This window comes from Giraffa tippelskirchi, chromosome 6 (assembly GCF_054371585.1).
Source record: "Giraffa tippelskirchi isolate mGirTip1 chromosome 6, T2T-mGirTip1v1.2.pri, whole genome shotgun sequence".
Classification (NCBI taxonomy): Eukaryota; Metazoa; Chordata; class Mammalia; order Artiodactyla; family Giraffidae; genus Giraffa; species Giraffa tippelskirchi.
The window spans coordinates 117,084,367-117,202,127 of NC_137280.1; the positions used below are offsets into that span (position 1 = coordinate 117,084,367).

Sequence of the window (117,761 nt, forward strand, 5' to 3'; positions counted from 1 at the left end):
GGCTCTTTGGGTACCGACACATCCCTGCCCAGCAGAGTCCTGACCTGGGAATGGCGTGTTTCCCACGGGGACACGGGGTCTCCCTCCGCGGCCAGCTAGGGGAAGGTGCGGGCAGTGACTAGCTAGGAGGGGCTGGCAGCTGGGTGGACTTGGGCTGAGGGTGGGGACTAGAAACATAGGTGATTATCTGACTCCTACATATCAGGGGCTCCTTCGGGTGAGCAGGTGGGAGGGGGGCTCTGGAGCCCCCAGCCCAGCCCAGCCCAGGCCAACACCTCGGAGCTTCCTGGTGCAGAATTACAGAACGGCGATGAAAGGCAATGAGCACAGACCCAACTTCCATGATGGTTGGAAGCCAAAGACTCAGGCAGCAAAAAACTAAGCTTCTCCTTTTTTATAAAATAAGAAGCCTGCTACCCCTATCAGCCGGTCCCGAAAGTCCATGGGATTGGCACATTTTCGACCAGAGCCTCTGGTTCTCAGGGCAGAACCCTTGGTGGGCGTTTCGCCCTGGAGGCGCTGCTGCTGTCCTTCCCCTGACCTCCAGAGTGGCCGTGGCATGGGGATCACAGCTCCTGGTGTCGGTGGTCCTGGCCTCCCTGCTCAAAACCTGTAATGGTTACACAGAGTCGGGTTCTATGAATAAAATATGAGGCCAGCCTGCGCTTCCTCTCCCACGGTGAATGTATAATCAGAGCAAACTGCAGCAGCTGTGGCGGTGAGTGGGGGCCACGCCCCAGCGACAGTCATTGATTCATACCCAGTGGCTGATGGCCTGCTGGCCGTTGAGTTGTCCTCGCTCTGGTGCGTCTGCCAGGACCGGGGCTCTGAGTTGTGCGTTAAGTACCTGGGGAGCCCCCAGGGCCAGGCAGCACCCTCTTCCTCAGGGTGCCTGTTTCATGAAACTGGGGTTGTGGGTCGGGGGAGGAGGGGAGAAGCTGGCAAACAGGGTCGATTTCTCAACTGAGAAGTGGTGGCTGTTTCCCCTGGGGGAGCGGAGGCGGGAGTCCCCATCTCTGTGAAGCCCTGGGTGAGGTGTCACAGCCCCACCTGTGGAGAATGTCCTCCAGCCAGCAAAGTGGGCCCTGTCGGATGCCTGGGCTTATGGGACAAATTCCCCCCTGAAGTGGTCCCTGAAGTTCTTTTTTTTTTCCCATTGATGTGAAATTTGCATAAAATGAAAGTAACCGTTTTAAAGTGAACAGTTGTGTTTAGTACCTTCATAAGGTTATGCAATCATCACCTCTACCTAATTCCAGAACCTTTCCATCACCCCAAAGGAAGCCCTGTCCCCATCAGCAGTCAGCCCCCTGACAACCAGGAACCCACTCTCTGTGTCTGTGGATCTACCTGTTCCTGGCTCCCAGGAGCTTCCCAGGTGCACAGACAGCATCACAGAGACCTGCTTCCAAACCATGAGGGGGGGCACTCATCGTTCACCTGGAGCTGAAAATGTAAATGGTGTCAGAATTGCATCAGAGCTGTGGGGGAGACAGAGCCCCCACTCTCCGCCGTGTGCCTTCTGGGGTGGGAATGGGGGTATGTGGATGCCGGTGGTTACAAAGGGACCCCCAATTCCCAGCACAGGTCTGGGCCCCGACCTCCACCCCGAGTCAGGAGGGCTGTGGTCAGGGCAGGAGGACTGGTGACTGTAGGGCAGGGGTCCCCAGTCTGTTTGGCACCAAGGATGGGTTTCATGGAAGACAATTTTTTCCACAGACCGGGGACAGGGGTGGGGTGATTGTTTCGAAATGATTCAAGCACGTGACGTTTATTGTGGACTTTATTTCTATCATTATCACATGAGCTCCTGCTCACATCATCAGGCATCAGATCCCGGAAGTTGTTGTGGTTCAGTCGCTCAGTCGTGTCCAACTCTGTGACCCCACAGGACTGCAGCACAACAAGCTTCCCTATCCTTCACTATCGCCCAGAGTTTACTCAAACTCATGTTAATTGAGTCGGTGATGCCAGAAGTTGGGGACCCCTATTCTGGGGGACAGACATAGCGTAGGCCTTAGCTAGATGTCCACTGCCCCCCGGAGAATGACTCCTTGGCCGCCCCTGGGACCAACCTGGGTGACTGCTTCACAGGACAGGGAACACTGTGCTTGTAAAGCATTTTCTGGACATTTGATTACTCTTCTTACTATTATTAATACACTCCACTTTTTTGGAGAGTCTTAGAGTCACAGAAAGGTTGCAAAGACAGCACGTGGCTGCCATATGCCTGTCCCCAGTGCCCCCACTAATAGACAGCAGCTCACCTTGACCTGATGGGTTGGTCACAACCAACAGGCCAGCACTAACTGCTGAGTCAGGGCTCACCGATGCCCACATGTAGTTCCCTGACATTCTCTCTGCCCCAGGGTCCCTCAGACTTCCCCCCTGACAGTCAGGTCTCCCGTCTCTGGGGTCCCTTTGGGCTGTGATGGTTTCTCGCATGCCTTGTTTGCTGCCCTGGGCAGTCATGAGAAGGCTGGGTCAATTCTGTGGATGTCCCTCTACTGGGATTTGCTGATGTGTTTCATATGGTCAGACTGTGGTGATGGCTTTTGGGGAGGAAGACCAACACATCACACATGCTGACAGTTGATAAAAGCACTTATAAAATTTTTTTAATAAAATGAATTGAAGTATATTTGATTTACAATGTGTTAATTTCTGCCGTACAGTAAAGTGATTCATTTATACACATAAGAGGCTTCCCTGGTGGCTCAGACAGTAAAGAATCTGCCTGCAATGGAGGAGACCCAGGTTTGATCCCTGTGTCGGGAAGATCCCCTGGGGAAGGAAATGGCAACCCACTCCAGTATTCTGGAGAATCCCATGGACAGAGGAGCCTGGCAGGCTACAGTCCATGGGGTCGCAAAGAGTTGGACACGACTGAGTGACTAACACTTTCACTTTCACTATACACACATATATATATACACATTCTTTTTTATATTATTTAAAAATTTTTTTATTTATTTATTTTTGGCTGTGCTGGGTCTTTGTTGCTGCACGCGGGCTTTCTCTAGTTTCAGTGAATGGGAGCTACTTTCTAATTTCAGTGCACCAGCTTCTCATTGCCATAGCTTCTCTTGTTGCACAGCACGGGCTCTAGGACACATGGGCTTCAGCAGTTATGGCTCGAAGGGTCCAGAGCACAGGCTCAATAGTTGTGGCGCACAGGCTTAGTTGCTCTGCAGCACGGGGGATCTTTCCGGGCCAGCGAGCAAACTCATGTCTCCTGCATTGGCAGGCAGATTTCCATCCACTGTACCACCAGGGACGTCCATCTTTTCAATATTCTTTTCCTTTATAGTTTATCAAATGATATTAAATATAGTTCCCTGTGCTATACAGTAGGATTTTGTTTATCTATTCTACATATAATAGTTTGCATCTGCTAACCTCAATCTCCCAATCCTTCTTTCCCCACCACTCCTAGAGATTGTCATGCTAGGGAATTCTCTGGCGATTCAGTGCTTGGGACTCCTCATTTTCATTACTGAGGACATGGGCTCAATCCCTGGTCAGACCACAAATTTGTTCCTCTATACCTATGAGTCCGGAGAAGGCAATGGCACCCCACTCCAGTACTCTTGCCTGGAAAATCCCATGGACGGAGGAGCCTGGTAGGCTACAGTCCATGGGGTCGCTAAGAGTTGGATGACTGAGCGACTTCACTTTCACTTTTCCCTTTCATGCACTGGAGAAGGAAACGGCAACCCACTCCAGTATTCTTGCCTGGAGAATCCCAGGGACGGCAGAGCCTGGTGGGCTGCCGTCTATAGGGTCACACAGAGTCGGACACGACTGAAGTGACTTAGCAGCAGCATACCTATGAGTCTGTTTCTGTTTTGTAGATAAATTCATGGAAATGATATCATATGGTATTTGTCTCTCTCTGACTTACTTCACTCAGCATGATAATCTCTTTTCTCTCCTTTTTTTTTGGCTGCACTGTGCAACTTCTGGGATCTTAGTTCTCTGACCAGGGATTGAGCCCATGTCCTCAGTAATGAAATTGAGGAGTCCCAAGCACTGAATCGCCAGAGAATTCCCTAGCATGACAATCTCTAGGTCCACTGATGTTGCTGCAAATGGCACTCTATCATTTTTTATGTCTGAGTAATATTCTGTTGTATACATGTACCACACTTTCTTTATCCATTCCTCTTTCCATGAATGATGAACGTTCTGGCTGTCTCCTTGTCTCGGCTATGGTAACTAGTGCGGCTATCAACCTGGGGTGCATGCGTCTTTCCAAATTATAGTTTTGTCTGGATATGTACCCAGGAGTGGGATAGCTGGATCATATGGTAGTTCTATTTTTAGTTTACTGAGGAACCTCCATACTGTTCTCCATAGTGGCTGAACCAATTTGTATTTCCACCAACTGTGTAGGAGGGCTCCCTTTTCTCCACACCCTCTCCAGCATTTGTTTGCTGTAGATTTCATAAAAGCAATTTTTAAATTACAAACTTTTTAAGTGGTAGAGAGTTTGGAGAGAACAAAACTCAGAAAAGAGAGCAAAAAAGAAAATCCATCAAATTAACTATACATATACAAACGCGTAAAATATAAACATACATATGTATATATTTTTAAAAATTAAACATATAAAGGTTGAGACCATAGCATAATACTGAATTTAAAAAAAAGGTTTATCAAAACATAATTTACATATCACACAATTCACATATTTAGAATGCACGATTCAATGGTTTCTGGAAATACTACATTATCAATTTAAAAAAAAATTGTGTCAAATATATATATCATACAATGTGCCATTTTAACCATTTTCATCGGTACAGATTCTTGGTATTTTTTTAAAAACCTTACAGTTTGGAGTTAGTCCTTATTTTCAATTTCCTGCTGAAGATAAAGATGTCTTTCTCCCAAGTCAATTGAAAGTGCAAAGTGAAGTGTTAGTCGCTCAGTCGTGTCTGACTCTCTGCAACCTCATGGACTGTAGCTTGCTAGGCTCCCCTGTCCATGGGATTTCCCAGGTGAGAATACTGGAGTGGGTTGCCATTTCCATTCTCCAGGGGACCTTCCCAACCCGAGTTGATTAGCCATTTGTATATCTCTTCTTATCTGCCTCCTGCTTGTCTTTTCCTTGGGGACCTGCTGGCTCCCCACAGTAAGTGATGAAGCCTTTCCCAGCCAAGCCCTGCAAACCTGCTTCTGTCCTCCACTCCGCAGCCTGGCTCCGGTCCTGGGAAGTAGGTCAGGGTTTCAGTTCGTGGTCTATTTACAAGGACTCTGGCAGCTGTTGAGAGGAGGGTTGGAAAAATACCCTGGGAACAGCTGGACCATGAGGCTTGTTGGTATCCCGTCAGGTTTAGAGTGACACCAGCCTGTGTATGCGGGCGGTGGGTGTGTGGGAGCCGCCAGCGGTGGTCCTCAAACCTCCTCCGCCCTGCCACCCCCACCCCAACGCCCTGGACCCTGCATTCCCAGCCTCTGGCTAGTCCCTCTGGAGTGCCTCCTGCTTTCTGGCTTGGGCAGAAACATGTATTAAGTGTTCTGAGAGGCAGATTGTGTTTTTATTGTTTAGGACGGGCTGTCATTGAAGCCTTAGGTCCTTGGAGCCAGAGGGATCTTGAGGCTGATTCCTGGGGCTTCTCTCCACAGCCGTTGGGTTTCCTACAGGGGCTGGAACAAACCACTGCAATTGTGGTGGCTCAAAACACAGCTTGATTCTCTGACAGTCCTGAGGTCAGGAGTCCAGCTCGGGCCTCACGGGGCTGAATCCAGGTGTGGGCAGGGCTGGTCCCTCCGGACGCTCCTGGGGAGCACTGGCTCCCCCCTTTTCCAGCTTCTAGAGGCGCTGCATCCCTAGCTCACGGCCCCTCCCTCCATCCTCACAGCCAGCAGAGCAGGCTGTCTCTCTCCCGTCTCTCTGCCTCTGACCCTCCCCCTCCCTTTTATGAGGGCCCTCACTGTGTGAGATGATGCCTCCACAGGCCCTGGGCCAGGGATCGGACATCTCTAGGGGCTGAGTTCTAACACCTGCTCCAGGGGCTGGGAACATTCTGTCTGGGCTGTCAGCACCCTGTCTCTGTGGCCTTGAGACAAACTGCGTACAAGGCTCTTATGAGCTGAGTGGGCCTGGGGTCTGGGGAAGGCCGGGCTTGGCCAGCGGGCAGACACTGGGCCCCTCCATCCCCTAGCCTCCCCGGAGGGGCCCAGACTGAGGCCCAGTCCTCAGAAGGTGGGTCCTGCCTGGTGTCAGGGGCACAGGCCAGCCCTGGCAGACTGGACGGGGCAGTGAGGCCCCTGCAGGCCGGGTCTGGGGATCCCGTCAGAGAAGGGCTGGAGAAAGCGGGGAGGCGCTGCAGAGGCATCAGTCCATGAGCCCAGGGCCGGGGGTTTGTGAGCTGTCAGGCCTCATGCCATGCTCTCTCCTGGCCACGGTATATGGCTTCAGGTCAGTCTTTGAGCTGCCCCAGCCCCTCAGCCAGCTGGAAACTGGGTCATTGCAATAGGAGCCGATAACCAAGGAGCACGACTCGTGGCTGGGCTGTGGGGATCAAGGTGGACCCTGGGGCCTCAGCATTGCTGGAGTGTACACAGCTTGGGTTGGGGCCCACACAGGATATTGAAGCTCCCCCAGAGGCCCCCTCAAATCTGTAGGGGTAGGGGGAGAGAGGTGGTCCCTTAGCAGGAGCCAGCCTGGGACCCCCTCAAAGCTGCAGAGCTCATGCGCAGCTGTGGGGGAGCAGGTGAGCATCCTGGCCCAGGAGGTGAGACTGGGTACCAGGCAGGGTCCAGGCAGTGGGAAAGAACAAGCAGGCACCCGGCCAGCCCTTGAGATCCCGAGCAAGATGCCCTCAGCCCTCATCACATCATAGGGCCATGTGGAGCTGCGTGCTGGGGAAGAAGGAAAGAGAAGGCTCCAGGTTTCCACGTTAGCTCCCAGTGGGGTAGGGGTAGAGAGGTGGTCCCTGCGCAGGAGCCAGCCTGGGACCCCTGATCTCTGGCATTGTTCAAGTCTGTGCTACTTTAACTGAACACAGGTGTTGATTTTTTACTGTTATTGCAGAAGACACACCCGTTGTCCATGTTCCTCTCTCAGGGGTCAGGGGAGAACTGAGTGTGGACACTGTCATCAGCTCGGTGTGTGGCTTCCCCAGGGGGCCGAGAGGCTGGGCTGCAGGGGACCTGCGAACCAGCTCACCCTAACACACACCTTGAAGCCCTGGTCCCCTTATGCCATCCGTTTGTCACAACCAGAAGACTAGAGATGTTTAGGACTCATACCCATGTTCCAATCGCATTGGCTCGGGTTCCCTGATGTCCGGGGCTCCCCGGTGATGTCTGGGCCTCCTGTCTCCTGGGCCCCCCTAAGCTGTGATTTTTGATGCCCTGGGCAGTCAGGAGGGGTTCATTGGCAGTTTTTTTGTGGTTATCAGCCTGGGAGGTGGTTTTGGGGAGGGGTTCTTAGTCCACAGCCACCTTTGTGGTTCTCCTGTGAACACAGCTCACATATCCTCGGGATCCAGCTCCTGGATGGAGATCCCGGGACACACACGCAGCATCTCTAGTGTACTTCACATTGTTGATAACTAGGCTCTTCCATTTCCTAAACTTATTTTGTTCTGGTGTTCTGTATGTTTTACTCATATTTTACGACCTTTAAAAATGAAAGGATGCCACCTGTATCTGTAATCCTAAATGAAGCGTCTCCTTCGTCCTGCTTTTGAACTTCAAAGGGAATCATACTATGAAAAAAAAAATTAAAGGAAAACCTCAGATCTCAGAATCTGAAAACAAAAAGTAACATTTTTGTGTCCTTAAAAATATTACTCAAGTGTTTGGTCATTCATATTAAAAAAAAAAGTGCCCTTTCTCGAATTTCAGAAGTTAACACTGCTTCTAATCGCTGGTGGCCTCTCTCTAGGACATTTTAAAGGAAACTGCATGTTCTTTAAACTGAAAAAAGCAGCACTTTAGCTGAGATGAGTTTAATAGAGGTTTACCCACAGCCATGGGTCTCACTTAGGCAGTCCTGCTCCCAGAGGACGCTAGGTGACGTCTGAGGTGTCTGTGGTCAAGGGGGGGCTCCTGGCATCAAGTGGGTGGGGCCAGGGAGGCTGCCCCACACCCTACAGCGGCCAGGATGTCCCCCCAGACATCCTGACAGGGGGTTCTCAGGACCCCAGAGGGGTCCAGAGGATGACCAGTAGATGTCAGCAGCCTCAGGGGACGGGGCAATCCTGCCCTTTGCTGACAGAGCCCACCCCCATGTGTGTCTGTGTCCAAACATCCCCTTTTTGTAGGGACACCATCATGTTGGCTTAGGGCCCTAATTACACCTGCAACAGCCTTATATCCGAACAAGGTCACATTGTGAGATTCCGGGGCTCAGGTCTTCATGTGTGGACTTGGAGGTCGGGCTCAAGCCCCACCACTGCCCTCTCTTCACACAGTGGACTCGCCACTGCCGAGGGGGTCTTTACCTTGTCAAGGTTACCCGGATTCTAGTCCTGTCCTTGCCAGCATTTTTGCGTCAGCACCATCAGCCTCAAGAGGCAGAAGCAGCATTTAAAAGATTTCTTTCAACTTGCCACCTCCATCCAGGGGCCAGCACGGTCTCTGGAGTGGCCTGGAGCATCCCCACGTGGCTGCCTCCCTGATTCCAGACACAGTGTCCCTGAGGACAGGCACCTTCAGGGGGCCCTGGCCATGCCCGGGCCCCCTGAAGCCAGCATGGGGGTGGCAGAGGCACTGCTGCAATCAGGCACCTTGTTTTAAGCCCCCAAAGGGTCCAGCTGTGGCCTCCCTCTGGCCTGGAGTCCCAGAGTCCCATTGAGGCTACATTTTCAGAACAGCACTTGTCCGTTACTTCTGGAACCTTTGGTTGCCAGTAGAATATTGAAAGTGAAAGTGACAGTTGTTCAGTCGTGTCTGACTCTCTGAGACTCCATGGTTTGTAGTCCATGAAATTCTGCAGGCCAGAATACTGGAGTGGGTAGTCTGTCCCTTCTCCAGGGGATCTTCCCAACCCAGGGATTGAACCCAGGTCTCCTGTATTGCAGGCAGAGTCTTCACCAGCTGAGCCACAAGGGAAGCCCAGTAGAATATTAATGCCCTCTTTCATCCCAACAAGGACATGGGCACTGTCTCTGTGTAGGGCACTCCGGCCCTGACACAGGTTTGTGGAAACATGATATGTTGCGGGGTTCTAGATGGAGCTGGGCCCCGTCAAGGATACCTGCAGTCTGGGGCCCCTGAGTTCCCTACTTGCAGATCTAGGTGGAGGCGGGCATACCGGGAATGCTGAAGAGGAAAGGGGCTGGCAGGGGTAGCCAGGGCTGCTCGGAGACCCCCAGTTGGACAGACAGCAACTGGTCCTGACTTAAGTGTGAGGGGAACATAGTGTCAGAAATGGTGCATCCCCCCAGGAGGAAGGATCTGCCCGCATCACCAGGGATCCTGCTCCCCACCCCACCATTCCCCTTGGGGTGGGTTCACACAGGTGTCCACTCACCTCTGTCCTCCTCCAACCCTGGCGGCTTGCAGACAGAACTGATTTCTGGAGTGTTGCCCTCATTTTTTTAAAAATGCATTTTCCAACTTTTTACTTGAAATAATTATAGTCACAGACTGGTACAGCGAAATACACAGGTAGTTGTGTATGTAAGTGTCCTTGGCCTGGCCTCCACCAGTAGTGACAGTAGTAACCATGTAGTAACCACCAGTAGTAACCATGGCACAGGGACCCTATAGCATCTGGTACCAGAGCCCCAGAAGGAAGCTTATACCAGAGTAAGCAGAGTAACTAGATTAACTAGGTACTATTATGTAGAGATAGTAGCTGGATACAAGAGTCGGCAAAGAGCTGACTCATTGGAAAAGACCCTGATGCTGGGAAAATTGAAGGCAGGAGGAGAAGGGGGCAGCAGAGGATGAGATGGTTGGATGGCATCACTGACTCAATGGACATGAGTTTAAGCAAACTCCGGGAGATGGTGAAGGACAGGGAAGTCTGGCATGCTGTAGTCTAGGGGTTGCAAAGAGTCAGATATAGCGACTGAACAACAACCAGAGTAAGTGGATGGCAACTAGATTAATTAGGTACTAGTGCACACAGATAGTAACTAGACACCAGAATAAGCAGATGGTAACTAGATCACCCTGGTACTAGAGTCCCCAGAGAGTAACGAGATCCCAGGAGAGCCAGACGACAGAGTAGCTGTCCCGCAGAGCATCATCAAGTCCAGGATGCTGCTACTGGCCGAATCTCAGAGCCCACTTGGCTCTGCCAGGTCCATGCATGCCTCTGTTTGTGTTTCCCTGCCATCCGATCACACGCACAGATTGAGTCACAGCTCCCTGGGTCAAGTTACAGGAGGATGTGGGCCCCCTTCCTGCCCCCTCTGCAGGCCCGCCCTCATCTGGGTGCCCTCCATCCTGAGCGCCACTTCCACCAATGCCGTGGGTGTCCGAGGACCAGGCAGATTCTGGAGCGGGCGGCAGGAGGACTGAAAACACAGCAAATGCACTGTGTGTCTGATAGTTTGTTCTGATTATCTTTCCTCTGTTTCCCTCACTTCTTTATATTCTGATGTATGGTGCTGATTAAAGCAGGCATCAGAGCCTAGGATTTTCATAAAAAGAAGGTGGGGGGTAGTGTTTATGGAAACAGTCACAGCTACATTGTACCACCAATGAGGGGTGTGTTGATGAGCGGTGACCGGTGACACGGGGCAGCTCTGTGGCTGGGCAGAGGGCACTGGTGATTGGTACTAAATCCTCTAACGAGGACAGAGGCTCCCTAACAATGGGAGACAGTCAACACACAGATCCAGGTGGCCCAGGAGAGCTTTGCACATGGGAGATGCGAACGTGGTTGGTCCTCAGCTGGAAATGCAACTTTTCCTCCAGTTGCCATCACTCTGACAGGCGATCATGGGGTTTCACACCCTTCATTGATCAGTTTCACATTCAGAGAATGAAATTCTGGATGATAGGTAGATAGACACCTCCCAGCACCATCCCACTTCATTTTGGTAAGATTGTTGAGTGAAGTCATCTGGTCCTTATCGAAAGAATTAAGAGCCTAAATACACCACAGTTCAGGTCATAAGCTGACCCATGAACCGTGGCAAATACAAAATATGACTTGACTAAATTAACTAGACGCTTGCGGTTTTCATCTCTTAACAGATTTATGATGGCCTTTTCTGTCCAATGACAGCTTTGGATGGACACAAAAAGTAGAACCCAAGCTTCCAAACAGGCTCTGAGTCGGGGGTTGGGGACAGGAGAATTTCATGGGGACAGGGTTACAGTTTGGGAAGACGGAAAGTTCTGGAGATGATGGTGGGGATGGTTGCCTGACAATGTGAATGTGCTGAGTGCCACTGAACTGTGTACCCATAAATTTAAATTATGAGTGTTTTACCATAATTTTTGAAAACTGCCCCATATAAGAATTAGACACAGACATAAATAACCCTTCTCATCCGTCTTGAATCTATACCATGGAACTGAGGTGTACCTGCCAGATGAAAGGCAAGTGACAGTCCCTCTGCCTCTGGTATGCAGCCCAGTTCCCACTGGGGTCCAGCCTGGAGTGAGGACCTGGCCCCGTGCTGCAGTTCTGGGTCCTTTGTGCATCTGTCGACCAGGAAGGGTGGCCGAGGTTCTAGGGGACTTAGAGAGGCAGAATCCTTATTTTCGCTCAGAGTGTCTTGTGAAAAGTGAAAGTGTACGTCGCCCAGTTGTGTACAACTCTTTGCGACCCCATGGACTGTAGCCCGCCAGGCTCCTCCGTAGAATTCTCCAGGCAAGAATACTGGAGTGGGTTGCTATTTCCTCATCCAGGGGATCTTCCTGATCCAAGGATTGAGCCCCAGTCTCCTGCATTGCAGGCAGATTCTTTACAGTCTGAGTCACCAGGGAAGCCACTGTGTCTTGGGTGGAATGGAAACAAGGTTGGGGTGACCCTGAGAATTTGAGTTTTTGGTGCCCCATTAGAGGGCTGGCTTGGAGCCTGGGGGGACTGGAAGGGGAAGGTCAGCGCTGTGTCCATGTGGACGAGCTGCAGACAAAGAGGAAAGTTACTGCCTGGAACAATGTGAGATAATATGATAGAGGACCTTGAAGAAAACAAATAAAAGACGGTTGTAGATTACCAACGTCTGGGAGAAGAACAAGGAAACAGAAAAAAAGCAAGAAAACAAACCCTCACAGCGGCGCTTGTTTGAAATGCAGATGACACTGTGCAGCCTGCCCTGAAATGCCTAATAGTTAAAATGAAAGGCTTTTTTAAAAAAATCAAAGGCAAACAGGATGGAAACTCAATGGGGCCTAATCCTTGACTCTTTGTTGAAGAGACACTGCAGTGCGCTGCCCTCTCCTGGTCTGGGGACGCGGGGATCTCCATGGAGTGGGGGACGCAACGACAAGAGAACAACTGAAGCGGGGGCCGCGGCGGGGTCACATTCCCGGCAGGGTGTCTGGTGCCCTCTGAGCTGAACAGTGAACACACTGGGAGATGTCCCACATGGTATGGGAAATGCTTGCTGGTAGGGATGAATTTAGAGAAAAAATATTTTTTATGTGGTAAAATATACATAATAGAAAATGTATCATTTTTAAGTGCACAGCTCAGTGGCATTAAGCACATTCACACTGTTGTGCAACCAGCTGCACTGTCATCTTCAAAACGTTCTCATCTTCCCAAACAGAAACTCTGTCCCTATGAAACACTGACTCCTCAGCCCCTGGCCCCACCATCTACTTCCTATCTCTGTGGATCTGACTCCTCTAGGACCTCCTGTGAGTAGAATCAGACAGTGTGTCCTTCTGCGTCTGGCTTCTCTCACTGAGCATCACGTCCTCAGGATTCATTCCTGTTGTAGCAGGTGTCAGAACCTCCTTCTTTTTTATGGTGCAGTAAAATTTCAGCGTGTACATGGACCACAATGTGTTTATCCGTCATCCGTCCATGGACACTAACATTGCGTCTACCTTTTGTCTGTCCTGAATGGTGCTGCTAAGAACATTGTGTGTGCAGATCTCTCTAAAAATTCCCTAATCTCCCTTCTTTTGGGTCTGTACCCAGGAGTGGGACTGCTGGAGCATATGGCGATTCTATGTTTAAATTTTTGAGGAACCTCCAGACTGTTTCCACAGCAGCTGTACCTTTTTACATTCCCAGCATTCATGGAAGAGGTTTCCAATTTTCCTGCATCCTCATCAAGTTGTTATTTCCTGTGTTGTTGTTGTTTAGTATTTGCCATCCTAATGGACATGAGGTGGTATGCGTTTTTGAACTCTGTTCTTAGTAATATGACCAGGCTCAATATTTTTGATTTCTATAAAGGTGGGTTTGAAAATACATAAAATGGGGATTAGAAAGCATGGGTAATTGTCTTATTCCATTGTCCATAAAGGCAATTTTTTTCAAAGGATTAAAACTGCACACGTTGATTACCTCATAGTCCTTTACAGTCCTGCAGGTCAGGAGTCTAACATGGGTGTCTCGAGCTGAGATCCAGGTGTGGGCAGGGCTGTGCTTCTTTCTCAAGGCTCTAGTCTGTTTCTTGCCTTTTCCAGCTTCTAGAGACATCTCTGTCCTTGTCTGGTGACACACTTGTCTCTCCAAGGGTAGCTAGAGTGCTCTATAGACAGGGTCTGTGGCCAGGTATTATAGCTGCTGCCCAGTTAGCATTTCATCTGCAGGGCTAGTCCCTGGTCAGGAAAGCGCCATGAGTGGCATTGAGTCCCAAGCCCCGTGAATGACCGTTCATGAGCCAAATGCACACGGTTGGTTACTGACATGCTCGACTGGACCCATCTCGGATCTCCGGAAGGAAGGTTTTGGGTGAAGAGGAAAATCAAGCTGTTTGCCAAAATCAGTTTGGGAATGCCAGGAGATGGCAGGTGGGGTGGCTGGGCGGGGTGAGGGAAGATGGGGTGGGCTGACATTGGGAGCCGGCGAAGGACATCATGGGATATGCTGCCTCACCCTGGGCTCTCCCCTCCTCCTGCTGTGGCCCCTGCCTGAAGGGCAATGCTGACCTACGAGGGGAAGTTCAGGAGATCTGTCTGCTACAGAAGGCTGCCTTTCATTTGTTCAGACACCAGGTGGAGGGCGCTCACTGGGTGCAGGCACTGGGCTTGTCCCGAGGACACCCCATGGAGCGAGCTGACCCAGGCGTGGCTACTTCCAGGGCTCTGGCAGGGATGCAATTAGTCTATGGCTGCGGGTCTCCCCCGAGGGGCACTCTGTTCCCCTAGGACACGGGGCCGTGTCTGGGGACATGTGTGGTTGTCACGACTGAGGGTGCCCCTGGCATCAAGTGGGTGGGGGCCAGGGATGCTGCTCCATCCCCCACAGTGCCTGAGACACCCCCACTCCCCTCAGAAAATGACAGGCCTCAGCATCAGCAAAACTGGGGGAGATGCCACTCTGGCATTAAACTGGTCAGCACACAATGGGATCAGTGCTGAGCAGGTCACACAGCTCCGTCACAGAGGTCAGTGGAGCCACGGATGACACTCGAGGTCAAGTGAGGAATCTGGGCTCCCAGGACAGCTGGCAATGGGGCAGCTGTGAGAGGGTTAACACGGTGTGGGAAATAGCTGTTAGCTCAGTGGCACCTGATGACCCCTTGGGGCCTGGACATTGGCAGACACGGATCACGGAAGAGCTAGCATTGTGTAATTGGTCTTAAAACATTTTACTGTTTTTTTTTTTTTTTTTAAAGAACAATACAGGGAATTTCCTGGCAGTCCAGTGGTTAGGACTCCAAGTTTTCACTGCCAAGGGTCCGGGGTTGGATCACTGGTCGGGGTACAAGGATCCCAGAAGATTCACATTGGGGCGAGCAAATAAATAAACAATTTTTTAAATAAAAGAACAATACAAAAGTAAAACAGGCCAAAGGCAACAGGACAAAAGGAACAAGATGGAATCCCACTGGCCCTTCCTTCAGTTCACTCACATCTGGCTGACATCAGCATGAGACAAGCTGGAGTCTATAGGGATGTGGGCATGTTAGGGTTTTGTTGGTTTAATTGGTAGCATGGTTCTCCTTGGGCTTTCGTGAATCACAGGTGTCTTCTAATAACCACATTAATACTCATCTTTGTCAGACATGGTCATACCACACACCTGCTGAGTGCTGGCCAGGGAGGGCACCTGGGTGCCAGGCTCCAGCCAGCTGGCTGACTGGGTCGTGCAGGCTAGTTCTCTGCTTTAGCTGAGCCAGTCTGGCTCTGCCAGGATCTGGCTGATCCTGCCATGTGGTGCAGGGCATGAAAAGGGGATGTTGGAGGTCCCTGACCACACCTGCTCTGCCATCTCCCGGCTGTCCTTCTGTCTCTTGATCTCCATGGGTCCCCACCTCTCTTGGCTCCTATTCCTCTCCTTTCAAATAACAGCCATTTTCTCACACAGAGGTGTTGAGCGGTCTCTCTGTGTGCCCTTTCACCTCAAATCCTCAGGGCCTCACTCACCGTCCCCAAGTACTAATTAAGGTATTTTCCTAAACAACCCCAGTTGCATCTCTAAAATGAGTTCTGGTGCTAGCTGGTAAAATTAATTTCTTTCCTAACCATCCTCTATGATACAATAACAAATGACATGCCATCTCTCTTCGGCAGGAGGGGAGTGTCTGGGGAAGACGAGTGAGTAGACAAATAATTACATTACGGTATGAATCAGCGAGGCTTCGCGCAGTGGTGCTGCAGTGACAAATACCCTGAAGCTCGGCATCTATAAACTACTAAGGTCCATTTCTTATGGACACTAGCGGGACTGGGTTGAACATCGTTCCCCCCCTAATTCACTTCTACCCAGAATCTCAGAAAGTGACCTTGTTTGGAAACAAGTCTTTACTGACATTAATTTATTGAGAAGAAGCGGTACTGGATCAGGGTGGGCCCTAAACCCAATAGCTGGTGTCCTTATAAGGGGAGACACAGGGACACCAAGCAGGGAAAAGGGCCATGTGAAGATGGAGGCAGAGAGGGAGGGGTGTGTCTACAAAGTTAAGGATAGTCAGAGCCCCAGTATCTGGGAGGGGGCAGCTTCTCCAAGTCCCCAGAGAGAATCAGCCCAGCCCCCGCCTCAATCTTGATATCTCCACAAATGTGAGGTCATGGGTACCGCTGTCTGCATCCAGGGGAGTTCATCCACCAGAGCTGACAGGGTCCCTCTGCGTGTCATGGTCTTCCTCGATCTCAAGCCCAGCTAATGAGGCAGCCAGCATCAGCAGTAGAGCCAGTCCCCAGGGTGGACAGAAAGGGGAAATGGGGACACGTATGCTTGCCATGGCACTCTGCTCATACGTCATCAAAGCAAGTGCCCTGACCACGTCTGTATCAAGTGGGCAGGATGTGGGTATGGAGGAGAGAGGACCACACAGATGGGAACAGTGCCAGTGAGCACCAAGCTTTAGGCTCAGACTGGCTGTGGTCTCAGAGGGAGAACCAAGGTTCCCGGGATAGGCTCCCAGGAGGGTTTCCTGAAACTCAAGCTGGGATTGGAGGGGGATGTGGCCTGGGGAGCATGGGAACAGAGGAAGGCAGATGAGGCAACGAGGGAGCTCTGCCTCAGTGGACCAAGAGACACCATGCAGCAGGCACCAAACATGGCGGCTTAAAACAACACCTTCTGAAAGTTTTTGTGGGTCAGGGGCCTGGGCACGCATGACTGGGTGTTCTGCTGGGGTCCCCATGGTGCTTCAGGTGTCACGGGGGCTGTGTTGCATCCGAGGCTGGGGCCTTTTCCAAGTTCACAGGTCATTGACCGAACTTTCCTGGCAGCTGCATCACTTGGGGCATCTTTCCTCCCCATTGAACCACAGTAGAGCCTCTGTAGCTTCTAGGGGACTCTAGTCTTCTCCCTCTTCTAAATGGCTCCTTCGATCTGGCCAAGCCCAGCCACAATAATCTCCCTTGTAATTAACTACAGGTCAACTGACTAGGGACCTTCATTCCGTTGGGAAAATCCTTTTGCCTTTGCCAGAGTATCAAAGGATCACATCGCAGGTTTTACCCACACTCAAAGGTGTGAGCTGTTGTGGACTGGCTTAGGACTCTGCCTGCCACAAAAAGACACTGACAGTGAGGGTGGTGGGGAGTCCAATGGCACCACAGCTAGAAGTGTGGCTGCTGACTGTTGGCACCTGTGGTCTTGGCAGGAGCAATTCAGGACTTGCAGGTGCCTTTCTCTTTGGGTTTTTTCCTCAGCCCCCTAGAGTCACAGCCAGCCTCCCGTCTATTTTACATGCTACAAGTAAGGGTCCTGAGTAACAAAAGTACTGCTCTGGGTTACATAGGGGTGAGGTATGGATGGCTTCTGCTGTGACTTCTCAGCTGCTTCCCAATATCCTTCTCTCCCAGATGGAAGACCCCTGTTCTTAATTGGGAAGGTGGTTCCCAGAATAAAGACGCTCTCCCAGCCGCCCTGCCCCTAGGCATTACTGGGAGGGTCTGTTTGGACCCTATGTGGGATGTGGGACAGAGTTGGTACAACGAAGGTCTAGGTGACTCAGGCCATCCACTGCCCCTCGACCCCCTGCTGTGGGCAGATGGGCCCCAAAGATGTCCACCCCTTTCTCTCTGGAAATTCTGTATATATTATGTGAGATGATAGAGGGGACTCTGCAGGTGAGCTGAGGTTAGGCACCTTAAGATAGGGAGGTCACCCAGCATGTGCTCAGTATGGATTACTGCTCAGTAACAAAAAGGAAGGCAGTCCTGATTCGCGGGTGGGCTCAGAGGCATCTCCTGGGTACTGTGCTGAGGGGGAAGAAGCACAGCTCCAAAGGTTCCAGGCTGTGCTGTCGTCTCTATAGAGCATTCTCAGGATGACAAAGACGAGGAGAGTCCTGGAGCCCAGGGGTGAGGCATGGTGATGGGGTAGGGGGCAGTCATTGCGGGTGGGGTAGCTGGAGGAAGCCCTCTGTGGGGACAGCAACATCCTGTAACTGGGTTTGTGGTTACAGGAATCTACACAGACTGTTCCCATGTCACTGTCCTGGTTTTTACACTATAGTTACATAAGCTATAACCTTAAGAGGAAGCTGGATGACAGGTACAAGGGACCTCTCTGTACTGTTTTTGCAAATTTCTATGAATTTATAATTATTTCAAAACAAAAGTTGGAAAACCCCCAAAACCTTCCGAGAGCACATCCAAGCCCCAAGTGACTCTTGCGTGTCACTCCACCCTCACACCTTGGTCCTGACCTCACCAGGCTTCACTCAGTTCCTCTGTGCAGTTGGGCCTGATGCCATGCCAGAGCCTTTGCAGTTCCCTAAGCTCTGAAAGCTTGCTCCCAACCCATTTAGGCATCAGGTTTCAGGGTTAAATGTTATTTCCTTTATCCCGACCCCCCACTCCCTCACTCCAGACAAAGTTGTCTTTGTTATTCTCAGGGTTCCCTGCACTCTTCCTGTATAAACTTCCTCACAACCTGTATTTATCTTATGGTGCAGTGGTTAACACTCTGGACTCTGCAGCAAGACTTCCTGTTTTTAATCTTAGCTCTGCTTTAGACAGGTGATTTAACCTTTTTCTGTCTCGGTTTCCTTGCCTGTACTATGGCTAGGCGCAATGATGCCCAGTGAGTCACGTCTGCTGTTATAATCCTTTCCTCTTATATCTGAGCTGGGCCTGAGACTCACTTTCACCAAGAGAATGCGGTGGAAGTGAGGCCGGGCCAGTTCAGAATTTATGCCTTAAAAAGGACCTGCAGTGTCCGCTGTTGTGGTCCTGGGAACCTTGAGCGTTCGTGTGAGCCAGAAGTCAGCTTCCCTGAAGGAGTGAGCACCCAGAGAGAGGCAAACCCCACAGGCCCAGGCTCTGCTGAACACAAGCACCCATGTGGCTTGGCGAGACCAACAGAACAACCACATAGGCGAACTCAGGGCAGACTGCACACCTGTGAACAAACAAATCGGTTCTTTCGGCTAAGTGCATACATCTTTGTGTATGCTTCATGATGCTTTGTTGTACGGTGATAAGTGAAACAACGGGGCTTATTATTACACCATCCTTTAAGGGCTCTTGTGTTAAATAACATTAATTATAAAGCACTTATAGTAGTGGCAGCAAAAAGTGTTACAGTGTTACTTGTGATTTTATTAAATGTCTTCCCCATAAGGCTGAGTTCCCCAAGTGCTATTTTCCTCACCACTGTATGCCCAGTTCCTGTCACCAAGCAGTCATTCAAATCTTCATTTCAAGAATAAATACATGCCCCAAATCATCGAGACTCACAGTTGTACCAAAGGGCCTCCTTCTAAAGCGGCACAAATGACTGGCAGAGCTGCTGAGAGAACATCCTTTACAAGATCCATCCTTCTTGGAAGTCTGTTTGGCTTTAATTAAAAATTTTTCCCTTCTACTGGAAATGTATCATAAACATTTCTTGTGACTGAACACATTTTAAAAAATAGCTTCCTTTGTGTTTTTGCTAACCAGACCTCTATTGCTGGACATTTCAGGGCCTCCTGATTTTTTCCCACGATACAAGTAACACTGCAGAAAACATTGCTGTACATACATCTTTGTACACATCTGATTATATCCTTATGATATATCTCTGGAAGTGGAACCTGTGGGGTTGGAGGGGCTGAAGCATTTCCGAGGCATTTGACAGATAACGTCAAGTAATTTTCCAGAAAGGTACCAATTCACACTTCCCAACAGCCCCAAATTAGTGCTGCCCATCTCACAGCTGGCACTGGGGCAGGGCCTGAGTTCTCTCCTCTTTGTTAATTTGATGATGGGAAGAAAAACATACTAAGTTTGTTACTGAACCATGAACCAAATCAAAGATGAAAACATATTTACACACACCCTAGCAAGGGAGCCTCTATCAGGACGGAATGTGTATTTTCTTTTCTAAAACATCTTTATCTGCCTGGGCCCGGTCTTAGTTGCCCCCACGTGGGATCTTCCTTGCAGCATGTGGGACATTTAGTTTTGTAAACTCTAAGCTGCGGCATGTGAGATCTAGTTCCCTGACCAGGGATGGAACCCTGGCCCCCAGCATTGGTAGCTCAGTCTTAGCCACTGGACGACCAGAGAAGTCCGCAATCTGGTATTTCCTAAAACGATGGAAAGGGAGCATCCAAATCGCTAAAGGACTGAGACACCTGCCCCCTCCCACGATATTTCCATTAATGCGGGTAAGGAGGCCATGAAGGGACCCCACTGGTCACCTCGACCTCGTTAACCCGGACTCTGATCCCCGCGGGACGGGCCAAGAGGCCACCTGTCCCTGCGTGGGCTGCACAGGTGTCCACGGCCCCAGGGACCCGCCACGTTTGACAAAACTTCCCAGAACGAGGCGGGCCGAGCAGCACAGGCTCCTGAACGGGCCACCCCGAATCCCAACTTCTGCCTTTGACATGACAGACACACTTGGAGCTGAGGTGGGGACGGGGGCCACTTGTGGGGTCGCTACGTCGCACATCTGACCGCACAGTGTCTTCACACCGACCCCACGGCGGGAAGGCGGGCCCGAGCGTGGTAGCTGCTTCCCGGGTCACCGCCCACACGAATGGGTCATTTGCGAAAACGCACGACCCCTCCTCTGGTGGACGCTGGTCGGAACCGCCGTGGCGCCTCACGTCAGGCACCTCCGGCCTTGTAAAGTTCTGGAAGGCTCTCAATGGTTCCTCCAGGGCCTCGAGGGCGGGAGGGGCCTCGAGGGCCGCGCGGACGCGACCAGGGCAGGCGGAAGGCGGCGAGGCTTGGGCCGGGAAGATGGAGGCAGCCGCCGTCGCCGCCCACCTAGCGCCAGCCATCGCGGCCCGCGCCCGTCAGTCAGCCTCGCGCGCGCGCGCCCGCCCGTCACTCTGCGCCTTGCGGGGCGGAAGGGGCGGGGCCACGACGCGAACTCGGGCTTCCCATTGGTCGACGACGGGCGGGTCTTGGCGCCGACGCCAGACTGGCCCCGCCCCCTGCCCGCGGGAGCGGCGGCGGCGGCGGCGGCGGCGGCGGCGGCGGCGCGGCGGCGGCGGCGGAGGCGGTGAGCGCGAGCGCGGGCGCGGGCGCGGGCGGTGGCGCCTGGGGTGGTACGGGTGCCACCGCCGTTAGGCCGCCGCGGCTTCCTCGCCCCCCGCACCGGGCTTTGGGACGCCGCGCTGGGGAGGCCGGGGGCCTGGTGAGCCCGGCAGGCTGCGCCCCTCGGGCCGGCCGTGGCGGCGGGGCTGGGCCTGGGGGGAGGGGCGAACCCCGAAAGAGGCTCCCCGGGGCGGTGATCCGCTCCGCCGCCGATCTCCCATTTCTGTTCATTGAACCTCTCTGCTCTCTGAACCTTTGCTCGCTGAACACCTCCTCTGCCTGAACCCCTTCCTCTGCGCCTTGAAGCCTCTCCTTTGCTTCTTGACCCCCCTCCTCCCTGCCCTGAACCCAGCCTCTGCTATCTGCACCCCCACTTCTACTCCGTGAACCTGGCTTCCTCTCTCTGAATCGCCTCCTTGCTGTCTGAATCCCCACCTCTATTGCCTGAATCCCCTTCCCCTGCTAATGGACCCACGGTCTCCTGCTGTGGTGAACCCCCCAACTTTGCACAAATGAACCCCCACCCCCAGCTCCTCTTTTCTGTCAGCAGCCAGACCAGCCTTCCTGGTTGATGTAATGACTGGCCCGCAGCTGTCCCCGTCCTTTAAGAGCAGTCGTTTTTCTCCGATTTTATTTTTTTGCGCCGGGGTCAATTGTTAGCTCCCCAAACACGGGAGGGTTGTAAGCTTTGGCCGTTTAAAACGCCTTTCTTGCCGAGGTCAGAGGCAGGCCCTCAGCACGGGGACGATTTATTCAGGAGCCTTTTAAAAACAATCTAGGCGGAACCTTTGGGAGGGAATTTGGCTGAATTTTATTTGTGAAAATAATCCAGGCGCCTCCCCAGGCATCAAGGCTAGTCATTTCTTTTTGGCACAGAGCCCCTGGGTACAGGATGATGGAATTGAACCATCTACTTGATGATCAGCCCGGCTCACCTTCGCCCTTAAGGGTTGTGGCTGCGTTGAAGCGCGAAGCAAATGATGTTATAAACCACCGTGCAAATTTTGTTGCAGGGCACATCGCGTCAGACCTTCAAGTACTTTGTTTGTGCCAAATCATTACCACTTGCCACATGAGTCTAAATCATGACGGATGCCAAGTATGTCCTCTGCAGATGGAAAAAGCGATTATGGCCCGCAAAGGTGACAGCCATTTTTCTGTAATTTCAGGAATTAGAAATGACTTTCGGGTGACAAGTAAAATCCTTATCAGGAGATACCTAGGAGTCGCTTCAGCAAAATAATTGAGTCTGAACAGTTGGTGTTCAGATCTGTTGGCACTGGTCCTTGCTCCTGGTCTAATGGGGTTTTGGTCGAGTGCTTATAAGGTTACACTTCCGAAAGTCTTTTTTTTTTTCTCACGCTTTAAAAAAAAAGAATTTTAGCAGTGTCAACTATAAAAAAGCATGTAAGGCTGTAACTCAAGGAAATTTTTGGCAAGCAGCCCTGATAGTAAATAACAGGACTGTCTCGGGGACGCTTTCCAGCAGTGTGGTGGGAAGAGGGCCAGATCTTGAGGCAAGACCCTGCTTCTGTTCTCGGTCTGCTGCTGTCCCCTCGTGCCTCAGTTTCCCTGTCTCTGCAATCCTATCTCATGTTCTTTAAGAATCATCCACTGCATTTGTGTTTATATGTCGCTACTGCTTGTCAGGGTCAGCTGTGTTTTTTGGCTTGTAACAAGGTTGTGTTTTTTTTTAACCTAGGTCCTGGCCGGAACTGAAAAGTCAGCCAAAAATAAGAGGAAAAAGGGATTTTTTCTAAACGTTCAGATACTCTCCCTAGACAAAAAGTTAAGTGTTGTGTTTTTGTAGTCCCCCTGCATGGGATTTGTGTTACCACGCCCCCCCCAGAAAAGTGAAGTCTGCTCTTAAGTCTTCTCACCTCTTTGCTTATCAGTGTGATCACAGTAACCTGAAGAGGAAAGCAACCAATTTTATTTTATGTACGTTTGGAAATTGAAGAATCTCTATCTGGTATTGATGTGCAGAGAGATCAGTACAATAATGGGATGGGTGTAAATTATATGCTGATAGACTCGTTGGGGTTCAGGTAGGCCTGTCTCCTTCCTATAGATACGTTTGTGAGACTTTCTTTCAGAAATGTGTGACAGCTCCCTGCATTCTGGGATATTTGATGTTTGAGCCTGTGCTTGTAATAAGAAAGTATTGTTTAGCATTCAGAAGGCAGATGCATGGGGGGCGCCGGGTAGCACGTTACCTCCCATGGTGGAAGGACACAGATGACTGGGGACGATTAAAATGGTCCAGGTTACGCGTTTCTGATGGGCGAATTCCCGATTCTAACTAGAGAGTGAAACAGGGTCAGCCCCTGCTCCTGCGTTGCCGGGTCCCCATCCTTCTTTCTTTAGAGCTGATCCTAAGCCTGCTTAGTCCGCAGCTCACACTTTCCCTGAGGCTGGGAAAGTAATTGAATACTCGAGTTTAAAAGGGAAGCGCATCCTTTTAAACTAAAACACACCTGCTGGGCTGTAAACAGCTTTTAGTGACATTATCATCCACTCTGGAAATCTAACAAAGGAGTTATTTGTGCAATTGAAAGTGGGATGTACCTCATAAAAGTCACAATTTGAATTCATTTTTACTCTTAAATCCAGCCAACCTTTTTCTGTCTTAAAAGGGGAAAGGGAGGGAAAAAAAGCCACATTCGCAAGGGTCCTTGCTGCCTCTAACCTCAGGCGCTTGAATTCCTGGTTGGCAGTGACTCCTGGTTTGAGTGGAAGGGTGCGAAAGAAGAAAACGAATCTGATTCTTTTGTCGTCTAAAGCAAAACACGTTTGCGAAGGTCTTGGTGGCATTGCTGGTGGCGCATAACGGGCGTCCCTGTCCCCGCAGGATTAAGGTGAAGAGCGCGGAAGTCAAGGTCCTGAGAAAGGTGCACATCGAAGACATCGCCTCTTCGTTAGGTGAGAGCGTGTTTTTCCGTCCCAGTGAGGTCTGGCAAGAGCACAGGGCGTTCAGGGAGAAAACAGACTTGGCCTTCTGGATGCGGAGCGACCCCGTTCCCCGTCTCTCCCCTTCCTACAAGGAAACGTGATTTCTCTGAACTAGAGGAGCTGCATCTGTCTGCTGTCTCTAACCTTCTAGAATCTGCCTCTCGAGCCTGTCCTGTCCTTGATGCCCCCCCACCCTGGCTGGCCAGTGACAGCAGCATCAGGGCCTGCTGGCTCCCTCCACGGCCTGCAGTGCACTTAGAAGGGGTGCGCCTCAAAAAAAGGGCAAGAGGCTTCTCCTCTTTCTGTGTGGGTTTTTTTTTTTTTTTTCGCTTATCTGTAGTAAGACACTAAAACGGTTCTGTTGTTGGTCTGGCCTCTGCCCATGGTTTAAGAAGCAGTTGGGTGTGTATTTACATTCTATTGCCCAAGCCCAGGGGAGAAAAAAGGGGTGTCACTGCCACCAGCCTTTTGGCCGTTGGTGTCTGCAGGGCTGTGGGGGCCAAGGGCAAGGGCAGGACAAGGCAGGCTGAAGTGGAGCCCTGACTCCCATTTCCTTGAGGGTCAGTGTCATAGATGAGACAGACCTGGCTAGAGTCCGGCTGAGCTTGACCCCTGGTGCACTGCCCCCTCCCAGACCCACTGGGTGCCCACCTAAGAGCTTAGGCAGGGAATTTTGTGTCTTGTGAAAAGATTGCCCAGGATCTCCCAGCAGCGACTGGGAAATAGGGTCTGTTTTCCTACGTCTTCGGGGAATGGCTTTGGCTCAGAGCAGGGTGCCCAGCTCAGGCGGCATCCACCACACTTCTCGGCCGCCTTGATTGTTTGTGCAGATCATGTTGGGGGGCTGGTGTTTGTGGGTGGTGCCTTTAATATTAAACAGGGCAGAGTCCTGTGCCGAAGGAGGTGTTATTTATGCCTGCTGAGTTCTGATATTGCGTCTGTCGTCTTGTTCAAATAAAGGGCGCCAGAGCCGCGCATGGGAATGAATGAATAAACTGTGGCAGTGGGGAGGTCAGGCCAGAATCTCTGCACCTGCGATGCCGTCCACTGGCTTTGAAATGCCCTTGCAGGGAAGTGGGGACAATTTGCTGGTCCACAAAGAGCCTTTAGGCAGCTGTTCTTACCCCCCCAACCCCCGCCGCCCCTACCCGAGAATACCCTGCCAGCAGTGTCCTTTATTTATTGACCCTGATTGAATTGAAATTGTAAGGCTGAGAGAGGATTTGAGAAATATCTGAATACATTTTGTGGGCGGTATTGTTTTGTAATCTGGAGGAGTATACCATCCCAGGCAGGGCAGGCTCAGTCAGCATCCTTTCTGGGGAAAGGAAGCCTTGTAGCCCTGAACCAGCAGCTGTGGTTTGATGCCCAAGTCCCTGTTCTGGGGAAGATGCCGGTGGGAAGCGTCAGCCCCTCTTCAGGTGTGAGAACCAGCTTTGGCGACACACCAGAGCTGGCAGGGTGTTGCTGGGCGTTGGAGCCTGGGGCCCACTCATCACCAGGCTTTGTTCCTCCTCCTCTATCCCACAGCCTCACAGGACGGGGCTCCTGCTGCGCCCCTGGAGGAGCTGGCCTACCGGCGGTCACTTCGCGTGGCTCTGGATGTCTTGAACGAAAGACAAGGGAGCTCTTCCAGGGAAGGAATGACCCCTCGGCCTCCAAGAGTGAAGCCCATGGAACCAGCCTCCTGGCCCCCCAAGCCTAGCCTTTCCCCATTGCTCCTCGAAGACACAGTGGGCAGTCCGGGGCCCACAAGGAGGGAATGCATGTCCCAGAGGCTGTCCGGCCTGCCAGCTGGTGAGGAGGATCCGGAGTGCAGAGTGGACCACAAGGAGGGGCTCAGGAGAAACGGAGGCCTGGATGCCCCAGCTGTGTGTTCAGCCAGCGGTGGCGCTCAGGACAGGGGGGCATCCAGAAAACAGCGGGCAGATTGGATGACGCCCCCCAGTAGACAGGGGAGGAACCCGGCACAGGGACCCCGCTCGGGTCAGAGAGCGGCTCCATCCTCAGAGGGAGCTGGCCAGGAAGATGGTGAGACAGGGGCCGGCCTGGCAGCCCTGTGCTCGCCTCCCGGAGGCAGGGACCTGAGTCCTCAGGATGGCTGTCCCACCCAGCGCCTGGGCCTGGACGGCGGCCAGAGGCTGAAGGCTCACATGGGTCCCCACAGCCCTGCTCAGCTCGGCCCCGCAGAGGAGGTGGCAGACACCCGGCCACTGGAGGAAGGTAAAGGCCCCAAGAGGGTGAGTCGGGAGAGGTTGGCAGTGGGTTCTCCCGTGGCCGATCCAGAGCTGGGCCCCAGATCTTAATGAGATCATTACCAGAACAGATCCTGAGTAGAGGTTTCCTGGGGCCTCTTTCTCTGTCTTTCCACCACACTCTAAGCACTTCAGCTGCCTCCCATACTCGTGTTTTTATTTTTGTTTGGCGGCAGAGGGACTGGAGGGGCACATGGTGGCCGCGGTACCGCTGTGTCTGCTCCCGGAGGATTAACTCCTTTCTCCTCCCATTGCAGAAGCCCTAATGCACTCCCGTTAAACTGGGAGGAATCTCAGAAGTGATTAACTCCCTTAAAAGGCCCCTGACTTTCTCAGGATTCCTGCGTGCGTGTGTTTTGTGTGGCTGCAGCCGTGCGCTGTGGTTTTCTCTGTTCGGATGCCTTAGCATCCCACTTAGTTTTGAAATGCTAATTTGGAGATCTTCATTTCTGCATGGCTAGGTACTGCGTTCTGCCTGCCCACACTCACTCCGGGTGTCTGCCTTTCTTCTTCCCCTTTCAAGGGGCCGCCTCCCCAGCGGTGGCAGTGAAGCAGGGACTACTACTCTTGAAGGGGGCCAGCCCCAGAGCTGCATCCTCCCCATGTGGCTGAGTGCACCCTAGGGAGGGACAGGCCCCTGGTTCGTTCATCTGCCCTCCACGTGCTTACGGCCACTCCTGCCCTGTCTTCTCTGTTGAACGTGCTTTCACCGAGCGAGGCTGTGGGCAAGTCCACGTTGCGGCAGCTTTGCTCTCTGAGCTGATGTTCAGGGATCAGGGGGTGGTGTTCCCTGGGTAAGTCCCCAGGACTGTGACTGGTAAGGTCTGATCTATCCTTGTTGGCAGCCCTGCCATCATCTGAAGAGTTTGTGGAGCCGAGCGCTGTGAACTCTCTCCTGGAGGAGGACGAGGATGATGAGGAGCCCCCGAGAATCCTGCTGTATCACGGTGAGTGACTGGCACCTTCCTGGGGTGAGGTCCCTGACGTCCCTGTGTCCTGGGGAAGGTCTCTTCGCTGTTTGGCTTTTGTCTTGAACCCAGACCTCACAGAGGGAGCCCTGGCTCCCCTCTTTCAAGCACAAACACGTGCAGGGGGTGGGGGAGGCTCCCAGGACGCCAGGGCCCAGCCTTGCTGCTGTCCCCTCGGAGGGAATGGCAGAGGGCAGCCAAATGAATAGATGGGCTCTGTCGCCACCGTTGGGTGTGGCCTGGTGCTGCCTCTCAGCCCTCCAGAGCAGTGTCCGCACAGCAGGGTTGGGCGCCCCCCCCTCCGCCCCGGCACTGAGCAGTGCACAGGTCAGCTGCCCTGTTCTCCCGGGAAGGGGTTGGATACAGGCCCAGGCATCCAAGCCAACCATGAGCGGAAAGTTAGTTACCTTGAACTAAACAGTTGAGGACTGGCTTCAGTTTTCCAGTCACCCATTAACCATTCGTCTTATAGTCTAGTTTTGTTTTGTTTTTTAATCTTTTTAGCCTGAAATATTTGTGCATTCAGAGACCGTGGCCCTAGCTGCATGGGGCGGTCTGGGGGCCCTTCCTGCCTGGCTGGAGGCTGACCTGCTTTCTCGGGTATTTCCCATGGGCTCTTCCGATTGTTCTCATGGTGGCTGGTCATCCTTTACTGGGAGGGACAGTGGTGAGGGGGTTCGCTCACCAAGCGCTCCCCCGCTGTTGGGGGTCTGGATGCATCCAGCCTTGGTGCCTGCAGTGCGTGGGCTCCTGGGGCATCACTGGGGTCAGTTCCTGTGGGCACAAAAAGGGCGCCGTACCTTCCTGCGGAGGGCATTTCTGTCCCCCTGGGGGTCACTCAGCCCCCAGAGGCCCTAGAGTCAGCTCCTTTCTCCTGCTTTTGTCTTCCTGGTTGCTGGTGTTTGGATTGACTGCACCTGTGACTGTTGTCCTGGGGGGCCCTGTGCTCCTCCTGAGGGTGACCAGCTCTCCACTTGTGCCCCAGGCATCTCCCCTTCCTTCATCACAGCCCCCCATCCCTCAAAGCTCTTCCTATTGTCAGATGCTGCAGCTCGGCCATGAGACTCACTCTGGGGTCTGCGAGCCGCCTCTGTTCCCTGCTTGCTTTTGTTACCTGGTTTTTTAACGTTGAATTATTTATTTGTTGGGGGTTTTTTTTTTTTTTGGTTGAGGATGTAGTTAAATTTTGTTCAGAAATCATTTGTAGTTACCTTATGATTATTTAAATAGTTCTTCTTTTTTTTTCCCCCCACTTTTTAAAGCCTCCAGTTTCTCGGATGAGCTTCTCAGAAATTTACTCCCTGTGTGGGGTGCTCACTGTGTGCCACGGTCTCCTTTCTGTTTATGTACTACGTTTAAAAAGTGCTTTGCCCTGGAGTAATCTGAGACTCAGAAAAATTGCAGAGGTGGCACTGCGCCCCTGCTTCTACACGCGTGGTCCCCACCAGGAAATCCACGCGCACCCCAGCTGCTGGTGTCCAGCACTTAGGTTCCAGGGTCAGGAATACACCCTGCCCTCCCGACTCTCAGGTCTGTCACGGGAACCACGTTAACACTGGGCTTGAGCAGCGTCTCTGTGGTTGTTTTTCTCAAGGAGCTTTGTCTGATGCTCGATATGGATCTAACACGTCTCTTTTTTGTTTTTTTCTTTCCTTTAAATTCTAGAACCACGTTCATTTGAAGTAGGGATGCTAGTCTGGCATAAATACCAAAAATACCCCTTCTGGCCGGCCGTGGTAAGAACACCCCTCTGCTTCCCGCTCGGTCAGTTGGTTCCCTGAGGGGGCAGCCCAGGGTGCCCCATTCTAGACACTGGGCCCAGGCAGGGTTTTCACTGTTGTTGCTGGTGAAACGGTGGGTCAGTGAGCAACAGTGTAGAGATGAGTTCACCTAAGCAAGGGGTCTCAGCCTCCTGGCACTGCTGAGAATGAACCTAGTAGGTCAGGTTTTCACCAAGCAGCTTTAGAAAGTCCGGCTCTGGAAAAATGCCCGTTATTTGTTCGTTTTAAATATTGTACATTTGAGTTTTTTAGTTTGTAGGTTAGGGTGGGGGTCTGCCACATGTGTAATCGCAGTTGTTTGAGGTTCTGGCTGTACCCTCAGTGGGATGGACACCTTTAAACATGGTTGTACCTCCTCCAAGTGCCCAAAGGGTGCACACGGTGGGTCAGGTGGAAAGTTTTTGAGCCAAGAGCACCACCCGCCTGCCTTTGCCCCTTCTATTTCCACCTGAATTTATCCCGTGTCCTTTTCCAGCAGGGACAGGATTCTCAGGATTCTAGCTATAGGTCTTTAATTTGGGGAAGAGGCAGTGAATCGGAAGGTCTCTGCCCTGTGGAGCAGCTTTCTTTGCTGCAATGAGTCTCGGCTCACGCGGTCAGCATGGCCTCCGGGCACGTGACTGGCAGTCTTGGGAAGGAAGGGATTAAACCTGCGTGGTGTCTGTGGAAAAAGCTTGGCCGTGCAGGTGAACCTGGCTCCCCTACAGCTCCCCGGCAGTTGGGACCTGACCATCGGGGCCCCTCCCCTCCCTCCAGCACTTGCTTGCTGGAGGTGCCGTGTCCCACTGTGGTTGGCAGCCTTCTCCATGCCCCTCCCTGTTCACCAGTTCCCGGGGGAGCTTTTCGTTAACCGGGGCCAGCACTGTAAATGCCCAGTGAGTACAGGAAATGGGGGAGTCAGGCCAGCCACCCCCCAGCTGTGGACCTCCCCAAGCTTGCTTTGCTTGTCCCCCAGAATGAGGAAGAATACGCCCTGAGCCTGAAGAGACTCAGCGGGAGGAAGGGCGCTCACAGTGGCTGTGGATCCTCTTTTATAAAACTGACCAGAACCCACCCCACCCCTTTCTGCTCAGCTGTAACAGTGCTGGGAGCCGGGTAGCACTTGCTGAGCATTTCCTGGTGTCAGCTGTGCCCTGGTCACCCCGGGCCAGCCACCTTTCTTGTCACACACTCGACAGGGTGACACTGAAAGTGTTGAAAACGCAAACACAGCCTCTTGGGTCCTGGGTGCTGGACACCTTGTGTTCTTGGGTCTGCCTGCAGGTCAAGAGCGTCAGGCGGAGAGATAAGAAGGCGAGCGTGCTCTTCATCGAAGGGAACATGAACCCCAGAGGGAGAGGGTAAAGCACAGTTATCTGCTCTGCCCAGTGCTCCAGGTTGGGGGGCCCTAAGGTTGACCCCCAATGGAGCACCCCCACAAAGGCTGTATTGAGACACCTGGCCAGACAGTCAGGTTTTCCAGACTGCTTGTTGGCTTCCAGAATCAGCCCTGCCGGACGGCCATGGGCCCCCACAAACCACAGCACAGTTCGCTCCCTGAAGGCCTGTGAGCAACGCCCTGCCGGGTAACCATTCGGTAACCCCCACAGACCTTTATCATGGGACAGAAGCACCGTCTGCCCAGAGCCGGTCCTAGAAACACCCCACTGCCAAGGTGGGGGGCCTAGGGACCCCTGGAGGTACACTTGAGCCCAGGCCTGGCTCCCTGGGGCCTCCTCCCCCATGAGCAGGGCTCTCCCAGAGGAGGGGGGCTTTTGGGTCGTGAGGTAGCACCAGTCCCGTTAATCTCTGCTCTCTGCTCCTAGTATCTCAGTGTTGCTCCGACGACTGAAGCACTTTGACTGCAAAGAGAAGCAGGCACTTCTGGTGAGTGGGTGGTTCCTTGTGCTGCTCTGAGCTGCTGGCTTGGTGGTTGGTAACCCTGTCCCCATGTGTACCTTCAGACAGTGGCCATCCCGGGAGTGGCACTTGGCCCCGGCTGCTCTGCTGGAGGTCATCACCCTAAAGTCTCAGCTTCCAGGGAGGCTGCCCACCATTCCCCCTGACCCTGTGCAGGGTGGCTGTTTGGTAGTGGACAGGGTGCCCCCTGGAGGGGAGGTGGTAGGGCTCAGGCTGAGGCCGAGGGCTCTGAGCTGCTGCCCCCAGATGGGGCCATGATTCTGTGCACCGCATTCCTCAGGGAGGCTGCCCCATGGCCCTGTGACCAGCCCGCCTATGCCCCGGGAGCTGGTGCAGGCAGAGCACCGTGTCTAATTTGAGATAGCTCTTTGTGTCAGCTCCACCTTGATGCCAGTGTCTGCTTGGCCCAGACAGCGGGTTCAGGCTCTGTATGGGATGAGGCTTCCCTGCTTGGGAAGCAGTGTCTTGGCCATGGTCAGTGAGCTAGGGCCTGGGGTGTATGGGGGCTGTTTGGAAGGTCGACACCTATGTGGAACCCATCCTTGGGCTTTCAGGAATGATGGTGGGGGGCAGGAGGAGAGCAGGAATTGAGGTTAAGATCATGTGCATTAAATACCGGGAAGACGCCTGGGTTTGCAAAGATGGCATGTGGTCCGTAAATGACCTGGTGTCTGGGCATCCCTGGCCATTCTCCTGTTTCCTGGAAACAGACTGTGGGAGTGGCTGCCTGTCCTGGGGCCAGACCCCAGTTGTCCCAAGTGCCTGTCAGCGAGCCTGGCCACGGCCCGAGCACTCTCCTCACCCCAAGCTGCCTGCCTGCTTCCATCAGACACCTGTGGGTCTTGGGCTGGCCTCACTGGTCCTCCTAGCTCAGGGGTCTCCCACCCTGGGGGAAGCACCCTTCTCCCACCAACACTCTGGGGGAGTGTTTGTTTGGAGTCACAGGCACAGAGGCTTCTCCTGTGGGCTTGGTCTCACGCACCCTAGGTCCCCTCTGTCTGCTGGCCCATCGGCTGCAGCAGTGTAGGGTCTCTCCGTTCCTGTTCTCAGGTCTGTGCTTCTCTCTTGGCCCTGAGGGCTTGGCTCATGAGTGACCGTTTTCTGAGCAGCCCCAGCCTCAGACGTGCCTCGAGAGTCCCGCTCAGGTTCCTTCCTGGCCGAGGGACTGAGGACACAGGACGAGGGAGGCACTGCCTGTGGCCTTCTGCTGACAGCCGCCGTCTGGGTCTCATTGCAGGATGAGGCAAGGGAGGACTTCGCCCAGGCCATCGGCTGGTGTGTCTCCCTCATCACTGACTACAGGGTCCGGCTCGGTGCGTGGGGCTGGGGCGGTGGTGGGGGCTTCCCTTCATGCCCCAAGGGCGAGCACAGCCTGGCCCTCAGGTGGGCTTCTCTCTGAGAAGCCTAGCTAATGTCCATTCTGGGTCCGAACAGGACAGTTTCCTTTGAATGCAGGCGGTTTCCATCCACGGGGCTCGTTGCCCGGGGCGGGGTAGGGGTGCTCTGCCTGGTCCTGATCGCAGTCAAGATGTACACCTGGCAGACAACCTGGTACCGTCAGTCCTGTGTAACTGGCTCCCCTCCTGCCCTTGCAGGCTGTGGCTCCTTCGCCGGCTCTTTCCTGGAATACTACGCAGCTGACATAAGTAAGTCCGCCAACTCCCCCAAAGCAGGACTTGCTTCCTGGCCCTCGAGAAGTGGCAGTTTCTCTGTCTGATCTCTGGATGGGGTGTGCAGTGGGCAGTGCGTCTCAAGCCTGAGGCTGACTGTACAGCCACCGCCGGGTCTCCAGGCCCCACAGAACCCCCCGCTAAGGGGCGCCTACCTGCTGTCTGTACTCGTGGCCACTCACCAAGTGTGCAGAGCTGGGGCATCTGGGTGGCTCCTCACCTCTGCCTCGTCCTGGGCATTTTCAGTGGCACTGGTCCTTATGGAGCAGTGCAGATGAGCTGATGCTGGTTCTGTGGGGTGGGTGGTGGGGGGCAGAGCTGGGAAGGGCGGCGAGGGTCCTGTGGGGGTTCCTGCCCAGGTGGGGTGTCCTGGCCCTTGCCCACATGGTTGCTGAGGGCGCCCAGTTAGGGGAGGCTGTGCGCTTCCTTCACAGGCTCCCCCGTCCGCAAGTCCATCCAGCAGGATGTCCAGGGGACGAGGTTCCCCCAGCTGAGCGGGGGAGATCTTGAGGAGCCTGTGGCTGGGAGCCCACAGGGCAGGAGGCCAGCCTACAGGAAGGTGCTGCCCGACCGCTCGCGGGCTGCCCGGGACCGGGCCAACCAGAAGCTGGTAGAGTACATTGTGAAGGCGCGGGGTGCCGAGAGCCATCTGCGGGCCATCCTAAGGAACAGGAAGCCGTCCCGGTGGCTGAAGACCTTCCTGAGCTCTGGCCAGTACATGACCTGCGTGGAGACCTACCTGGAGGACGAGGAGCAGCTGGACCTGGTGGTCAAGTACCTGCAGGGCGTGTACAAGCAGGCGGGCTGCCAGCTGCTGGCACGTGGGCACGGAGACGGTATCCGCTTCATCCTGGACGTGCTACTGCCTGAGGTGAGTGGCCGGCGGGCCCTCTGCGCGTGGGGTGTGTATGTGAGGAAGGTCTCCCAGGGCGTGCAGGGGGGTGGAGGGGCTAGGTGTTGTTCTCCAGGAACCTTCCCTGAACCTGGTGCCACCTGAGCCTCAGTTCAGAGGGGGCACTGCCAGATGGGAATAGAATGTGTGGGACTGTATCAGAAGGCTCAGGAACACTGAGCTTTGTAACGGCAGAGAATTTCAAGTGTGTTAAAAAATAAAGCAGTGCTGTGAACCCTCATGTGTCCATTCCCATCTGCAGCAGTGGCCTTGCTCCATATGCTCCTTCAGCCCCTTCTTCTGGACACACTTTAATGTGAGTGTAGGAAGGGTGACCCTGCCCCCTGGGGACACTGGGCACGTCTGAGGTTGTCACAAGTTGGGTGCTCCTGGCACGGAACAGGACACTGCTCCACCCCCTACAGCCCAGGACGGCCCCATGTCAGCCGTGCCCAGATGAGTGAGGGACCCTGGTTGGAACGAGAAGGACTTTCTAAGAATTTTGAAGTAATTGCAATACTCTTTCACCTGGAGAAACTAACAGTGATCCTGTGATTCCAGACATCTAATGTGTATTCAACTTACCACTTGGTGTTTTTTTGTTTGTTTCGGTTAACTCAGATTTTTACAGTTGCTCTTTGTTTGGCAGCCTGCCTTTTTTGGGAGGTGGGGGGAGGCACTGCTTATCTTGCTTGTGGAATCTTAGTTCTTTACCAGGGATTGAACCTCAGCCTTGGCAGTGAGAGCACCGAGTCCTAACCACTTGGCTCCAGGGACATCCTGGGTCCTGCTTTTCTCTGCTTTGAGTGCCATGAACTCTCATCTTGTCGATTTCACTTGGGAGCCTCACTGGGAGCAGAGATTTCGCAGATGGTGTACACGTGTGTGAGCCCGGCTCTGGGAGGGCCCTGGCAACTGGACTGTCCACCTTTGCGGTCTTCTCCAAGCCTGGTGTGAGTGGCCACGCACGGCCCAAGCCTGACCCGCTCTGCCTTTTTGCAGGCCATCATCTGCGCAATCTCAGCGGTAGACGCGGTGGACTACAAGACGGCTGAGGAGAAGTACATCCGAGGACCGGCGCTGAGCTCCCGGTAGGTGGGCCACACACTGTGTCCCAAGGGCTCTGTCTCTCCCTGCGGGTGGCTGGGCCTTGGGGCCGCTGGTCCAAGTGGGCAGAGCTGGGCCCACCTCGTCCAAACTCATCCTCTGGGCTGACGTCCACATCCTCCTTGTCCTCCCCCGTCACCTTGCTGCCACGGCTGTTTGAGGAAACCGTGAGATTAAGCAGCAGCTGCCGCCTGCCGTCCCTGGCTGGCAGGAAGAATGTAGTGATCAAGATGTTCCTCTGCATCCATGGTGAGCTGCCCCGGGCTGGCCTCCCAGCCCCTAATCCTGGCTCTGGGCTGGCTGCCAGGCTGGCTGGGAGCAGGCCGGCCGCGTGGCCCTGACAGGCTGAAGACTCAACTAGGGTCTTGGGCCAGGGCCGAGCAGGCGCTCACAGTGGAGTCTGTCCCCGGTCTCAGCGGTCAGCTGGCCACCCTTGTAACTGCATAGAGAGAAGGTGCTCCCGGAGACTGAGGTCCAAGTGGCCCCTCCCCAGCCAGTGCCTCCCTCATGCTCAGGCTCCAGTCAGAGGGCGTCCTGCCTCCACAACCCAAGCAACTGCACACGTCCCGGGGCCATGGGGGGCTGTGGGCTGCACCAGTCACTCTCTGCTGCCTCGGGGACACGGTCCAAGCGGCTGAGCCTGGGCGGCCAGGGTTCCATTGGGCTGGGTTTCAGTTGTCCAGCGGGTCCATCCCAGTGCACCCACCTCCCCCCGTCTTCTCACACCATAATTGAGTTTAGATTCTTACGCATAGGCCATTGAACCTCGACACAGAGACAAGGCCAGGTCTCCTTGTGGTGGGGTCCTTAGGCTGCCGTGTCCCATTTCCCTCAAGGGCATCCCCCTCAGGATCACGTTTTCTTGTTTAGCCTGAGAGGAGCGGCCAGTCAACTACCTGTTAATGTAATTTTTTTAATAGATGGTCACTTAAGGACAACTTGATACTTCATCTTCTTTTCTTTGTAGTTTATTTTTTTTCCATTGTGGTGAAATATACATAATATTCACCACCTTCCCTACTTTTAAGCATACATCCTAGTAGCATTAAGCTCATTCACGTTGTCGTGTAGCATCTGCGCCATCTCCAGGACACTCTCCCCAAACTGAAACTGTGTCCCCACTAAACACTCACTTCTTGTTTAATGGATAATGGGGGTTGTTTGTTTTTAACAGACATGTAGTTAATTTATAATATTATGTTATTTTCAGGGAAACAGCAATTCAGTTATGTATGTATGTTTGTGGGTATGTCTTTTTTTTTTCAGGTTCTTTTCATTCGAGTTTGTTAGAAGATACTGAGTGTATTCTCTGTGCTTTATAGTTAATCTTTGACGTTTATTCTATACATAGCACTCTGCATCTGTTAATCTTAAACTCCCAATTGATCCTTTCCCCAACCCTTCCCCTGTGATAACCATAAGTTTGCTGTCTGTCTGTGAAGTCTGTGTTTTGTAAAGAAGTTCTTTTGTGTCATATTTTAGACTCCACACATAAAGTGATTGTATTTGTCTTTCTGCATCTCATTTATTTCATTTAGCATGGAAATTTCCCTGATGGTTGGGACAGCACTCTCTCTCTGCTGGGATCAGGTTCCATCTGTAGCTGGCAACTAAGATCCAGCACAGCATGCTGTGTGGCACAAAAAAAACACCCAAAACTACAATATTTCACTTAGTATAATAATCTCTAGTTGCATCCATGTTGCTACAAATGACATTGTTTTATTCTTTTTCATGGCTGAGTAGTATTCCATTGTGTGTGTGTACACATCTTCATCCAGTCATCTGTTGATGGACATTTAAGTTGCTTTCATGCGTTAGCTGCTGTCAGTAGTGCTGCTGTGAACATTGGGATGCATTTATCTTTTTGAACTATAGTTTTATCTGGATATTTGTCCAAGAGTGAGATTGCTGGATCATAAGGCAACTCTATTTTTAATAATTTTGAGGGGAGCCTCCATCCTGTTCTCTACAGTGACTGCACCAGTTTACATTCCCACAAACAGTGGAGGGTTCCCTTTTCTCCACACTGTCTCTAGCATCTGTTATTTGTAGACTTTTTAACAGTGGCCATTCTGACCAGTATGAAGTGACACCTCATTGTAGTTTTGATTTGCATTTCTCTAATAATGAGTGATGTTGAGCATCTTTTCATCTGCCTTTTGGCCATCTGTCTTCTTTGGAGAAATGTATATATAAGTCCTCTCCATTTTTCAATTGGGTCATTTGTCTTCTGGTTATGGAGTGGTATGGGTTGTTTGTATGTTTTTTGGTTATGGAGTGGTATGACCTGTTTGTATATTTTGGGGATTAAGCCCTTGGCAGTCACATCATGTGCAAATATATTCTCCCAGTCTGTAAGCTGATGGTTTCCTTTGCCATGCAAAAGCCTGTAAGTTTGATTAGGTCCCATTTGTTTATTTCTGCTTTTATTTCTGTTGCCTTGGGAGACTGTTGACATTTATTAAAACACAATTACTGAGTAAAGTGAAGTGATCTCCTTTTGTTTTTGCAGGGAAAAAGAAATATTTGATAACCAGCTCCTAGAAGAACGGAATCGGCGATGCTGAAGCAAGCGGTGGCAGTGCTCCATGCCTGTGCTCTGGGGGCCGGGCCGGCGGTTTACCTCCTTCTGTCTGCGCGTTCTATTTTCCTGGCTCTTGTGGAAGGTATACTTCCCAACAGGCTTTTAAAGAACAGAAACACATTATTATTATTATTATTATTTTTAACTTCACGTCATTACCTGTGACTGTACTGCATAGGTTCATAGAAGGTGCACATTTGTTTTTTTATGTTAAAAAGCATTGTATCTGACATTCAACAGGAGTTTTAAAGACATACGAGTGTGCTGCTCCTGGCACATCAGTGTATTTTTCCGTTTGTTTCCCTCCTCTGTGCGGTTCCTCTCACATCGGCTCCTGAGTTTGCTGTGCCTCTGTTCTGTGTTTTTGAGAAAACCAGGTGTTTGTGAGAGACAGACCAGAGACCTGCTGCCGTCTGCACTCTCACCTCGGCTGGCACTCGGGCAGGGGAGAGGTGGACCTTGAACCTCTCTGGCCACTTCCTCCTCAGTCCCTCTGCGGGTTTCTCCACCCAGCCCACTCCTGGGCCAGGGTGACAATCCCTAGTGGTCATTGCTCCCATCCAGCCTGGCCAAGGTCACTGTGTGTGTGGCCTGGGCTTTGGGGTCGTGGCCTGGCATCTGCGGAAACCAGCCCTTTGTCCTAAAGCCAGAGCATGGATAGGTCCCCTGCCACCTGAGGGTCCCAGGCTAGGGGCCCCCACTTTGGAGACAGTTGCTTGAAGGCTGGGTCCTCAGTGTGGTCACACAAATTCTATACACCGCAGATTATTCTAAGCTGACACGGAGCTGCTTGTGGAAGGAGACAGCCAGGTCCCCACTGTGATGGCTGCACTGCAAAGTCTGAGCCCAGCCAGTGGGGAGAGGTTCTTGTGGGGGTTGGGGGGGTGGAGGGGTGAAGAAGTGAGCCCTAACCAGAGTGGGGTGGTCCAGGAGGAAGGAGGTACAGCCATCACTGCAGACACTGGGCACCGGCATGTGACTTCTCTGCTGGTTTTGCGTGACCCTGAGCAGAGGTGCAGCCGCTGGCCCAAGGTCCGGCTGAGCCACCCTCCAAGGAGACCCCAGGGGTGTCCTGGCTGGGCTGGCTTGGAAGGACTCATCCGCTTTTGGAAGGTCCTTTGACACTGAGCCTTCTTGAAGCGGGTCAGGGTGGAGAGCAGTACGCTCTTGTGGGCAGGGGACCACGTGAACTATTCCATTGCCGTCGGGTATTTTTATATATCTGTGTTCTGAGCTCTGCTTGTGAGCTCTGCTTGTGGAACTGAACTGTTGAGACTGGAATTAAAGGCCATTTTGCAGCCCTGCTTATTCTTTTCTGGGACCCACCTGCACCCCACCATGTGCAGGCACTCATGCAGCCACACTGTCCCCAACAACTGCTTCTTGAGGCCCATACCCCCCTGGGGAGGGGGTTCCCACACCAGACCGAGTACAGCAGGTGTCTATAGATGTGCTGTGCTGTGCTGAGCAGATGTGCTGGGGGCTTCCGCCCCCCCATGCTCTCCCCACCCAGTGCCTCAGCTCTCACTGTCTTGGGTTCTGTGGATTCTGAGCGTGTTTGTCTTCAAGTTTTGTCCTGCATCTACCAGGGCAGGCAGTGGTGGGTGGGACCTGCTGATGCCTCCAGGTGGCATTGGGCAGCAGTGAGAAAGCTGGAGCCAGCTGACCTAACTGGCTCGCCAGGTGAGGGATGTTCAGAAGGGCCTGGCAAGTGGCCCCAGCTCCCCGGGGAAGTCAGCACACTGACTGCTTCTGAAGCATCAAGAAGACGCACCCAGCACAGGAGTGCAGGCAGGAGCCCCCACCAGCTGGCCTGTGGCCTCCTGTATCCCTGTCCTCCAAAGCCCCAGATTCCCTGCGCCCCCCTCACCTGCTGTCCCCCATCAGCCATCCTGGGCTCCAGTCAGCTAGGGACAGCTTCCTGCGCCTCTGCACGGCCACCTTGCTGCCCCCACGTCTGGTCATCTCCCACCTGGTCACACTCACGGTCCGCCCTCCCTGACCCTCCTTCCACCCAGACCCCAGACCTCATCAGTACGCTCTTCCTACATTTGCTTCAACTGTCTGGCTCCAGCCCAGATGGCGTGAGGGGCGATCAGACCCCCAATGGAAGGAGCAGCACATTTCAACAAAACTGCTTCCTGGAGGGGAGTTCCCTGTGTTCACTTGGGTACCTCTTCAAGCCCATCATCATTTATTTGGGAAATTGATTAAAACGAGGAGTGCCGGGCACACGCGTGCATGCTGAGAATCTCAAATCAGCTATGCATGTCTGGGCAGTGTGGTCAGGGCCTCTCATCCCTGAGGCGGGGCTTCTCCCTCCTGGCTTTCTGGTCAGGGCACCCCCTGCCCCAGCCCCTGCTCGCCGTCCTCCCCCCCTGCAGCTTCCCTCCACCTCTGGCCCCTCTGCCTTCCTCCCTGCTCCTCCTCTATCCCTGCTTCCCCTCTTCTTCCTCCCTCCTCCCTGCCTGCCCTCTGTGTACTCCCTGCCCTGTCAGACCTGCTTCTGGTGGGTTGCCCGTTTGAAGGTTTTCCCTGGACGCCTCAGGATCCTGATCCAGACTCTTCCCCTCCCCATCCAGCTCCTATCTGAGTTATCCAGCCCTGCATCAGCAGTGAACCTGGCCCCTGCTGGCCAGAAACTACATTCTCCTGTGCGCCACTCTGTGATCTCAGGAGGACTCCGGCTGGGGCTGCACCATCTGAAGGCTTGGGTGGGGCTAGGGGCTCGGCTCAGGTGCCTGGCTCACGGGACTAGGACGTGAGGAGAAAACAGGAGCCTAAAAAAGCCGTGACATGATCATGTTGGCGATATATCCACATTGATTCCTGAGTCGTGGACCTGAGTGTAAGATATTAGCAATAGGGGACACTGGGTGTTGAGCATAGCAAGCTCTGTACTATGTTCACAACTTTTCTCTGAATCAACAGTTTATTTATTTATGGCTGTGCTGGGTCTTTGCTGTGTGTGCTTTTCTCTAGTTTCAGGAGCAGGGACTATTCTCTAATTGCAGTGTGTGGTCTTATCACTGCAGTGACTTCTCTTGCTGCTGAGCACAGGCTCTAGGGCCCCCTGGCTCAGTAGTTGTGGCTCTTGGGTGCTAGAACACAGGCTCAAGGGCTTAGTTGCTCCAGGGCATGTGGGATCTTCCTGGACCAGGGATTGAACCTGTAACACCTGCATTGACAGGTGGATTCTTTACCACTGAGCCACCAGAGAAGCCTCACCCCACCACCACTACCTTAAAAAAATTTTTTTTTACTTATTTTTGGCTGTGCTGGGTCTTCATTTTTTTTTTTTAATTAATTAACTTCTTTGGGTTTATTTAAATTTAAAAAACAAAAATCCAGCTCCACAGCCTGGCCAGTCGTGGGAACTGAGGACTTGTAGGGTTCCCCTCGGCCCCACCCGCTCTTTACTCCTGCATGTGCTGGAGATGGATGGTGACGGCGGCCACAGCCCACCTGCCCCTGCCCCTGCCCGGACCTCGATCGCCAGGCTCTCCGACACCCCTGGGCTGGTCCCTGCTCGCCAGGAGGAGCCCTGCTGCTCACCTGAGTTCCCCGTTTGAGCGTCAGTTTCCCTATATGTAAAATGGGTAGAACAGGTGCCGCACAGGATTGTCACAATTAAATCACATAGAAGGGACTTCCCTGGCAGTCCAGAGGTAGATAGAGTCTGCCTGCCAATGCAGGAGTCATGGGTTGGATCCCTGGTCGGGAAGATCCCACATGCCTCAGAGAAACTAAGCCCCTGCGACACAACTACTGTCCCGCTCTGCGAAAACACAGAAAAGCCTGTGCAGCAGCAGACTCAATGAAGCCAAATATAAATACTTAACTTTAAAAACACACACACACACATCGGAGACAAAGGTGTTTTTGCAAACTCCCCTTTGCCGCTCTTGGTGTTCAGCAGTGTTTCTTTTTACAATTAGCATTCGTTCTAATCCTACCACTTAAAATACATTGGAAATCGAAGTGGGAGGAGGCGGTGCTTTGGGGCTGGAATCACAGTTTTGGGGATTGGCGGGACGGGGCGTGGGGGGGGGTGTCGGGTTTGAGGCCTTTTTCAATTCAAGCCCTCCCGCGTTGGCATAAGCCAATGTCAACATCCACACATTCTTGGTAAACGAGCTGGGAGCAGCTGGATCAGCTCTGAGTCAAAGAGAAGGCTGATGCTGGCAGCGCCAAAACCCTTGCCGAAACCCGGGGTCGAACCAGGGACCTTTAGATCTTCAGTCTAACGCTCTCCCAACTGAGCTATTTCGGCAGGATACCAGGAGGTCGCACTCGTCTCCCGACTCCGCCCCTCTCTGTGCGGCTCGCACACAGACGTAGCTCGGGCCGCCCATGCGGGCCGCGCATGCCTCGTAGGGTCGCGCCTGCAACTCAGCCGCAACGCTGTCTCTGTGGCGCAATCGGTTAGCGCGTTCGGCTGTTAACCGAAAGGTTGGTGGTTCGAGCCCACCCAGGGACGGGGCTCGTGCTTTTTGCTTCCCCGGGTAAGAAGAGAGTGGGCTACCCTCTTCCTTTTGCCAAGACGCTCCGCGCGAACTTCTGTGTTCTTCTATTTCCGCGTGGGGTGTCCGGAGTCGCGCGGCAGTGGGGCGTCCACAGAGGCGGAACGTCCCCACCCGAGTTCCGGTCTTTCCGCACCAGCCGAGCCGCTTTGGGCGACGGCCCGGGAAATCCGGAGCGCTACAGAGGACGGACCGTAGAGGTTGTCTGAAGGCCGAGGCCAAGATGGCGGCGCTGGCGGGTGAGCAGGTCGGGGCGGCGGGGTCGGGGCTTGGGCCGCTCCTGGAGACTTTACCCCCAGCCGCTCGGGCAAGCGAAAGCCGAGGGTGATGCAGGCTGCCATCTTTGGGAGGAATTCCAGGTGGGGGCAGACGGGGCCCACATTTGGCCCAGGATGCTGCCCCTGAAATTCCCGGGAGGAGGCGGCGCCGTTGGGTACACCCCTGACAGGGTGAAAAGTGAGGCCCAGAGAGAGGCTGGGACCCCTGGAGGTCATTCGGCCTGGGAGGGCCGGAACGCGACCCAGGGCAGCCTGCCACGCTGGGAAGGGGTCGATCACCCGCTGAGCAGGCGTCCTAACCCTGGCTGCTCCGGGCCCTTTCCTCCTCCGATTAGCGATTAATTGCATAGGATGGATTCCCAGGATTGTAAAGGAAAGTGGGTATACTGACAACTGTCAAGATACTGTCTGGGAACCAGGGATCTGTTCGCAGTCCGGGTGATTCATTAGTCATGCCTGGAAGGCCAGGGTCTAGTGGCGGGTCTGCCAACTGCTGTGTCCTTGAAAGAATGGAATGGGCACGTTCCTTTACACAGGGTTGGCAGCAGTCTCTGTGGCGTAGTTAGGAAACCACTGTCTTTTCTGTTGGTGAAATACCTGCGTCCTGCTAATACTGCTGTAGTTTTGGCACTGCTGTAGTTTTGGCTATACTCAGATTTTAAGGAAAGGCCAAATTTTTAGTAAGACGTGGGTGACCATAAAATGGGTATTTTTCCTTCCCGTGCAAGTTTGCCGGCCTTCTGAATCCTTACCAGCAGCCTCTTGCTAAGTCTGGACCAGAGGTTAGAATTCCCTCACCTTGGAGGTGAAGGGCATTTCCCTTGCTGTGAGCTTACCCAAAGCCCTAAGGTCAAGTTGGGGGGCTGAGGCTGAGAGAGAGGCAGCTCACCCAGGAGTCTGGAGTTGCCCAGCCTCTGGGACTCCGGAACTCCCAGCCCAGGGCCTGGAGCCTCGCTGAAGTCTGTGGATATGTTGACTTGACACACACTTGTCAGTCTGAGTCAAGGCCATGATAGACACTAAGGGAAGCCAGGGAGGCCCTCGCATCTGGGGCAGGCAGGCACCACACAAGAACATGTGGATGTGACAGCATCAGGAGGGCCTAGGAAGCTAGTGTAGACCCAGGCAGTTGAGCTGAAACCCGTCCCACAAGAAGGGCCGGGTGCTCCAGGCAGAGAGCACGGCAAGTGCATGGCCCTGAGGCAGGTGGGACACTGATGTGCCTGAGGAAAGGAGCACTGGCCTCCAGTTTGGACTGTGTCATTGGAAACAGGGGAATGACACTGGACACTCTCTGGTGTCTGCTTCATATTCTGAAAGATGGCCTTTTTTTGGCTGTACCTCACAGTTTGCAGAATCTTAGTTCCCCGACCAGGGATCAAACCCGGGCCTCTTGCATGGAAGCACGGAAGTCCTGACCCCTCAACCACCAGGGAAGTCCCCTGAAAGATTGCTCTGTACCAAACATTTGTTAAATGGAGTCTGGATAGACTGAGGGTGAGAGGGGGGGGGTGCTAGGTCCTGGTAGGCAAATGCCTGGCTGGACGCTTCCGGCCGGTGTGGCCTCTGATGCTGCCTCAGCTCACTGCCTCCACCCTGTGGTTCTCTTTGCAGCTCCCCGCCTGCTCCGCCCGATCATTGCTGTGTGGTAAGTGCCTGCCTTCGGCTCTGATCCTGACCCTCTACCCATAGCAGTGAGGCCCTGGCCGGGAGGGGCTTAGACGGGGTCATTAGGGTGCCTCAGACTCAGGAGGGCCCTCCTGCAGCGCCAGGTCGGGGGCCACCTGGCCTCCGGGCCCGTGTCTGCCTGCCCTCGTGCCCTCAACTCAGCCATTACCTGGCACTGGAAGGCTTCTGGTGCATTTGCTCAGGCAGCACCCTTGTGCGGGCCTCCTTGGGATGGGAATGCAGGTGGCCGCCAGGCCCTTGGTGCAAACAAAGCCCAGAAATCCAGCCCCAGCCCCGAGCTTTCAGGGACACAGCAGATCTCAGGGGAGGGTCTTCTTTTTTTTTTTTTCTAAACCAAAAGCATTTTGTTTTGGGTTGCAGCCGATTAACAATGTTGTGATAGTTCCAGTGAACAGTGAAGAGACTCGGTCATATATAGACATGTATCCATTCTCCCCCAAACCCCAGGGGAGTGTCGTCTTAATGGAGGGGAGTTGGGGGCTCTGAGGACAGAGTGGATTTGGGATGATTTTATTTTGATTGGCTTTTCCCCTAGGAGTAAAATAGATAATGCAAAGCAAAGGGAAAATGGGAAAACAAGGAAAATTTCAGATGCAGAGCAGGCACTCTAGACCAGGGATCAGCAGATTTGTTTCCGCAAAGGGCCAGATAGTGGACGTTTTCGGCTCTGGGTCTTTAAAAACAGCCAGAGCCACCAAGAAACTGAATGGGCATGGCTGTGTGTCAGTAAAACTTAATTTACAAAAACAGGCGGAGGGCTAGATTTGGCCCCTGGTCGGTCCCCCCATGCTGGTCCTGGGGTGACCCTGTCAGCAGGCTCCCTGGGTTCCCTGTCATGTGTGGTCCATCTCCTGACAGCTCTGGCATGGGTGCCGCTCTGCAGGTGCGTGGGGTCCATTCGAGCATGGCTGCTGACAGCCCAAGCAGGTGAGGCTGGCCTTCCTGGGAGCTATCCCCCAGCTTCCCCCAGTCCCCCCCACCCCCTCACTGCCCCCGCCTGCAAGGCAGTGGCCCATGACAACCCTGGGGCCCTCCCACCACCCAGTGGGGCAGTGCCAGGGGTCCCTGACCTCAGAGTCCTGCCCAGCCCCCTCCTGCACATCCGGGCTGATGGCTGCACATGTCCAGACCAGGAGCTTCCTGACGGAGTGTGTCAGCCAAACCCGTTTTCCAGATGAGGAGACCGAGTCCCTGAGAGGACAAGGTCCCACTGGGGCTGCAGCAAAGCATGTCCTGCCCCAGGCCTGGGCAGTAGGTGGGGGCAGAGGGGGCGCCTGCCTTGCTGACGCCTCTCCATGCCATATGTCTGTGCCCAGCACCCAGCCTGCCGCATCCCAGGCCAGAGCCGTGGTCCCCAAACTTGCCGCACTTCCCAGCAGCCGGGGCGAGTATGTGGTGGCCAAGCTGGATGACCTCATCAACTGGGCGCGCCGGGTGAGGCCCTCCCTGTCTCTGTCCCTCAGGCCCCTGCTGCCAAGTGGCCACGGAGCTGGCCAGGCCCCTCTGTGTGGAGACCTGAGGCTCTGATTCTCAGGATCTCTGCCCTTCCCCCTGCCACCCCCCAGAGAGGATGACCCACCTCCTTCCTGTCCTCCTTCTGTCTTGTGTTCCTCTCTTTTCTCTTTTAATGTAAAACCCATGGTTTTAACTGGAAATGGGCAATGAAAACAGTAGCTCCTTCCCAGCAGATATCCTAACTTCCACACCACCCCCTGTGTTGGCCTTGGGATAGTCTGGGTATCCTCGTGCTCATCTGTGTCTCCCTCAGGACACACGTCCTCTGCCCTAGGACAGGGGCTCCTTTCAGTGCCCCCAGGGCGCCCTGCTGGGGAACAGGCCCCCATTGATGGTGCTGTACAATGTCCATGTGTGACCAGCAGGGCTGCAGTGAGCGTCCCTCCAGACCCGCAGCTCCAGGGTGGCCATGTCACTGTGGCCAGGCACTGTGGAGTCGGCCACTGTGAGCACCGCTCGGGTGCCCTGCCATGTTGGGCTGCCCTTGCCCTCTGGGTGGTCCAAGCCCTGTCACCTGAATTAGCACATCTGCAGGGCAGCAGGGACCTTGGTCAGATCCCAGAATGGACACAGACAAGCGGAGAGAACAGCTAGGGGGCGCGGGGGGGGGGTGGTGGGAATCAGACATCACAAGTCAGAGGGAAGTCAGGGTGCATCCAGGAGGGCTTCCTGGCAGAATTGGCCCTTTGAGTTCAGGCACTGCTGGGAACAAGGCCCTGCAGGGGCTTAGTCGCAGGCTCTAGATCTGTGCCAGGTGTGATCACTGGGCGCCCAGAGCAGCATGTGCCATATTGGAGGCCAGATTTAGGGGAGACTGGGGTTGTGTGCACTGTATCATTAAAACTATTTGCAGTTGGTTTTAGGGCTTTTTCGTTTGTTTTTCTTTTTGGTAACGTGGCTACTGGGAAGCATGGACCCACTGGCCAAACTCACTTTGCCCTCCTGGCAGGCAGTCCTGGGCTGGGGCAGCATGCTCAGGCTGGTGACCAGCATCCAGAATGCCTTGGGGGTCCGGAGGTCATGTAGTCACTGTGGGCTAAGGTGTCATCTTTGAAGAAAGGCTAGGCATCTGGATTTTTCTTTGTGAAATTACCCGATTTCTTTAAACATGGTGGGCCCCTCAGTCTGCTCACTAGCCACCCACCCTGCCCTGCAGAGCTCTCTGTGGCCCATGACCTTCGGCCTGGCCTGCTGTGCCGTGGAGATGATGCACATGGCAGCGCCCCGCTATGACATGGACCGCTTTGGTGTGGTCTTCCGTGCCAGCCCGCGCCAGTCCGATGTGATGATCGTGGCTGGGACACTCACCAACAAGATGGCCCCTGCGCTCCGCAAGGTGGGCCCAGCCCCAAGCCTCACCCTTACTCTCCGTCCCCTACCCCCCAGCCTTGAGCCGCACACAGACCCCTGTCTCTTCCAGGTCTACGACCAGATGCCGGAGCCCCGCTATGTTGTATCCATGGGGAGGTGAGTGCCTAGCGGGGCAGGGCCAGGTGACAGACATGCCAGTGACACACTGGCCTCTCTCCTGTCTCCTTTCTTTGCTGCCTTTTGACTGGGGTCGTCCAGAATGTCCCCTTCTGTCCTGTGACAGTTGTGCCCCCACCCCAGCAGCCTGTCCAATTCCTGTCTGTGTCCGCGGTAGGACCATCGGAGGGACGTCCTGCTCTGGCGGGGCTGCAGCCTTCTCCTCATCTGGCCAGCTCCTATTTCTCCATGCCATTAAAGGCTGTTTAGTCATCTAATTTCTTGGTGGAGGTGGAATTCACGTACTATAAAATTCACCCTTTCAAAGCGTACTATTCCGTGGGTTTTGGCGCATTTACAGTGTTGTACACCCATCATATCTATGGAGGAGGTGTGGGTTGGGGGCCGTGAGGGGGGAGAGAGGTGGCCAGGGTGGTAGGAAAGGCCCTCACAGCCCCAATCTGCTCCCCCAGCTGCGCCAACGGAGGTGGCTACTACCACTACTCCTACTCGGTGGTGCGGGGCTGCGACCGCATTGTTCCAGTGGACATCTACGTCCCAGGTGAGCCCCCACCGGGTGCACAGAACCCCCTCTCCCCCACTGAAAGGGCTAGCCCTGTAAAGCATGAGCAGACTAGGGTCTTGGAAGAGTGACACCCTAGCCTTTTCCTCCTTTGTCCCTGGAAGGTGTCCCCAGCTGTAGGTCTTTGACTTTACCCGGATTCAGCTTGCTCCAGTCGGCCCCCACCTCTTTGCAAGGGTCCCGGGGGGCGGGGCAGTGTGGCCTGGGTGTCAGCAGACCGCCCACACTTGTCTCCTGGGTCCCGAGCCAGGTCATGTGGGGTGAGGGCCGTGGACAGGGCGGCTCACCCTCTGGGCCTTCCCCCACCCACATCTTGGCCTGGAGGTCAGTCCTGGGTTCATTCAGTCTGGCAGGCGGGCCTGGACCCTGAGGGTGGCCCCGCCCACCTGCTCACCCCCACCCCCATCCCAACTGGTGTTGGGTGGAGGGGTCAGGAGCTTGAGGCACCGCTCCCCCGCAGGCTGCCCCCCTACAGCCGAGGCCCTGCTCTACGGCATTCTGCAGCTGCAGAAGAAGATCAAACGGGAAAAGAGGTTGCGGATCTGGTACCGCAGGTAGTGCCGGCGCCCAGCCGCCCTGTGCATCGTCCCCCCAAGAGGCGGTCAATAAATCCCATCAACCCTCCTTGCGCTCCCGCCCAGCGTGCTCTGTGGGCCGGGTCTGGGGGCCTGCGGGGAGGGCGGGGTCTTGCTCTCGTGTAGGGGGGAAGCTGAGGCCCCAGGAGGGCGTCGAGTCAGAGGAAACAGGATGACGGGAGAATTGAGGTGCAGCCTGACTGGGTGGGACCAGAGGGTCTAGATCTTGGGGCTGCCACCCTGTGTGGCCCTGACCTAGTTCCGCCTCTTCTGAGGACCCCAGGTGCCCACCAGCGGGAGGGCGGGACAGGCCATCGGTGATTGATTGTCAGTGTCTGCCGAGGGCGGGATGGGAGATCAGAAACTGGCGAGGAATGGCCACTGGCTCCTTGGAAGCCCTTGTAGCAGATTTCTTTCCTTTTACCATTCTTTGGAGAGGCAGGAAAAGTAAAAGCAAACACACACTTGTGTCCCACTGCTGATGAGCCAGACCAGCGTTAGCGTTTATTTCATCCCCAGGTCCTCTGGCAGAGAGGGGCAGGGAGGCTGGCGTGGGTCTGGACCAGGGCTGAGGGCTGGAGCCCTCAATTCCGGTCACAAAGGCACTGAGTAGGGGTAGGGGTTCCCAAAACCCAGGGCCCCCAGGCAGCGTGGGCAGCTGGCCCTTGGGCTCAGTGCTTGGTGACCAGGGGCGTGATCATCCGCGGGAAGGCGTAGTAGCGGCAGTCGGCTGGCGGGATGAGCTCCAAGACCTGCGTGCGGATGTTATCCCGCCGGAAACCCGCCTCCAGCAGGGCCGGCACCTGCGTCTCCTGGCCACGGGGAGTGGGGGGGAGTGGTGACGCTCTGCAGCCCACCCCTCTGCCAAGTACTGTGGGGGCTAGGTGGGGTCGGAGGCCTGAGTGTGGGTGTGTCTCCAGGTGTTCAAACACCATTTCCAGGCTGTCAGGGAGTATTGCCTAGTACGTCCTCGCAGATAGAGGAAACCAAGTGGGCAAAGGCCCAAGACAAAGGTGGCCAGACCAATGAAGACGAAGCCTGGGTGCAGGAGGGCAGAGGGAGGGGTGCGGGGACTCTGGGCTGCAACCCTGTATCCCCAGGGCATGGGGGAGCCACCAGATGTCAAGCTGGAGAGACTGACCTCTCCTGATGTACAGGTGGGTGCTCAGAGTCCACGGAGGAGATCAGCCCCTAGGGCCAGCGGAAGCCAGGGACCCTCCCCAGATCACAGCTGCCTCCCCACCCAGAGTCACTGCCTGGGATGGGGTGGGGCACCTCAAACATGGTGGTGATGTCCGAATACTTGGTCTTCATCAGCTCCCCCCAGGAGGTGAGGTTACAGTAGGTGAGGACACCGCCTGGCTTTAGCAGGCGGAAAGCATGGTCCTGGGGGTGGGGGTGAACAGTGGTCAGGAAGGGATGTGAGAGTGGGCAGAGGTGTTCCCAGCAGACCTCCCACCTCCTGGCAGGTCAGGGGAATAGTGGAAGGAGAGGTGACCCCTGGCATGGACAGCAGGTGCCCCCTACGGGGCTGGCTCTCCATCCTGGGGCTGGTAGCCCATGTTCTACCATCAGTGGCCCTACCCGAATGAAGTTGAACTGGTGAGTGTGCCAGGTCTCCTCTGACAGTGGGTACGTATCGTACAGGATCCCTGCGTGGGAGGATGGAAGTCCCATGGTTGGGGGGGGGCAGCTTCACCGGGCAGGGCTGCCAGTGGGAGCCTCGGGGAGGCCCCAAGTGCCACAGCCACTTCTACGCATTATGTCTCTTCCGTCCTTCAGGAGGTGTACACGCACCTGCGTGCCAGGCTCCTGGACGTGCATCTGTCTGTGCCTGCCTCTTGGCTCTGTGCCCCAGTGAAACGTCAAGACTTCATAAGCAGGCAGAGGGGCTGGCAGGCCCAGCAGAGCCCTCCCCGCCCCGCCCCAGCTTTCAGGGCCCCTCACCATCAAAGTGACTGTCTGGCAGGGTGGGTGCCACCTCCTCCCACAGGCCTTTCAAGGGAACCACCTTGGAGCAGAGGAGAAAAGGAAGGCTAGGTCAGAGGGGGCCCAGAACTCCCATCTGTTATGAGGGAGGGGGCAGGGGCAGAGACAGGCACCTTGTGTGGCTGCTGGAGGGCCCAATCCTGGAGCCGCTGGAAGACGCCCTCGTTGCACTCGATGATCCAGTGCTCCTCGATGGGAGCCTCCTGCACCTTTGTGGCTGCGATGGCCATGCCGAAGCCCACTTCTAGCACCCGGCCCCCTAGGCAGACAGAGAGCCCAGGTGTTACCCACTGGGTGGGGCTGGTGAGACTACCTGGAGGAGGGGGCACAGGGGCAGGGCTTTGGCGGGGAGAAACATTTGCCACAAGGACTGGGCGGCACAGTAGAGCAGAGGTGGGACAGAACACAGCAGCTCTGAGAGGGAACAGCGTGGGCCTGGGCCAGTAGCCAGGGAGGGTGGCCTGCTAGGGAGGCCACGGACAACAGCTACTGGGCTGGCCAGGCCAGGGAGCAGGTCAGACCCTGGACTTTGAGCCCTGGCCCAGGCTGTTTACACTGAGGGCGCTTATCTGCCGATTTGGGCAGTCCCCAGCCCTGCAACAGAGAAGTCAACAAAGGACAAGGAAGAACCAGGATTCAAGGCCCAGGCCTGGAACAGACGGGGGGGGGGGGGGGGATTGATCCCCTTTGGGTCAAAGACAGAGGCAGAGAGGAACGCCCTAACTAGGCAGGGACGCTGGCAGTGCCCATTTGGTAGATGGGAACACAGAGGCCCAGAGGTGGCACGCACAGCCTCTGGGGTCGTGGGGAGCCCTCAGCACCCCACGGGCTCTGACACCTGGTGCAGGGCCACCTCTGACAGCTGTCTCCCGGCCTCAGCTTTCCCGGAGCTATTCTTAGCTGAGGCGGGCCTCCCGCGACTCCTAGGCAGGAGAAATCCCCACGTGGGCTTGGGCAGCACCTTGCCAGGCTGCCATTCCCCGACCTCGACCTCGCGCGGGGTGGAGGTGGGGGGGCGGGGGCTGGAGGCTGAGCTCCGCGTCTGAGGACCCATCCCCCGATTCACCCCCATCCCCGAGTCGGGGCGTCAGTGCTCCTGGAGAGGGTGTTCCTGGTACTCGAGGCGCCCGCAGGGCCCCCAGGACAACCCCTCTGCCCTCGTGAGCGGCCCTACATTCCGGGCGAGGAAAGAAGGCGCACAGAGACTCCGCCGCGTCGCCGGAGAGCGGGCTGGCCTCGGTCGGCCCCGCTCGCCGGGCCGGGCTACCTCTGGAGGCGGCGGCGGCAGCCAGCGCGTGCATGTAGGGGGTCTCCCAGCGCTCCATCACCGGCTTGCCCAGGATCTGCAGGTGTGTATCCGACGCGTCGTAGGCCGCGGGCGCAGCCCGCCACGCGGGGCTGCAGTTCTCGCCGGGCGCGAAGATAGGGGTCGCGGCGGGGGCGCTCATGCTGCAGGATAGACCACGCACCCTGAAAGCTCCGGAGGGGCACGGCCGCGTCCCTGCAGGGCCTTCTGGGCAGGGGGCGGGGCGGGGCGGGTGGTGGGCGGGACGGGCGGCCCAGGGCACGGGGCGCGAGCTCATTGCGCGGCGGCACGAGCGGCCTCTAGTGGCCGTGGTGGAAAAGGCGGCCCTCTCTAGGTCCCGGATCCCCTCGACTGTCCCTCCTCGCTAGACCTCCAGCGCCTGGCGGGTAGACCAGGCACTGGAGCCCTCGGGGTACTCACCCTGTCGCTTTCCTGCCTCAGTTTCCTCATCTGTCACCACCGACCGCATCAACATCCCCCTCCTTGCTGGAGTGTGAAGGTCTAAGGATTTTCCAGGCAGGGTTGGAAGTGCTTTAAAGTGTTTACAATTACTCATCCTTCAGAAGTGTTGCAGTGGCTTCTTCTATCCTCGTCATTTTTATCTTATTTAATTTTTAGTTTTGGGCGTGCCACATGGCTTATGGGATCTTATTTCCCTGACCAAGGATTGAAACTGGGATGCGCAGTGAAAGCGCCACCCAGTCCCAACCACTGGACCACTAGTTCAGTTCAGTCTCTCAGTCATGTCCGACTCTTTGCGACCCCATGAGCTGCAGCACGCCAGACCTCCCTGTCCAACACCAACTCCCGGAGCCTACCCAAACTTATGTCCATCGAGTCAGTGATGCCATCCAGCCATCTCATCCAGTGTCGTCCTCTTCTCCTCATGCCTTCAATCTTTCCCAGCATCAGGGTCTTTTCAAATGAGTCAGCTCTTCGCATCAGGTGGCCAAAGTATTGGAGTTTCAGCTTCAACATCAGACCTTCCAATGAACACCCAGGACTGATCTCCTTTAGGATGGACTGGTTGGATCTCCTTGCTGTCCAAGGGACCCTCAAGAGTCTTCTCCAACACCACAGTTCAAAAGCATCAATTCTTCGGCTCTCAGCTTTCTTTATAGTCCAACTCTCACATCCATACATGACTACTGGAAAAATCATAGCCTTGACTAGACAGACCTTTGTTGGCAAAGTAATGTCTCTGCTTTTTAATATACTGTCTAGGTTGATCGTAACTTTCTGTCCAAGGAATAAACGTCTTTTAATTTCATGGTTGCAATCACCATCTGCAGTGATTTTGGAGCCCCCAAAAATAAAGTCAGCCACTGTTTCCACTGTTTCCCCATCTATTTGCCATGAAGTTATGGGACCAGATACCGTGATCTTAGTTTTCTGAATGTTGAGCTTTAAGCCAACTTTTTCACTCTCTTCTTTCACTTTCATCAAGAGGCTCTTTAGTTCTTCTTCACTTTCTGCCATAAGGTAGTGTCATCTGCATATCTGAGGTTATTGATATTTCTCCCAGCAATCTTGATTCCAGCTTGTGCTGCTTCCAGCCCAGCATTTCTCATGATGTACTCTGCATATAAGTTAAATAAGCAAGGTGACAATATACAGCCTTGACGTACTCCTTTTCCTATTTGGAACCAGTCTGTTGTTCCATGTCCAATTCTAACTGTTGCTTCCTGACCTGCATACAGGTTTCTCAAGAAGCAGGTCAGGTGGTCTGGTATTCCCATCTCTTTCAGAATTTTCCACAGTTTATTGTGATCCACACAGTCAAAGGCTTTGGCATAGTCAATAAAGCAGAAATAGATGTTTTTCTGGAACTCTCTTGCTCTTTCGATGATCCAGCAGATGTTGGCAATTTGATCTCTGGTTCCTCTGCCTTTTCTAAAACCAGCTTGAACATCACCAGGGAATTCCCTTATCCCTCCTCACTTTACAGGTGGGGAAACTAATGCTCCACAGGCAAAGCTGGCAACCTCACGGCTGTGAGTGCTGGGGTGCGGGGACCCAGAACAAACCCTGACCACCCCTCCTGAGCTCACATCACTCCCCTACGTCACCTGAGACCCCAGAGGCCTGATGAGCAGCTCAGGGCACAGAGGCCTCCAGCGCTGGGACTGAAACACCCACCCCAGCAGTCAGCAGTTGCCAGATTCTCCTCCCCAGGACAGTAGGCAGGGCAGCTCACCCCTGCCGTCTCGCCCTAGGGCAGCCCTGGGAGTCAGCTATGTCCTCTGCCTGCCATGCTGGGACCTGGTCCCAGGTGGAGCTGGGATGTCCTCCAGGCTCTTCCTTTTCCTGTCTGTTTGCACACGGGGGCCCCTGAGGTGAGTCTGGAACACTCCATCCCTGCCAAACATTTTGCACATCCCAGTGAACATGTGGGAAAACTGAGGCCCAGAGAGGCTGAGGTCTGAACGAAGATCCATACAGCCAAAGCTATGGTTTTCCCAGTAGTCATGTATGGTTGTGAGAGTTGAACCATAAAGAAGGCTGAGCCCCGAAGAACTGATGCTTTTGAACTGTAGTGCTGGAGAAGTCTCTTGAGAGTCCTTTGAATTGCAAGATCAAACCAGTCTATCCTAAAGGAAATCAATCCTGAATATTCATTGGAAGGGCTAATGCTGAAGCTCCAATACTTTGGCCACCAAAGAGCTGACTCATTGGAAAAAATCCTGATGCTGGGAAAGGTTGAAGGCAAGAGGAGAAGAGAGTGACAGAGAATGAGACTGTTAGATAACATCACCAACTCAATGGACATGAATCTGAACAAACTGTGGGAGATAGTGGAGGACAGGGAGCCTGGCATGATGCAATCCATGGGGTCACAGAGAGTCGAACATGACTGAGCAAATGAACAACAACAAGCCACACCCTTCTGTGTCCGCCTCTGGATGGCTCCTAACAGCCCTGACCTGGCTCCAGACTCCTCCCCCACAGGCCCTGCCCACCCCCTGCAGAGCTCCTGTGTCCCTCCTGCCCCCAGTCCTTTGCACACACTCTTTCCACTGCCTGGACAGCTTCTCCTCTCTCCTGGCCTGGTTGCCTTCTCTTTCTGCTTCATGGCGGCAGCCACACCTCCTCTGGGAGGCACCCCCCTTCCAGGCTGAGTACAGCCCATTTGAAGCAGTTTTATCTCTGGTACCTCTCTTTGGTATTTTACTCACTGAAGATATTTCTTTAAGGTGGTATTGTCTGTGTGACCCACCTGGTACACAGAAAGTGCTCGATTAAATCTTGAGGGTACATTGGTCCTCATGTGGTCTGGATGGAAGAGCACAGATTCCATGAGACTCTCAGGAAGAGGCACGGTGAATAGATGTCCCAGGCACCAGGGCTCGGCTCGCACTGCTTTTTGTCTCATATAAGTTCATGTTGTCTAGTTATGGCTGTGCTGGGCACTGTGGTGGGGGCTTTGCAGGCATGCACCCCAGTATCCTTGAGCCACCTGTGTATACACTCACTAATGTCACCCAATTCAAGCAATGCCCCAGAATGCCTAGCCAGAGACAGGGGAAGGCAGGCTGTATTCATTAGCTATTGTTGTTGTTGTTGTTCAGTCACTAAGTCATGTCTGACTCTCTCTGACCCCATGGACTGTAGCCTGCCAGGCTCCTCTGTCCCTGGAATTCTCCAGGCAAAAACACTGGAGTGGGTTTCCATTTCCATCTCCAAGGGATCATCTGGACCCAGAGATCGAACCCATGTCTCTTGCATTGGCAGGTGTGTTCTTTACCACTGAGCCACCAGAGAAGCCCTCATTGCTATTGCTATGTAACAGATTGCCCCAAATGTAGCCGCTTAAAACAACCCAGTTTAGCATCTTTCTGTGGGTCAGATTCAGGTGAAGCTTAGCAGGTCCTCAGCTTCACAGCCTGTGGCATGGCTGCAATTGAGATGCTGCCCAGGGCTGGGGGGCTCGTTTGAAAACCCAGCTGGGGATGTCCACCTCCAGGGTTGCTCAGCGGCAATTGGCTGCATTCAGTTCCTGGCCACTTGGGTCTTCCTGAATTTTCACCTTGTCTTCTAGCAAGACGGAAGTCAGAACCATTTACAGTCTGGTCACAGAAGGACATCCCCACACCCTGGCCATGTCCTACTGGTTAGAAGCCAGATGCACAAGGGTAGGGACCCCAGGAGCCCATGAAGTAGGGGTCACTCTCAGAAGCTGCTGCCCACTCAGACCCTAAGAGGAAGCCATGGCGGCAGAGGAAGGGAGTCAAATGGGACTGTCACCTGCAGCTTTGCTGCCAGGAGATATGGAACCTCCCCTGTCTGGTCAAGCTGCCACCTCCCAGTGGTTGCCGGCAAACAGCCGGGACTCCTTCCCCAAGAGTGGCTGAAAGCATGGCACAACCTGGCTGGCAACTCAGCCCACGGGTCTCTGTTCCAGCCTTGGCAGCTGGTGTCCTCTTCTCTCAGTGGAGTGACCACTCTTGCCCCGCTGATGTCTTCAAATAAACGACACATGATGGTTCCTTGTGTCCACTTTTCTCAAGAGAGCCTAGCGTGCATGCCCTGTTATCTGCATTTCGCAGACTTGGACTCAGAGAAAGAAGGTGACTTTCTCAAGGACACACAGTTAATCAGTGGCAGAGAGGATGGGAACAGGGGTGTACCTGACTCCAGACTGCAGCCTTCAAAGATGTTTTAAAAGAAGGAAAATATTTATTTTCTGATTAGAAAGGTGGCACAGTTGATCAAGACATTCCAATGTTATAGAGTTGGCAAACTCTGGCCAGCCAGTCACATCCCCTTTCTGTGGGTTTGTTATAGCCTCAGTAGATAAAGAATCTACCAGCCAATGCAGGAGACACAGGAGATGCAGTTTCGATCCCTGATGGGGAAGATCTTCTGGAGAAGGGCATGGCAACCCACTCCAGTATTCTTGCCTGGGAAATCCCATGGACAGAGGAGCCTGGTGGGGTACAGTCCGTGGGATCGCAAAGTGTCGAACACAACTGAGTGACTAAGCACGCAAGGATGTACGTGAGCTAAGAATGTTTTTTTTTACATCTTTAAATGGTTGAATGAAAATCAAAAGTATTTTGAGACACATGGGAATTATATGACAGTCACATTGGTGTGTCTGTAAATAAAGTTGATAGTCACAGCTATTTGTTTCCATATGAACTCTGGTGCTTTCCGATTATAACAGCACAGAGTCATTGCCACGGAGCTTCAGAGCCGAAAACATTTACCATGTGGCCCTGAACAGAAAGCTTCCCAGCCCCCTTCCAGAGCAGCCCGCAGCTCCTTCCTGGAAAATGAAGTCACCCAGTTATTCAGCACATATCAAGTTCCTCACCCGGGGGTCCTGCCCTGGCCCCACCCAGAGCTCAAAGCATATTGAGGGATGGACAATAAATAAATAAATAAGTGCATATCACCTGGCAGCTATGACAGAACAAAATCCCCATGATTCCTGCCCCCTGTCCAGGTCTCTCCTCTACCAGGCAATGTCTATGCTATATATTTTCTCTGTACACAATGTTACATATAGTTTTTAAATTAAAAGGGTCCAATGGGCTTCCCAGATGGCACTAGTGGTAAAGAACCCACTTGCCAATGCAGGAGACATAAGAGACATAGGTTTGATCCCTGAGTTGGGTAGATTTCCTGGAGGAGGACATGGCAACCCACTCCAGTATTCTTGCCTGGAAAATCTCACGGACAGAGTCTGGTGGGCTACAGTCCATGGGGTCTCGCACAGAGTCGGACACAACTGAGCAACTTAGGATACACAAAAGGCATTTGTACGTCCACGTTCATGGCAGTATTATGCACAATAACCAAAGGGTAGAAATTACCCAAGTGTCTGCCAGTGGGTGATGAATAAGCAGTATGTGGTCCTTCCACACACGGGGGACCATCACTCAGCCACGAAAAGGGGTGTAGCGCTGACACTCACTACCACATGGATGGACCTTGAGGACATGATGCTCAGTGAGAGAAGCCAGACACAGAAGGACACACACTGTTTGATTTCACTCACAGGAGGTCCATAGAAGCATCAGATCCAGAGACAGGAAGTAGATGGTGGGGCCAGGGACTGGGGGAGGGGATGGGGAGTCAGTGTTTCATGGGGACAGAGTTTCAGTTTGGGAAGATGAGAAAGTCGGGAGATGATGGGGAGGGGGTTGCATGACAGTGTGAATGTGCTTAATGCCACTGAGCTCTGTACTGAAACATGGTTAGAATGGTAACTTGTATATTTTACTGCAATTGAGAAAAGGGCAAAAACTATATTCTGTGTATTGGGTATGCCTGAACCAACCCATGTTAGGAGTTACATTCAGGAAAGTGTGCACATACCCGTTTTTGATTCACTGTTCACCCTGGGGTGGGAAGAAGGAAGTGAATGGGGAGGAGGGAAAAGCAAGCCATCAAGTTCATCTCTTTAAAAAGATCTGAAGCAAAAGTTACAAAAATGCTAAAATATGTTGGTTTCAGGGACAGGTACATGGCTGCTTGTTTTATCTTGGGTAGGTGTCTGTGTTTTTATTTTTATTTATTTATTTTGCTGCATGGGGGATCTTAGTTCCCCAACTAGGGATTGAACCTCTGCCCCCTGCAATGGAGGGGTGGCGTCTTAACAATTGGGCTGCCAGGGAAGTCCCTAAAAGTACATTATTTTAAATGATTTATGTCTGCCTTCCTTCATTTGACCACATCCTGTGCATTTCATTCACGCCCTTATGGTTTATTTATCCAGTCAACAATGGACAGGCGTGTGAAGTGAAGTGAAAGTTGCTCAGTCATGTCCGACTCTTTGCGACCCCATGGACTTTACACTCCATGGAATTCTTCAGGCCAGAATACTGGAGTGGGTAGCCTTTCCCTTTGCCAGGGGATCTTCCCAACCCAGGGATCGAACCCAGGTCTCCCACATTGCAGGTGGATTCTTTACCAGCTGAGCCGCCAAGGAAGCCTGGACGGACACATGGGTTATTTCCAATTTTCTGATCTTCTAATAGTGGGGTGTGTGCATTAGGGCATGTCTATCTGTTTTCGTACTTGGACCATGCTCCTCCCACTCCTGCCAAGTGTTACAGGTTTCTTCTGATCTGAAAAACTTTGCAAAGTCCCAGGGGAAGGACAGAACACCTCCCTGATGCTACCTGAGCTCACTGCTTTCCCCCTCCCCTGAGCCTCTGTTTCTCACCTGCAAATGGGGACTGATAAGTTACCCTCCTCCAGTGGAATCGATGATGCCAACGTGCTTAGCAAATTGTAAAGTGACCTAAGTGAGGTGTATTGTAAGTGTTTTATGTTACACTGTTGGCCTGACTCCTGGTTCCTTCATTCCTCACAGTTCATTTGATTTTATGGTGGATCAGTTATATTGTTAGGCTACCAAGAGGCTGAGAAAGTGAGTGAAAAGTCACTAGGCAGCAGGAACCACCATCTGACAACAGCATACAGGTCAGTTTTTATTATATCATGGTCTGTGGGTTGCTCCACCTCCCTTGTTGACGTGGTGGGCAGATTATTCTTTGTTGGGGGACTCTCCTGCCCATTGTAGGGTATTTAGCAGCATCCCAGGCCTCCACCCACTAGGTGCCGGTAGCACCCACAGCCAGTGGTGATAACCAAAACTGTATCTCCAGACATGGCTCAGTGTCCCGAGAGGAGGCTGAATCACCCTGGATGAAACCCACCCCTGTCGACAAACAAGGGCAGGACCATCCCTGGCACATGGCAGGGGCTCAATGTGTTTTGATAATCATTGGATCTACAGCCAACTGTTGGGTTTGATTCCAGTTTTTCTCTTGAGCGAGTGACCTTGGGCCGGTGATTCAGCCTCTCTGACCATCGGTATCTTCTTCTAGGGCAACTGGAGCAGCTGAGGCCCGGTTGCTGAACGTAGGGCCTCCGTCTCCTGCGGTCCGGCGGCGTGAGAGCGTTGGCCTCCACCCGGAGCTAACTCCACCCGCGTCCGCCGGCCCCAACTCGAGACCGAACAAGGAAGCCGCAGCCGCGCCTGCGCCCCGCAGTGCCTAGCCCGGAGCGCCCGGCCGCGCACGCGCCCCGCGCCGCCGCGCATGCACACACGCTCTCAGCACGCGCACGCACGCGGCTCGACTCGCGCGCCCCCTCCGCGGGGCGGGGTCGGAGCCGGCGCGCGGGACTCCACTTCCCAGCGTGCCCCGCGGCGACGCTTGCAGCCTCTGAGGAAGAAGGCCGAAGCGCGGCGGCCGAACGGTGGTGGCGCGGGTCCCGCCGCACGCACGCACGCACGCACACGGGCGCACCCCTGGCCCCGCCCCCGGAGGCCCCGTGCGGGAGCGCGCTCGGGCGTGCGCAGGGCGGCGGCGCGGGCGCGGGGGCGCGCGGTGACCGTTGGCGCTGAGGGGAGGAGGCAGCGCGGCCGCCGCCGTTGCGCAGATCCGGGCCGCGGCTGTGGGGAGGGCGCCGGGGCCAGTGACCTTCCGGAGGCGGGAGCGAGCCAGGGGGCCCGGACTCCGAGCGCCGCCGCCGCCGCCATGAACAACTCGGGCGCCGACGAGATCGGGTGAGGACGCGCCGGCCCGCGCCGCCGCCTCGGCCGGCCCCCGCCCAGACCGGCCCGGCCCGTCAAGGTCACGCCGCGGGGCCGCGCCGAGCCGGCGGCCGGGGGTCCGGGGGCGCGACGGGCCGGGAGCCCCTGGGGTTTCGGGCGCCCCTCTGCCTCGTGGCCTGGGACCCCGAGCGGGAACCGGGGGTCCAGGGAGTCCTGTGGGTCTGGTCTCCCCGCCGCCTCGTGGTCGGAGACCCAGAGGTTCAACCGGAGAATCCGAGGAGTCTTGGGAGGTCCAGGCGCCCTGCCGCTTCCTGACCAGGATCCCCGAACCTGACCGGGGGGGTTCTTGGGGGTCCCCACTGTTTCATGCTTGAGGGAGACCTCACCGCTTAGCCAGAGTTTACCGTCGGGGCCCCTCGGTCGGAAACCTAGGGGGTCCGGGGCATCCTCTCTGCCCCCGCGCCCGTATTTCCCGCTGGCAGGGGGCAGAAGCGTCCCCGCGCCCGTGTTTTCCCTCGGGGACCTCGAACAGTCCAGGGCGCCCCCAGCCCGTGCGCGAACTTGGCGGCTCAGCGCACGTGGCGGCCCGGTCGCGGGGGGTTCCAGTGCTGCCGCCGCCCAGCTTTTCCCACCCAGGACTCACAGCGGCGGCCCCTCCACCATCCACTCCACTACCAAATGAAGGTTTGCAAAGCGAGGGCCCGAGGGCCAAGGTCATAGGGGCCGGTCCCCGGTCTGCCTGCCGCGCACCCTGAAGCGTCCACCATCTCGGCGCCTCCGCGCCACCTGATGGGGTGTCTGCAACTGTTGTTTTCATGTTGCTCGAGCCCCTTCCTGCTCAGCCCCCATCTAAGCCCCATGAGTGTGTTTGAGATAGAGACCTGAAAACTTGGGCGGTGGACTGACGGTGGTGCTTCTGAGGTCTTCTCCTTGGTGCAGCTATTAGCGAGAGGAGGTTTGTTATAGCTAAGTTTTCCCTTTTAATTATAGCCTTGCCTAATGCTAAAGGAGCGGGAGAGCAGGGAAGCGCTCCCAGAGGAACCAGAAAATCCATTTCTGCCCTAGTCTAGGCGTTTGGTCTAGTTTTCTTTGCAGAGACTGGCTCCTACAGCATCAGCATAATTTTACAGTTAAATCCTTTTTGCGAAGATGGCAAAACAGCCTGGACTGGGTTTCCGTGGCGTTGTGTACATTTCTGAGTGCCCTTCGATTTGAACAGATGCGGTGTTTACAAAAACGCTTGATTTGGTGAGTAAGTCATTGTTTGCTGCTGGGTGGCTGGCCAGGCTCCGGCAGCAGGTTACACCAGAAGACAGAAAATGCGTTTGTGGGGGCCCAGATCCAGAGTCCCCACGGCTCACAGAGCACCAGAAGGAAGGCACTTAGCTTCTAGCCTGGTCTGTTTGGGAGAGAGGTGCAGGCCCTGGCAGTCTGAGTTGTGTGTAGGGTCAGTGAAAAGTTGCAGCACTTCCGATGGGAAACTAGCCTGTGGGCAGAAGGAAAGTTGTGGCCCAAAGGGCCGGACTTGAGGGGGGCCAGCAGTCTGCCTCAGCCAAACGGATCTTTTCCTGACTTCCTTAGGCCTGGAGGGGAGGGAGCCTCCAGATCTAGGAGGCCTGCCTCTTGTTCTTGAGGAGATAGTCAGGCTGGGCTCCCTGGCAGTTCCCCTCTACAGCTTGTACCAGCCCGTGGGCAAGGGCGGAGCCAGGATCCCCACTGGTTCTGGAAGGTCCCACCCTCTGCACTGCAGACCCACCCCAGACCCACGGGCAACCTGGAAAGGCTGCAGAGTTGGTAGCAGAACCAGGATGGGATCAGGGACCTGCCTGGCTGTGTTCCCCGCCCCCGCACCCCAGGGAATCCAGCCAGGCCACCTGACTTCTAAAGCTGTAGATCTCCAGTGTCCCAGGAACTGGTCATTGCTTTACCCCATAGCATCGCTCAGTTTCTGCAAGAGCCTTGTTTCCGGCAGCTATGGGGAGTGCAGGTCCACCTTAACTTCCTTGCTCTGGTGGCTGTTCCAGTGCAGTACTTGTGACCCCGCCGGCTCCCTGACCATGGACCCTCTTGGGGGGGGGGGCGGGCGCAGTTGCCCACTCACTCAAGGTGGTTGCCACATGGTGCTCAGAGGAAGCAATCTGCCTGTGTTGCAGGGATATGACGGTTTGACTGGTCACTGGTGGCACCCACCGTCCTCTCTGACTGCCTTCACTGTGGTGTCCAGTCAGCCACTCCGAGTGGCTCTTGGGGGGAGGTTGACAGGCCATGGGGCAGCTCCCCTCCTGGATGGGGACCCACATTCTCAGGAAGTGTGTGATGTGTGGGTGCCACCCCACTGGGGAACTGCACTTCTGCACTGGAGTCTCTGAACACAGACCTTCCCTGCATCTGGACGTTATGGGCTGGGCTTCCAGCATCCTGGTTGTCACAATGGCCCGGTGGCCAGAGTGGAACCGGGGCAAGTCTCAGGGCAGAGGGCTAGGGGGAGCGGCCACTGTTACATGTGGCCTCGCAGGGAGCCGTCTGTGTGGTAGCCTGGTCTCTGCCATGGCCTTGGAGAGTCAGCTTGAAGGAGGGTCTTCCGACTGAGGTTCCCGGAGCTGACAGGTTGTGGAGGCAGAGAGGAGTGAGTGGGGCTTTCATCTGGCAGATGCGGTTCTGCTGGCGGCCATGGGCTGGTGAGGAAGGACCCCGATGTGTCCCAGGAGAGGGTTCTAGGGGGACCTGTGGGGGGAGCAGCACTGGGTGTGGGTCTCTGGGAGAGAGACCTGGGCAGGTTGGGGGGGGTAGTCAAAGGCCGGAGGTGGGTGGGGTGGAGGCCATGTGGGGCTCAGGTGACTTAGCTCCGAGGGGTCCAAAGGCGAGCCGACAGTTCCATGGGCCAGCTCTCTGTGGAGTGGTTGGTGTGGAGCTCTGGCTGGGTCACAAGGTGTGGACTTGGAGCATGCCAGGCCGGCTTGCCAAGGCCTAAGGGAGTGACCCTCTGTAGAGGGGGTCGTCTTGTGGTGGGAAGGATGTGTCTTGCGTTCTGGACCTGTCCTGGGCACTGTGAGGTGGAACAACATCCCTGGCCTGATGCCCCCAGGGGACAGGAAGGACTGTCCTGTTGAGGTCTCCTGTTTGAAAGAGAGTGGTTTTTGAGGCCTGGTTCCCAGTGTGTCCAGGCCGCCTGCTCCCAGGGGCTAGGACACGGGTCCAGGGCTGCTTGGACACCTGCACGGTTGGCCATGAGGGTTGGGGGCTCTTCCACTTGACCCCTGTCTGGATCCAGACATTGTGGCAGAGCCTCCTTGGTGGAGCAGACTGAGGCTTAGGACGGTCAGGGGACCTGGCCAAGGACACTCCTGGCATGGCTGAGCTAGAGTGGGGAGCCCGCACTCCTGGTGAGCTGGCCTGCTGCACCTTGCACCCCTGATGGTCCTGCAGTGCTTCCTCTTGTGGGGTGGTGCTGTGGCCAGGTTTTGGTGAGAGATCACTGTCGGCATGGGGGGGCGGTCCTGTCTCGGGGCACTCAGTGAAGGCCAGGCTACGGTCTCGTGTGTGCATCCCCCATAGTCCATGAGAGGTCATCTCACCTGCAGGTGAAGGAAAGCCCAGACTGTGGGGAAAGACCCCCGCCTCACCCCTTGTTTTTGGGCATCCGGTCTGTCACAGAGGGCCCAAAGTGGGGTGGCTCCCTGGCTGCAGGAAGGCGTGAACATGGGTTGTGAAGGAAGAGAGAACCTGCCAGTTCACATGATGGTCCCAGCCTCAGCCCCCTGCCCTCTGTCTGGTGGTGCCTGCTGTCCACCGGGTGGCGCCTGCTGTCAGCAACCTGGTGAGGAAGCCCCTGGAGGCTGACTTTCTGGCATAAATGGCACATAGTTGCCCTCAGGAGCCATCCAGGACCAGGTTTCAGGTCAGCAGGCGGAAGATGGGGCATGCTGTCAGGGCCTGCCACCCGGTCACCCCTCTACTGTTGGGGTACAGGCCCAGGAGCCTGCGCTTATCACAGACTACCTGTCTCCAGTCCCAGGGGTAGAGGAGTGGGGTGCAGGGTCTGTGGGGGCCCCCAATTTCAGCTGCAGCAGAGAGATGAATGACACTTCAGAGTAGGGCAGAGTTGGAGAGGGAGCCACACAGGGTTAGCCGATCCTTTCACCTGCTGAGTTGCATGTAAATGCCCAGCAAGGCCTGAGGTCACCTGGTGCCAAGCAAGTCTGGACTGGAGGGTGGGCACAGGCCAGTTCCCATGCAGGTGTGTCCAGCTCACCCTGCCCAGGGCCCCTGAGACCGCCCCCGCCACCACGGGTCAGTGAGATCTCCCAGGACCTCCTGTCTGCAAACAGGGAGCAACAGGAGAGAAAATAGATGAAGCTCCAACACAGTGCTGGGCCTGGGGCTCTGCAGTTCGTCCCCAACGTTGTGCCCTGTGCCAGGCAAGCTCTGGCGCTTCCTCAGTTTTCACCTCCTAGTTTCTGTAACTTGGGGCCCGCAGAGCAGTGACAGGAACAGGAGTGCAGTCCCCCGCCCTCCTCACGTGGGCCAACGTGCCTCTGCGGACGCTCCAGTGTGTCCTGTTTTCCAAACACAGTGAGTGATAGCATCAGAAAGCTCCATGTCCATGTTGGCTCCCTGGTCAACTTGCAGTGCGAGTTCCAGTATTGTCAGCTGCACAGAGGACAGCCTTTCTCGTCTTTTTCCACTAATGTCTGATTTTGAAATTTAAACACTGGCTGGAGCCTGGACTGGTCAGACCAGTTCCGCCCTCTGCAGTAGCGGGGAGTGGGGGTTGGGTGGCTTGGAGGGACACCACTGAGGCCTTCCCATCTTGGTCAGATACAGGCTAAGCAGGCAGGTATTCCTTTCAGTTGGGGTTTATCCTGGGTGTCCTGAGAATGCTCAAGATTTTTTTCCTCTCCAAGCTGCTTTTCCACAGCAAAGCCATTCATGCCTGTGCCAAAGGCCTGAGCAGAGAGGTAGTCTGCACCAGCCTGGGCCAGCTCAAGTCCTTCTGTCATTTGCCCACCTTGGTGTCAGGCACTGGGGAAAGGGGGCACAGATGGGACTACGCTCCCCAGGGTCTTAGGGAGCAGGAGGAGCCTGCCTGACCTCCCAGGGTGTGTAGGGGACGAACAGAATGGTCAGGAGACTAGGTGTGAGCCCCCTGGCCTCCATCCAGGAACGTGCCCTGAATGTGTATGGGGGTGAGGGGCTACCACCCCAAGTGGGGTGGGAAAATTGTTTCTTCTACCCTGAGCCTCTCTCCCCCAGGGAGAGCCGCAGTGGGAGGGACCCCTGAGTGCAGCTGAGGCCACTGCCCTGATGGGTCTGTCCCCGTGCTCCTGCTGCCGGTTCTGGGGCTCAGAGCAGCCAGCCTTGGGGCTGTTTTGTCTCCAGGCTGTGCAAGGGGGGATTGGCTGTGGACCGGACAGTGCCTGGGTGCCACTCTGAGAGTGCCAGTTTCACTCCTTTTCTCTGGGGCAGCAGGCGGGATGGAGAGCGCCCTGCCTTGCCTACTGGTCACACTGCCCCAATCGGAGCCCACAGCACGGGGCATCTCTCCTTTCAGCCAGCCCAAGCGTGGCAGGCATTGGTGGGCTCCTGCGTTCTGGACCCAACCTGAGGCGAGTAGACACCAGGCAGGGAGGCTCTGGGAACTGCGGCTCCAGGGAGGCCACCAGTACTTTTCTCACACAATAGGGCTCTGGCTAGAAAGTACAGCCTAAGCCACTCTGCTGAGTCCAAGCTCCAGAGGCCTCCTCAGCGATTAGTGGTGCTTACTCATACCCGTGTGCTGGGTACCCCCGGTTTGCCCTAAAGCCCCATTGCTGCTGCCCCTTGAATTCCCCATGTGGGGTCTCACATGTGGACCTTGAAGTCTTTGGTGATTGCAGAGCAGTTGGGAAGGGGCTGCGTGATCCCACTCCTGCACTGGCAGGGTTGGGGGTGGCAGTCTCTCTTACTGTGGTTGAGGTCAACATGTGTGTGCGGCTCTGGACGTTGTGACTCATACTCCCGCCGTGTGGGCAGATCCCAGTGACATTTTTCATGCTGTACCGTGGCCGTGCCCCCAGGTGACCACCCTAGGGTGAGCCCAATGGGCAGCACCACAGGCAGAGCCCTCTGTGGCTGTTGGCCATGCCATGCAGCCTGTGGGGTCTTGGTGCCCTTGGGGTTGAACCCAGGCCTTGGCAGTGAGAGTGCGGAGTCCTAACCACTGGGCTGCTAGGAACATCCTGGGCAGAACCCTCCTGACCCTAAATGTTTTCTTGTTGAATTGCAGGAAGCTCTTCGTGGGCGGTCTTGACTGGAGCACCACCCAAGGTAAGTGCAGATGGGCTGCGGGCTTGTGATCTTGTCTTCAAATTGTGAGAATTAGCTTTTCAATTCTTGACTTACTTACTGTTTGGGTTGGGGGGCGGGGCACTTCATTGGGAGTAGACTGGGGCAGCGCTTTGAAACTTGACCTTGTGCTGATGCTTCTGGTCAGGGAGGGTGGCGACCGGCTCTGAAGGCAGAGGCTGGAGGCGGAGCCAGCAGAGTTAGGCATTTGTGGTGGTTGCTGTGTTCAGCCTCGGTCCTTGCAGGTGTCCGTCCTTCAGCAGCTCATTCTCCTTCCTGGGGATACGTAGTGCATCCTCCCTTCCCTGGCACCCGTCCTTCCCCCTCTCCCTATCCGCCGCTCGACGTCAGCAGGTCAGCCAGCGTAAAGGTTACTGACTGCACGCTCTCCAGGTCAGGCTGCCAGGCTAGTAGCCTGTGACCTGCCTGACGGCTGGCTGTGTGTCCTGACCTCTGAGCAGAGACTCTGCGCAGCTACTTTTCCCAGTATGGAGAGGTCGTGGACTGCGTGATCATGAAGGACAAGACGACCAACCAGTCTCGAGGCTTTGGCTTTGTCAAATTCAAAGATCCAAACTGCGTGGGCACGGTGCTGGCCAGCAGACCACATACCCTCGATGGCCGAAACGTGAGTGCCCAGCCTTGAGGAGGCACCTGCCGCCTTCCTGCTTGGTGCCCCTGCGCCCCAGCGCTGTGTGGGTGCCAAGGATGGCTTTCCCCTGGGGTTGGGTTACAAGAGTTACAGCTCCAAAAAAAAAAGTTACAGCTCCGAGCTTAGATCGGACGCTGGGCCAGGATGCAGCCCAGGTGACCTGATGGGCCTGTACCCCTGACCCTACCGCTGACACCTGCCCTTGTTGGGAGACGAGCCTCCTGTTCACAGCTGGTCCTTTGAAACTTCCGACAGATTGACCCAAAGCCATGCACGCCTCGGGGGATGCAGCCGGAGAGGACGCGGCCGAAGGAAGGCTGGGTAAGGGGTGGGGGTTCCCTCCTGCGCGCTTCCCTGAGGCCCTTGCTCAGTCAGACTGAGCATCAGCAGGCCTTCCCATGTGGTGCTGAGCAGCCAAGTGCCTGAGCACCTGGATTGATTCAGTGCTGGGAGCTTTTCATCTTGTAGCCAAGAAGTATCTTATTAGTCTACCTTAGAAAGGATGGTTCTTGGCTGTTTGTTGTCAGGAACCTCGTGTTCATCCACACTGACTGCTCCCACTGCCCCCACTCAGCACTCTGCTGGCCGCTCCCCTCCAGGGCTGAGGCCTGTTTATTTTAAAACGCACCTCAGGGACCCTATGAGCCTCCTGTGCCCCCCAGGGCCTGGCCAGCTGTCACCACAGTGTACCGTTCTCAAGGAGAGCCCTACCAGACCTGGTGGACTGGTGCTGTTGAGGGCTGGGACCTGGGAACCTTCATTTCTGGCAGGATTCCCAGCTGTGATGGTAGACAGGGCCTCAGACCAGGTGTGTATGTTTCTGAGTCTGCTAGGAAACATCAAACACAGAAACAGTGGTGCAGCGAACACCTAGGTAGAAACACTGCCCAGGTCCTTCAGTAGTCTGCACAGCTGTGCCTCTGCATGCTCTGCGGGCACTGCGTCCAGGACACCCAAGAGGACCAAAATCCGTGGGCGCTCAAGTCTCTCCTATAAAATGGCTGTGATGGCGCACGTCCTCTGTGCACCTTAAATCAACTCTAGTTGACTTGGGTTGCCTGATACAGTGTAAATAGCTGGCTGGCATGTGGCAAATTCAAGGTTTGCTTTTGAAACTTTGGACTTCTTTTTCTCCAAGTGTTTTTGATCCGTGGTTGGTCGAATCCCAGATGCAGAGCCTGTGGCTGTGGAGGTTGGTGTGTGTGTGCGTGTGTGTGTGTGTGTGTGTGTGTGTGTGTGTGTGTGCATGCATGCGCACGTGTGTGTGTGCGCGCGTGCCCACCTCTGCTCGTGTCCCTGCCACCAGCACCCCTGCCCATGGCCCCCCAACAATGTAGCCTCTGAGTTCCCAGCTATGGTTCCTGGGGGAGGCAGCTTCAGGGGTTGTCCACAGAGGGCAGGATCTGGCCCTGAAGGTGAAGAAGGTAGTGACTGTCCTCAGTCTTAGGAACTTCCTACCACTCTTTGGTCACCAGTGGGGTTGGTGCATGCCCCGCTGCTCATTCTCCGAGCCGGAGGCACTCTGTTTGGGGCACTTGGGCCCCTGGCCCCTGTTGGCCTGTGAGGCTCTCCTGGACTCCCTGGTTCCCTACGGTGTCTGGTCTGCCTTCAAGGACTGTGCCCTGAATAGCAGGGTGTGTTTGGAGGGTTCTCCACGTGGACTAACCGTTTTCTCTTTGTTGAAATAGCAGAAAGGACCCAGGAGCGATAACAGTAAATCAAATAAGATATTTGTCGGAGGAATTCCTCACAATTGTGGTGAGACAGAGCTCAGGGAATACTTCAAGAAATTTGGAGTGGTGAGTCCTCGCCCTGCCCACAGCCGCGATCGGGGTGGGAGTGGCAGAGCCCTGTGTCCTGGGGAGGCAAGACGGCTCAGAGCACCCCACATGGGCCAGCTCCCCTCCTGGGAGGCCATCGGCTGGTTGTAACCCCGCAGTCAAGAGCAGTTGACCGCGTCTAGAGAAGGGCTGGACATGGCTGGGTCCCATTCCCTGCCCACCCCCCCACCCCACCCCCCAGGACAGGGTGTGAGGGGATTGTTTTCCAGAAGAGGCCAAAATCTTTCAGAACTTCACAGGGGCTTATACAGGAACTGAATTCTAATAAGGCAGACAGGAGGCAGGCAAGCAGGGCCTTGGGGGCCTGCAGGTGTCGGGGAGGGAGGCTATCTTTTGTCCTAAGCAGAGGCACGAGGTCACCTCCAGCTTCCACCCGGCACGTGTTCTCTGGGTGCAGTGTGCTTGTCTGGGGGGCGCCTATGTGTGCCCAGGTCCTGGCAAGGAACTTGTGCCGCAGTGTGTGTTGTGGGAGCTTGGGGAGCATACAGGCCCAGCCAGACCAGGGGCTCTGACCCTGAGTGGGAGGTCCTGACACGTGGAGCCCTGGGCCCCTGGTGACCCACCACTGGTCCTGCCCCACCTATGAGCACCGCTCGGCCTGCTCGCGGCCCCGAGGGTCTCATACCCCAGGAAGCGGGCCTTTTGCCTTGGGACCTCCTGGCTGTGGGCAGACATGCTGTCTGCCGACCTGGGTCCTCAGACACCTGTCTCTGTTACAGGTCACAGAAGTGGTCATGATCTACGATGCGGAAAAGCAGAGGCCTCGAGGTAAAAGAGATCGAGTTTGTCCCTGTCCTTCCCCCTCAGATGGCAAACTATTTCACACTTAGGTGGTGGTTGTAGCGAGCCTGGCCTCAGCACAGGGCAACTTGAGACTAGTGTAGTCCTTCCCACGCAGCCCCAGCCTGTCTGCTTCCAAAGGTCAGGCGGTACAGTCTTGGGGTTCTTTCATTTTTGTTTTGTTTTTTAAGCTCATTCTTTGGAAGTTTTTCCAACTTGACATGAATTTCAGCATGGTTTCTGTTTTTAAGCGTGTCCTGAAAGATGAGTGGTTTTGTTAAATGGTGAACTTCCTCAATTATGACCATCTCCTGTTTGAAGTTCACTCAGTGAAGTCGGGGGTTTCATTTCATGTTGTCAGGCTAGGTCTGCCCCAGCTCGGCTTGAACGTGGAGTTTCTTTGGTGCGTCCCATGCTTTTTTCTTGTTTTCCTGTTTTTTTTCCTGAAGTCTGTGGGGCAGGCAGGAGGGCACGAAGCTGCCCCAGCCACCCACACCTGCACGGCCACATTGGTTTGCAAGGCTGGGACACTGGGCACCCAATTTGCGAGCCCTTTGTTTTTTTTTTTTTTTCCTTTTTTTTGTTTTTTTGGCTGCTGCTATTTGTCCCTACCTCTGTGTTTTGGTTCCTGAACCGCTTTTGGACCGGCCTTGTGAGCCGAGTGCATCCAGCCCGTGGCCCCTGCCCAGCCCCTGGAGGCACTGCACCAGCCGCGCGCCCGCAGCATGCGCCCGCCATGCTGGAGAATAGTTTGCCATTTGAACCTCACCCTCCTCTCCCTCCATGGTTAAGTAACATACTTTCACCTCATGTTGATTAAGCTGTTAAGTCTTAGTCTTAATTTTACATAGACGTACTTGCTTAGTGATGCACTTAAGTGTTTTCATAGAAAAGTACAGTAATGTTAAGTAAGTTGTTTCTCCTTTTCTCTCTGTGAATTATTTGTGATTAACGATATCTCTTTAGATTTCTCTTCTCCAGGTGCTAAATTATATCACACAGGTACAGGCCAGTCCCGCAGTCAGAGGAGGGAGCGGGCTTTGCTCCAGTGGGGTGTAAACGAAGTTTCAGTGTGTTTCTGTTCCGCTTCCTCAGCGGTGATGTCGCCTCTTGACAGACAGACGCATCCCTAGAGGGCCCGCCCCGGGGCTCCCTCCCCACGACTCACCGCCTCTTGCACTCTAAGGACCGCGAGCCCTGTGGCTTCAGACCCTCCTGCACTTGGAGAAAACGTTCACTTTCTCACATGCCGCTCATCACCCATGTTGTGCTCCACCACTTGCCTCCGATCCTGGGGCATCTTGGGACATGGGGTCCTGAGGCTGCTCTTAGATCCCCTGCAGGGCTGCCTGCCGTCCTTGGCCTGGGCTCCAGGGCGCGCCAGGCTGCCTGGGCGGGGTCTGGGCAGGAGGGGTTGGCAGGAGGGCACTCCAGGCTTGATTCACGGATCCGTGTTCCGTGTGGGTCCTGCCATCCTCAGCCGTGGGCCTTGGCGAGTCCCCGTGGGTCCCCCAGCGCTAGGTGGGCGGAGGGTGGGCACCACACCAGGAGCAGCAGTTGGTCAGCAGGTGCCCCAGATAGCTTTTCCCCAATTTCTCTTCCTGAGTTTTCCATGCAGCCCCTGCTCCCCCCTCCCTCCCTGTCCCACAGTCCATCTGAGCATCCCTGCCCCTCCCAGGGCTTGGTCCCCATGCACCCGGCTCTGCCTCTGCTCCCTCACACTGCCCCTCCACCCCCGACATCCCCATTGCCTGGCCTGTCTTCTATGGTCTGTTTCTCATTTCTTCTCATGTGGTGTGCAGGCTCAGGCTGTGTGTGTGTGTCATGCGTGGACACACGCATGTGCTAGAGAGCTGGCCCACCCCGTGAGGCTGGTTGGTGCCCACACTTCTGAGCTAAGCTGCCTTTTTTTCCCGTCTCTGTCCTCTTCTCACCTCGGTTCTGCCAGGAGTCTTTCCCCACGGTCTGTGCGACCGTGGTCCCACATCCCTCTTTGTTCAGCTTGAGAGGCCGGGATCCCAGGGCTGCCCCACCCTGTGTCCACATCCCTGGAAGCTCTGTGCCCTGCCCCTCCCCTGCACCCTCGTCCCTCCCCTGCGCCCCTCTTCCGACCCTTCTTGGCCCTTCCCTGGCCTGTCCTTTGTTCCGCGGGGTTTTCCGGCAGTTAATGCCATGAGTGGTCTTAGTGCTCAGCGCAGATGGGCCCCCGGGGACGAACAGCAGCCCGAGGGCTGGACATGCAGGCTAGCCAGGCAGCCCGCCCACCAGACCAGCAAACTTCGTTTATACTGCACTCTCTTGTGTTTGGGAAACACTAAATTGTCTTTCCCGTTAAAATTGTCCTTTTGACGACATGGTGCCTCTTGCTCTTGCTGCTGACAGCAGTGTTTGAGCTGCTGGAACCCCTTGTGGCCTGTATCTCTGTGTATTTAGTCCATAGATACGTACAGATAATAGACACTGTCTGCATACGTATGGTACTTGGGCAGGACTCCTCGGGCTTACCCAACAGTGTTGGGCAAGCTTGGCGAGGCTCTCACTGTGGTAGAGATGTGCCTCCGTTAACGCTAGAGCAGTGTACGGCTGCTGCCAGCACTAGCTGCCGAGCGATTGCCAGCCGAGGGGGAGGACCCTGGGTTTCAGAAAAGCACAAGTGCACCCATGACACATTCGGGGCCACCTGCCCGCTGGGCCCTCACCACCCCGCTGTCCAGACGGTGGCTAAGACGCGCCCAGGGGTCCCAAGGTCGTCTTTGATTTATAACTGGCCCCAGCGTCTGGGCTGAGATCAGCTCCTGCCCCGCAGCCTCAGACACCGGCTTCGCTGAAACCCTTGGTCGATCCCTCGGCCCGTCCCTAATACTGTTCATCATCCTGTTTTGTGTCACAACACCCTGCTACCTTGATTCACTCTTCGTCGTTGGCTAGGTTTTGGATTTATTACTTTCGAGGACGAACAATCAGTGGACCAGGCTGTCAACATGCATTTTCACGACATCATGGGCAAAAAAGTGTGTAGTTGTAGTTTTATTTTACCTTAAGACCAAACCAAGTCTTAGGCAACCTAGGGATTTCACTGGAGAGGAGATCCCTTGGCAGGAGAAGGGCCGGGTGAGTGGTCCTGGGACCCCTCCTGTGGTTCGGACCTGGTTCAGGAGCCCCTGGCTCTAGAGCCCCTGGGGATGGCTGGGGGGTGGGCGGGTTGCGTCCAGTGAAGTCGCGGGTTGCCTCAGGCTTGGTTTCAGTGACCTCTCCTTCAGATGTGTGTCCCCTCCCTGACTGTCCCATGCTGGCCCGGAACGTGCCAGGCCGCGAACCTTTGAGAACTGGTTCCGTGTAAAACTGACAGCAACATAAACATCCTGAAGGATTGGTTTCCAAATTGGGTCACTTACTGTGAACTCGGTCCGACCACATGCTCCTGGTAGTTCTTAACTCCATGCAGTCAAGTGACCTCTGGTTGTTTCATCTTCATACTGTGTTGCTGCCTCGGAGGGAAACACAGAAAGTAGCCTGACCCCTCCTTTCCCTGTCCCCCAGGCCCCTGGCTCCTCGTCCCTGAGGCAAGCCCAGTCCCCCTTGCCAGAGCCCTGGCCACCCCATCAGCTGAGACACAGAGGGAACATGGCCCAGGGTGGCCCCTCTGTCCCTCACATCACAGATGGGCAGCTGGGTCAGCTCCACCTGAGCCTGCTGTGCAGGAGACACAGGCTGTTCTAGGCACTCATCAACAGCTAGTTTAGGGTTGGCATGCAGGTCTCCGGGGCACGTGCCATCATGAACACAGGTTCCGAGGTGCTTGTGTACCCTGCTCAAGGTCCTGTGATGGTTACAGCTGGGGAGCAGTGAGGGCCTCAGGGCGGGGTCTGCTCCCAGGGGCAGAGTCCAGCCTCAGCCCTGTCTCAAAGGGCAGGGGCCCACTTGTAATTAAAACCTGAGTACCGGCCAGGAAGAGCAGGAGATTTTTTTTTTTTTTTAATCACAAGGGCTGCTTTGCTTTGTAAGCAGGAACCATATTCCCTTAAGGAAAGTGTGTGAAGACTCATTAATTTGAGTTCTTTGAAACTTCCTGCTGTCACACCGCCCTGAGCTAGCAGAGGTTTTGTTCCCCTCTGTGGAGCGTCCTTGGGGCATCAGAAGGTGGGGTCTTTGTGCCTCTGTGCCCTCCCTGTCCTCTCACAGAAAGGGGTTTAGGCCAAGTTGACGGGGTTCTGAATACACAATGCTTGCCAGGCTCCGAGACCCCAAGGACGACTCCAGTGAATTCATTGTCTCTTTCTCCTCATTAAAATTTATCCTACAAGCAAGAGCAACTGGGGATTCTTAAGTGCTGATGCAGCCCTGGAGTTGGGGGTCTGCTGTCAGTCGGCCCAGACTGAAAAGGCTGTGTGAGGGGGGCATGCAGCCTGGCGGGGCAGGCACCTGGTCCTCCCCCCGCCCTCCACATGCAGTGGCTCCTGGCACCTCCAAAAGGGAAGGCTCCTGGGCTGCTGACCTAACACAGTATGAAGATTGCTTACTGATTCAAATGTCCATTTTATTGCATGTTTGTTTACTTTTTTGTTAGATGTAATGTAAGATTCTCTTATCACATCCATCCCCTCTGACATTATTTTGAGTTAATTGAGATTCTTAAAGCGTTAGCCTGGGGAAGGTAAGTCTTTTATCTTCCATTAGACATTTTAAATACAAAACCTAAGTAAACCAATTGTGTTTCTCAGGTATGAGCTGGAAGTACAGGCAGGTGGGGGCTCTGGAAAGGGCCTGCCCGTCCAAGCAGCCAGGAGGAGGGCTGCGCTTGTGGGAGGAGCCTGGCCTCTGTGTCCCTGGGTCTACACTGTCCCTTAACTTGACCCAAAGACCCCTTGTCACACACAGAACTCTGCAGACTCTTGGTCCTCAGCCCTGTCTGTAGTTGGTGGGGCTTTACATGTTTTATAGTTGGATCTGTTGTACCTGAGAAACATTTTTTTAGACAAAAAAATTAAAAATTTTTAAGAAAAAAGTTACTAGTCTAAATAAGGTTTATAGTTAAGTATTTAGTTTTAAGTCATAATAAGATGCTAAGTGTAGTCGTAAGTTACCTGAGGGTGTGTCTGAAGGGAAGGGGGCTTGAGACCCCCAGCGTCTCCCTAAATCAGAGCTTGGTTTGTCCAGGTGGAAGTTAAACGGGCCGAACCTCGGGACAGCAAGAGCCAAGCGCCGGGACAGCCAGGTGCCAGCCAGTGGGGCAGCCGGGTCGTGCCCAACGCCGCCAATGGCTGGGCAGGCCAGCCCCCGCCTACGTGGCAGCAGGGATATGGCCCACAAGGTAAGGGTGCTCCCTGCCCGCCAGCCCCAGGAGCTTCCTGCAGCTCTGGCACCTGGGCGGGCCATGTGGGATACGGGAGCCAGAACTGAGGAGCATCCTTGCCCAGGGCCGAGTGGGTCTGTCCCCTCTGCCACCCCCAGGCGCCAGGGGTGCTGGGACGGTACCTCCAGGGGAGGTCAGGGGTCATGCCCAGCAGCCAGCTTTGCCCCCAGGGTGAGCACTGAGGCTGGAGTGGACGTGGGCGAGTCAGGCTGTCTTCAGAGCTCCACTTGGATGCTCCTCAGAGGAGCAGGGAGGAAACATGAGCCCTGCCTTGCGGGCCCTTTGGGTCTGTTCCAGCCCCCCTGGCTTTGAGCTTGCCATGTAGCACGGGTAGAGCTTTTACAGACCACTTGGGATGGGCAGGAGCCTCCATGCCCTTTAGAAACCTAGAGAAGGGTCCAAGGAAGGGTATCAGTACCCTGAGCTGTAGAGCTGTTTCTGCCTGGCTCCAAGCTTCACCCTGGTCTCTTCAGAGCTGGCTTTAAAAGTGTTTTTTATTTGCAAAATGAGCCACAGCTATAAGAAACCGGCTAGTGAGACCGGATGCTCTCACGTCCATCGCAGGGAAAGAACCAGCGCTTGGCTGGAGGACACCCCGGGTCCCCGCTCTCCTGGCTGACACCCTCCCCATTGGGTGTCCCTGGAGCTGCTCTGACGTCTTCCCCCTGCACCTGAGATGTGTCAGGAAATTGGGTCCCGGGGGGGGGCAGGGTCTCCCAATCCATACCTGGTGCTGATGTGGCACCCCCCCCATGTCTCCCTGCAGGAATGTGGGTGCCGGCAGGACAGGCGATCGGTAAGTCCCTGTTGGACGAAAACTTAGAAAGCAGGATCTGAGTGGGGTGGGGCAGGACAGGTGGGAAAGGGGGCTTCTCCGCCTCACCTGTATGCTGTGTTTCAGGTGGTTATGGACCGCCCCCTGCAGGAAGAGGAGCCCCCCCGCCGCCCCCACCCTTCACCTCGTACATTGTGTCTACCCCTCCTGGAGGCTTCCCACCTCCCCAGGGCTTCCCCCAGGGCTACGGCGCACCCCCACAGTTCAGTAAGTGCCTCGGGCGCGTGGGGGTGGGCCTGGGGCATGTCAGACAGTGAGCCGGCTCCCCACGCCTCAGGTGAGGGCTGGACTCACCTTGTCCACTCGGCTGGATTCTCTGTCCCCAGCAGCCTGTGTCCACCAAAAGAGTGCCCCCATTGGGCCAGCAAGCGGGGGTGCTGGGGCATGTCGTTCAGCCGGCGGGAGGAGTCCTCCCGCTCCGTCCCTCTCCAACCCTGGGCTGTGTGCTGAGTGGCCATCTGTGACCAGGGACCCAGGACACTGCAGTTTTGTAGCCCTACCATGGCATGCGAGCCACCCGACAACTGAGTCAGGCTCCCACTCCCGGCCCCGCCCTAGGTCACTTTCATTTCTAATAGGAAAGAGCAGGTCTTTCTTCATGGATGCCCACACTTCCCATCCTCCTGGGACCCTGGGCTTGGAATGCAGTCCCACCTCGCTCTGCCAGGCCACTGGCTGGTTGCTGTCTGCCCAGCAGGGTCGTTCCCTGGGCTGCAGGCCGGGCAGCTGGGGTGGATGCATGCGGTCCTGGTGGGTGCAGAGCGCGAGCACCGCGTCTGTGTCTGTCTCCTGTCTGTCCACAGGTTTCGGCTATGGACCTCCACCTCCCCCACCAGATCAGTTCGCCCCTCCAGGGGTTCCCCCACCACCGGCCACTCCCGGGGCCGCACCTCTGGCCTTCCCGCCACCTCCATCTCAGGCCGCCCCGGACATGAGCAAACCACCGACCGCCCAGCCCGACTTCCCGTACAGCCAGTATGGTGAGTGCCATGCTCCCCATCCACCTGAGGGGTGGGTGCCACAGGGCTGTGGGATTGCTTGCAGGGCCCAGACTTGAGCAGGCCTGAGGTGGGCTCTTGGCCAGGGTGCTGGTGTGGAGGAGCATTCACAGCTCCGCACGTGTCTGGGGCCTGTGGGTGTGGGGGCCCCAGTGGGCCTGCGCCGTGGGTATCTGGATCTGCCATGCGCAGGGTGGGCTTGGGGGCTGTGCGGCGTCAGTCAGCATCCAGCTTCACCAAGGGGTGCTCACCAAGTAGGTGCTGGAGACCAGGGTCTGCGGCCCATGAGAGCAGCTCGAGTAGGGGCGGGGTGGCATGGGGCTCTCTTGTGCTGATCAGATGCCCCCCCAGCAGCCCCACATCTCGGGCTCTTGTGCCCATGGGGCCTTGCCCGGCTGTGGTCATGTGGGTTCTCGCTTCACCCAGAGCAAGACACCGCGGTGGTGGGTGCAGTGTTGCTGACCCCTAGAGGGGGTGTACGAGCGACTGAGCAAGCATGTGCCCCCCCACCCCCCCGCTCCTCTGCCAAGGCCGCCCGGGGCAGTCACCCTGGTCTCATCTCTCGCCAGGCCTGGGCACCTCTTCTCCAGAGCCGCCAGGCTTCGGCCCACACTTTGTTTACACTCTTTTGGTCAGGCTGAGCAGTGATGTGGCCTAGGTAGGTGGTGCCTCCTCTTCCATGGTCCCCACTGCCTGCGCCCGGGCCACGGACGGCACCTCCTCTGCCGTTCTGGGCGGGGGTGGACTCGGCGGTGCCCTCGGGGACGGGCCCTTGCCAGGGTGAGGATCTCAACTGGCCACCACCCCACTGGCCCTGGAGCTCTGCCCCCACGGTCGGCACCACCGACCCAGGGGGCCTCATGGGGCGGGTTGGCCTTGCTCAAAGGAGGGGCAGTATTGTTGGGGTCCAAGCTCTGCAGCTCAGCCTGATCTGTAATGTTTCCTCAAATCCTGGAATCTGCCACGTCCACCCTGAGTTCCACTGGAAAACAAACTTTGTAGGAGCCCGTGGTCCCCCAGGTCTGGCCAGGTGTCTCTGTTTCCAAGCTTGAAGTCCTCACCAGCCGCGAGGGTGCGCCGCAGGCCCCCAGCCCCGAGACAGGGCAGCAAGTGGGGGAAGGGGTCTCGGAGCTGCTCTCCTTTCTGTGAAGAAATGGCTGCCCGGGTCCCAGTGGGGCTCTGGGGTGGGGGGGTCCCTCCACCCACTGGGTCCAGGCCCCACCCCAGCTTACCGGGCTCTTCCCCGCAGGTTATGGACAGGACTTGGCCAGCTTCGGACAGGGCTTCTCAGACCCCAGCCAGCAGCCCCCCTCCTACGGGGGCCCCTCGGTGCCTGGCTCGGGGGGTCCCCCCGCTGGCGGAAGTGGCTTTGGACGCGGTCAGAACCACAATGTACAAGGATTCCATCCCTACCGACGCTAGCTGCGGCCCCTCCTTGCAGACGGCAGGTGGCTGAGACCAGGATTCAAACTTGTGAACTCGTGACAATCACAAACTTGGTGGAAATACCGACTCGACCGTGGGGGGAGGGGGGGAGGCTTTTGGCGGTGGCTGTGGGTACCTGGACTGAGGTTTTTAAATATATTTCTTTCTCTAACCCATCAGCACAATAAAAAAAAAGTCACTGGTTCAACAACAGGGTTTAAAAAAAATTCTTCAGCTTTAATTCAAAACTTCAGGTTTCTTTTTCTTCCTTTTTTTTTTTTTTGGAAATTATTTTCCTGAGCCTTTATTTTACCGTATATTGTAAACTTTTATGTTAAAGAAAAATATACATTTACAAATTGTGAGATTTTTAAGAGAAATTTTCTACGATGTATACTCGCTTATTTTATAATTTAAAACAGGGTTTCCGTCGGCACTGGTGGAGTTGAGGGGCGTTTTTAGTCCCTCGCTCCTCGCTTTGAGGGTTGGGACTTGATGGTCCAGAAACTCTGGGAGCATAAAGAAGAAATCTACTGAGTGTGTTTTGTTTTTTGTTTTCTTCTCTGCTTTTGTCAACTGGCGTGCCTGGCCGTATCTGCAGGTGCATTGTGGGGCCGCGCCCGCCTGTGTCTGCCTGCCATCCAGAACCAGGGGGCCAGGCTGGCCCATCTCCCGTGCTCGGGGCTTCAGGGCGTCCGCGCTGACCAGTTTGAATAAAGAAAGTGCGTTTGGACTAGAAACCCACGTTGTGTCCGTCTTTCCCTTTGCTGGGAGTAGCCCCTTCCCGGGCCCTCCTCAGCAGATATGGGGGTCTTGGGGTCTGGAGCCTGGGGTTGGGGGCCTGCTCAGAGCTGCAGACCCCCTGTGAGGGGTCTTGGGTGCTGCGGTCCATTGGCCACTTGCTGGGTGCCGAGGAAGAGGAGTTTAGGCAGATCTGGGTGGGGCTTGCCAGGCCCCTTGCACCCCTGCAGAAGTGACACCTGGACTGTGGCTTCGGGCAAACTGCTCACCTTTCCAGGTGTTGGCTGTGGACCCGGGTGGTGGAACTCCCAGTTGAGGGCCGGTAGGGTGCAGCTCATGGAGCTGAAGGTCATGGTGGTGGGCCAGGAACCTGGGGGCAGGGAGGTGGGGTGGGACGAGCTCCCACCTGCAGAGTTCCCCCTGCCATGTGAAAGGATGGGGCTGTCACTGCACTGTAAAAACCACAAGCAAGATTTTAGGAAAAAAGTGATTTGAGAATGTCCTGGATGGCTCCAGTGTGCTGGACTGGAGATAATGCAATGAATTCAAATAGCCAGAAAGCCCTTGCCCCAAACAACAGACCAGCTCAGAGAGCCGGGGAGAAAGGCACCTTCTCCCCTAGGCCCAAAATGCCCCTCTTCCCGTCTCTTCTACATGTCACATCTCTTTTAGTCCTCGGACTACTGCTTTCTTTTGCATTAAATGAATATTTTCTAGTGTAATATTTTCTTTTGATGATTTTTTTTTCATTGTAGTTTTTGAGGTTTTTAGAGTATCATATGCACCTGTTCAGTTGCTTTTTATTGTGACAAAATTTAAGATTGGTCATTTTTAACCATTTCTAAGTACACATAGCTCGGCATTAAGTACACAGTCACACTGTGCAGCCATCCCCACCATAATCTCTAGAACTTTCTCATCTTCCCAAACTGAAATCTCACCCTCCTCCAGCCCCAGCCCTCCACGATCTATTTTTTTTTTTTTTTTTAAGGGAGTCAGGTCATTTATTTGTCTTTTACATGAAAACAAAGTTTGGGGAGGGAGAACAAGAGGGGAACTAGCCGGCTGCTCAGATTTTTCTGTAGTCGGAATGGGGCAGCCAGCCTTGAGACAGGAGTTGGGTCCCTGCGGCAACATGGCAATGGCGACTAGACCTTTAAGCCGGTTACTGAAGCACCGTTTCCTACTAAATCTTATCCCAAGCTAAGCAAGTTAAGGTTACACTGGAAAGCAACACTGTCTGGAATATTTTTCTTAAGAGCACAGAGAGGAGTTGACATGCAGCAAGGCAACGGCAGGGCAAGCAGCGTGGGCCAGGCTAACCTAGGAGCGGAGGATCAGTTCACGAAGAGCGAGCGGGTGAACTCGACGTAGTCGAAAGCAGTGGGGAGTTCGCGGCCCTTGCCGTCCACGTAGGGCTTCATGTGGGAGACGCAGTAGTCGGCTTGTTCCCGAGTCAGGTTCTGGTAAAGCTCCTCCTTGGTCACATAAGGCTTCCCTTCGGAGCTCAGGGCCCGGAAAGCGCTCTCAATCTCCTCGCTGGACTTGACGTTCTCGGTCTCACGGCTGATCATGAAGGCCATGTATGTACTCTTGCAGGGAGACGTGGCCGTCCCTGTTTGATCTATTTTCTCTCTATGGGTCTGAGTCCTCTAGGGACCTCTTCTGAGTGAAGTTATGCAGTATTTGTCCTATGTTTGGGTTCTCACACTGATGTCTTCCAGGTCCATCCACATTGTAGCAGGTGTCAAAATCTCCTTCCAAATCTTCCTTTTCAAGGCTGGATAATATTTCACTGTGTGGACGAACCACATTGTTTATCCATCATTCATGGATGGGCACCAGTTGTTTCCACCTCTTGTCAATCATGCTGCTGTGAACAGGCATGTGCAAATCTGTTTGAGTCCCTGCTTTCAGTTCCTTGTGGTGTGCACCCAGGAGTGGAATTGCTGACATCATGGAACCACATACATCTTAATGTACCAGAATCACCTTCGGATGGACGCTGTGTTCCACTGAATATTGAAAGAGTACCCCTATATAGTTCTTGTCTCTTGTCCTGTTCTTGGTATTGTTGGATATGTTACCCCTCTATGTGTTGCAAACCTAACACCGCAGTGTTACAGTTGTTACTTTATATAATTCTGTCTGTTAAAGGCTTGCAGGTCCTTATCAGGGATGCCATTTCTAACCATCTGTGCAAAGCCAGTGTCCCACCCTCTTGGCTCAGATATCTGTATGACCTTGTCCCTTACAGGTCTGCCTCATCCGTGCTCCCTGTGGAGCCAGTCAGAACCCCAGACAGCACCTCCTGCAAACAGGCACTCCATAAACACTTTTTAACATGGGTTTTACTATAGAGGTTATGCAGCACCAATATGAGTTTTCAAAATGGGCAGTGACGAGTCACATGTGCCCCAGTTGAAGGGGCTCCCAGTGTATGACTAGGCAGCCAGCTCCAGCCTGGGGGTTCCAGCAATGGAGGGCAGCTGTTGTTCAGTCGCTCAGTCGTGTCCGACTCTGAAGCCCCATAGACTGCAGCACGCCTGGCTTCCCTGTCCTTCACTATCTTCTGAGTTTGTTCAAATTCGTGTCCATCGACTCGGTGGTACTATCTAATCATCTCCTTTGTTGCCCGCTTCTCCTGCCCTCAAATCTTTCCGAGGATCCTGATGCTTTTCCAATGAGTCGGCTCTTCGCAGCAGATAGCCAAAGTACTGGAGTTTCAGCTTCAGCATCAGTCCTTCCAATGAATGTTCAGGGTTAGTTTCTTTAGGATTGACTGGTTTCATCTCCTGGCTGTTCGAGGGACTCTCAAGAGTGTTCTCCAGCACCACAATTCGAAAGCATCAATTCTCTGGCGCTCAGCCTTCTTTATGGTCCAACTCGCACATCCGTACATGACTACTGGAAAAATCATAGCTATGACTATACAGATCTTTGTCTCTGCTTTTTAATTCGAGGTCCAGGTTTGTCATGGCTGCAGGGCTCTTTTATTCTTCGGAGACACAGTTCTGACCTCCGGACAACAGACGGCGCGCGTCCTCTGTCGGGAAAGCGGAAGCGGAAGCGCCTGCGCTCCCAGGCCGGGGGCGGGGCATTGAGACCCCGCGATAACTGCGCTGGCGCAGAACGAAAGATCCTTTCTGAAGAACCGGCAAGATGGTGAGTGTTTTGTCCTGCATGTACGTTCCGGGTTCATCCGGTGCCATCCGCGCTCTGGCCCGCAGCGGAGACCGAGGTCAAGCCCCGAGGCTGCGGGCCTCTCCTGCAGGCCTCCGGAACCGCCCGATATGGGGGTGCGGGGTGGGCTTGCTGGTTGTCAGGATGACTCGGGGCAGGGAAGGCCTGTGTCTGCCCGCTTGTCCCAGCCGAGCCCCCGTAGCTCTGAGACGCGCGGCCGCCCTGGACAGGGTGCGAAGTGGTGCGTGCCCACGGGCTCCCATACCGGGAGCGCCGCACGGTTTTCGTCGGGAGCCGCGGGCCCACTGACCCTGCCGTGGGGACTGGGGGTGGATCTCGGGGCCCCGCTCACCCCCCGGCCCGGCCCGCGCAGGCGGAAGTGGAACAGAAGAAGAAGCGGACCTTCCGCAAGTTCACCTACCGCGGCGTCGACCTCGACCAGCTGCTGGACATGTCCTAGTAAGTGGTGGCAGGGCAAGGGGTTGGCGGCTGGAGGGGTCCCCAGGGTGGGCTGGGGCTGCAGCCTGACCTGCGGCCGTGGACCATGTGTAGGCGAGGGGGCGGGGCTGCGTGCGGATAAAAATGAGTCTTTGAGGATTGAACTGAACAGGTTTTCCACGAGTCCTTTTGGATGTTTTGGCGTCCACTCGGACACGTAAAGGCCACTCTAGCCCGCGAGCCTTACAATATCGGGCAGCCGCGACTGGGATTTGGCACGTGGGCGGGAGTTTGGCGACCCCTGCTCTAAGGTTTGGCCGGAGCTGGAAACTTCCAGGCAGGGTGGGTGCGAAGCCCGGGCCCCGGATGGGGAGGGAGGCTTGTGACGCCAGGGACGCCCTTTTTCCTAGAGGTGTGCGCGGTCTAGGGCGGTGGGACCGGCTTCCTAGGGGGCACAACATAGGGTCCTCATCGGCCGGGGGCTTCTCGGCTGACCCCACTGCTGGGTTCTTGAGGCTAGCGGAGCAGAGCAGGGTGCCCGCGAGTTTGCAACTCCCCAAGTCACCTGTCTTCCCCGGCTCGGCTTCCTCATTTGTAGATAGCGGAGCAGGGATTCTTGAACTGTAGGGCTTCTCCCGCGCAAACGTTCTGAGCGGGTGCTGTGGACCCTGGCCAGGCGGTGAACGTTGCTCTCGGGGCTCCTCGTGAAGCGGAAGTGTTCCTGGTGGGCTGTGGGGCTGGGCCGGGGCTCAGACCGCCCACTCTGCCCTCGCCCGCAGTGAGCAACTGATGCAGCTATACAGTGCGCGCCAGCGACGGCGGCTGAACCGCGGCCTGCGGAGGAAGCAGCACTCGCTGCTGAAACGGCTGCGCAAGGCCAAGAAAGATGCGCCGCCCATGGAGAAGCCCGAGGTGGTGAAGACGCACCTGCGCGACATGATCATTCTGCCCGAGATGGTGGGCAGCATGGTGGGCGTCTACAACGGCAAGACCTTCAATCAGGTGGAAATCAAGGTGCGTGTGGGCTGCGCTGGGCCCAGGGGTGGGGCCCCGCCACCGTGCCTCCGCTGACTATCCTGCACCTTTCCTCTGCAGCCTGAGATGATCGGCCACTACCTAGGCGAGTTCTCCATCACCTACAAGCCCGTGAAGCATGGCCGGCCCGGTATCGGGGCCACCCATTCCTCCCGCTTCATCCCCCTCAAGTAACCTGCTGGCCAATAAAAGCAGAGACTTCTCTAGTCCTGAGTGCGACCTGTTTTTACTTCCCGTGGGTGCTGTGACCCATCAAGGCTCCCAGGAATGGGGCTGGGCATGATCACGAAATCTGGAGGCTAAGGTGAAAAACGGGCCAGAGCCAGGCAGCATGTGACCTGGGCTTTCCTGTTGTAGACACAGCCGGTCTCAGGTAGGTTGAGGCTAGAGATCAGGTGTACTGGGTTCTATGACAAGTCCTGGGATGTCCGGGGGCCTGTGCTGCCTTCCCTATGCCCCAGCCACTCCTGGACTGAAGGCAGCATTTCCCCTTCTGGAGCCCCTCTTCCTGAGTTCCCCCAGTGGGCCCACCTGTGGACAGTGACCTGACCTCCCTCCCCCATGCTCCAACTTCTCACACCCTACTCAGGGCTCCTCAGTGCCCTGGGCACTCAACCATGCTGCCTATGCTTGTCCCTCTTCTTGGCTTCCCTTGCGCTCCTGATCAGCTTCTAAAGATCTTCCAAAGTAACTCCAGGGCCCAACCCTTGCATTGAAGCTTCCTGGGGTGTCGTGTGGGTGGGATCACCCCCATCTACCATGTTCCCTAAAGTATTCCTGTCAGGTATTACTTCCTTCACGATGGCAAAGATGGCAGGTGCATCGGTGAATAGACAGGGTGGGTAACTGTCCAGGCAGCAGTGAGGCCCTAAGGGGTCTAACTGGCAGGACGGGGGAGAACATGGACAGGACTCCCAGGTTGAGCCAGAGCTGGTGGAAGGTGGACACAGCAGGGGTGTGTCCTGCAGATGTTGAGGTGGCCTTGAGACATCAGGTCTGCTTGGGTTTGGTGTGCGAGGGATGGCCGGAGTCTGGGTGTGGAGATGAGAGCACATAGCTCCTTCCCTCTCCCCACAGTGGCTGCTGCTCTGAGTTCATTTATCTGAGTCTTAACATAATTTGTTCTTACTGTTAACATCTGGGGGTGGGGTTGGCACAGCATTGTGGGATGCTAGTTCCCCAACCAGGGATCTAACCTGCTTTCCCTGCAGTGGGAATGTGGACTCAACCACAGGACTGCCATGGACTTCCCCATACTGTTAATATCTTGATCTGGAGTTTAGTTGAACAGAAAGCATGGGTCACTGTTTATAACCTGTAGTGGAGAAGGCTGGAGACAGTGTGACTGAGACTAGACTGTCTGCAGTTTGTCTAGTGATGTCCCTGATTCACAGGGTGCTCCTATAAACCCCTAGGGAAAGAGGGGCAACCTGGAAGGAACAAGGCTGATAAAAGTAAGTGATGTCAAAATGCTGCTGGACTTCCAGTCCACGCCCATCCCACCCGAGCTCCTGTTGGCTGAGTGGGGACCAGGGGGCCTGACCTATCCTGGCAGGAGGGAAGGGTGAGGGGAACCAACACCTGGGTGGTGGTGAAGAGCAGTGAGGGGCTGCCCGCTGGCTCATCGGGCAGAACACTGGCCCCCTGCACCCAGGCTTCAAAGGGACCAACTAGAAACTTGGGCCCATCATGTGAGGCTTGGGTGTCAGGTGAGATCGTTAGCTGTCTGCTTCATGGACCTTTGTCAGAGATAGGCATGGAAGATCTGGGCTGTACAGGCCAAGTTCACTTCAGACCAGGAACTGGCCCCACAACTGGAGAGGGAGGACAGGAGTGGGTGAGCGTTTGCTGTACCCTCGATTGTCTATTTTGGGGGTTTCCATAATTCAGAAAAACACATGTGCTGAAGTAAGCATGTTTTTCACATTGAATTCAAAGTGTATATAGAGGGGTAAGTAAGTGTTAGTCACTTAGTTGTGCCCAATTCTGCGACCCCATGGACTGCAGCCCACCAGGCTCCTCTGTCCATGAGATTTTCCAGGCAAGGATACTGGAGTGGATTGCCATTTCCTTCTCCAGGGGATCTTCCCAACCCCGGGATTGAACTCCGGTGTCCTGCACTGCAGGCAGATTTTTTTACCGACGCAGCTACAAGGGAAGCCCCATATAGAGGGGTACCTCAGAGCAAATTTGTGCCTTTTTGGAGAGGAGTTTTTTGACCCTGAACTTGACAAGCTGTAGAAGTGCAGTTTTGGAGCCTCCAGGCCCCTGCAGGTGCAAAATGCGGGTACTAGGACTGTGAACCCCTCCACCCTGCTGGGTGGAGAGGCCCTGGTAGAAGTGATGGGTGTGGTGTTGGGGTGGGCAAGCATTGCCATCTGGCTTTGTAAATAATGTCTTAATACACAGCATACCCATTCCTCATGCCACAGCAGGCAGAGGCTGGCCTATGGAGCCAACATTACCTAGTGGACTTTGAGCAGTTTTTTGTAGTTTGTAAAACAGGACCCTGCTCTGCCATTAGCACCCCCTCCCATAGCCTGGGTCATCTTTTAAGCCTTCACACGAAGCTTCCAGCCTGGCCCCCTCTGGTCACCTGGGTAGGTTCAGAGCGGGAGTGGCAGTGATCATTGCTTTCTTTCTTTGCACTTTGTATAATAACTACACGTATGATTAGGGGACAATGCATTTTACTTTCACTTTTCCCATTCATGCACTGGAGGAGGAAACGGCAACCCACTCCAGTATTCTTGCCTGGAGAACCCCAGGGATGGCGGAGCCTGGTGGGCTGCCGTCTATGGGGTCGCACAGAGTCGGACACGACTGAAGCGACTTAGCAGCAGCAGCAGCAGCAGCAGCAGCAGCAGCAGATTAGTACCGCAAGGGGAACACCTTTTCCTACGCAGCCTATGGTGCGCGCAGCAGCAGCCAGGTGGCGCCCTATTCCGGGAGAACTTTTGGAGGCCCAAGGGGCGGGGCAGGAGTCCTTGTAGACTCGGGGGGTCTCTCTCTGGTCCGCTGGCTCAGGTCACGCCACGCTCATGCTTTGTCTCGTCTCTTGAACGTATCTTATCGGTCCCGCTCCCCGCACCCCAACCCTGCGCGCCATCTGCACCATCTCAGAGGCAGTTCCGTCGCTCGACCCTCGGCTCCCTGTTGGTCAGAGTCAGCTGCCTTCAGCTGACTTACCAGCGCCCCACTCCTACTTCCATGGCCGTCAACCTAAATGCATGTCATCCTCCTGGAACCTCCCCAGGTTCTAGAAGAATGCCTAGGGTCCGCCGTGGTCCATGAAGTACCTCCTCCCCGCTGCTCCTCATCCTCTCCCGACTAGCTCTCCTCTCCCAGCCTTCCCGCAGGCTTCGCTCTTCGCCCGACGCCCTTCCTGCAGATTCCCAGCACCTGCTTAATGAGGCCAGCCCTCAGCATCCCGTCCACAGCATTGCCCCTTCCTCTACTTCCAGGAGTACACTAGGACCGATTGTTCTCTACTTCCAAAGACTTAGCTGCTGCTGCTGCTAAGTCGCTTTAGTCGTGTCCGACTCTGTGCGACCCCATAGACGGCAGCCCACCAGGCTCTGCCGTCCCTGGGATTCTCCAGGCAAGAACACTGGAGTGGGTTGCCATTTCCTTCTCCAGTGCATGAAAGGGAAAAGTGAAAGTGAAGTCGCTTAGTCGTGTCCGACTCTTAGCGACCCCATGGACTGTAGCCTACCAGGCTTCTCCGTCCATGGGATTTTCCAAGCAAGAGTACTGGAGTGGGCTGCCATTGCCTTCTCCGCAAGACTTAGCAGAGCTCGCGATAACGTCCCCTCCACCACCCTCACCATCCTCCCTTCTTCACCATCCTTCCCCAGCTCCCACTTATCCAGGACCCCCGCAGTCCCCTCCGTCTCCCAGCGCCACTCACGGCCGTTTTCCCTGAAGCCACCAGAGGGCGCATGTGAGCAGCGGGCGCGGGCGCGTCCCGGCTCTGGCCACTGCCCTGGGGGCTTGCGCGGCCTCACAAGCCCCTTCCCCTCCTCCCCCTCACCTCCAGCTCCCTCTCTTTGTTCTGGCTGTTCCACATGCCCGGATGCTTACCCTTCAGGTCTCCACTCAAGTGCACTTTCCAGCAGCCCCTCAGCTCCCAGGCTGTTTCCTCCTTGGCACTCTCCTCTAGCCAACATGATCTCTTGTTGACTGTCAGCCCCTCTCCACCCAATGTCAGCTTCCCACAGACAGGGGTTTTCACTGTTTTGTTCCATGCACAGGGCCTAGCACACAGTAGGTGCTTAATAAGTATTTGGTAAATTACTGAAACCTTGTTTACTAGTGGTGTCATCCCACCAGTTCCCCGTCCCCGCCCCCGCCCCGCCCCGCCCCGCCCCGCCCCGCCCCGGCCCATGCCCAGCGCCCAACTCAGAGCTCGCAGCCAATGTTTGCTGAATGACTAATGAACCGAACACGCGGCCCGGCCTCTGCGGGGACACCTTCCAAGAGAAGGGCGGCACCACCCCCGTGCCTACGAGATCTCCATCCTCTGGGGACCCCTCCTATCCCAGGCCCACTTCCCAACACTGGACTTCCTCCGCAGCTCCCGCGAAAGCCCCTCCCTGCGCTCGCCCCCCGAAGCCCCTCCCGACCTCTAGGGTTCCCCAACCCCGTCGGACCCCCGCCCCTCCCACCTCCTCCGCTCACGCTGGTCCCTGCCCCCACCTCCCTCCCTCGGGATCTCACACCACCCCTCCCAAGTCCTCCGCCCTCGAGACCTCCGCCGCCTGCGCGGGTACTCCAGGCCTCCCCTCTTTAGCCCCCTCGGCTTTAGAGACCCCGCCTTGCCTGGACATGTGACCCCGCCCCGCCTCTTGCTCGGCGCAGGCGCAAACGCCCTGGTCCGCTCCTCCCACCCCACCCCCAGCGGTCGAGGGGCGGGGCGCGGGCTGGTGGAGGCGGCCACAGCTCCATGGGGCTCCTGGGGCTGCTGAGCCTGCTGCACTCGGCCTTCTTCGGGGACCAGGTAGGCCGCGGGGGTCCAAGTCTAGTAGATGGGGTCTGGCCGTGGGCGCGGCTGGGGCGCATAGAGCCGCAGCCGGGGATGCAGTGAGGACCGCGAGGACTGTGGTCGTGGCATCAGGAGGCGCCGGGGCACGCGCAGTGAATCTCCGCGGGTCTGGGGTCTTGCGCGATCGCTGTGGAGACCGTTGCCAGGGAAACCGCCTCAGGTTGTTCGCAGGGCTGGGAGCCCCTCCCCCGCGTCGCAGTCAACCTCCCCCCACTCCGGGTTTGCGCAAGCGCGGTCACGTCGTGCCCAGCCTAAAGCCTCCGAGAAAGACTCCCTCCAGACCCCTCCTCATTGAGCGGACCAGGAGACTGGAGGGAGAGGGAGGCTGCGGTGGGTGCGCGCTGTGCCGAAGCTCGCCAAGCACAGGCGGGTGGAGGGACGTGCCACGCCCTGCGCCTTTCCAGGCCTCAGTTTCTCCCTCTGGACGCCGAGCGTATGACTACCTTAGATGCTCGCCCACGCTGATGTTAATACTAATGTCCATCCCACCAGGCCCGAGCGCTTTGCTACCTCTGACATCCGAATCCTGGGGCTCTAACATCCCCTCCTTAGGAGGAAACTGAGGCTGGGGGATGCAGCGGGGAGCCCCCAAGGTCATGCCTAGAGCTGGGCTGGAGCCTGAGCGCGGAGCGGATACGCGCGCACACGACACAGCCGGGAGGCCGGCGGGAGCTATCCACGGTGCTGACAGGTCGCACGCCCGGCCCCTCCACTCCCGGGAAACTGAGACCCAGAACCGCGGTCAGGCGACCCATCCCGAGTCGGGATTCGGGGGCGCGGCCTGGCCCGGCCGGCTCCACCCTTCTCCCACTTCCAGTGGCATTTTCTCCTTACCTGTCAGGGCACTGTTCAGTCACCCAACCTGAGCCCATCTCTGTGGTCTCATGACCATCTGGTGCCTTCCTGTTCCCATGCCTCCATCATCCAGCTCCGAGTCGGGGGCCGCTTCTGGTTCCGTCTCCAGCCCCTGACACAGCTGAGGCTCAGTGGGGAAGGGCAGAGAATCAAGAGGGCAGAGATGCTCGAGGTCAGGCTCCGAAGGCCCAAGAGTGAACCTGGCTGTGTGCCGGGCCAAGTGTTGGGGTGGGGGTGGGGAGAAGACAGCCCTGTGCACTAGGGGGTGCAGATGATAGCAGGGACGGAGACTGGGAGGGGACCCCCCGCTAGACCTGGGCACTGCTTCTCAGCACCTCCCAAGACTGAGCCTGGGGTTCTGGGAGCTCCTGAGGGTTACGGAGGCTCTTGTGGTTCTAGAATTTCCAGTGATGCCACATTCTGGCCATGCCTCAGAGATTTACAGGGTCAAGTCTTGGGTGATGTCAGGGACATGATGTTCCAGAGGTTTAGGGACAAGGGCATTTTGCCTTAGGGTCTCAGCCCTCAATACTTCGACCACCTGATGCAAAGAGCTGACTCACTGGAAAAGAACTTGATGCTTTGGAAGTCTGAAGGCAAAAAGAAAAGGAGGAGGCAGAGGATGAGATGGTTGGATGGCATCACTGACTCAATGGATATGAGTTTGAACAAACTCCGGGAGACAGTGAAGGACAGGGAAGTCTGGTGTGCTGCAGTCCATGGGGTCACAAAGAGGCAGACATGACTTAGTAACTGAACAACAACAATCCAGTCATGTGCTCTAGCCTTCCAGGTCAAAGACACACCCAGAGTGGTGAGAAATGCCCAGGGAGGGTCTAGTGGAACTCCTGCATGAATTTAGGCAACATGCTCCCTGCCCTGAGCCTCAGTTTGCCCCTGTGTAGGGGGATAGGATTGGTCATTGGACCCTCCAAGTCCCTGCCAGCTCTAATGTTCTAGCTGAGGACAGTGTCATCTGAAACTGGGTGGGAGAGCTATGACTTCATCCCATGGGAGTGGGGGCAGTGATTCTCCAACCCACCTCCCAGTGAACAAAGTGGGAAACTGAGACCAGAGAGAGACATGCCCAAGGAGTCAAGGTGGAGCTGAAGCCAAGGCCCTGGGCTCTGTCCTCTCCCCACCCCCACTCAGCCCCAGGACTCCTCCATGGGAACTGCCCCTGCTCTAAAGGCTTCATCAATTTCCTGGTCTAGCCCCACCACCCTCCGTCCTCTGTGGCCCCACCAGAAGCCTGTATGCCTTGAGTGGGCTCTGATCTTTCCTGGCTCCAGGCGTCAGACCTCCTGTTCCCTCAGTCTTCCTTGATCCCATGCCCAATTCTGATTCATCCTGAAGGGGCCCAGCACCCGTGTCCTCTTCTCAGTGCAGCCTTCCCAGCCTCTGGAAGGACTTCTTCTGCCTGCCGCACCCCCTTCTGAGACCTGCAGGCTGGGGACAGCAATGTCCAGCTCTAGAGGCTCTGGGACACTCAAGGTCTTTGCCCTCTCAGGGCCCTCAGCATTGTCGTCCCAGGATGGGGCACACGGGGCCTCCTGCAACTCACCCAACAGGAAACAATGGGGTCCTTCTGTCCTTGGCTGCCCCTCTTGTCCCGGTCTTCCTTGCACCAGCCCACCTTCCCATTTTACAGCGAGAGAAACGGGAGGGTCTCCAGGTGAATGACGGTTTGCCCTGGCCCCCAGGAGTTGCAGGTCCTGAAGCTGTGTCTTGTGGCCCTAGTGCCTCCTTCATAGATTTGGGCACCAGGCAGCCTGAGCCACAGCTACAAATTCAGCTTCTGGGTGTTAAACCCTCAAGTGGCCTCCAGGGACTCATTGAGGATCTGATACAGCTGGGGATGGGTACTCAGGGGACCCCAGACCTGCCCCTCCTCTAGCTTCCCTTATGCAAGGCTGAATTGTGGGTTCCACCTGGGACAGAGTCAGAGAGATTCAGAAAAAGCCAGGGACAGAGGGATGTGGGGAGGCGCATGGAGTCACGGAGGCGCTGACGCACTCTGCCAAGGAAGCGGGGAGAAATGCAGGGTCCCAGGTGCTCCCCAGAGTGCCTGCCCATCCCCCAGCCCACCTCCCTATGCTAGTCAGGACCCTCGAGGCCCTCCAGCTGTGTCCCCAGCCCTGGCCTGTCCTGACCCATCGGAACAAGGCCAGGCCGGATCCGTGGGCAAGGACTTGCTGCCCCACCGGCCCTGGGGCTGCCCTCCCTCCACCCTGAGATTCTGATGTAACACCCAGGACTGGATGCTTTACTCTCAGATTCTTCAGGTCCAGCCACGGCAGGTTCTAAGAGGCCATTTCACCCCAAAATAGAGTGGAGGACAAGAGGTCATGGTCATTGGGGCGCTCCCTTGCCTTAGGGGGGGTTCACCCACCCACATACACACCCCCCTGAACCCTAGCGAAGGCCCGACTCCCTGCAGCCAGAGGCGGTCCCCTCCCGGGCCGCCATTGGCTGTTGCCATGGCACCAGCCCATCTTCCCGCGCCGCCATTGGCCGCCGCGCCTGCATCCATCCTGCATCCTCCCCCGCTCGCGATCGTCTCGCCCAGCGCCGTGAGCTGAGGCGCCGCCTGGCGAGGCCCTGACCGGGCTTTGTCCGCCCCGGAGCCCCTGTCAGACCCGCCGAAATCCCAGAGACCTGGAGCCTGCGCCCCGCGGCCGCCCCAGCCCTGGAGGACTGGGAGCTTGGGCGGGGCCGGCGTTGCTGCGCGGAGGGAGGAAGACCCAAGACCTCCGCACCGCACCGCAGCCAGCCCAACCCCAGTGAAATAAAGTAAGCGGGCGCCTTCCTTGGGTGGAGGGCAGGGAGGGCAGCCTCCGCCTCGCCAGGGGTCTCCATCCTTTTCTCTCTGCCTTGCCTGTAAATACACAATGTGGAGACTCCATTTCTTCAGGGTGGAGCCAGAGGAAAAACTGTCCCAGAGAGCTGGGCGTTTGCGTCGCTGCAGCTGGTCCCATGCAAACACCCACTCACAGGTTTCGACACCCAGGCCTCCCAGAGTCTGCGGGCTGGCCAGTGTGCCTGGGGGGATGCTGCTGCTTCTCTCTGGGTGTCAGCTGAATCAGAGGAAATGCGGCCCCTCGCTGCTCATTCAGACAAACCCCCAGCTGTAGGTGCTTTCCTATTGGTGATGGAGATGTCTGATGCAGTCCCTCAAGGCAGCCTGGGATGAAGGGCAGGCAGGAGGGCTTCCAGGAGGAGGCTGCACTGTGAGGGATGGCAGGAGTCAGGAGAGGTCTGGGCAGGAGAACTGCATGTGTCAAGGCCTGTGGTGAGGAGAGAGAGAGTTGCCAGTGACAGTGACGTGGGGTCTCTGTGAAGGAGTCACAGCTTATGCTGAAGGCCCCAGGGAGCCCTGGAGGCATTGGTGCAGGGGAGAAATGGAGTCCAGCTTGTGATTTTCCAAGTTCCCTCTGACTGTATGTGAAAAGTGGATCGTGGGAGGCCAGGAAGGGGCTGGCGAGGCTGCCCTGAGAGGGTCCCCCTGGGGCAAAGCTTGAGGTGGGTGATGGGAGTGTGGGGTTAGAGACCCAGGTTGGAATGACAGGGGGGAACCCGGGGGGTGGCCCAGCTGCCAATTTCAGTCTGATGGGGACACAGCAGTAACTGCTGGGTGTGAGGGGATTGAAAGGTCTGAAGTTCCATGGGCCATTCCAGAAGAGCCTGTGAGAGCAGCCTGGGGAGCGGGCTGCAGGCGGGGCCTGGGTTTGGGGAATGGGAGGGTTATGCCCGGGACTACTGCTCCCCCCTGGGTGGGCACTTGTGGTGGCCTCCACCAGGACACAGGGCCCCCGCTGGACCCCAGAGGTCTCACCGCAACTCCAATCCATCCTGATGCCCAGCTGGGACCCCTGGCTGAGTCATAGGCAGGATCAGTACTGTGGTGGGAGGGGAGGCTGTGGTCTTCGGGCAACAGTCTCCCCCACCTGACACGCTGTCTGTCCTGTCTGCCTGTCACTTGTGGTTTGCTCCATGACAGTCATCCCACCTGGCCCTCTAGTCTCCCACAAGACAGGCCTGGCAGACCGAGTTCTCCCCATTTGTCAGATGTGCAAACTGAAGCCTGCAGAGAGAGCAGGGCTGGTATACCTCCAGCACTGCCTGGACTTGTGAGCACTTGCAGGGCAGTGTCTGAGTTCCATGCATGCCTGGTGCATCCCCCTCCCAGCTCAGCTTCTCTCTCTGAGAACAGTCTAATGGTGGTTGATGAAACTCTAGGCTCAGGACTGTGACAAGGTGTCAGATGACAGGGCTAGGCATGCAGTAGATCCTCTGAGTGATTAGAAAGGACTGACTCCATGTCCTGCCTGGGGCCGAGCCCCCGCACCCCTACTCCAGGCTCAGCTGTGCCCTTGGGATCCCTAGGGTGAGTGGGGGCTCCTTGGTGGGGGAGGAGAGAGAGAAGAATGGGTGAAAAGTGAATGAATGGGTGTGGCCAGGTGGTGGAAGGGGAGGGGAGGTGGCAGGTGCCCCCCACCACCACCGTGGGCAGGGGTGGCTGACTGATTGACTTGGGGAGGGGGCTCCTAGGGAGGAGGTGGCGGAGGAGATGGGCTGCCATTGGTGTGCCTCAGACAAAGGCGGAGGGAGGGGGCATGGGCTGATGGGAATGGAACAAAGAGGGAAGGGGGGCTGGTGGTGGGATCGCACCGTCAGGAGGGCTAAGACGAGGGAGGAGGCACTGGCCAGCTGGACAGACGGAGGAGGTTGGGCCGAGTGAGGAAGGACAGCCAGACACACAAAGAAGCAAGCGCCAGTGGCCATGTGCTGGGGATGGGGCTGGAGGCCCCGGGGGCCACAGGGGCTAACAGAGGGCTGACCAGAGGGGCACCGGGCTGAGCAGGTAGGTACTCTGGATCCAACCGCTGCTTGAGTGGGTGTGGGGGCTGCAGGTGTCCAAGTTCCAGACCCCCAGGTGACCCTCGCGGTTCTGGGTCTGTCTGTCCAACTGTACAGTTGCCAGGGCTCCACCATCAGCTTGTCCACCACTTTCTTAGAACCTTCATGGCATTCTTATTGTCCATCATCTGGACCAGCTGGCAGTCTGTCCACCCAGCCTCTGGGTAGCTGTGCTCATTCAGGAGAGGGTCTTGGTTTATCATCTGTCTGTCTGTCTGTCTCTGGCTGTGTGTCTGTGAGCCTGGTGGCATTGGACTGGAGAGCCCACCTGCAAGTTTAAATTGTCAGGTTGGGGACTACCTCGGTGGTCCAGGGGTTGAGACATAGCCTTGAACGCAGGGGGTGTGGGTTCAATCCCCGGTTGGGAAACTAAGGTCCCACGTGTCGTGGATGTGGACAAAAATTAATAATAATAATAAAATTAAATTGTCAGGTCATCTGTCTATCTAGCTGGCTGTCCGTGTGTGTGTCCAGAAGCCCCCACAGTGAGGGCCAGCATCTGTCTGTGTGTCTTGTCTATTGGTCACTTTGGCTGTCTATCTGAAAACCTGTCCAATGGCTCTGTCCCTCTTTCTCCTGTTGTCCCTGCCTGCCTGTGTCTGTCACTCCATCTGCCAGGTGGTCTGTCCCCCAGACTCCCTGAGCCAGCACCATCCTGCCTGCAACATCCAGCCACCCTGCCTGAGACCCACCCAGGGCTGGGCGGGAGGACCAGAACCTAGGTCAGGGGCTCCCCCCTTCCCAGACCCTTGGATGATCCCTCTCTCCCATGGCCCCAGGCACTGCAGGAGTTGAAGATGACGAGCTCCGTGGCACCCTATGAGCAGCTGGTGCGGCAGGTGGAGGCCTTGAAGGCCGAGAACAGTCACCTGAGGCAGGAGCTTCGGGATAATTCAAGCCACCTGTCCAAGCTGGAGACCGAGACATCGGGAATGAAGGTGTGAGGGGAGGCGAGGCAGAGGACAGAGCCTGTGGCACAGGGACAAACACAAGGGATGGGTGGGCAGGACGAGAGCATGTAACAGATGGCCAGACCTGGAGCTCCCAGGCATCACTGACCACTGTCTTTCCTGTCTCCATCTTCAGGCGGTCCTGCAGCACTTACAGGGCAAGCTGGAGCAGGAGGCCCGTGTGTTGGTGTCCTCCGGGCAGACTGAGGTGCTGGAACAGCTGAAAGGTGAGGCACTGACCTGGGACTTCCTCTGCATACTGCAGGAAGGGGAGGCAGGGAGAGGTGCTTATCTTCACCTCTCTCTCCGTGCCCACCCAGCCCTGCAGATGGACATCACCAGCCTGTATAACCTCAAGTTCCAGCCCCCAGCTCTGGCCCCCGAACCCACTGCCCGGACCCCTGAGGGAAGCCCAGTGCACAGCTCTGGGCCCTCCAAGGAGAGCTTTGGGGAGCTGAGCCGGGCCACCATTCGTCTCCTAGAGGAACTGGACCGGGAACGGTGAGATGGGGGGGATCTCCACCCACCTTGTGAGCCCTCCTGCCCCCACCCCACCCCACTCCAGGTGGCACGTCAGCCCCCTTCCCTGGCCCAACTGACCGCAACTGGAGGACAAAGAGGAGGGGGGTGTTCCTGCTGAGGGGAAGACTCCTGGGAGATGTCCCCAGGGGTCCCGGACACACAAGCATTGCCAGGGACAGGGCTGTGTCCGGTGCCAGGGCTCAGAGTCAGGCCTGGAGCCAGGGGGACTCAAGGCAATCTTTGTGGAGAAAGGGCTGCTGCCCAAGAAACCTGGGCCTGAGGCCAGAAAGAGGCAAGGTCTGGGTGCCTAGCTCAGCTGGGTTGTGTAGGGTCAGGTAGAACAGCTCTGGAGCAGGCTGGAGTTAACTCTATGCTTTGCTGTCTGACCTCAAGCAGGAACCCTAGCCCCTGGCAGCATCAGACTTCTGCCCTGTAGAATGGGAATAACAGTGTCTCCACACAAGGCATGAAGAAATCTGAGCCTCAAGTTTACCCTGTGTAGGCTAGAAGGCGATTATCCAGTGTTGGAGAGGTGTTAACCTCCTCAGAGCCTTTCTCTGAGGATCACAGTTTACAAATGAGTTGCCTTTTTTACTTTCAATTAATTTCTGCACCCCATCCCCACCCCAGTCCCGGGAGTGCTATGGGCGCTGAGACTTTGCCACATTGCCTTTTAAACATGGCACCCAAGAAGTGATCATTAAAATCAGGGTACATACGCACATACGTATTCGTATGCGAGACAGCACATACGCCTCGGCTCCCGCCCTGTGAGCCCGCGCCCACCGACCTGCCCTCCCCCAGGTGTTTCCTGTTGAATGAGATTGAGAAGGAGGAAAAGGAGAAGCTCTGGTATTACTCGCAGTTGCAGGGCCTATCTAAGCGCTTGGATGAACTCCCGCACGTGGAGACGGTGAGCTCCCTGGGCTGCCCTGGGGTCGACAAGGCCCCGCCTATGGCGAGGGGCGTGGAGAGGAGGTGGAGGCCCCTCCCCCTCCCGGGAGCCCCCTCACCGGGGCCTGTCCGACCCTCCCAGCAGTTCTCGATGCAGATGGATCTGATCCGGCAGCAGCTGGAATTCGAGGCCCAGCATATCCGCTCGCTGATGGAGGAGCGCTTCGGCACCTCGGACGAGATGGTGCAGCGCGCGCAGGTACGGCGCGGGTGGGGCAGTGCACCAGTGGGCGAATCAGAGCGCAGATCTTATGGGAGGAGTCTGGGATAGTGGGCGGGGTTATATACCTGCGGGCGAATCAGAGAGCAGAGGCTCCTGTGGGTGGGGCCTGGCGCAGGTGGCAGAGCCACAGCTAGAGCCAGAAGGGGCTTAGGCCGGACCTAGCACAGAGGGCAGAGTCCTCGGGCAATGGGTACGGGGCCGACAGTGCGAGGAACCGAGTCTGAACAAAACTTGGGCGTTGCTAGTCAAATGGCGGGACCAAGTCAGAAAGTTGAGTGTGTCTGGAGGGCAGCCAGGGGTCTAAGTTTTGGGCGGGTCCAGAGTCCGGGGTTAAGGGTTGGACCTTGGGTGGGTCAAGAAGTGAGTGGAATCAAGTAACTGGGTGGGATTTAGAGTGGGAGGGCCCATCAAGGAAGAAGCCCAGGGTCAGAGCCCAGGGTGGGGCTTTGACAGTGGGTGAGGCCGATTTGAGCTGAGGGAGGGGCCTATTGGGACATGGGCTGAGTTGGGACGGGTCAGGATTTCCACAGCGTGCATTTTCTCCCACTCAGATACGTGCTTCCCGCCTGGAGCAGATCGACAAGGAACTGCTGTCCGCGCAGGACCGGGTGCAGCAGACCGAGCCCCAGGTACCAGGGGGGCGGAGCTAGGGCCCTAGTGGGTGATGACAGCCAAGGCAGTAAGGGGACCCCCAGGGCCCTGCCCCCACTACGTTGTCGTGGCAGCCTGAGAGCTTTGTATGGTGCCCCTGGGCGGAAACAACAGGCCTGGCGCTCTCCCACAGGCCTTGCTGGCAGTGAAGTCGATGTCCATGGATGAGGACGCCGAGAATGAGGTCCCCAAGCACCCTGAGGATGGTGCCCCTCAGCCGGGCAACAGTAAGGTGAGGGGAGTCCAGGTCAGGGGATGCTCACAGCTGGGGTGGAGGGATGGCGGCAGCTTCGTTGGGATACATAGTGAAGTGGGTCCTGCACCCCTACTGCATTTGAAGGTCCTTCCTCCCCAGGCCGCTATAAAGCTTATCCAGGTGTGGGAGGGTCGCCCTGAGTTGGAGTGCTTGGTGAGGCTGGATTGTGGTCTGGAGCCTGGCGTGGGTGTGGCTACCTGTCCTGTATATTTGGAGGGCATGCTAGACTTAGGAGTACCCGTGATACCAGTGAGGTGGGCCTTTGGCCCTCCCGGACTGGGGGCATCTCTGCAGTAGGGTGTATGTGTGTGTTGTTCTCTGGGAGGATGCAGGGTGAGGGTCTTAGGGTGGGCGAGGGCTAACATGATGGGACTTCCTTGTTTAGGGGGAGTCACCAGAGGCTGGGGGGCTGTCCCTGGCTGGGGAGTGCAGGCTCCCCACCCTGACATCTCCTGCCCCTCGCAGGTGGAGGTGGTCTTCTGGCTCCTGTCCATGCTGGCGACGCGGGACCAGGAGGACACGGCGCGGACGCTGCTCGCCATGTCCAGCTCACCCGAAAGCTGCGTGGCCATGCGCCGCTCAGGCTGTCTGCCGCTGCTGCTGCAGATCCTGCACGGCACCGAGGCCGGGGCTGGGGGTCGCCACGGGACCCCCGGGGCTCCGGGCGCCAAGGACGCGCGCATGCGCGCCAACGCAGCACTGCACAATATCGTCTTCTCTCAGCCCGACCAGGGGCTGGCACGCAAGGAGATGCGCGTGTTACACGTGCTGGAGCAGATCCGCGCCTACTGCGAGACCTGCTGGGACTGGCTGCAGGCCCGGGATGGCGGGCCCGACGGCGGCGGCGCAGGTGCTGGTGAGTGCGTATCCTGGGCTCCCCGCGGGGCAGGGCAGCACCCCAGGGGCCTCTGGCTTCTCCCGGGCACCTGCTTTGTGCCTGGCGCTGGCTGAGGTCTCATGGGAACCTGTGAAGATAGACTGGCGAAGGGACAGCCATGAACAACCCAGGCCGTGGGGTAGATGTTCAAGAAACCATGGATTGTAGGCAACCCTCCAAACGTGAGTGCGGAGTTTGAGATTCCTAGCTTTTGCGGCTGATTCCAAAGTTAATATCCGATGCTGAGCACCAGGCTGGGTGAGGCAGGTCACTCCTTGTTCACTTTAGAGGTTCTGTAAAAGAGGCCCCTCTGCTCCGGGAGTGACTCCCACAAGCCCAGCGCACAGCACTTTGAAAAACTCTGGGGTTTTGGCAGGCCTGCAAAGTGCAGACCGCAGGGAGGGGTGGGGACCCACCAGGTCACATCTCCGGGAGCGGGAGGGCTCTGACCATGGTCCTCGTGCCCACAGTGCCGGTGCCCATCGAGCCGCAGATCTGTCAGGCCACCTGTGCCGTGATGAAGCTGTCCTTCGACGAGGAATACCGCCGCGCCATGAATGAGCTGGGTGAGTGTCCCTCATCAACCCCCGCCCCCGATGTGGTCCGAGGTCTCCGGGCCTCCTCCAGGGCAGGGTAGGCTCTGGGCCCTAGTGGTCCTGGGACTCAGACAACGGGGGTAGGGCTGGGAAAGTCAGGAGCCGAGGTGAATCGAAGCTACCAGTGGTCAGGGCGGGGCGACGCTGTTAAATTTTAGGTTTGGGAATATTACATCTTTTTCCTAACGAAGGTCAGTTGAAATGTTGGAAACGGAAATACCAAGGGCGCAAATTACATTCATCTGCTCCATTTTACTCTAACTAATACAAAATGAGGCACTACTTCTCACCTGGCAGGTGGTCCGAGCACTCAGAAGTTCCCTAAGGTCTCACGTGGTCCGACAACGCGGGGTGAGGGGTGGGGGAGCAGCCGGGCGCAGCCTTTTTGGGGCAGGGCTGGGGGCATCTGGAGCAGTGGCCACTTTACAAGAGGGCACAACTCTTGAGGCTTTCCTCTCTTGGCTATTCCACGGACCCCTGGGGGTTACCAAGTCCCCTCCAGGAGGCCTGAAAGGTCACTTATGTTGATGAAGTTAAGATATGATTTGCCTTTTCCCCTCTCGTGGGCATGATGTGTTCAGTGGGGTTGAATAGGCACTGCTATTCTGAGGACCCCTGGGCTGTGCGTTCTGGGGTTATAAGATTTCTCCATTTTAATTTATAGTATGGTAAATATTTGTTATTGGAGTATAGTTGATTTATAATGTGTTGGTTTTAGGTGTAAATTGATTCAGTTATATATATATTCTTTTTTTATTCTTTTCCATTATGGCTTATCACGGGATATTGAATCTAGTTCTCTGTGCCAGAGTAGGACCTTGTGTATCCATCCTGCACATAATACCTTACATCTGCTAACCCCAGCCTCCCACTCCATCCTTTCCCACTGGCAACCACAAGTCTGTTCTCTGTGTCTGTGGGTCTGTTTAGTAGATAGGTTCATTTGTGTCATATTTTAGATTCCACATTAAGTAACATCATATGGCTTTTGTCTTTGTCTTTCACAGAAAATCTCTAGTTGCATCCATGTTGCTGCAAATGGCAATATTTTGTTCTTTTTTGTGGCTGAGTAATATTCCACTATATATATATAGGTTCCTGTGAGTGGATTTTTAAGAAGCAAAAAGGCTTTGGATAACCCCCTCAACTTTAAATTATGTATCTCAACATTTTTTTCAAATTGTAGTAAATTATATATAACATAAAATTTACTGTTTTAACCATTTTTAAAAAATTTATTTTTAATTGACAGATAATTGCTTTACAATACTGTTGGTTTCTGCCATATACTGCCATGTATGAATCAGTCATAGGTGTGTGTGTGTGTGTGTGTGTGTGTGTGTGTGTGTGTGTGTGTGTGTGTGTGTCTCCTCCCTCTTGAACCTCCCTCCCACCTCCCACCGTTTTAACCATTTTAAATCATATTTTCTCAAACTGAAACTCTGTCCCCATTAACCACTAACCACTCACTCCCTCTCCCCCAGCGCTAGCCCCTGGCAACGAAGAACCCACGCTGTGTGTGTGTGAATCGGCCTATTCTGGCTGTTTCCCATCAGTGGGATCACATCCTGTGTGTTCTTCTGTGTCTTCTTCTCTCACTCAGCATCATGTTCTCAGGGTCCATTCAGTGGTAGCGAGTGTCAGGGCTTCTCTCCTTTTCAGGGCTGAGGGATGCTCCCGGGTGTGGAGGGACCACATCGTGTGTACCCATCATCTGGTGACGGGCACTTGGGTTTTGTCCATCTTCTGGGTGTTGTGACTCATGCTGCTGTGCACACATATATATACACAGGGTCGCTTTGGAAGCTTGTGGGTTTGTGTTGCCGAGCCCCTTCCCCAGGGTGGCCCCCACTGGTGTGCTCATGAGCAAAAGCGCTTCACAGCCCTGAGAAGGATCCCGTTGCTGAGGAAGGGGAAGGGCCATGTGTGTCTGGGTTCCTGCACCTTTTGACCATCACCCTCCACATTCATGAGAACCCCATGTCCTAGTGAACAGAGGATTGTGTGTGTGGGCCATCAGCAATGGCTCCTGAGTTTATGCCATGTGGTCCATCCTGGGGATGTGGCAGGGCACAGCCTTCCACCCTGCCCTCTGTGGTTCGCCGTCTAATGGTTTTGAGGCTTCTTGTTTGGGAAGTTGGGGGCTTCCCTGAGGAAGTGACTCTTGAACAGAAGGGGTCCCAGGAAACTGGGTGGACAGTGGGGAAGAGCACCCAGGCAGAGGGAATAGCACGTGCAAAGGCTCTGCAGTTGGACCAAGTGTGACCGGAGGCTGAGGGTGGAAAGGAGGCAGGCGTGGAGGCACAGGGCACCAGGGGGAAGGGCCAGCCTGCCAGCAGGCTATCTGGAGGTGTCCTCAGAGTCGGGCTTCAAACGTAGGCTTGAGGAAAGCAGGTTGGGGGTGGGACAGAAGGGAGGGTGTATAGCAGAGTGACCTGTGAGGCGGAATGGCTGGGGGCACCCGACCACACTCGCGCTGCCGGGTCCCCCCACAGGTGGGCTGCAGGCAGTGGCGGAGTTACTACAGGTTGACCATGAGATGCACAAGATGACCCGGGACCCTCTCAACCTGGCCCTGCGCCGATACGCTGGCATGACCCTCACCAATCTCACCTTCGGGGACGTCGCCAACAAGGTGCCTGGGTGGGCGGGTCGGCCTCACCCAGCCCGGAGCAGCACTGAGCTGTGGGACGGGCAGGGAGACAGGCCCAGCTTCTCCCTCGACCAGGCCACTGTCCTATTGGCCACTCTGCCCTGTGGACTGGGGGGCCTCTGGGTTGTGGATAGGGGGCTGGGAGGGGAGGCCAGTGTTTGCACCTGTCTGAGCCTCAGGCTCATCTAAGCAATGAAGTGACTGCTCCCCTCCCTCCATGGTGGTGAAGATGGGGGTGGGTTCAAGCTCCAGCACACTGCAAGTGCTTGGTTAACACTCGCCCCACCTGCCCCCCATGCACATGGCATGACTTCCCTGTGCCCCCCACAGGCTGCACTGTGCACCCGCCGGGGCTGCATGGAGGCCATTGTGGCCCAGCTGGCATCCGAGAGTGAGGAGCTGCACCAGGTACCAGGAGGCTGTGGGAACACTGAGGGGGGGGAGGTGGAGGGCATCCCCTGGGCTTTGCCGTGTGCCAGCTGCTGCAGGCCTTAAGGATGGGAGCCTGGCCGAGGCCCACCCTGCCTGCCCTGCCCTGCCCCCAGGTCGTGTCCAGCATCCTGCGCAACCTGTCCTGGAGGGCTGACATCAACAGCAAGAAGGTGCTGAGGGAGGTGGGCAGCATGACTGCCCTGATGCAGTGCGTCCTGCGAGCCACCAAGGTGGGCATTGGGTGGGGTGGCTGAGGGGCAGGGCATCCAGGGCGGTCAGGAGGCACTGGCTGCAGGTGGTGAGTTCTCCACCTAGGGGGAAACCAAGTCAGACAACCCACTGCTTGACAATGGGCCCACACCTGGGGCTTCCAACATTGCAGCGCAGAGAACCTGTCACAGCTGATTCCATTACTTGTTAATTATATTTGAAAACGCATCTGGGTACCTCATATGGGTGCCTCCGGGGAGAGGGCCTGATGTGTGGGATGTGTCATTCCTCCCCAACATTGCTGACCCCCTGTCGCTTCTGCCCTGCACCCAGGAGTCCACCCTGAAGAGTGTGCTTAGCGCCCTGTGGAACCTCTCAGCGCACAGCACGGAGAACAAGGCGGCCATCTGCCAGGTGGATGGTGCGCTGGGTTTCCTGGTGAGCACACTGACCTACAAGTGCCAGAGCAACTCACTAGCCATCATCGAGAGCGGTGGTGGCATCCTGCGCAACGTGTCCAGCCTCATCGCCACCCGTGAGGACTACAGGTCAGCTGGGGGTGGGGGGGGACCCCCCCACTGGAGGGGGAAAGGAGGTGTGGGTGGAAGGAAGGCGGTGTGGAGCAACACTGGGGCAGGGCTTGGGGAAAGAAGTGGAGGGGAAGGGAGTGGGGGCACTGGGGTGGGGCTGGCAGCTCCCCTTCTGCAGTAAACTCCCAGGGGAGCCTTGCCTTCTCCTGCCAATGGGTCATCCAGATGACCCCCCAGGTGCTGTTTTTAGTATAAATATATCCCCAATACTGCATGGGATATACTTGTACTACGTTTTAAACTAGCTTTGTAGAAATAAACATAATATTCAAGTAATATTAATCATACTTGTTCTTTATGAAAATGTTATTCACTATGTAATAAGTAACTTACCAGGTAACATTAACAATAAGCAATACTTCAATATGTAAAAAGACATAACTTTTAAAAGTATATCCCAAACTCTGCATGTGATATACTTGTATTAAATTTAAATTAACTCAGTAAAAATATACATAATTTTCTAAATAATATTAATAATACTTGCTCTTTATTAAAATACTCATTAAGTAAAACAATACCTATTCTTCATTAACATTTATTTCCTACTATGTAACATATTGCATACCTATACTGAATTTTAAATGAATTTATTAAAATAAAAATGCATCATTTTCTAAATAGTAATAAAAACTTGTTATTTATTAAAATCAATTAATATTACTAATAAGTAATGCTTCTGAAGTATGAAAGTACATAACTTTTAAAAAGTATACATCTCAGTATATCCCAAATATTGCATGGGATATACCTGTGCTGAAGATTTTATCAGTTAAAACATTAAGAAACAATACTTAGATTTCTGTTTCCTTTTAATACTATCTTGGTGTGTGTGTGCTTAGTCAGTTGTGTCTGACTCTCTGGGACCCCACGGACAGAGGGTCCTGGTGGGCTACAGTCCACGAGCTCCTCTGTCCATGCGCTTTCCCAGGCAAGAATACTGGAGTGCATTGCCATTTCCTTGTCCAGGGCCCCAATCCAGAGGTTGAATCCACCTCTCCCATATTGGCAGGTGGCTTCTTTACCACTAGCACCACCTGGGAAGCCCCCAATACTATTTTCAGTATATCCCAAATATTACATGGGGTAAGTAAGTGTTAGTCACTCAGTTGTGTCCGACTCTTTGCAACCCCATGGAGTACAGACCTCCAGGCTCCTCTGTCCATGGAGTTTTCCAGGCAAGAATACTGGAATGGGTTGCCATTCACTTCTCCAATTACATGGGATATACCTGTGCTAACGATCTTACCCCAGTAGAGAATTCCCTGGCGTGCAGTGGTTAGGACTTGCTTTCAATACCGAGGGCCCGGGTTCAGTCATCCCTGGTGGGGGAAATAAGATCTCACAAGTCATGGAGTGGACAGGAAAAAGAAAGTCTTATCAAGCAAAATAAAACATTTTATCTACTACTAGTGCTAATAATAAATAGTATCTTTAGAAACAAACAGAAATCTTTAGTATAGGTATATAATGAGATATACTACACACTACTATATGTAAAATAACAAGGACCTACTGTATAGCACAGCGATTTCTACTCAATCTAGTAACGTAGATGCGAAAAGAATCCGAGAATGTATAAAGGTGTAACAGAACCACTGTGCTGTACGTCTAAAACTAACAACATTGTAAGTCAACTATACTCCATTATAGAATAAAAATTTTAAAAAATGAGTTAACTAAATTTCATTTTAAATGCATATTATTAATGAATGAATAGTACTGTTTAATAGTTTGACATTAATAAAGCTTTGGCACAAGTACATCCCATCCAATGTTTGGGATACACTTACACTAAGAATTTAGCCCTGTTTTTGAAATTCAAAGTTACCTGGGCATCTTCTGTTTGGATTTGCCCCATCCTGCCGCGGAGGGTGCAGAGGATGGTGGGCAGCGTCCAGGCTGGGCGGGGCCTGACGCGCTCCGCCCCGCCTCCCGCAGGCAGGTGCTCCGCGACCACAATTGCCTGCAGACGCTGCTGCAGCACCTGACGTCGCACAGCCTGACCATAGTGAGCAACGCGTGCGGCACGCTCTGGAACCTGTCGGCCCGCAGCCCTCGCGACCAGGAGCTGCTGTGGGACCTGGGCGCCGTGGGCATGCTGCGGAACCTGGTGCACTCCAAGCACAAGATGATCGCCATGGGCAGCGCCGCCGCGCTGCGCAACCTGCTGGCTCACCGGCCGGCCAAGTACCAGCCGGCGGCCACCGCGGTCTCCCCGGGCTCCTGCGCACCCAGCCTGTACGTGCGCAAGCAGCGCGCGCTAGAGGCCGAGTTGGACACACGGCACCTGGCGCAGGCGCTTGACCACCTGGAGAAGCAGGGCCTGCCGGAGGCCGAAGCCGCCTCCAAGAAGCCCCTCCCGCCCCTGCGCCACCTGGACGGCCTGGCCCAGGACTACGCCTCTGACTCGGGCTGCTTTGACGACGACGATGCGCCCTCCCTGGCCGCTGCCGCCACTGCCGCAGAGCCTGCCAGCCCCGCAGTGCTCTCCCTCTTCCTGGGCAGCCCCTTCCTGCAGGGCCAGGCGCTGGCCCGAGCCCCGCTCATCCGCCGAGGAGGCCTGGAGGTAGAGAAGGAGGCTGGTGGGGAGGGAGCCGTGGCAGCTAGGGCCAAGGCCAAGCTGGCGCTGGCGGTGGCTCGCATCGACAGGCTGGTGGAGGACATCTCGGCCCTGCACACCTCGTCTGAGGACAGCTTCAGCCTCAGCTCCGGGGACCCTGGGCAGGAGGCCCCGCGAGAAGGCCGTGCCCAATCCTGCTCACCTTGCAGGGGGCCTGGGGGGGGGCGGCGGGAAGCGGGCGGCAGCCGGGCTCACCCACTGCTACGGCTCAAGGCAGCCCACGCCAGCCTTTCCAATGACAGTCTGAACAGCGGTAGCACCAGTGATGGGCACTGTCCTCGTGAGCACTCACAGCCCTGCTCGCTGGCTGCTCTGGCCGAGCACCGAGAGGGGCTCCCGCGTGGCCAGGCGCGGCCCAGCCGGCTTGACCTCAACCTGCCCGGTGGCCAGGCTGAGCCTGAGGCCCGGGATGCCAAAGCCACAGATGCCCACGTGCGTACCATCAAGCTGTCCCCCACCTACCAGCACGTGCCGCTGCTGGAGGGCACCACCAGGGCGGGTGTGGGGTCCCTGGCCCCTGGGGCCCGGAAACAGGCCTGGCTGTCCACAGAGGGCCTGAGCAGTGTGCCTGAGAAGCTAGTGGTCGAGAAGGCACCCCTCTGCCTGTCCCGCTGCAGCTCTCTGTCCTCGCTGTCCTCAGCTGGCCGCCCAGGGCCAAGCGAGGCTGGGGACCTAGACGAGAGCGACTCGTCCTTGGAGGGGCTGGAGGAGGCTGGCCCTGGTAAGGCAGAGCTGGATGGGGCCTGGAGGGGCCCGGGGGCCGCCTCCCTGCCCATGGCCATCCCGGCACCCCAGAGGGGTCGGGGTCTGGGGGTGGAGGATGCCACGCCGTCCAGCTCCTCTGAGAACTGCGTGCAGGAGACACCGTTGGTGCTGAGCCGCTGCAGCTCAGTCAGTTCGCTGGGCAGCTTCGAGAGCCCGTCTATCGCCAGCTCCATCCCCAGTGACCCGTGCAGTGGGCTGGGCAGCGGCACGGTCAGCCCCAGTGAGCTGCCTGATAGCCCCGGGCAAACCATGCCGCCGAGCCGCAGCAAGACACCGCCGCTGGCCCCCGCACCACCGGGCGAGCGGGAGGCCACCCAGTTCAGCCTGCAGTGGGAGAGTTATGTGAAGCGCTTCCTGGACATCGCCGACTGCCGGGAGCGCTGCCGGCTGCCCTCCGAGCTGGACGCGGGCAGCGTGCGTTTCACCGTGGAGAAGCCCGACGAGAACTTCTCATGTGCCTCCAGCCTCAGCGCACTGGCCCTGCACGAGCTCTATGTGCAGAAGGATGTGGAGCTGCGGCTGCTACCCCCTGCCTGCCCAGAGCGAGGCAGCGGGGGAGGCGGAGGCCCAGGGCACCGCCGACGTGACGAGGCCAGTGGCTGTCTGGAAGGGCCGGTGTCCACCGACCAGGAGCTGGAGCTGCTGCGTGAGTGCCTCGGTGGGGCTGTGCCTGCCCGGCTCCGCAAGGTGGCCTCGGCACTGGTGCCTGGCCGCCGCGCGCTGCCTGTGCCCGTCTACATGCTGGTGCCTGCCCCGGCCCGTGAGGACGACTCCTGCACTGACTCGGCCGAGGGCACTCCAGTCAATTTCTCCAGCGCCGCCTCCCTCAGTGATGAGACCCTGCAGGGACCCCTCAAGGATGGCGGGCGTTTGGATGGGCAGAAGCCCGCGGGTCGTGCTGCCCCCACCAGGCAGCCTGTTGAGCAGCGGCACAGGGTGGGGGGCATGGGCCGCAGCACAGAGCAGCCCCGGGGGGCTGGCAGGAGCCGGGCAGGGCTGGAGCTGCCCCTCCACCGGCCCGCGAGCGCCTGCAGGGACACTGACAGCTCCCGCCCAGGCCGGGAGCATGGGGACGGGGCTCTGCAGTCTCTGTGCCTCACAACGCCCACCGAGGAGGCTGTGTACTGTTTCTATGGCAATGACTCGGATGAGGAGCTGGCCACGGCGATGGCAGCAGCACCCCCACGCCGGGCATCCGCGATCCCCCGGGCGGTGAAGAGGGAGCGACCGGCTGGTGCCAGGAAGGAGGTACAGGCTGTGCCCAAGGCTGTGCCCAAGGCTGCCCCCAAGGCGGCACCGCCCACCCGGGCCCAGCCCAGCCTCATTGCAGATGAGACACCACCGTGCTACTCCCTGAGCTCCTCCGCCAGCTCCCTCAGTGAACCTGAGCCCTCCGAGTGCATGGCCAGCCGGCCCCGGGTCCATAAGCCAGGGCTCACCAAGGACCTGGGCCCCGGGGGCAGGCAGGATGGCTCCCCCAGCCCGCGGGCCGAGGCAGAGCTGCTCCGACGCTGCATCGGCTCAGCCTTGCCCAGGCGCCAGCCCCAGGTGTCCGGCCCAAGGCGCCGCCCACCCCGACAGGCCCAGCCAAAGGAGTGTGCAGCAGAGGGGCCCCGGGAGCGTAGTGAGGAGGCGGCCAGCTCAGACCATGCCTCAGACCTGGACAGCATCGAGTGGCGTGCCATCCAGGAGGGCGCCAACTCTGTTGCCACATGGCTGCACCAGGCTGCAGCGGCAGCTGCCCGCGAGGCCTCCTCAGAGTCCGATTCCGTTCTATCTTTTGCAACAGGGCAGTCGGTGGGTTCCACCCTGCAGCCCACCCTGCATAGGAAGGGGCATCGGCCAAGGGCAGAGGGCCAGGCAGGTGGTGCCCTGCGGCCAGAGAAACCGGAAGGCGCCCTCACCCAGCGCAGCAGTGGGCCAGAGAAGCCGCGTGGCACTCAGAAGGCCCCGAATGGGGTGCCAGCAGTGCTCCGGGGACATACAGTGATCTACATGCCCAGCCCGGCCACCCGGGCACAGCCCAGAGGTGCCCCTGGTTCCCGCATTGTGGCAAGAAAGATGGGAGCCCCCAGCCCCGTGCTGCCGGCAGCCCCCACCAAAGCCCCCAGCCCAGGGCAGCAGCGGTCTAGGAGCCTGCACCGGCCTGGCAAGATCTCAGAGCTGGCGCCGCTCAGCCCCCCGCAGAGAAGTGCCACACCACCAGCCCGCCTTGCCAAGACTCCGTCGTCAAGTTCCTCTCAGACCTCACCGGCCTCCCAGCCTCTGCCCAGGAGGTCACCCCCTGCTGCCCAGCCTGCAGGGCCCCTGCCCGGCCCCAAAGCCTCCCCAGTGCCCAAGACTCCAGCGAGGGCCCTACTGGCCAAGCAGCACAAGACGCAGAAGTCGCCCGTGAGGATCCCCTTCATGCAGAGGCCCGCCAGGCGGGGACCGCCGCCCTTGGCTAGGGCAGCCCCAGAGCCAGGCCCTAGGGGCCGGGTGGGCGCAGAAGGGGGCCCTGCAGCCCGAGGGAGCCGCCTGGGCCTGGTGCGCGTGGCCTCCGCCCGCTCCAGCGGCAGCGAATCCTCCGATCGCTCGGGTTTCCGGCGGCAGCTGACCTTTATCAAGGAGTCGCCGGGCCTGCTGCGCCGCCGACGCTCGGAACTGTCCGCCCCGGAGGCCACCAACCCGACCACCCAGGCTGCCTCGCCCTGCCGTGGCCGGCCCGCACTACCCGCTGTCTTCCTCTGCTCCTCGCGCTGTGATGAGCTGCGGGCAGGCTCCCGGCAGGCCCCGGCCCCCCAGCGGGCCCCCGCGGCCCGGCCCCGCCCCAGCGAGCGGCAGCCCCGGCGCACCAGCTCCGAGAGCCCGTCCCGCTTGCCCGTCCGCACGCCGGCCGCCGGGCCCGAGACGGTCAAGCGCTACGCCTCCCTACCCCACATCAGCGTGGCCCGCAGACCCGATGCCGCCAGCCCCGAACCTGCGGCGGACGCCACCCGCCGCAGCAGCGCAGGGGAGGCCGGGCCGCTGCCCAGGGTGGCCGCGCCGGGCACCACGTGGCGCCGCATCCGGGACGAGGACGTCCCGCACATCCTGCGGAGCACGCTGCCCGCCCGCGCCCTGCCGCTGCTGGGCTCCCCGCCGGAGGACGGCCCGGCCGGCCTGCCGCAGCGCAAGACTAGCGACGCCGTGGTCCAGACTGAGGACTTCGCGGCCGCGAAGACCAACTCCAGCACGTCCCCAAGCATGGAGAGCAGGGCGCCCCCCCAGGCCACGGCCGGCGGCCCCACCTCCCTTCTTGGCAGCGACGTGGACGGGTCCCCCGCCAAAGGGCCCGCCCCCACCCCCTTCGTCCCCGCCAGCCGGCACGGCTCCCCCAGCCGCTCCGCCCGCGTCCCCCCCTTCAACTACGTGCCCAGCCCCATGGTGGCGGCCACCGCTGACTCCGCCGTGGAGAAGGCCCCCACCCCCGTCCCCACCAGCCTCCTGGAATAGTGGCCAGGACTAGACTTCCAGAACATCCTCTCCTGGCCCAGGGCCGTCTGGCTGCCCCGAGGGTGGTCCCAGGACCCGCCTGCCACCCACCCTGGGCCCCGCCCTCCGAGCCTCACCCCTGCCCACACGGGCCTCGCACTCACGCGTAGACGCTTGCTTTTGAGCCGAGGAGGATTCGGGAGTAAAGTGAGCTGCGGGCTGGAGCGCGCGTCACCGCAAGGGGGCGCCCACGAGGCCCCGGCGCCCGCGCGGAGACCACCCTCCTGGCTGGGGCCGTCCTCAGCGGTGCCCTTCTGGGTTCCTGGCCCTGCCGGGCCCGGCGTTAGCACCACACTTGCTCCCCTCCCTTCTGGGGAACGCAGGGGCGGGGGTGACAGTGCCCGCCGAGGTGGGGACGGGGCTGGGAGGGCGGCAGCAGGAGCCTGCCAGCCCGGGGCGACGACGGCGGCGGCTGCGCGTGCGCAAGAGAAAGCCTGTAATTACAGGAAGGGCCGGGTAATTGGTTAACTACAGCTTAGCGGGTTTGTTTGCCGTTTCGGCCTCAGCTGGGGGCGTGCGGGATGGGCGTGTCTGCGCCCGACAGAAAGGCCGCCCCAACCCCAGACGGAGACGCGCGGGGAGCCTGGAGCACCCCGAAACTGGTCGGGGGCGTTGGGGACACAGGGCTTCCCCGCAGCCCTCGTTAAGGAACAAGGAGAAGCAGGCGTGCCGGGAGGGCCGTGGCTGAGGAGAGCGAGAAACGGAGCGGAGGCCGGGGCCTAGCCGCCGCCCAGTAGCCACGCCTGGCCCACGGGACCTGGACCGCCCTCTGCGGGAAGTGGTCCCCGAGGGCGCCTTCCTGGTCCCAGACCTTTGCCTTTGCACCCTGAGTCTCCTTTTCCCTGGATCTGCGGGCTCCGTGGGGCGTGGCCTCCTCCCGGGGGCCAGCACACCTGCCCGAACAGCCGATCCCCCTTCCCCAAGGAGCCCGACTCTAGGCGAGAGCCGGGAGCTGCTCTCAGCCGCCCTAAGGATCTGCAGTCACACCGCCCTGCCGAGCTGCTCTGGGGGCCGAGGAGAGTGTGCTGGTTCCCGTCCCTTCTCTGGGAGGAGGGGAACAGAGCCAGGTGGAGAGGAGGTGCTGAAGGAGCACTACCTCCGCCCCCCTCGCACGCCGTGCTGCCGCTCCTTAAGACACACACACTGCGACATCGTCCCGCAGGCCAGGGCTCGGCTTGAGGGCCAGGAGTGGAAGCAGGACGCAGGAAGGGCTGCACCACGTACTCCTGGGGAGGGCCAGCCTGGGAAAGCGGTGGGGACTGAGCAGGCGCTAGAACTACCACTGCTGACCCTGAGGCCCCTCCCCAGGGCGGATAAGACACTTCTCTGCAAATGGCTGACCCCATCCTGTCAGTAGCCAGAAGGGGAGGGGGGAGTGGAGTGGCCTTCTGAGCTCCTTGTCAAATGTGGGGGCTGCAGAATGCTGCACCCCATCATCACGGGCGAGCCACCCCTGGAAATGGGGGAATGCTGCCAGCTTGCCCAACTGCAGGGGCCTGGAGTGGAACCCACGTACTGAGTCCCAGGCTGTGCTCTGGCAGCTGTGTGCCTGCTTCCCCACGTGGGCCGTGGGGAGAATTCCCAGAGCTACCTCTGGGTTGAGCAGGTCGGCTGCCATGACTGGTGGCAGAGGACCCTCCCGGCTAGCCACCCCTAGGCATTCTCTCCACAAGCAGGGGCAGGGCCCGAGCCATCCCATCCTGTCCAGCGCCCACCCTGCCACCTCCGTCCATCACAGCAGCGGTCCACGCAGTGGTTGGGCTGGTGGGAGCCCGAGGCCCTGATCAGAGTGGCTTCCTGGAAGGAAGTGCTGGCCATCGCTGGACAATCAGCCTGAGGCCGGAGCTTGGAGGAACAAAGTCCGAGGACCCCAAACACTCCTGTGAAGCCCTGACCCAAGAGACACAGGGCACCCAGGCCAGACCTCGGCCAGGGGCAGATGGACACCGCGAGCTGGCTGCAGACTTTGGGGCACTACCTCACCATACTGCCGCAGCCTGAGCCTGGTTGTCTTGGCTTGGCCCCCTCCCCGCGTCCCCATCCCAGGTGCCGCAGGACACCTGTAAATACATACAGCCCCCACCCGTAAAGCCATCACCTGGCGGAAGAAGGCCACAGAGCCAGGTGTCCCACTGCACCTTTAATAAACAGCTGTTGAATCGCACTCCAACTGCCTGCACCTTAGTCTCCAGAGGGGTGAGGCAGGGTGGGGGTCAGGAGGGGGCTTTGCAGGCCTTCCATCTGGGTCCATGTGCTGCCTGCACAGCCTCGCTCCCCACAACCAAGTGTACTCGAGGTTGACACAAGGGTCTGTTGTGTGCAAGAGTGCCCTCCCTAGGATGAGGAGGCTGCTTGGTGTCCACTGCTGCCACTGAGGCTGCATCCACTTTCTCAACACCTGGGCCCCCAAGTTTCCAGTTTTAGGGTCTCTAGGTGTGAAGCAGACACCTTTTCCTCCTGGGATACACGAGGTCTGCCTTGTCTGCTGTGCGGGGTCCCAGTGCCGCCCTGAGATTTCGGGACCCTGGAAAGGAGGGGCCCATGGGGGGACCGTCGTCGGAGGCACTCAGTGGGCTTATCACCTCCCACTGGTCTGCTGCTCTGGTCTTCACGGGACTGGTTTTTTAGGGTGAAAGCCCTTTCACGATCCTCACCTGGCCCACTGCCCACCTGTCTACAGGTGAAGGTGGAAGGAGGGAGGGCGCTGGGTGAGAGCCGGGGCAGGGACTGACTACCACGTCCTCTCACGGTACCCCCATGTGACTGGATCCCACAGGTGATGGACAGACAAGAGCCTGCCCTGGGGGAGCACCCAGGCCCGAGATGGGGTGCCAGGAGCCCTGAGAGGTGGCACTCACCCTGAGGGTTACTGCTCCTCACATAACCACGGTCACCATGGGCTGGGGAGGACACTGAACACCCCCACACTCTTGTGGAACCTCTGGGCCCCCCCCCAATTCAGAACCAGAGGGGTGGGTCCCACCAGCTCAGTCTGATTGGTCAGTGAAGCAGGGTCGCCAGAGGAAGGGAGGGGAGGATGGATTGATGGCCCTGGGCCCTAGGCCTCAAAGGAAGTCCAGTCTGGGCTCCTCAGGGCAAGGAGCCTGCGCACAACCCGGATCCCATCCTCAGGGAGGGGTCTATGCCCAATGAGGCCCCACACCCACTGGGCAGGCTGTGTCCTCTGGGGTCTCTGGGTGCCAGGGCATGCCTAGGGAGCAGAACAGAGAGCCAGAAATCTGCTTCTGGGACCCAGGGGCCAGATGTCAGGTGAGGTGTGCCAGGCCAGATGCTGAGTGGAGGACCCGAGGTTCCGGTGGGCCAGGTTATCCCAAGGAGGCGGCCGCCGTGCTGGGCAGAGCCACTTGGCCCACCTGGCTGATGTCCCGCTCCAGCTCCTCTCCCGCCTGCTGCAGGTCTGCACGCTTCTGTTCCAGCTGGGCACCTGCTTGCTGCAGCCGCTGGTTCATGGCCACATAGATCCGGCTCTGGAGGTAGAGCTGCTCTCGCTGGGCCTCAGCGTCCTCGGCCCTCCCAGAGGGGCCCGGGGGGTCTACGGATAGGACATGGCAGCATCACTGCCCGTTAACCAGAGGACTCAGTTTACCCTCCAGAGAAAACAATGCACTGGAGGGGACAGGTCACAGGAAAGGCTAGACTCCACTGACCCACAGTCCCTCCAAGGGGAGGGACTCCCTGGCTCCTGAAAAGGGTTCTGACCCTGATCACAGAGCAAACTGGCTCTCACCAGCACTCTGAGCACTCAGGGAGATGGGAAGAGGCCAGGACGCACACTTCCCAGTGACCACACTTCCTAAAGGGTACAGGAGAAGGGGGGGAGTCAGGGCAGAAAAGGCACAGGCTCCAGGGTCACATGGACACACATCAAGGTCCTCCTTGCTCTGCCTGGTCCCTTTGTCCACAAACTGGCCAGAACCTCTGCATTTGATTACAGATCACTTTATCACCTGCCTGACACCAAGGTGGGAAAGGCCAGACAGTGAAGGTGCACAGAGAGGCAGACACAGGCCAACAGGGGAAGCCCCCTGCTCCCTGAATGGCCCCAGCACCGGCCACGCCTCATGGCCCCAACCTCCAAGTGCTTGGGACCTAGGCCTGTGATCCTTAAGCTGGGGCTCAAGCAGCCGCCAAAGACCCAGCTGCAGGCTGTGGATAAATAAGTGCTGTGGTTACTCAGGCAGCCCCATCCAACACAACATTCCAGGTGATGGAAACGTCCCCAGTTGAGCCCCCCAGCACAGCAGCAGCAAGGGGCTCCTGAGCCTGTAAAATGTGGCCATGTGCAGCAAAGAACAGAATTTTTTACTGTTACTTAATTTAAAAACAAATTGTCCCACAGCCACATGTAAATCAATGAAGTTAGAACACTCTCACATACCCTACACAAAAATAAACTCAGTATGGCTTAAAGGCTTAAATATAAGACATGACACCATAAAACTCCTAGAGGAGACCATAGGCATAACGTTCTGTGACATAGATCTTACCTATGTTTTCTTAGGTCAGTCTCCCAAGGCAACAGAAATAGAAGCAAAAATAAACAGGACCTAATCAAATTCACAAGCTTTTGCCCAGCAAAGGAAATCAACAGCCTATAGACTGGGAGAAAATAATTGCAAAAGATGCGACTGACAAGGGCTTGATTTCCAAAATATACAAACAGCTCATACAACTCAATATCAATAAACAAAACAACGCAGTTGAAAAACGGGCAGAAGACCTACATAGACATTTCTCCAAAGAAGAAATACAGATGGTCAAGAATCACATGAAAAAAATGCTCAACATCACTAATTATCGGAGAAAGGCAAATCAAAACTATAACGAGGTACCACCTCCTACCGGTCAGTATGGTCATCATTAAAAACTGTACAAATAAGGACTTCCCTGGTAGTCCACTGGCTAAAACGCCATGCTCCTAATGCAGGGGGCCAAGGTTCAAACCCTGGTCAGGGAACTAGATCCCACATGCTGCAACTAAGAGTTCGCATGACACAACAAAGACCTGGCACACCCAAATAAATATTAAAAGAAAAAAATCTCTACAAATAACAAATGCTGGAGAGGGTGTAGAGAACAGTAAACACTCCTACACTGTTGGTGGGAATATAAGCTACTGCAGCCACTGTGAAAACAGCACAGAAGTTCCTCAAAAAACTAAAAACAGAGGAACCATATGATTCAGCAATCCCACTCCTGTGCAAATATATCCAGATGAAACCATAATTCAAAAAAAACACATGCACCCCAATGTTCACTGCAACACTAGTTACAATAGCCAAGACATGGAAGCAAGCTAAATGTCCATCGACAGATAAATGGATAAAGAGGAATAAAAAGGGTACAGTAAGAAAAAAAAAAGGATATGGTGTACATATACACAATGGATTACTACTCAGCCATGAAAAAGCACAAAAATATTGTCACTTGAAGCAACATGGATGCAACTAGAGATTACCATACTAAATGAAGGAAGTCAGAGAAAGACAAATACTGTTTGATATCCCTTATATGTGGAATCTAAAATATAATGCAAATGAACTTACCTATGAAACAGAAACAGACTCAGGCACAGAGAAAAGACTTGTGGTTGCCAAGGGGGAGGGACAGCAAGGAAATCAACCTTGAATATTCACTGGAAGGATTGATGCTGAACCTCCAACACTTTGCAAGTATGCAACACTGATGCAAAGAGCCGACTCATTGGAAAAGACCCTGATGCTGGGAAAGATTTCGGGCAAGAGGAGAAAGGGGCAACAGAGGATCAGATGGTTGGATGGCATTAGCAACTCAATGGACATGAGTTTGAGCAAACTCCTGGAGATGGTGAAGGACAGGGAAGCCTGGCGTGCTGCAGTCCATGAAGTTACAGAGTCGGACCTGACTGAGCGGCTGAACAACAAACACAAAGGGGGAGGGGGATGGTGGAAAGAATGATTGGGAGTTTTGGATAACCATATGCAAACTATTATATACAGGATGGATAAACAACAAGGTCCTACTGTATAGCACAGGATTTTCAATATCCTGTGATAAACTATAATGGAAAAGAATGAGTATGTGTAACTGAGTAACTCTGCTATAAAACAGAAATTAACATTGCAAACCAACTATAATTTAAAAAAAAAACAAAAAGACACAAAGACGAACCCCCCAAAAAAGTCCCAACGTGTTTCTCACCTTCTGACATCCCACAAGCCTTATACTGATCCTCTCTACCCACTAGAATGGCCTGAGGACAGGCACTTTCACCTTTTTTTTTTTCCCCTTTTCTTGGCTGTGCCACGTGGTATGTAAGATCTTAGTTCCCCGACCAGGGATTGAACCCATGCCCCCTGCAGTGGAATCGCAGAGTCCTAAGCACTGGACGTTCAGGGAAATCCCAGGGACTTTCAACGTTCAGATCTCACCTCACCACCTCAGTGATTAGAATAGAACCTGGCCCATAGAGGTTCTCAAAGAAGGCTGAACGAATAAACGAACCTCATAGAGAACACAGTATTCAGTCTACAACTGTATGTCGGACACTGCGGTCACTCTTCTCCATTTATCTTCTGAACAAGGGGTGGACACCATTTTTCTGCAAAAGGCCAGACCTAAGTATTTTGGGCACTGTAGGGCCAGACAGTCTCTGTCCTGACCACTTACTCTGCCAGTGCGTCTCAAAAGCAGCCAAGTGCTTCCCTTCTTGCTGGGGTGTCGGGACCGCCCCTCCCCTACACGATCTGGGCTCCCCCTACCTTCCCGGGCCAGTGCGGTGAAGACGGGGTCCTCGGCGAGCGCCCCCCGCACGTCCTCCAGGATCTGCTCTACCGTGGGGGGCGCAGGGCGGGTGGGCAGCACCACGCGCTTCTTGGCCTTGGAGCCCATCCCTGCAGGCTGGAGAAAAGAGCGTTGACCGCGCAGTTCCTGCCGCCCAGCAAACTCCTACACACGCTCCAGAGCCCCTCTCCCGGGGAAGGCAGCCCTGCCTCGTTCCTCCCAAGGCGGAACAGCACGGGGTCTGGGGCTTCAGTGTCCGGCTCAACTCAAGACAAGGTTCCAGCAGAAACTCGCCCTGGCCGCGGAGACTCAGCCGCCACAGCGGCCGAGAGACCACTTCCGCTTCCGGTCGGCCTGCGGGCCCGCCCTATAGGCACGTGATGCGCACTTCCTGCCTCCTCGGGTTCCCAGCCGCCGCGAAGCCACCCCCCCTTTAAGGGGCCACGCCCGAGAGAGTTTCGGTACCACTGGACCAGAATGGGTGGGGCTTCCCTGATAGCTCAGTTGGTAAAGAATCCACCTGCAATGCAGGAGACACCAGTTCGATTCCTGGGTCGGGAAGATCCTCTGGAGAAAAGATAGGCTACCCACTCCAGTATTCTTGGGCTTCCCTTGTGTCTCAGCTGGTAAAGAATCCGCCTGCAATGCGGGAGACCTGGGTTCGATCCCTGGGTTGGGAGGATCTCCTGGAGAAGGGAAAGGCTACCCACTCCAGTATTCTGGCCTGGAGAAGTCCATGGACTGTATAGTCCATGGGGTCCGAAAGAGTTGGACAAGACAGCGAGTTGAAGTGGGGTGGTGGACCAGAATGAGGAAGGAAGCGACATCAGCCTCCATCGCGCAGGGCCTAAAGCACAAATTGTGGGCGTAAGGTCCACAATGGCTTCTCTCACTGCCTAACAAAGCATCCTCCAAGCCAGTCTTCAACCGGTTAACAGTATGTGAACCGTGAACTTTCAGATGTTCAAGCTGGATATAGAAAAGGCAGAGGAACCAGAGATCAAATTGCCAACATCCGTTGGATCACCGAAAAAGCAAGTGAGTTCTAGAAAAACATCTACTTCTGCTTTATTGACTACGCCAAAGCCTTTGTGTGGATTACAACAAACTGTGGAACATTGTTACAGAGATGGGAATACCAGACCACCTTACCTA

At 56.1% G+C, this 117,761-nt stretch overlaps 7 protein-coding genes, 1 long non-coding RNA gene and 2 other non-coding genes across 70 annotated transcripts; 6 read left to right on the top strand and 4 right to left on the bottom strand.

Moving 5' to 3' along the window:
- Window positions 1-20,830: 20,830 nt before the first annotated feature.
- PWWP3A (PWWP domain containing 3A, DNA repair factor) lies at window positions 20,831-38,445 on the top strand. 14 transcript variants are annotated; one of them, XR_014057188.1, is made up of 15 exons: window positions 21,020-21,136; window positions 22,050-22,178; window positions 22,739-22,824; window positions 23,888-23,958; window positions 25,519-26,211; window positions 27,089-27,190; window positions 28,877-28,947; window positions 30,256-30,332; window positions 30,474-30,557; window positions 30,798-30,858; window positions 32,129-32,204; window positions 32,487-32,537; window positions 32,996-33,432; window positions 34,456-34,809; window positions 37,076-38,445. XR_014057188.1 is itself a non-coding variant. In XM_081502504.1 (15 exons), exons 5-15 carry the CDS (start codon window positions 25,632-25,634, stop codon window positions 37,128-37,130), a joined length of 1,683 nt encoding a protein of 560 aa, XP_081358630.1. In that variant the 5' UTR covers window positions 21,020-21,136; window positions 22,050-22,178; window positions 22,739-22,977; window positions 23,754-23,958; window positions 25,519-25,631; the 3' UTR covers window positions 37,131-38,445. The 14 variants fall into 14 exon arrangements, 12 of the variants coding, with proteins under 12 accessions (XP_081358626.1, XP_081358630.1, XP_081358629.1 ...); XM_081502504.1 differs by having other exon boundaries at window positions 22,739-22,977; window positions 23,754-23,958; window positions 34,456-34,544; XM_081502503.1 differs by having other exon boundaries at window positions 23,820-23,958; window positions 34,456-34,544.
- Window positions 38,446-41,347: 2,902 nt separating this feature from the next.
- Window positions 41,348-41,420, bottom strand: TRNAF-GAA (transfer RNA phenylalanine (anticodon GAA)). Its single transcript has one exon. It is a non-coding gene; the product is annotated as a tRNA-Phe (tRNA).
- A 91-nt stretch (window positions 41,421-41,511) lies between these two features.
- Window positions 41,512-47,826, top strand: NDUFS7 (NADH:ubiquinone oxidoreductase core subunit S7). Of its 2 annotated transcripts, none has more exons than XM_081502513.1 (8): window positions 41,512-41,909; window positions 43,563-43,596; window positions 44,496-44,564; window positions 44,954-45,071; window positions 46,309-46,488; window positions 46,573-46,619; window positions 47,093-47,181; window positions 47,663-47,826. In XM_081502513.1, exons 1-8 carry the CDS (start codon window positions 41,894-41,896, stop codon window positions 47,758-47,760), a joined length of 651 nt encoding a protein of 216 aa, XP_081358639.1. In that variant the 5' UTR covers window positions 41,512-41,893; the 3' UTR covers window positions 47,761-47,826. The 2 variants fall into 2 exon arrangements, with proteins under 2 accessions (XP_081358639.1, XP_081358640.1); XM_081502514.1 differs by having other exon boundaries at window positions 44,521-44,564.
- TRNAN-GUU (transfer RNA asparagine (anticodon GUU)) lies at window positions 41,554-41,627 on the top strand. The gene has a single exon. It is a non-coding gene; the product is annotated as a tRNA-Asn (tRNA).
- A 421-nt stretch (window positions 47,827-48,247) lies between the features above and the next one.
- GAMT (guanidinoacetate N-methyltransferase) lies at window positions 48,248-51,287 on the bottom strand. Its single transcript, XM_081502511.1, has 6 exons — window positions 51,034-51,287; window positions 49,880-50,025; window positions 49,725-49,788; window positions 49,362-49,429; window positions 49,053-49,163; window positions 48,248-48,589 (listed from the first exon to the last, which is right to left on the bottom strand). The coding sequence occupies exons 1-6, from the start codon at window positions 51,212-51,214 to the stop codon at window positions 48,449-48,451; spliced, it is 711 nt and encodes a 236-aa protein (XP_081358637.1). The 5' UTR covers window positions 51,215-51,287; the 3' UTR covers window positions 48,248-48,448.
- Window positions 51,288-59,416: 8,129 nt separating this feature from the next.
- On the top strand, window positions 59,417-78,532 carry DAZAP1 (DAZ associated protein 1). Of its 44 annotated transcripts, none has more exons than XM_081502529.1 (14): window positions 59,417-59,596; window positions 60,715-60,832; window positions 65,850-65,890; window positions 66,370-66,536; window positions 66,816-66,881; window positions 68,249-68,359; window positions 69,121-69,169; window positions 72,110-72,192; window positions 74,339-74,492; window positions 75,301-75,330; window positions 75,436-75,576; window positions 76,173-76,349; window positions 76,937-77,025; window positions 77,617-78,532. In XM_081502529.1, the coding sequence occupies exons 2-13, from the start codon at window positions 60,804-60,806 to the stop codon at window positions 77,023-77,025; spliced, it is 1,137 nt and encodes a 378-aa protein (XP_081358655.1). In that variant the 5' UTR covers window positions 59,417-59,596; window positions 60,715-60,803; the 3' UTR covers window positions 77,617-78,532. The 44 variants fall into 44 exon arrangements, 43 of the variants coding, with proteins under 43 accessions (XP_081358655.1, XP_081358657.1, XP_081358650.1 ...); XM_081502531.1 differs by having other exon boundaries at window positions 68,252-68,359; XM_081502532.1 differs by lacking the exon at window positions 59,417-59,596 and adding an exon at window positions 59,834-60,539 and having other exon boundaries at window positions 68,252-68,359.
- Window positions 78,533-81,660: 3,128 nt separating this feature from the next.
- RPS15 (ribosomal protein S15) lies at window positions 81,661-83,395 on the top strand. The gene is made up of 4 exons (XM_081502562.1): window positions 81,661-81,698; window positions 82,090-82,175; window positions 82,934-83,168; window positions 83,250-83,395. Exons 1-4 carry the CDS (start codon window positions 81,696-81,698, stop codon window positions 83,361-83,363), a joined length of 438 nt encoding a protein of 145 aa, XP_081358688.1. The 5' UTR covers window positions 81,661-81,695; the 3' UTR covers window positions 83,364-83,395.
- Window positions 83,396-87,272: 3,877 nt separating this feature from the next.
- On the bottom strand, window positions 87,273-89,434 carry LOC145510676 (uncharacterized). The gene is made up of 3 exons (XR_014057191.1): window positions 89,068-89,434; window positions 88,011-88,360; window positions 87,273-87,445 (listed from the first exon to the last, which is right to left on the bottom strand). It is a non-coding gene; the product is annotated as an uncharacterized LOC145510676 (long non-coding RNA).
- Window positions 88,094-111,987, top strand: APC2 (APC regulator of Wnt signaling pathway 2). 2 transcript variants are annotated; one of them, XM_081502563.1, is made up of 15 exons: window positions 88,094-88,188; window positions 94,788-94,946; window positions 95,095-95,185; window positions 95,279-95,459; window positions 96,285-96,393; window positions 96,517-96,633; window positions 97,209-97,286; window positions 97,442-97,540; window positions 98,030-98,420; window positions 98,912-99,007; window positions 101,533-101,672; window positions 102,021-102,098; window positions 102,236-102,352; window positions 102,666-102,880; window positions 104,864-111,987. In XM_081502563.1, the coding sequence occupies exons 1-15, from the start codon at window positions 88,135-88,137 to the stop codon at window positions 109,782-109,784; spliced, it is 6,846 nt and encodes a 2,281-aa protein (XP_081358689.1). In that variant the 5' UTR covers window positions 88,094-88,134; the 3' UTR covers window positions 109,785-111,987. The 2 variants fall into 2 exon arrangements, with proteins under 2 accessions (XP_081358689.1, XP_081358690.1); XM_081502564.1 differs by having other exon boundaries at window positions 96,520-96,633.
- Window positions 111,951-116,953, bottom strand: C6H19orf25 (chromosome 6 C19orf25 homolog). 3 transcript variants are annotated; one of them, XM_081502568.1, is made up of 3 exons: window positions 116,585-116,953; window positions 113,198-113,376; window positions 111,951-112,497 (listed from the first exon to the last, which is right to left on the bottom strand). In XM_081502568.1, exons 1-3 carry the CDS (start codon window positions 116,712-116,714, stop codon window positions 112,474-112,476), a joined length of 333 nt encoding a protein of 110 aa, XP_081358694.1. In that variant the 5' UTR covers window positions 116,715-116,953; the 3' UTR covers window positions 111,951-112,473. The 3 variants fall into 3 exon arrangements, with proteins under 3 accessions (XP_081358694.1, XP_081358693.1, XP_081358692.1); XM_081502567.1 differs by lacking the exon at window positions 111,951-112,497 and having other exon boundaries at window positions 113,057-113,376; window positions 116,585-116,723; window positions 116,816-116,953; XM_081502566.1 differs by lacking the exon at window positions 111,951-112,497 and having other exon boundaries at window positions 113,057-113,376.
- Window positions 116,954-117,761: the final 808 nt, after the last annotated feature.

Excerpts from the sequence above, each read along its gene's own strand:
- C6H19orf25 (XM_081502567.1), bottom strand. The coding sequence starts at position 116,714 with ATGGGCTCCAAGGCCAAGAAGCGCGTGGTGCTGCCCACCCGCCCTGCG. Across the intron at positions 113,377-116,584 it reads CACCGCACTGGCCCGGGAAG|ACCCCCCGGGCCCCTCTGGG; the intron begins GTAGGGGGAGCC and ends TCCTATCCGTAG.
- RPS15 (XM_081502562.1), top strand. Across the intron at positions 82,176-82,933 it reads CAGCTGCTGGACATGTCCTA|TGAGCAACTGATGCAGCTAT; the intron begins GTAAGTGGTGGC and ends CCTCGCCCGCAG. Across the intron at positions 83,169-83,249 it reads TCAATCAGGTGGAAATCAAG|CCTGAGATGATCGGCCACTA; the intron begins GTGCGTGTGGGC and ends TTTCCTCTGCAG.
- GAMT (XM_081502511.1), bottom strand. The coding sequence starts at position 51,214 with ATGAGCGCCCCCGCCGCGACCCCTATCTTCGCGCCCGGCGAGAACTGC. Across the intron at positions 49,164-49,361 it reads ACCAGTTCAACTTCATTCGG|GACCATGCTTTCCGCCTGCT; the intron begins GTAGGGCCACTG and ends CCCCACCCCCAG. Across the intron at positions 48,590-49,052 it reads ACATCACCACCATGTTTGAG|GAGACGCAGGTGCCGGCCCT; the intron begins GTGCCCCACCCC and ends CCCCGTGGCCAG.
- NDUFS7 (XM_081502513.1), top strand. Across the intron at positions 44,565-44,953 it reads GCTGCTGACAGCCCAAGCAG|CACCCAGCCTGCCGCATCCC; the intron begins GTGAGGCTGGCC and ends GTCTGTGCCCAG. Across the intron at positions 46,620-47,092 it reads TATGTTGTATCCATGGGGAG|CTGCGCCAACGGAGGTGGCT; the intron begins GTGAGTGCCTAG and ends CTGCTCCCCCAG.
- APC2 (XM_081502563.1), top strand. The coding sequence starts at position 88,135 with ATGGGGCTCCTGGGGCTGCTGAGCCTGCTGCACTCGGCCTTCTTCGGG. Across the intron at positions 97,541-98,029 it reads CTCAGCCGGGCAACAGTAAG|GTGGAGGTGGTCTTCTGGCT; the intron begins GTGAGGGGAGTC and ends TGCCCCTCGCAG. Across the intron at positions 101,673-102,020 it reads TCGGGGACGTCGCCAACAAG|GCTGCACTGTGCACCCGCCG; the intron begins GTGCCTGGGTGG and ends TGCCCCCCACAG.
- DAZAP1 (XM_081502516.1), top strand. The coding sequence starts at position 60,804 with ATGCGGTGTTTACAAAAACGCTTGATTTG. Across the intron at positions 60,833-65,849 it reads TTACAAAAACGCTTGATTTG|GAAGCTCTTCGTGGGCGGTC; the intron begins GTGAGTAAGTCA and ends GTTGAATTGCAG. Across the intron at positions 75,577-76,172 it reads CGGCGCACCCCCACAGTTCA|GTTTCGGCTATGGACCTCCA; the intron begins GTAAGTGCCTCG and ends GTCTGTCCACAG.
- PWWP3A (XM_081502498.1), top strand. The coding sequence starts at position 22,122 with ATGACGGATGCCAAGTATGTCCTCTGCAGATGGAAAAAGCGATTATGG. Across the intron at positions 30,859-32,128 it reads AAGAGAAGCAGGCACTTCTG|GATGAGGCAAGGGAGGACTT; the intron begins GTGAGTGGGTGG and ends GTCTCATTGCAG. Across the intron at positions 33,433-34,455 it reads TGGACGTGCTACTGCCTGAG|GCCATCATCTGCGCAATCTC; the intron begins GTGAGTGGCCGG and ends GCCTTTTTGCAG.